General features: G+C 41.5%; 3 protein-coding genes and 2 long non-coding RNA genes across 11 annotated transcripts; 2 read left to right on the forward strand and 3 right to left on the reverse strand.

Moving 5' to 3' along the window:
• Positions 1 to 1,224: 1,224 nt before the first annotated feature.
• FZD6 (frizzled class receptor 6) lies at positions 1,225 to 28,494 on the reverse strand. 5 transcript variants are annotated; one of them, XM_028736335.2, is made up of 7 exons: positions 28,378 to 28,494; positions 26,692 to 27,070; positions 16,166 to 16,362; positions 13,128 to 14,145; positions 10,967 to 11,115; positions 7,597 to 8,040; positions 1,225 to 6,025 (listed from the first exon to the last, which is right to left on the reverse strand). In XM_028736335.2, the coding sequence occupies exons 2-7, from the start codon at positions 26,878 to 26,880 to the stop codon at positions 5,863 to 5,865; spliced, it is 2,160 nt and encodes a 719-aa protein (XP_028592168.2). In that variant the 5' UTR covers positions 26,881 to 27,070; positions 28,378 to 28,494; the 3' UTR covers positions 1,225 to 5,862. The 5 variants fall into 5 exon arrangements, with proteins under 5 accessions (XP_028592168.2, XP_028592170.2, XP_028592171.2 ...); XM_028736337.2 differs by having other exon boundaries at positions 28,346 to 28,458; XM_028736338.2 differs by lacking the exon at positions 28,378 to 28,494 and adding an exon at positions 28,200 to 28,288.
• Positions 27,351 to 41,353, forward strand: LOC114600345 (uncharacterized). 2 transcript variants are annotated; one of them, XR_013393862.1, is made up of 4 exons: positions 27,351 to 27,768; positions 27,987 to 28,501; positions 29,945 to 30,011; positions 35,776 to 36,355. It is a non-coding gene; the product is annotated as an uncharacterized LOC114600345 (long non-coding RNA). The 2 variants fall into 2 exon arrangements; XR_013393863.1 differs by lacking the exon at positions 27,351 to 27,768 and adding an exon at positions 41,211 to 41,353 and having other exon boundaries at positions 28,383 to 28,501; positions 35,776 to 37,861.
• On the reverse strand, positions 38,513 to 51,685 carry BAALC (BAALC binder of MAP3K1 and KLF4). The gene is made up of 3 exons (XM_028736340.2): positions 51,165 to 51,685; positions 41,632 to 41,804; positions 38,513 to 40,592 (listed from the first exon to the last, which is right to left on the reverse strand). The coding sequence occupies exons 1-3, from the start codon at positions 51,343 to 51,345 to the stop codon at positions 40,485 to 40,487; spliced, it is 462 nt and encodes a 153-aa protein (XP_028592173.2). The 5' UTR covers positions 51,346 to 51,685; the 3' UTR covers positions 38,513 to 40,484.
• A 10,420-nt stretch (positions 51,686 to 62,105) lies between these two features.
• Positions 62,106 to 83,868, reverse strand: ATP6V1C1 (ATPase H+ transporting V1 subunit C1). Its single transcript, XM_028736341.2, has 13 exons — positions 83,702 to 83,868; positions 78,556 to 78,738; positions 77,806 to 77,873; positions 76,331 to 76,416; positions 73,179 to 73,273; positions 70,601 to 70,692; positions 69,873 to 69,971; positions 67,996 to 68,064; positions 66,994 to 67,086; positions 66,818 to 66,911; positions 65,053 to 65,150; positions 63,349 to 63,475; positions 62,106 to 62,741 (listed from the first exon to the last, which is right to left on the reverse strand). Exons 2-13 carry the CDS (start codon positions 78,685 to 78,687, stop codon positions 62,646 to 62,648), a joined length of 1,149 nt encoding a protein of 382 aa, XP_028592174.1. The 5' UTR covers positions 78,688 to 78,738; positions 83,702 to 83,868; the 3' UTR covers positions 62,106 to 62,645.
• Positions 83,869 to 83,984: 116 nt separating this feature from the next.
• Positions 83,985 to 91,487, forward strand: LOC114600347 (uncharacterized). Of its 2 annotated transcripts, none has more exons than XR_013393864.1 (3): positions 83,985 to 84,136; positions 85,585 to 85,738; positions 90,347 to 91,487. It is a non-coding gene; the product is annotated as an uncharacterized LOC114600347 (long non-coding RNA). The 2 variants fall into 2 exon arrangements; XR_013393865.1 differs by having other exon boundaries at positions 91,028 to 91,477.
• Positions 91,488 to 105,229: the final 13,742 nt, after the last annotated feature.

Genomic DNA, 105,229 nt, shown 5'->3' on the forward strand with positions numbered 1-105,229 from the left:
TTATCAGTATTCAAATGTTCATTTGGGGTACTTTGTCAAGTTCTGATTATGCCACATGGGGAATAGTGCAGAAAATGGCAATTAAAATTGCTGGGGCAACAATGAAATGTGTTCTGACTGGGAAGGTGGGAGTCATGCCCTAGGGGGCAGGCTGCTTGCCAAAATGCTACCGCAGCATGTTGCTCTACGTATGTGCAGTCATACAGGTTCTGAGCTTGCAGAACTTGTGTGACTGCACAGAGTTCTCAAAGCAGTGTAGGAAAGGGAATTAAAATTTATCAGGGTTGAACTGGAATATGTTCTCTGCAAAAAGTGGCATAAAAGTAGGGCTTTAAATTTTATCCCCCCCCCAAAAAAAAAAGTATAAGGAAGGCAAATATGATAGAAATTTATAAGATTAAAGATGGCACGCATGAACAGAAAGTCATCAAATGAAACTTACTGGCAAAACAATAATGAATGTTCACAGAGTACAAATAACACATGGAACTCTTTCTACCATAGGAGCCAACTCCTTCACCCCCCAATAAAATAACTGAGGGGGCTGCCCCCCAAGAGTGTTGATGGGCATTACCATTCAAATGGTGCTCATGCACTGCGTCTTGTGAAAGAGTATGTGGGGCAGGGCTTACCTGCCTCCCAAAATTTTATTGAAGTTGGTACTCATGCTTGCCACAAAATGGTGCCTAGGTCTATCAATGGCTACTAGTGATGGTAGCAAAATCTGGATCTTCCCATTCAGAGGCAGTATATCATAACACAAGCTGGGGAGAAATAGCTCAACAGCTTTCTCCACAATAATCTATTTGTTAACTTTCCAGAAGCGTACAGATGGCCACAGTTGAAGCCTTAACATTCGGAAAAACGGATCTCCCACCTTCAGCCAGCAATGTAATTTGCACTTAACCTCTTAGCCACTTAGCTTTTAGAAATTCGGTTAACACTCATGTTTAGGGTTGCCTGAGGCAGAAGACAAGATGCAGAAGCTGACCGGACTACTGGTTGAACGTTACTTCCGCACTGCACAGTATGGTGTTGTGCACGACACTTGAGGACAGCAGGCTGGCTTAAGAGGTGCAGGGCAGCACATAAAGCTCTAAGCAGACAACACTTCACTGCCACGTGTACCCCCAGCACTTGGAGCCCAAGGTGCCCACCTGATTCCACCTAATGGTAGGGCTGGCCCTGCTCCAAGCTGTTTTCAAACACAACACAGTTTGTGACTTTTTACAGTATAGAAAACTTTATTGACCAATAGTAAAAATACATATGCCAAATTGCAGACATTTTTTTAAAAAATCAGATGTGCCAATAAAAGAAAAATTGTTTTTCTACAGAGAATATTTACAACTTTGAAAGTCTCTCTAGTTATTGGAAGAATAGTATGTTCTGAAAATAAGGAAATATCCAGTTAAACCACCAATAGTCTTTGTTAAAGGCAATAAGTTACAAAGTTATAAAATGCAGAGAACATAATACATTCAAAATTCAATACATTGTTATAACAGGAAACAATTTGATCCATCAGAACTATCTTCCTTATTCAGTTGCCATTTACATTTCTTTTCTATAATATAGTTTTACTTGGTGTCCAAGACAACCAAATGATGTTGCACAAAGTGGAATGTTGAAAAACAAAGAAACTGGGAGTGCTTTCTTTAAAAAACACACAAAGCCACTTACAAAGACGAAGAGCTATAAAAACAAGTGAATGTTAGTGTCATAGATAAGAGCTCAGTTATAATCACCCTTGTCTCTGTTAGCACTACTTACCTAAGAGCGTAAAATGCAGTTGGGCTGAGTAGCCAACAATAATTTCTGTAAGACAGCAGGAATGGCAAAAAGTGCATCTGAACAAAGGCACAGTGCTTTGCTCTTTCCACTGAGCCAAATGTAATGTATATTCCTCACAATTACAATTCAGAATGAAAGGGGTGCTTACAGGACAGATTGAAAGGCTTCTCCCCCCTCTGGCATTATCCAACACTTGTTCTATTTAGAAATTCAACACTTGTTCTATTTGGAATTTTAAATTCAACAACATCAAGGCAGCTTTTCGTTTGGAACTGAGGAATGTGCAGTTAAAATAAATGAGCAGGTGCTGTGGAAGCAAGATGTAGAGAAGGCCACCTTCTTTAAAAGAGGATTAGACAAATTCATGGAGAATAGCAGCTATCAGTGGCTACGAGCCATGAGGGCTATGTTCTGCCTCAAATGTTGGAGGCGCTGTACCTCTGAATACCACTTGATAGGAATGACAAGTGCGGAGAGAGTACTAGTGAAGAAGTTGGGGCTTCCCACAGGCATGTGGTTGGCCATTGTGAGATCAGGATGCTAGACTAGATGGGCCTTTAGCCTGATCCAGCTACAGAACCTGAGCACACAAGGAAAATGACTTTAAGATGGAGCAGCTACCTCCAGTTCAGTCAGAGGCTTGGGGAAGGCATGGCAGGTTTAGCAAGGCAGGTTTAGCAGTGGCTGAAGAGGAGAAACAGATACATTTTGTTTAAGGAGCAAAATATTACAGTGGCTTATTGGTGCAGGCTGCTGAGAAGCATTAAATTTATGGCTGCCGTGGCAACAGGGCTAACTGTAATCATTGACTCCTGACAACAGGTGAGGACTATTATCCCAAGATGGCTGCACACAAACAACTTAATTTATTTTGCTACCCAGAATTAGTGCATCACAAAACATTAGCTTTCACTAGACCCACAGCAGATTAGTCTTCAAAATGCAGTTGTTAAAGTCACATTATGTAACTATTGTAAACTGCACAGTGTATATCATTGTGGGCCAGGCTTTTGACTCATTTTTTATCATTACAACTGACTTGGAAAAGATGTAGGGCTCTACCACATTATGCTGTGCTTGGCATAAGGAGACAAGACCCTGTGTAAAATCCAGGAAATATTCTAAAGTATAGGGGCATCTTCTGCAGCCTTTTAGCAAGGAAGCACAACTGCCCTACCCTACCTGCGAAAGGAACAAATTGTAAAGAAAGATGAAGAGAGACTTGGCTGTGCTTCCTTCTGCTCTTTTATGAGAAGTGGCAAAGGGCAAGAGTACTGCTACAACATCCAAATTGTTTGACTTCTTTTGCTTGATTGCTATGCACGCAACCTAACTCAGTGCCGCAATACCTTAGTTACAAGGGCCATGCAGTCAAAAGGGCAAGGGGATTGGAAAGAATACAACATTCCTGAGCCACAGCAGGGTTGGAGATACTGGAGCCTGCGGTCAGTTAAATTGAATGCAGAGGAAATATGATCCAGTGAAACTGCAAGTGACTTCAGCATCAAAGGGGAAATACCCAGGACAGTTTACCCAAGCCCTGCTAAGCATAATCACACCCTTTCCTTGATAAATGTCCTGCCCTTGTGCTTCAGAGCTGCACAAACATACACTCAGTATATTTATTTATTGAATTTGTATACCACCCTTCATTCAAAGATCACAGGGTGGTTCACAACATAAAAATACAAACGAGAACACAAAATGTGTAACAAAAACATACCAATAAACCCCCCTTTCACAAACATATTTAAAAGGCCATCCATTGCATGTTAATCAGCCCAAGGCCTGGCTATAGAAAAACATTTCACCTGGTGCCTAAAGAGATGCAATGAAGGCGCCTTGGGGTGAGCATTCCATAAACAGGGAACTACAGTAGAAAAGGTCTGTTCTTGTGTTGCCACCCTCTGCACCTCTTGTGGAAGGGGCACACAAAGAAAGTCCTAGAATGTTGATCGCAGGATCCGGGTCCTTGATATGCACCTTTCTAGACAAGCAGCAAACCCCAACTGCTGCAATTCAACTGAATTTAAAGAGACAAGATTGCTATTTCCAGTCTTCTACAGGATACCCTACCAGTTTCTTCCTAAACAAGTGAAAGCAAGCTTTGCTGTAGGACTACTGGATGTTTTTTATATCATTGCCAGGTAGGGACACGGCGCAGAAATCCCAAGGGCTAGTGGGAATAAGCTTAAAGCACTAGGGTTGGGAGCCATGAAAGTTGTCTGAATGGTCTTTACTGCCTTGACCCAGAATATCTAAGCAGCCCAGGGGCTGTTTTACAGCTCTGGAATAAGTGCTATATTATGGAGAAAGCTGCAACTATATCAGGTAGAACCAGACAGATTTGGTTTTTGTAGATTCTACCTGTAGACTAGAATAGTAGAAAGTGCTTGTTTTAATCAGTTGATGCTTCAAAGCTGATTTATCTATAAATGATCAAAAAATGGACTCAGAAATCACAAAAAAATGATGTTTAAAATGCAAAGATCAGGACTGAATGACTTCTAGCAAAGTAACACACAGTTCTCCCATTTTGCAATCTAATAGAAAAAAGTAAAAAATATTTATACGTTACAGCTTAGATCCTCAAAACTACAAAAGGCTAGGAAATTAGCTTCATAGGTACTATGATCTATATGTTCTCCCAAAGGCCTATTCTGATAGGAGGGAAAGGAAGGGAAGGGAAGGGAGGGAATGAGGTTCAATAACCAATTCATGCAGAATCTCACTTTATAAAATATAAGCTACTATTAGATTGTGCTCAAGCCTCAGATTTGAAAGGTACTACCCTGAGTAGAAATACTGAGGTTAAGTAAATTCCAATGTTATTACCTGTAATATCTGAACAGTGGTTGGCTTCACCACTCCCCACCTTACCTTACTTGAGCATAATAACAATAATAATGAAGGGTAGGAGACAGGTATATAACAAAGCATCCTGTCATGTAAGAGAAACAATTGATCTGTGCTATACTTGTATAAAAGTAGCTACTTTCAAAACTGGTTTTGATTCAAGAGTCCCTTTCCATTTCAGTGTTTAGACCATAACATAAAATATTACTACTGGCCCAAAAATTATGAGCCATTGCACCTAAGATTTATTTTTTTATTTTTTACGAAAATAGCTGGTCTACTAGACCCAATACAAATACCTGCACAGAAGCATCTGCACCAGTGACCACCCAATATTCTTACAATACAGTTGTAATTCATAAAGACAGTTGCACAGCTTGGGCAGAGGCAAAGGCAGGGTCCCTACTACATTTCTCAGCAGCATCCCATGGGCTGTTGGACCACAGAAATCAGAAGTGGATGTACATGTGTACTTGCCAGATGTGATAATAAGAAAGGGGCATTTGAGAAATCCCCATTTCACAAAAGAACCCCTCCCCCCCAAAAATAAGACAAATGAAAAATTCAACCCCGCCGAAAACCAAAATAGAGAGATACCTTGGTAAGTTCCATGGGGGGCTTCTGATGGAGATGTAGTATCCACTGGCACCATACTGGAGAACCTAGGGCTAAGGGATTCTGTGGCCTGCAGGTCAGAGCTGGCTGATAAGAGCAGCAAAGGCAGACACTGGGCTATGCTTCAGCCACAAGTGCTCAAGTCATTGCTTGTACTTTGCAGCTTAAGCCAATTCTCCAAGAATGGGACCATGGTGTTATTCTCACATGTTGCATCAGCTTTCCCCTGCCCCTGTGTGACCCACTTATTTATGATACAGTAAATAGCACTGCTAGAAGGAGGTGGTAGTTTTATAACACAGCTCAAGATACCTTCCATCTCCACTACTGCAATGCAGTTTGACATAAAGGTTATAAAAAGCAGTACTTACTTATTCATCATCTTTTTCATATCAAACTTACTGCTAGCTAGGACATGTCCAAAGTTTGAAGAGGAAGCTGTTGCTAGCCCCTCACAATGCAATTTTAGCTTTACCTGAAGTGCGACCAAGGAGGATATTGTGGCACCTCCTTGCAAAGCAGAGCGCAACAGTCATTTCCAGTGTAACACAGATTCCATCCATGAGCTGAAATGACTCACGTAGCAATTTCGCCTTTTTAAGCGTTTGAACTATGACCAGACTCCTGAGCTTTCCTTGAATCTGAAGAGGAATGGGCAAACAAGACTGACCCCTTGGGACTGCCTGGCTGGGAAACATCAAGGTGCGGATGACCAACTTGGAGGGGAAGGGATTCAATTAGATCACTTCTAGGAGTTGTCCTGTTATATGCATACAAAAGAAAGAAAAGGCATTCTACATTGAAACAGATGATAACATCTTTTTAAAAACACAAGGTCCTATGAACTACTCAGAGAATGATGTTACTAGGCGGCCTATATAATTGCTGTAAATCAGGGATGGGGAATCTATGGCTTCTAGTTGTTGTTGATGTACTAAAACTCCCATCATCCCTAACCATTGGACATGTTGGGTGGGGCTGATGGGAGATGGAGTCCAGCAACATCTGAAGGGCCACAGTTTCCCCATCCCTGCTGCAAACAAAACAAACACTCAAGTTTAAAAAATCGGTCACATATTTGACAGGAATTGATTATTAGACATGCAGTTTTCAACAAAAGTTTTTGGGTAGCAGGGATGGAAAACGCCTTTAGTAGAAAAGCTGCTATCACTCAGAACTAACAACATGGGCTACATTTGTCTTTGAATCAGGCATCAGGATCAGTGTTAGAAATTGAGATATGAAAGCTAGGAGCAAAATGGCACCTTAAACCTAGGTTATGGGAGTAACAATGGAATGTTTTTTAAAAAGTGTGCCTGTACAAAATACAAAGCTGAAAATGAATAAACTGCAACTAAAATATCATGTTCATTTTTCACATGGTCTACTCCTTCCCCTGCCCACCTCCCTAACATTCTTCAGAAAGGGGGAAGGGGGAGGCAGAAAAAGTCCTCCTTTCCTCCCACTCTGCAGTTTTAATCTGAAATTTTAGGCACAGTACTGTGCCCAGAGCTCAGAAACTGCTTGCACTAATGAAATTCCCTGTCACATAACGCGCCTAGAACAATGGGAGTTTCAAACACTGATCAGGATTCTTACAGTATAACCCAGCAAACTCCAGATCCTGCTTCAGCGCCAAGAGCATGGGACCTTTGTCTTTGCTACATGATTGGCTACATTGTTAAGAAAGGCTTAATGAAAATAGAATATTTGGGTATCAAGATGGACCAAAACACAAATTTAGCTTCATTAAAGTAAAATAACATTTGTTTTCATAATTTATCAGTGTGCACTGAATTTTTACAATATTTATGCTGTTTTGTGGGAGTTGAGTCTTTTTATAGATGCATAACTGAAATGTAAGGACACTGAGACACCTTGTGCAAACCTAAGTCAGGTCTCCCAGATCTAATCCAACGGGAGTGCACAGGCTCCCACACTGGTTCAGAGTCTTTGTCGTAGCATTTCATCCAACTGGGCCCTTGATTTTATCCTGAACTGCTTAGAGGTCTCACTGATAATATCTTCTACTTTGGCTTGTCTCCTCATAAATTCTAGCAAAGTATCTGAACAATTACACCTTGCATTCTATATTCAGGTGTTCAGAGGTGTGGTGTCTAAGACAATGTAGCTACCTTTGCTTAAAGATTGGTTTAGGTGCCCACTCCAGTGCAGATAATGCAGCTCCATGGGATAAAAAGCTTTGTTTGCAAGATTTATTTTCCATTTCCTGCTATTTTAAAGTAAAATGCAGTACTTTTCTCTTCTGATGGTAGTAACAACTAGCATGCAATAGTTAAAAACACATAAAATTAAGGGAAAGGCAATTACCTTCCTTCGACCATTCTTTTCATGCTTTCAGATAAGCTGGCAATATCCTGTGTGTTGTCTGCCTTCCCTCTCTTTTCTAGCTGTTCCAAAGCCACTTTAGGGCTAGGTAACATGTGCAGTGCACTTTGTTCGCTGCAGGCAAACTCTTCCTCTTTCACTTTCTGGCTGGCCGTTCCATCTGCTTCCATCTCTCTCTCAGATGTTTCAGGACAGCTTTTGATCTCAGTGAACGTGTCTTGGCTTAAGTAATCATGGTTTGCGATGGCCATGGCAGAAGTTCCGTGATTGGTTGTGACAGCTGTACTGGTCCCCATTGACTTTGAAATCACCTTCAGTTTGTGAGAGCTGGATTTGTAGTGCTTCTTTTTGTGCTTCGCTTTAGAGTTGTGCTTCAAGAAAAATTCACATGACTCTTGCAATACTCTTCGGCTTTCACTGATTGGACTGATTGGGAGAAGACAATACATGGTGATTACAACCCTGAATGCAATGCTAATTGCATTCAGATGTGCAAACATCTTGCTGAAGTCATTGTCAAAACTACCAATTTTAAGATGTGAAAGACGGCTCTCTTGACTCATTTTTTACTTTCTTTCATAGAATTCTAGAGCTGGAAGGGACCCAATGGATCATCTAGTCCAACTCTCTGCAATGAAGGAATTACAGCTAAAGAATCCCTACCAAATGAACCTTCAGCCTCTATTTTAAAATCTCCATTAAAGGAGAGCCTACCGCCTTCTACGGTAGCCTGTTCTATTGTCAAACACCTCTTACTGTCAGAAAGGTATTACTAATGTTTAATCAGAATCTCCTTTCTGGTAATTTGAATCCATTAGTTTGGGTCCTACATACCCTCCGGAGCAGGAGAAAACAAGCTTGCTCCATTATCCATGTGACACCCTACAGATATTTCCAGCTGGCTATCATATAATCTCTGCTTTCTCCAGACTAAACATATCTAACTCCCTCAACTGCTTCTCATAAGGATTGGTTTCCAGACCTTTTATCACCTTAGTAGCCTTCCCTCTGCACATGTTCCAGCTTGCCAATATCCATCTTAAAACTGTGATGCCCAGAATTGGACATAGTCCAACTGTGGTCTGACCAAGGCAGAACAGAGTGGTAATTATTATTTCCCTTGATCTGGACACTATCTTTCTGTTGATGCAGTCTAGAATTGAATTAGCTTTTTTTGCTGCTGCATCACGCTGTTGACTCATGTTGATCTTCTGGTCTACTAAAACCCCTAGGTCCTTCTCACATGTACTGGTATCAAAGCCAGATGCCCCTCCACTTATATGGAGCAAGTCTATAAACTATTTATTGCTCCACTCCCATCTTTACAAAGGGGTGGAAATATCTTATCTAGTGCACAAGATCATGCTACAGTCGTTTTAAGAGCTACTGCCTTTTTTCAAATGTTTTCATTACAAGAAGGGACCTGAGAGTGCATGATTTGCTCCAGGACATTGAGCAAGTTAACTGCCAAGTTGGCACCACAGGCCCATGTTCAATATTCTATGCAAGTAGCATTGGAGCCACAATCCTGCAAGTATAAGAAACTTAGTTCTCCCTTAATTCTTACTTACTCAGCCACTCTCTTGGTACAGAAAACACACAACTTTATCAGACACTAGGTCTGTTGGGAAGTTTTCTACACCTGTATTTTATCTTTATCCATGTCTTCATCTCTTTGCCCTTCAATAACTTCCCTAGTGAATCAAATGAAAGATCCATCTGGTTCTATACCAGAGGCAGGCAGATATTTTTATTTATTTTATTTATTGAATTTATATACTGCCCCTGGAGGTTTCAGGGCGGTTCACAGAACCTGTAAGAAGCTCACAAGAGGGACATCAGGGCAATAGCCTCCCTTGCAACTAGTATTGATCATGATTATATTATCATGATTAACATGCAATATTATCATGATTAACTTGCTCCCATCATCCCTAGCTAGCAGGACCAGTGGACAGGGATGATAGGAATTGTAGTCCAAAAACAGCTGGAGACCCAAGTTTGGGAAACCCTGCTCTACACTTGGCCCACTCTGCTCCTTAAGTCTTCACTCTTATTGCCTGCCCTCACCACAGAATCCTAAATTGCCTGAAACTGGCTTTTCACTTTCCTCACATAATCTGTATCATTTGCCAAAATTGTAGCCATTAATGCATTGAAGTATTGGAATATTCATCAAATCACAGCAACTCACTCAGTGGCCAGAAATGGTGCTCCAGGTTTCACATTACTGCATAATATGGTTGTACATGCAAGCAACAGTAGTTTTTAGTTTAAAAAATTGCAATATTTACCTTAAAGTAACAACACTCGGGATGTGGGTAAATAAATCTGACTACCTGGGACAAACTAGCAGGGTAATAAGGGGCTGTATTTCGGTAGAGAACATCACTTTGCTAAGACACACATATGAAATAGCTATACAATAATGGAAAAAGAAGGAATATGGAAAGGAATATACATCTTCATTGTAAAGGAATGTGGGCTGAAGGAGTTGAAGATAATTGCTTGCAAACCTTGACTAAAGAAATTTAAAGAAATACAGAAATCTAAAAGCCATATTAAGAATTCAGGATGCAAAGGAGAGTAATGGAAAAAAGTATTCCCAAGGGAACTTACACATAGCCTACATAAAACTGTTCAAAATATACTCCAGAAGAATTTAAACTGAAGAACAGACCACTCTGTGGGAGCTTAGAGAAAATATTATTGTCAATTTCTCCTCTTCCTGAGATCAATCTCCAAATAATTATGCAATGCCAAGCATCAAGAAAGACTATATAAAAATATGGCATAGCATTAAAACATTCATGCTAATAATACAGGCTGTGAGAAAGCAGATACAAAATTTGACCAAGTCAGACCCCTGCTGCTCAGGATTAAACTGCTCAGCCTCTTTTGCAAAAGGAGAAAAAATGGCCCGTTTACCTAGGAAGATTTGGTTTGGGAGGAAATTCAGCATCTGGCTAACTACAGCTTTTAAAAATCCCCCATGTGAGGGCACTTCCAGACCTTGCAGTTGGTATTGCCCATAAGTTCCAATTCACTGCAGGTTCACATGTGAGGCAGGGAGGCGGCACTTAAACAATGATGACTACAGGAAGTTCCACATCAAAGATGAGAGACCACATGTTTTCGGGGGTGGGGATTTTTTAAAAACAACCTGCAATCCTATGAACAAAGTCAGGAAGCAATCCAAGATGCATTTTCTCTCTCTCTCTCTCTCTCTCTCTCTCTCTCTCTCTCTCTCACACACACACACACACATTTTTAGAACACACCAATTAAAAGTGCCCACTAATTTTACATTGTTGTTTTTACAATAAATATTACCACAAAAAATGCGCCTTACTCTCTTTTGCGATTCCTGTTGAAGAAACTTGCCCATTCTGAGCAAGTCTTCTTGCTTCCCACCCAGAAAACTGGAGAGATGCCAACAATTAAAGTCATAAGGTATTTCATCAGAAACAAAATTATTTCTGGCCTTGCCAATATCTTGACCTGGAAAACAATAACCATTCATTAAAAATACAATAGAAAAATGGTTTTCCGACCCTATACTTCAAAGCAGAAAATGAATAGTGATACAGAAGTTTGCAGTTTTATATCAACTAAGCTGCACTCAGGCTTAAACAACTTTACTGTGCCTATGCTACACACTTAAAATAGCTTAATCACATTATGTTGTCATCGAAACTCCAGAAAATGAAATGCTGCAAGTGTAAGCAGGGATAATATGATGCTATGACACAGTACTGAATGGTGTGATTTTAATTTATTTATAAAATGACACAAAAATAAGAAATAAGCCTCAGGGTAGGGAACCCAGTCTGTAGCCAACTTTGGCCTGCCAGGGGTCCCAGTTCGGCCTGTTAGGCATTTTCCGGCAAAGCACCCACACCTGCCATATTTGTGAGGCCAGTGCCTGCATGACTTCAAAGGAACAATGGCGAGATTAAAGTGAGCTCCCCACTGTTCTTTTGCTGGAGCAAGGTGTGCTCCCCCTGCCCAGTAGTTGGTGGGGAGTGGAAGTTTGCCTTGCTCCAGGATCATGATGGGGTTTGCATTGAAACCCCTGCTAGAATGGAGGAAAAATGTATTAATAAGAGAAAAAACACAACACTTTAGAGTTAAGTTACTCCAGCATCACAAAACTACAATTCCAGAAATCCCTTAGGAGAAGCCTGAAGAAACTTCTTTAGAACTTGCCTGTGTTCTTAAATGTTGAAGGCAGATACAGTTAAGTCACAAAAAATGTGGCCACAGCTGTATAGAAGGAAGAAATGCATAACAAGTGTAGCTAATTCTTCTAAAGTGCTCAGTACTAACCAATTTCTTTAGTGATACTCTGTAAAGTAACACAGTTGTGTCATCTGAGTACACAGGAAAGACGAAGGAACTGATGGGCTGAAGTTAATTAGAGGTGGCAGGATTTTCAGAGTGCCTTGGGGGTATGTACCAGTGTCTTTTCTGCTGTTCGCTGCAAAATTAATCCTCTCTCGTAAAGAACAGGCTCAAAAAAGGGCAATGATATTTAACTCAAGAGCTAACTTGTCTGTCTTACCTAGTGCTCAGATTTTTATTTTGTATTAGCTTGGCCATCTCAGGTCTCTCCATTACCAACCCTGGCCTATTTTTATTAGCTTGAGGATCATTAACTAGCTGATGCCAGAAATATTATTTTGAGTAAATAGTTATTTTAAAAAGCTTGGACCAAGCTGAATGTAATAAAGTAATACCACTAAAAAGGAAATGCTCTGCTATAAGTATTTTTGCTTAAATAATCCTTATGTTGGAATAAATGCAGTATGCATCTAGGTTGGGATAGTCAAAGTGGTCCCTCTTGATGTTGGGGACTAGAGCTTCCATAATCCCTGACCATTGGGCTGTGCTGCCTGGGGCTGATGGAAGTTCACATCTGGAGGGAACTACATAAGCAGCCAAAATGAATTAACATTTCCCTAGTTATAACTAGATCAGAGTTTGCAATCTACAAGTATAAACTTCTGTTTTCATTTTCCCCCCATTTTTGCGTGACTTAAAACCTCACTTTAATATGCAATGTAGATAACTTTCCCACCTATTTCAGTGGGAAGAAAAACATGTTTTAAGCAACAAACAGATGGGTGTAAAATCTGAAGGATTATTGTCAGCAGCATATTAGTTTTGCTGTTGTTTTTAGACAGTCTTTTTAAATTTTCTTCTTAGGAAATCATAGCTAGAAGTCACTAACATCTTCAAGGAGGGTTCTAAAGAGAAATTTATTCCATTGCTTTGTACTCAGAGTTTATACTTTCTAGGACAATACTGATCGGAGGAAGACTGGATTCCACATTGAACACTAGGGTAGGACCACTCAGAGGCTTTAGTAGCACTGAAGAACAATAGACAAAGAAGTATCGCAGTTGTTGCTGCAATCAAATCCCCAGCATTGCATACATGTGCAGCAGCAGTAAGAGACATCAATATTCTTAATTATTGAGGTATAAATTGTGCAAGTATTTCACCCTTACCTGATAAGGGCAAGGTATATGGAACTTAACACAATGGTCATAAACCCAAGTGGTTTCCCAGATCTTCCTGTACACCTGCTCGTAGATATAACATCCCAAGAGCATCACTAATGGTACCAGGTATAAGCCACTGAAGACACCGATTCGAATCATGAATTTCTTCAGCTTTTCTTGATTCCTGCCATCATTCTGTATAACTTGCCGCACGTGATTTAGAGAAATTATGCCTGCTAAGAGGAGAGACAATCCAACAAAGACACAAAGGCACAAAGGCAAAAGGACAAAGTATCTGGAAGCATCCAGGTCATAGAGGCCAACGAAACAAACACCGCTGATGTTGTCACCTTCCACTTTGTTCATGGCAAGCAGCATAATGGTGAGAAAGCCAGGCATGCCCCAGGCAATTGCATGGAACCACATTGCCTTTTGCTCAATAGCTTCACAGCTCCACTTTCGTCCGGCAGCTAGGAACCAAGTGACTGTGAGGATCACCCACCACACAGTTCCAGCCATGGTGAAAAAGTACAGAGCCATAAAAACAATTGTGCAGGCTTTGTTCTGAGAACCAAGAACTACTGTCTCTCCAAGCTGCAGTTTTTCATCTACCTTATTACAGGCAGTTCTGTTTCCCAGGACAAACCCAAGGAAGTACACCAGAGACACTATGCTGTAACAAACAGAATAGTATATTATTGGCCTCTCTGGATATCTGAACCGCTTAACATCAATCAAAAACGTTAGGAATGTGAACAGGGTCGCGCAAAGGCAAAAAATTGAAACAATCCCAATGAAGCTTTTGGCGACGTCTAGCTCATGATTACTGAAGTACATGTTGGGACAGGGGGGTGCACACTGATCAATTCCCAAAAACTTGTAGCCTTGGCCACTGGAGGTCTGTAGATGACGTGGACACCAAAATCCATAATCCCTTCGGGGCTGTCCTGGAGTCTTCTTAGTGTCATGAGATTTTGTAGTGAGAGAAGGAGTGACAGCAGCAGTTTCATCACAATCCTCCAACCTAGAAAGGAAAGAGAAAATGCAGAGGGACCACTCAGTGCTATTTGCCTAGAGGCTCAGAGCACTTTTTTTTTTTAACAATATTTTTATTGGTTTTTCCAGATACAAGTTATAAAGAAAAGAAAAAAAAGAAAAAAGAAGATAACAGAAGCACATACTTCAGATGCTTGGTTATAAAACTAGACTGGGACTGGAATCGCAAAGAATAAAAACGGATTTTTTAAAAAGGAAACATAACCTCAATTACAAGGGTGAGGAGCCTCCAGCTTGCAAGCCAATCTTGCTCCATCAGGGGCTCCAAGATTGCGCAGCCAAGGCAATAGGATTCAGTCCCTGTTTGCTGATTTGGCAGGGATTAAAACCCTGGACAAAAGTGCCCTTTGAAGCAGTACATGCCCACAGATCTGAGGGAGCAGGGAGGTACACATGAGAGGAAATGCTTGTCTATGCAGACCCCAGAGCAGATAGGTTTTTTAAATAGTTTTCTTTGAAACTTTGTACAGGGTCTAGAAGCTAACAGAAAGCCAGTACAGGTATGCTAAAATAGCTGTGGTCTTTGCCAGTCAAGAGGCAACCTGCAGCATTCTTCCAACATCTTTCAAGGCAGCTCCAGGAAGAGTGAACTGGAGTAGTCACTGTAAGAGTTTTCCAAAGCAAGTATAGCTGAGGCCAAACACTTGCCTGACAGATGCAGCCATAAAATCATAGAATTGTAGAGAAGTAAGGGACCATGAGTGGTGCTGGAGGAGACTCTTGAGAGTCCCATGGACTGCAAGAAGATCAAACCTATCCATTCTTAAGGATATCAGCCCTGAGTGCTCACTGGAAGGACAGATCCTGAAGCTGAGGCTCCAATACTTTGGCCACCTCATGAGAAGAGAAGACTCTCTGGGAAAGACCCTGATGTTGGGAAAGATGGAGGGCACAAGGAGAAGGGGACGACAGAGGACGAGATGGTTGGACAGTGCTCTCGAAGCTACCAGCATGAGTTTAACCAAACTGCGGGAGGCAGTGGAAGACAGAAGTGCCTGGCGTGCTCTGGTCCATGGGGTCATGAAGAGTCGGACACGACTAAACGACTAAACAACAACAACAAAGGGACCATGAGAACCATCTAGTCCAGCCTCCTGTAAATATGCAGCTGTCCCATACAGGGATCAGACCTGTAACCTTGGCATTATCAGCAACACGCTTTAACCAACTGAGCTACCCAGGCATGACTGGCCACTGCTTCCATTGCTTTATGTGTTGTATAACACATAGATTTTTTAAAAAGTATTAAAGCTATTTATAAATGCTTTTTTATAAATGCTTTTAAAATAAAGTGGCCTCCAAATGCACATGTTGTCCTTTATAGGAGATATCATATTATGTGCTTGATGACCATGGCAGAATAAAAGGCAACAATAAAGTTCTCCTTTCAAAGTGCTTCATCTTTGAGGAGATGGGGGCTCAAGGTATGAGTTTTTCCTAATTCTTCAGAGTCTTCCTCACCTCGACTGCTGTTTACCAACTACCATGCATGCTAGTCCTGTAATGACCTCTGTTTCCTATATGGATGAGCAAGAATCCAAAGCACTAAAGAGCTTGTACAGAAGGGATCAGAAAAGTTGAACTGTCTAGGTTGAAATATATATGCAAAGCAAATTTGCTTATTCACTTCATCAGATATACACTTGGTCCAAGCATACACATAAACCTGGCAGTGCTTCTCTCCCCTTGAAAGAGCAGGCACACTCTTCTCATCACAAATAATCCTAGGGAGTCCAATTTACAACTGTTCCCCCTCAAAAAAGGGGGGTAATGGGAGAACTGCATGAATTCGGGGTGCTGGGTGTCATCACACAAATGGATTGCAACAAAGAGCATCCGTTTATACAGAAGATCATCTGTGTGGAGGAGGCACACACGCTGATATGTAACAAGCAAAGAGAAGTTTATTGCATGAATGTATGGATTAGAACTTTGTCTTAGGCCAGAGTAAAATCCATTGGAAATAAAGAGAATTAAAAACACTGTACCTGCTGCATTCAAGCTCCTCATTCCAATTAATTCCAAAAGTGTTTATCACTTGTTTACAGTCAGAGTACACTCTTTCACAGAGACTTCGGCATGGGTGAATCACACGCGATTGATCCAAACAGGCAGGCACAAATGCTTTGCAAAGAAATGCATGAATATCTGGTGAGCACTGGACATTCAGAAGAGGAAGGAAATCCTTTGGGAGAGGGAAAATGATACTTTGATTAGCACATCTACAAAGTTTTCTTGTAAAACTGACACTGTCTTGTTACAGAACTTGAGTTACAAAAGATAAGTAAATCATGAGATTTCAGAAGTGGAACAAGTGTTTAAATGGAGGTTGAGGGCACTCCAGCTCATCTTCTCTCATCTGCCTTTGCCAATAGCCATGTTTCACATTTCCCCATCTCTCCTACCGCTGCTGTTGCCCTGCATAGGGAAACACAGTCTTCAAGGCAATGCCAGATTCCTAGAGCATCTTGCTGAGCAGAGGAAAGATAAGTTTGGAAGTATATATAAAAAACTGGAGTGTGCACCGAATTGAAAGATGTGACTACAAAACATTGAATTTGGACATTTGCATCTTGCAATTTCTTTCCAGTTAGATTCATGCAACTCCCATCTATCTTTAACATGGTCAACATAAAACTTTTTAAAACATCAGGAAGCAGTTGGCTCCAGGGAGAACCACAGAAGCCCACTGCAGCAGCTGCTAAAAGCCCATAGACTGTGCAAGATTTCTGGAATTTAATTTTGACAGAAATGATCAACATTACTAAAGAAACTATTGTTTCTTGTCCAAAATTAATGTTACTGAATATTTTTTTATGAAACCAATGTAAATATATTGTCAAAAAGAATTGGTCCTATATATGATCTTGGCAGCAAGAACAGTCATTGCAACTCAATGTAAAACAGCCCAAAATCTTACACTGGACACTTGGTACCACTCACCTCTAGAATATATGTATAGTGGGGTAAAACCATGCATAATCTGAGATTTCAACAAGGACTATAACTTCCAGACACATTTTATATGATTTAGCATATAAGAACCATCATTTCCAAGACAAACCTCTTTGAAGACAAGCCTGGTAAATCTAGAACTATACTTGATAATCTGATAACGCTGATAGTCTTTACCTGGACTTTGTTATTTTAACCCATGAGCAACTGTACTCATGCCTATTTTATAGTTTTGTTTTTCATCTTTTAATTTTCATCTGCTGTTATAATTGTTCTCTTTGCTCTATATGCATTATAAAATGAAATAATAAAAAACTTGACCAAAAAAGCAAGCCCACAGAGCAAGAAATTCAGCACCAAAAGGCTTTTGAGAGTTTCATTCTATAGGCATATATAGACTCTTTGTTTAAGGAATGTACGCATAGAATGACTTCATCATGATCAAGGTGTCTCCCCTGCCAGGTAAGTAAACATTCGAACTAGTTTTATCCAACCCATCTTATATAGGTTCCCTGGGTGTTCAGAACAACACAACATCTCCCTATTAATATAGGACGAAAGCCCAGAAGTCACATATTCAATCACCAGATTTTGCGCTGCCATGATAGATATTTGTCAAAGGATGGTCTATGCTACAATTCAGTCCTAAATTGAAGGCCCATATTGTTAGATCCACACTTCTGAAGCCTCACCCCATATAGCTGTTTTAACTGGTCTTTTTAATTTTTATTATCAGATTTTACTCATCCGTTATTTATGCTTAATTAAATATTCTATGTATGGTATATGTTTTAATCTACATTTGGTTCTTGCTCCCATTTATTTAACAATTATCCGCTTAGTCTCACAATGTTATGCTATTTATTTAGATGTTTTGCTTATGCTGGTCTGTGACCGTAATAAAGTAAATTCAATTCAAAAATTCAATTCAATGACATCATCTGTTTATTTTATTTATTTCATAAAATTTATGCACTGCTTGACTGTAAAAAAAAACCCTCAAAGTAGTTTACAAGATAAAACAAAAAAAAATCAAGGGAAAAAAATACAACCCTACTTGAACACATACAAAACTTAAAATACTAAAACAGATTAAAATTACTTCAACTTTCTAAGCATCTGTGTAGGCTTGTTTAAACAAGAATATTTTTAGCAGGCATCAAATGTTGGGGGTGGGGAGATAACGAGAAATAAGTGTATATGTATTTATATACACACAACCACACCTGACAGCAACAGTTGGATGAGGAAATGTAGCTGCTGCCACTGTAATAAATTCCAGGTTTCTACTGTGAATACTCTAGTAGTCACATCATATTTTGTTTCTTGTAACCATGTTACATGTTTAATTAAATATCCAGAGCCCTATTGCTCACTTTGCATTTGGTAATTTCCTTCTGCTAGTTGTTAAAAGTGACAGATGATGCTTTCCAAAGTACCAGGTTCTATACTTACCTACATGAAATAATTTTATTTTGCTTATTATATTCAATGGCCATCTGGAAGATGCATAAATAGACATATTTTCCCTTTACTGTTCATATACATTAAATAGGCCAACTGGAAACTTTCCATAAACGTGGGAAGTCCACATTTCCCAACAACCATCAACAACAAGAGCAGAGGAAAACATGTTCTCTGGTTGAATTGTTAGCATGGAGAGGGTGGTGGAAAGCACAATAACTGAGATCATTCCTCTACAGGAAATTAAGAATTGTTTCTTAAGTATTTAAAGAGGGTTTTGTCTCTCAGGGTCTGGGGAAATTTGGTGTTCAAATTACTGCTCGCTGAAGGAAAGAGGAGAGAATGGGAATATGTAGATTATGGCCTGCTCCCAATTTCTCCTAGGAGAAAAGTACATGACTGAATGGAAGAGTATAGGTACTTCTACTTTTTTCATGGTTTCTTGATAACAGAATTCATCATGGGATGCAGAGAAGCCAACTTCATTTTGGGGAAGATGGGGGAGCATACATGTATTATCAGGTATAAATGTTTAAACCACACTGCACTGCAGACTGTACACTGCCTCAGGAGCAAGGCCTGAGGCAATCAAAAACCACTGCAATAACTTAATTTAGGTTCCAATCTGAACCCCACTTACCTTAGGACAAAGAAACAGAAAGAAACCATGGGTTTTCTTTTCCCCAGTAGTCCTTGGTGCTACTGAAAATTTGGTTTTGTACCTAACAAAGTTTATCTAATTAAGTCCACAAACATGCTCAAGACCACCCAAAGAGCTTCATGTATAAGTATGTATTTGAATCCAAACTTCTCCTGGCTAAAACCAGCAAATTATCCCCTACATTTACACCACACTATCAGGATCAAGATGATGTAATTATTGCAGCTTTCAACATTTATACACGGCATATTCACAGATGCAACTGCCTTGTGATCTTAGAACTGTGAAGGTGTTTCTCTGGGTTTAATGCAAGTGAAATCAGTTGAAAGGTTCCAATCAAATGCCAGGGAGGCCATATGAGTGACAGACAAGGCAATTACTTGCCTTAGGCTAGAGTCCATTAAAGTTTCATTGTCAAACCATAGTTTTGTAACTGAACATTCAGAAGCGTTCTTCCCCTCCCCTTTTGGCTCTCACCCTCTCTAGGTCAGCACCTCAAGTCCTTGTCTCTGGTTACAAGCCAACTATGATTAGTGGTAATGCGATCATGCCAGTTAGATGTAACACTGACCTCAATTAAAGCTAATTAGGAAGGGTGAAGGAAGAGGAGTAGGCAAGCCTATGGCGTGCTCATCATTACCAAACTACAGTCTGGCAACTGGGCACCAAACCATACTAATGAGTCACCAGCAAAATTACTGGATCCAAGACAGCAACATGGGTTTCTGGGTGGAATATAAGATATGTCAGTCTACTTACATCAGCCACTGCAACTAGAAAGTTGTGCGCACAGGCACTGCACACACCAAGGCCACCCCTAGTGTCCATAAGAGGACCTTGACACCTCCCAATCTGGCAACAGCTGTATCCCCACCCTCCTGCTGAAATTAGGTTTCAAAAACCCATCTGTGGTAGCCCACAGTGCTTTGGCAGGGGTGATGAGTGGTGTTCCAAGCAAGGAGAGAAAAACCCTTCAAAGCTGTGAGCCATTAAAAAAATGCTCCCTATGCTACAATTGCTGTGGCATGGAGGAGGGGTGGTCTTCCTGTCAATTGCAGCTGGGGAGAAAGCTGAACAATGTGGCCTTGGAACTTCCCTAACCCTAGCTGCACTCTCCAGAAATATCACACTCATCCTTAATTAGGCTTGGGGGGAAATTAACCCTTTTCAAGTCTAGCTGCTTGGCTGAGGGAGAGTGTGTGGGTGCAGATGCATCACATGTGTGTAAACATATGTATGCATGTAAGTGTGTCTGTGCTGCATGCATGTGCATGGATAGGAGGGGATAATCTCTTGGCTAGGCAGCTAGTGCACCTTTCAATTCTTACAAAGGGTGAGATGAAGTGTGACTGGTGCCCACAACCTTTTCTCAGAAGTCTAACTGCACCCACAGGCCCAAGAGCGTTAGCAACCCCTGGTCTAATGTATTAAAGTTAAAACACTGGACTTGGAAGCTACACACATTCAGTAAGACAACTCACATTTGTGTCAACTGGAGGCGCAGCATCATTCACTTTCTTCAAAAGGAAAGAATGATGTTTAAAAATAGCTTTTCTCTCAATCACATGTATTATCCCTTTCTAACCTATGTATATGCATTCATAGGCGCCGACTCCATGGGGCTTGAGGGGGCCCGAGCCCCCTCAAAAATTCATTTGGGGGGGGCTCTGCCCCCCCAATAATCTCCGGCGCCCCTCCAGCAGAGCGCCATCGCCGCCCCTCCCCCAGCCCAAAATGCACAGGGGGGGCGGGCTGCATGCCTCCTGCCCTCCCTCCCGAGCAAAAGCTCCACCCAATTTCCTTTGGAGCTGATTAATAGGCGCAGCACGCTCTCCCCTATTCGCTCACGAGGAGGCGCCGCCACTTTATTTGCATATTCATGAGCTTATTTATTATTCATGAGCTTTCCCGGGCCCCCCCAATATTTTTTATAAGTCCGCGTCCCTGTATGCATTACTTCACATAAAGCAAGCCTGACTTCCAAGCTAGCTTTTCAAACCTCTACAACTTAAGTTAGGGGACTCATCATTCTGCTTTGCAATTCAACTTTCTAGTAAGCATGTAACACATTACCTAATTAAGCTGTTTGTTAAGCAACTGTGACAGTACTGCCCATACAGACCGCTAGTTATATTTTAAATTTAATGGACCATGTCCCAAGAGAAGTTTCAAGATCCAGAGCAGCTGGAGCACTCGTCTTTGACCAGGGAGAGCTGAGTCCATATCCCCGCTCAGACTGAAGAGAGTGCGACTTTGGGCAGAGTCACAATTTTCTTGCAAGGTTGGGATAACTCCATGCATACAATGAACACAGGGGCCATGGGAACATTTAGAATTTTGACAAGAGTGTTGCAGTCTCGAACCCCACTGGTTCCTTCTCTCACCCACCAACCTTATACAGAAAGAAAAAGTACGCCTGTACATCTACCAATAGTATCTCTCAACATGGAAGTGGCAACTTCTGAACTAAAGAAATAGAACAGTAAGCCATAGGATTTTAGCTGGGTCATATATGGTTTGCATTTTTATCTATGATTTTAAAACAAGGCCTTTATTTGCCATTAAACTATGTCCATGACATGAATTACAGCTTTATAATCCCAAAGCAGCTTGTATTAGAACTGACAATTGAAAGGGAGTTGTTGTTTTCCTGGAAAATAAAATTATTAGGTTCTCTTTTTTGGTAAGAAAATTATATAAAATATTGATTAAAAAATGAATACCAAAGATTTCTTGGAATAGCACATATATTTAAAATCCGTAATATTTTCACCTTCTCAACAAATCCGAGCAGGAGATCTCATTCCCAGACTGGGAACTATTATTGAGAAATGCGACTCACACAAGGCTTCCCATCAGCTACTTTCCATACCCAGAACTAATTTTTAAAAATTCATCTCCATCGTTAAGATTCAGTTATGTAAAGCAGACAGCAATGTTCAGTTGATACATTAAAATGCATTTGCAGTTATCTTAGCAAACTGATGGGATAGCAAATCAATCCTTAACTTCAAGTGATAATTTATTCTCCCTACTTGCAACTAAGTTAGAAATTCATTTGGTCAGAGAGAACCACTAAGTACAGATTTATGAGTAACTGAGGAGAGTCACTTGGGTGTGAGTTATGAGGCACCATTAGCAGTGGTTTTAGAGTTTATAATACTCATGGTCATGGCTCTGAACACTGACTTCCAAGTAGGAACTTAGGTCCAAACCATTTTCAATCTAGTTATCAGATGGCATACTGAACTGCAATTTGATGGGATCCATGTGAATATTTTTTATTTTTATTGAGAAGCATCCTCAGATGCATGCAGAAAAACAACCCCAAAAGGTGCAAGAAGTCATTTTTCCCTCCATATCAAGTGAGCATACAGGCTGCTTGCACTAGCAGCTTATCCTGCTATAATGCAGGGATGAGGAAACTTTCAGTCAGAAAAGCAGCCCCTCCCATTTCATTACCACCCTAAGGCAAAATGGGAATTGCTGCCGTGTGCTCCCACACCCTCTCACCACTTCTGTCGCTGCACCCCCCCCCCCCATCACTGCCAGAGCAATTCCACAAAGCGTTGCTGCTTGGCTTCTCTGTCCAGGAACAGGGAAGACAAGGTGCAACACCACATGCTGGAATGCCTCCCTCTCACTGGCAAGAGGGGAGGGTATTCTGGGGATGGTGGACTCAGTGGGGTGGGCGAAACACTGCCTCTTGTGCTTCTGCCACCTGAAGTGGGCACTTCATACCACCTCACGAGCAGGCTGGCTTTGGTCGGAGGGCTGCATTCCCTTCTGGGAAACCTTCCAGGGGTCACAGGCAAAAGTGGGCAAAGCAAAGGACAATGAATATTTTATTTGTACAGTATACTAATTCCTACATACCCCTCTCTATCTTCTATTCAGGCAGGCAAGAAACATTATCAGAGCTCAAGGACACATTCCAGTCAGGAACAAACACTCAAAGGAAGGAGCAAAGCAGAGCCAATAACTGAGCTATTAGTCACAACTGAAAGTGGACTGCATTGATTTGGGATGAAGCAGTTTCATCACCAGTATGCTGATGCTACTGAGCTATTACAATATAAAACTGGCCGAGGTTGAAGACTGCTTAAATGTATGACAATTTAGCCTGACCGAAAGCATGATGCAAAGTTAACCTATCTGAAACAAAGAGGCATTATAGAAATAGTTTTTGAGGACTATCAGGATAGCAATTTCACAGTAGCACTGCATGGTGCAGAGAATTATCTTTATAGATCAAAACAGCTTAAACCTATTATTTCGGTTATCAACTCTTCTACTTGTTTAATTTTCCCTTTCTTCATGCTTCCATCATGTGCTCTCTCTGTATGTGTTGGTCTTTAAGGTGTTACAAGACTTTTTGTTGTTTTCTCAAATAGTGACAGGTGGATATCCTGGAAAAGCTCACAATCAGAGAATGACGACAATGGCTAAAGACATAAGACTTTTAAAGGATGAGTCATCATCATCATGCCATTATCACTATAGTTACCATTTTCTGTACCTTTTCAAGTTCTTTTTGTAGGACTACACAAAAGTTGCACTAAGTATTCTAAAGTGGGTACACTATATTTTTATATTGCTGTACTTCCTGCTGCTTTCAAATCCTCTCCCTACTAATTCCAACCGAAAGCATACAAAGTATTCCAAAAGCAGGTACACCATAGTTGCATATAATAGCATTACAAAGTTTCAATGTTTTCTACTTTTTTCAAACTCCCTTCCAATAGTTCCACCAGTGAACTTTACTTTTATCACTCATAAAACTTTACTATGACGCTGAGGCTCCTTACACAGCCTGTTTAGACTTCCATCTAGCATGAGTTTTGTTTTGTTTTTGTCTCAATGTTACCTTACTTATCACTTTGTTCATTAGCTCTGATGGATGCTCATATACAGAGCTAAAAATCTGTCTACTTATTAGTGTTTTAGTCTTGTTTTACAGCACAGTCCCATGCAAGCTTACTTGGAAGCAAGTGCCTCTAGCTTCAATAGGATATGCTCCAAGAAAGTGTGCTTAGAACTGCAACATTAGAAGACATATCCTTTAGAACACTGAATGTGAATTAAGTTTTGTTCTCCATTCCTACATGTACTGACTTGTCACGGTTATATTACAAGAGAATAAGGAATGCTTCAGTGCAATTTCTAATTGCACAGGTACCTTAATTTTCTTGTCACAAACAAATATTTGCTTGTGCTTAGAAATCTTTCGATATGAGAAAACACCACCAAAATATATACCACCAAAACTAGAAGTGTCTGACAGAAATCAGAATAAGGATTCAACAGTACAGATGGTTGAAGGATGCACATCTTCCTTCCAGGTGAAATGGGAGGGGAAGCGAAGGATGAAAATAGCAATGTGCCCCTCACTCGTGTTCTTATCATTCCAAATATCCAAAGTCTACATGGAATTCACAATTTAATGCTTTTGGAGACTTATTATAAATGTTAATGTTTAAAATAAACACTAACACATACATATTAAAACTTCTAGGGAGAACTGGCAAACACTAAACAGCAATCTCTTCTCCTTTCTCCTGCTCTGTAGCAGAGGCTGAAGCGCAGGAAGGAGAAAGAACATCCTAGCCAGGAAGCCCACAGAAACCACCCTCAAATCCATCCACAAGCAAAGGAAAGCAGCAGCTGCTCCCACTACCTCTCTTGCTCATGGTATAGACACTGTCATAGGGAGGACTGGGCCCATGGTACTACTTGGCAAGAAATCTCAAGAAGTTGCCTCTGCCAACTTGCTTACCCATCTCTCTGGGCATTGCAGCAGAAACCTCTAGTCATGGAAGGAGCAACCACTCGCTAAACAGCACTCTCCCTGTGGATGGCAGGGTTTGTGGGTCCAATTTTTGCCGCAATACTGCCCAGTAAGCAGAAGTGGTGACTGCTCCTCCAAAGAACATCAGCTGCTTTGCTGGGCCTAATTCTTCCTGCTCCAGCACCCAAAGGAAGAACGCATGAGCAGGTACAGGCTTCTAGAGGGAGAGGATAATTGGGCATTCAGAGGCAACTATCACTTGCCCTATCCTTGACCCTATTGTCTCTTCATGCTCATGCTCTCAAAGCTGGTGGAATGGTGAGGACAATTGGGCTCATTCCTCACCACTGTACCATGCAGAGGGAGAGTGCAGGTGATCACATGAGAGATGTCTGCTTTTTCCATTGCCAACGCTCTATAGCTGCACCACCTAGAGAGAAAGGATCAGCAAGCAGGCAGATGCGCTTAGTCAAACTATTAAAAATATTTAGATCAAGTAAAAAGACATCCTACATTGCTTCAAGATTGTAATTGATGTTCACTACAATTACTGGAAAGCATTGTACATAGTAATCACCACTATTAAAAAAAGGTATTGCCTTCCATGACAGAAAAAAGAATTTCTCTGACACAGCCTGCTGAAAAATATGCATATTTTTAAAGTACATTTTTCTTTAGGAAAAAAATCCCATGGAAATTTATGCACCTTCATTGATTAATTGACTCAAACTCCCATGGTTAAATTTCTTTTTTTAAAAATTAGATTACATCCCTAATTCACAGGCATGTTTGGTCAATCACACCATGGACAATTGTGAATGTCTAGTCTGAAGGAGTATAAAAAAATTCCTTCCAGTAGTACCTTAGAGACCAACTAAGTTTGTTATTGGTATGAGCTTTCGTGTGCACGGACACTTCTTCATGCACACAAAAGCTCATACCAATAACAAACTTAGTTGGTCTCTAAGGTGCTACTAGAAGGATTTTTTTTATTTTGTTTCGACTATGGCAGACCAACACAGCTACCTACCTGTAACTGAATGAGTATGTTAGAGACAAGAATAAACTTAAGAGAAGCTTAACACTCCTTTCATTTAGCTTAATGAACGAAACTTATTTGAGGAGTTACTACACCTATGCTTTTATACCCAGTTGGGAGATCTGTGGAAGAGATGCATCTCATATTTTAGAACTTTATGGGCAGCAATGAATTTTTATGCCAACTGCATGCAGATGCTAGTGGCCTGAGGGGATACAGCACAAGGTCGCCTGCTATAAACAGTCAGGAAGTTCAGATGACTAAACACTTTGAAGATTTAAAAAGGTAATACAGAAGATCTTCTATACATTTATTCAGACAGGATGTAGGAGCTCTTTTGTTAATTTTCAGGCTCAAACCATGTAAGAATAGACCCTAAAATGTGGTCACATGCCCATACTGTTATGTTTGTACCTGCATCTCTCTCTCTATGATTTTTAGGCATTTGGTAACTATTTCAAGTCTTGTTTCAGAACACTAGGTTTTTCCTCATAATGTGTAATATTGAACATGTCTTACCTAGAATTCTTTTTACTGACAGAATCACATTTGTACATATAACAGAAAAAATATTTATAGCATGTACGGTAGAGAAAGAACAACTCACCCCCATTCTGGCAGCTGCAGTTTGCTGATCATAGTGCCCCATCACATTGGGGAAAAATGTCATATTGTAGGCCATTCCAGAACATCTTGGGATAGTAATGGGTTCACATGTGAATAAGCTATGCCCATGTGTCAAGTTTAAGATTAAGCTCAAAGTCAGAAGTACAAAGATACCCATCTTCCCAGGCATTTCACACTTCACTGTTGTGTCATGATCAGCTTCTCCACAGGATACTTTGTTCACAGTCAAAGTAAACACATATTCCTTTTTTAATTTCTCAGAGACTGCAATGAAATGGCAAGACTGGATTTCCTGTTTCTCTTCATATTCTCATCTGCCTGTCTCGATTACTTGAAAGATAAATTTTGCCATTTGTGCACTGTAAAGGAAAAAAGAACAGTTAACAATAGCTGTAACTGCTTCAAGATCTTTGAAATGCATCAAATAGAACTTTAAAAGGCAAAAGCTTACCAATACTTTTAGAAATAAGGTAGGCTATTATTACCCTACAACTCCTCAAGGCAAAAGACAACTGGATCAGTCGTTGACAGCAGTGACAATCAGGATAGCTCAGCTAATAATCAGTTACTATTCTGCACAGTACAAGCCTATGCATGTTCATTCAGAAATAAGTCTCACTACATTCAACGAAGATTACTTGGGATTGCAGCTACAAAGACATTCTACATGTTAAGAACTAAACCCCACAGGGTAAATTTCTCAGTAACACCATCAGAAACTTGAAAGACACACCCCAATTTTCAAAATGTAGGTCAGTCATAACTTCTAAACATATAATTTAGACATCTTCCATATAAGCAACAACCGTCAACATACAAGTTTACAGGAGGGCCCTCAATACAGCCAATACATTTATAGTTTACAATGTGGTTTGCAAAAGAACTGTTTGCATCGCTGCGCTGACTGGAGAGCTCTGAAACTTCTTCCTCATCGCACAGATGAACCAAAAGAGGGAAAGATGCCTACATACCAATTAAGCTGACGGCAGACATTTCAGAGGGGAGAAAGCTCACGTTACAACGAGAATAGAGAGAGAGGTACGATCTCTTCTAACAGGTATGTTATAAGCCCGATTCCGCCCACACTTTGCAGCTACCGAGGCTCTCTCCGCCTCAAAAACCAACTCCCTTCCTTCCTTTCCTCGACAATGCCTCCACAGCTTGAACTGCAGCCAGCATTTCCCCTCCCTGCTTTACCACCTTAGAGATGGCCTGGTAGAAAGGCTCTGGAAAACTCACACGCCGTTTCGTGACTTTCCGCTTGTCCTCATACAGCTATTTCACCCGGATTTAGGGAAGACTTGAAACGAGAGAGCCCACCAACTACTTTGCCCTGAAAGCTCTTCGAAGTGGCATTACCTGCCATGGAGCATTTTTTCAAGATGCTGAGGACGTAGAGAGGAACAGAAAACCCGGATTTAATTCAGTCCTCCAAACAAACGGCCTCTTCTTCTCAGCGCAGGGGCAGAAGAAGAAACTCTTTCTAACCTGCCTCTATTCGGCGGCCGCCCCACATGCCAACACAAGGCGTCGTCGTTACCCCGTCCCGTCGGGTCCCTCAGACGGGAAGAAACCACAGCGGAGGGGGCGGGGGGGCGGGCAGCTGGGCGCCAAGCCACGCCCCCGTCCCTCACCTGAGCCGCTTGGCAGAGAGCCGGCGCCTCACCTGGACTCGCCTCAGGGCGCCAACGGCCGCGCGGGCTCACGGGTCCTTTCGGAGACAGAATGCAGGGCCAGCCGAGACAGGGAGGTGGTGGTGCTAGAAGAATCGCGCGATATTTGAACGACCGGTGAGAAGGGCGAGGGGGCGGTGCTGGCGCACCTTCTTCGGGCCACCCGGATCCCCTCCCCGCTCCCGCCTCTCCCCCTCGCTCCTCTCCGCCAAGATGGCGGCGCCTCACCGGTGTCTCTTCCCCTTCCCCTCGTGGAGGGAAAAGGGGTGGAAATGACCACGGGAGAGGAGGAATCGCGTTTCTAATGCTCCTCCGCATTTTTTTAAAAAAGGCAGATAAACCTCTGAAAGTAGGAAATTAGCTTAATGGAGAGGGAGGACCACGAGATCACAAGCTTTTCTTCCTTTTGTGCTATTTCTTTGTGTTTTTTTAAAGGTGGGCAAATGATATTCTTCACCTGCATGCCAAAATGCTAGAGTGCACTTTGCTGTTCACCCGCACACCGACGGTGTCTCCTCATGCTGCATTTTGTTTCAATCCAGCTTGGCATTGGGCGAAATGTTGGCTCCCGGTGTCAGCAGACTGGAAAGTGGAAACATCTCAGATGCCTATTTGTCATTGAAATCAAGACGATTGTTCGTTTATTTTTTATGATTAATTATTATTTTGAAGTAAATCTATTGAGAGCGACGTAACTTTTTAACAAAAACTAGAGAGTGTTTCTTTCTAAGGCTAAAGGAAATCTTAGCCGTAGTTCTGGTGTGGATAAATAGGAATGTAGTTCCTAATGTAAATAGGATGCCAGAGAAATTAATTTAAAACATTTGAGATATTAAAATATCTTGAACTTTGGGAACCCACACTTTAAAAACATAATAAAATAGCAATATGTTGAGCCCCCTTCTTCAATTTAAGGACAAATAAACATGAACTGTTCAGCCTTGTGTTTCGTGGCCTAGGTAAATCCAGTTTAATTCAGTGGGATTTACTTCTGAGTAAATGTACAAAGGATCAGGCCTTGTGGGTTTCCCCTGCCCTCCTCTCTCCTTCTGTTCTGCTCTGTTCTTGCAGCGCCTCCTAGGCCCTGCACCCAGTGTGGTGGAACCAGTCATGCCGCCCTAAATCCACCTCTGGCTGTTCTCATTCATCCCTTTCCCCCAAAGATGTCTCATTGCTTCATCTTTTTGCCTTAAAATTTTGCCCTGAGAGGATGAGAAAGACAATAGCCTGGAGAGCTGCCCACTATCTATCTCAATGTAAAGTGCTGGTTTTGATCATGGCTTGGAACTTCAGTATCTGAATGATCACTTCTTTCCCCATGCACCAGCACAGTCATTTGAAATTCTTCTCTTAATGCTTCTGCAACGTAAGATACGATGAGTGTGATGTCCATCCCAAATAGGCCTACCCAACACCTACCTTAACATTATTTTAGAACCAGGCAAAATCCTTATGTGCCCAGATGGTTTAAATTATATTGTGAGTCTAACATTATTTTAGCCCAGTTTTTGTTTGTTACCTTTCATTATAATTGTGATTATTGTATCATTTGCCACCTAGGGGACCTTTGACACAAAGGTGGGTTAAAAATACCCAAAACCAGAACAAAGAAGCCCTCTCCCAAAAGGTCAGTGTCATGCTAAACTCTCCTTTCATTGTTGCGATAATTATCACCACAAAACTGAAATGTGAGGCTCCTGTGTTGCTCAACCAGTTCTCCCACAGACTTGTTGTGTAGCCTTGGGTAAGTCACACAACTGCCATTCTGTGCCTTTATGAAATGTGAATGATAATAATTTTATTTAATACCCTTACAAACCTTCATTAGCATCAGTATAGTGCTTTGAGATCTGGAAAGAGGCATGCCAACACATAATTACAAACTGGAAGGTGATGGCACTGAGACAAGATTATTCAGTGCCAGAGCCTTACCCAGGTCAATTTGGGACTCACAGAGCTTGGCCTTGTATAGACAGGCTGATGCACACAAGTAAGATGATGGTTGTAACATTTATAGACAAGATAATTTATAGAACTGCAGAATCACAATAAATATATTATTTTTCTCCTGCCCTGTTTGCCAGCAACCAAACCATGTTTTAACTACAGTAGTGCAAGTCCTTACTTTGCATTACTAGGTAGCTAAAACCATTTTTAAAGATTTGGCTGTTTAGATAATAAAATGTAGGGATGAGAAAATGAAGACCTAACAGAGGAGCATTATCTGTTGTTTTGATGGCTTTTATTTTGATTGCAACTTAGAAATAGTGGCATTTCTTACAATAGTTGTTAATGGCCGGAGTTGAGCAAGAAATAGGTCACCAATCTTTTTGAACTTGTGGGCACATTTGGAGATTTTAAAAACTGTTGTGAAATGGCTGCCATGGCCATGGCTAGTCACAAAATGGCTGTCATTTTGTAAACATTGATAATCTCAAGGCATAGCCAGGATCTGAGCCCCAGAACACAAAATCACTCATCTGAACCCAGTTTTCTGTCCAACAGGACACTCCTAAGACAATTAATTTGCTCTTATTACCTATAAATGAGCTCATTTCCCCCCAATTCCCTCTCTTTTTCAGAATTATTCTGCACACTCTTTCACACATGGACATCCTTTCATTCACAAACACAGTGAAGCCGCAAGTCTACTTTATTGGGTATCTACATCTGCAGTAGGGTGCAGCTGGGTACAACTACATACCTTGTTATGCCTATTGCAAAAAAAAACAACAACCACAAAGTCTTGTCTCCTTTTTCCTTATGGCAGATCCTTTTTAAAACACAAAACAAAAAACTTATAATTTAATTTAATCCCAATGTTATTTTAATCAATTTATCATTTAGGCGTTGCTTTTAATTTCTCTAGATTCAATAGAAAAACTTTAAAGAACCAGTAGGTGGCACTAACAAATCTGCTGAATGTCAACTGCAAAGCTCAACTCAGTTTTTGTGTTTTGACACTCAATTTTTCTGTCACATTTAAGCTGCAACCCAATAACCACTTACCTGTGAGTAAGTGCCATTAAACTCAATGGGACCTATTTACTTTCCCCATAGTATTATCTCTCCAGTTTTTCTTTTCTTTTTTCTCCAGCAGCCAGGCAGTATTTTGTAGACCCTGAATATATTAGTCCTCACTGAGTTGTTTTTGAGAACTTTTTCCCCTTTAGGTTTTTCCGCTGGCATTTTAGTACTTCTGCAAACCACAAGTTTTTCCCAAATATGCCAATATCTTCCTATTGTGTGTGTGTGTGGTGCTGTTTTGGTTACACAAGGAATGGCACTGGGGGGGGGGATAATTTTTTGTATATTGTGTATCTTAAATTAAAACAAAAAATCAAAAAGAAAATTGAGGTGTGTGTGTGTAGTATAGTATAGTTAGTATAGCATATATAGAGTTTGCTCACAGCTAAAATCTACACTAGTTGCATGCAAAGCAAACAAATGAAACCAAACAACCTGAGGATAAAGAAAAGTAATGCTTTTACTGCAGTATATTGTAGACTCTGGTATTGACAAAGCTTTGCAGTTCTGTTTTGTAGCTGGGGAAGTACTAAAACACACACACCAAAATCAGGATTTCTGAAACAGAACAATCAATACAACATTGCTTTGGGAGATAGCCAACACAGATGATGACAGAAATGATCAATATTTTGTCTTTTCAACACAAATAGCAATAAAACCCTCCAGCTGTTTCTTAAGCTCCTGAGGATCTGAACAAATTACAGAAGAGGCTTCTTTTAGGTAAAGGTAAAGCTCTCAAGAGCCACTTTCAGTTCAATTGCGAGTCATTTTGCATGTCACACTTGTGGTAGCTTTACTCACATGCAATATGCCATTTTGAAAAACTGTTGCCATATAATGAAACTTAGGAAAACTATCTTTAAAATGATACAGAACAAGTTAACAATCTATGAAAAATAAAAATGAGTGTGTAGGTAGACATTTTCATGGAATTGCCTGAGTGTTTACACTTGCTAGAATGGTTATCCCCTAAACATTTTACAAACCAAGTTCCCAAATTATATTCTGTCCTTACTTTGCAACCCATCTGCTACTTACAGACTTACTTAGCAAATTGTTCTGTTTTAACGCCCACTTGGAGCAACCTGATACTTCAAGCTCCTATGGCAAACTGGTAGAGATGATTGGATTCACATTACCAAAGCTTCAGTTTTTGCATGTAATGTTCGGTTTCAAGATTTGGTGTCATTGGTCCATTAAATGCCAGTATAAAGAGATGGCCAAAATGTGAGCATTTTAATAGGCTCCTTACTATCAAAGATTCATGCAGAAGAATTGTAGGGTGACGAGTTCATGCTATCTGCTCCCAAAGCAGCCACTGACAATGATCCTTATCTGCCTTTCCATGAAATACCATACGTAAAAACTTTGATATGAGGAAAGTTGAAGAGAAGTAGCCCAAATCAGGAATCTCATACCATCAGCTCCCAAAGAGATCACCAGTGGCTGACAGAAGTCTACTGTTTTATTATTTTGTCTTTTGTAACTTAATCTTTAATGCCTTATCAGGAAGGTGGTATATAAATGCAGTAAAGAAAACAAATAATATGTAAATAAATAATCTGATAGAAAATATATCCCACACAGGTCTGGTCTATAACATGCCGCTGGAAACACATCTGACTACAAAATGCTGCTTCTGACAATATATGTGTGTATCTGGATCAAGATCTTTGTCATATTATTTAATATTTCTATTTTCATGCTAAGCTTTAAACAGTAGCCATGACCATAGTCCTCAGATAATTTACTTTCTGTGGCCCCTGTAAGTGCCTCTGCCGGATTTACATATAAGCTAAACAAGCTATAGCTTAGGGCCCCACTCTACATTTCCAAAATATAAGATAAAAAAACAAATAAAATAAAACCTACATACAGCAACACTGTTTTGTGTTGTGTAGGCTCCTATTTGTTATGTGCAAATACCTATTAGGTCTATAAATTACCAGAGCATATATTCAACACAAAAAACAGCAACCATTTGTTGTTGACAAAGGACAGCTGGACATATAAAGGGCCCCATTACCTTCAGTATCTTAGGGCCTCTTCAAACCTAAATCCGGCCCTGCTCCTCCTAACTCTTGAGTTCCCATTGTGCCAGCAAACGCAGCCAGGGGCTGCACATTTGCCAAGATAATGTCTCATTCTGCCCAAGCCTTCCCTGAGAGCATCAAATCCTAAAATCAATTTTGGAGCAAACACAGAGGAAGTACAATAAGAACTATATCTGCAAAACACGAAATCTTAGCTGTGGCTCATGGGGGGCATCAGAGAATTGAATAAAATCCTTAAACCTTGCTTGAGAAGCTGTTTACTTAATGAGCATAATAAATAATGAATGTGCCTTGAGAAACTGCTGGAAGCAGAGTGCTTCAAAATCTGGAAACACCACAGGAAACTGGTCCTGTGTGTTTTTTAGAAATAGTTTGCCCATCTATTCCACCTCCCAACACAACAGAAAAGACTATTAATTTATTTGATATGCTTTTTCTGACATTTTGGGTATGTTTTTTTTTCTAAAAAGCACTGGTGAGGTGATGAAACGAGAAACAGAAAATCCATTCTCATTAGATTTGTCACAACAGGAGCTTCACGGTTGGGCATCCTCCACAGTGTTCTAGCAATTAAAACCTGTATTTCAACCGGGCAGTTCAAAGGTGTTAATTATGCTAAAAGAATACTTGAATAATTATTTTATTAGGTTGATTTAAAACACTTTAGCTGCATATTAAAATCCCTTCAACTTCCAATAATCCTGGGAAGCTGTAACATTTTCCAGATTTAAATCTCTGAAAAACCACAGCTGTGGCATCACTAGCCACCAAGGGATATGCCTGCAGTACCTTTCTGTGTGGTTCCTGGATCAAGTGATTGACTTGATCCATTCCCAATCCCCAGGATATAGGTAGCCTTTGGCAGCAACACTGTAACTAGATGTTTCCACTGCCCTGTACAGCAGAGACCAAACGGAAGCAATTCAACATGAAATTTTGTGCCTATTTTTGGCCGAATTTGCTGTCACACCTGATTTTTAAAAACAAATAACTTGAAAGATGTGCATTTGCATTCGATACAGCAAAAAAAAATTCCATAGTTCTGCAGGCTCTTAGAACATATTTTAAAGGTGATTATCCTCCTCCAGTTTTGAACCCTGACTTAGTATTACCATAAGTAAGGCAAAGGCTATGTGCTTCACAACTGTTGGTTCTTTTTTCACTGATGTTTCTGGAAACCATAAATTCTTGAATTTTGTGAAGAAAATTAGAATGGCCCTTAAAGAATCATAGAATCATAGAGTTGGAATAGACCACAAGGGCCATTGAGTCCAACCCCCTGCCAAGCAGGAAACACCATCAGAGCACTCCTGACATATGGTTGTCAAGCCTCTGCTTAAAGACCTCCAAAGAAGGAGACTCCACCACACTCCTTGGCAGCAAATTCCACTGTCGAACAGCTCTTACTGTCAGGAAGTTCTTCCTAATGTTTAGGTGGAATCTTCTTTCTTGTAGTTTGGATCCATTGCTCCGTGTCCACTTCTCTGGAGCAGCAGAAAACAACCTTTCTCCCTCCTCTATATGACATCCTTTTATATATTTGAACATGGCTATCATATCACCCCTTGACCTCCTCTTCTCCAGGCTAAACATGCCCAGCTCCCTTAGCCGTTCCTCATAAGGCATCGTTTCCAGGCCTTTGACCATTTTGGTTGCCCTCCTCTGGACACGTTCCAGTTTGTCAGTGTCCTTCTTGAACTGCGGTGCCCAGAACTGGACACAGTACTCCAGGTGAGGTCTGACCAGAGCAGAATACAGTGGCACTATTACTTCCCTTGATCTAGATGCTATACTCCTATTGATGCAGCCCAGAATTGCATTGGCTTTTTTAGCTGCCGCGTCACACTGTTGGCTCATGTCAAGTTTGTGGTCAACCAAGACTCCTAGATCCTTTTCACATGTACTGCTCTCAAGCCAGGTGTCCCCCATCTTGTATTTGTGCCTCTCGTGTTTTTTTTGCCCAAGTGCAAAAACTACACAAGCTCCGTAACCTTGCTCACTCCCATTTTAGCCAAAGTAAGTCTATAGCCCTTTAAAAACAGTAGCTCAGCGGACCACTAAAAATGATAAAGGGACCAAGCCCTCTCTGGTCATCTGTGATTCAAGCAATAATGGAGAAATCTGAGTCCTGGAAGACCTTCTCCCTTCCTTGCAGATCTTTTCGCACTTGGCATGGGAGGGTGGAATCCTGACTGACTCAAAAAGAAGAAGCTGAGGCTGGTGAACAGACTCTTGGGCTGGGATATTTCGAAGGGGTTTTTGTTGTTGCAGTTATTGATACTATTTTTTTTGCATTTTTATTTTTAGCTCCTTGGTGCCATCTCCCAGGTCTAGGTGTCACAAGCCACAACTGCTACACATCTCTGGGCACATGAAATGACAATGCAGCAGTTTAAGCATGAGTTGTAGATATATTCAAAGAGGTGAAAAGTAATATCTGACAGTGCAGATTCCTAGGTTGCCTCTCATGGCCATTGTAGCCAAGTGACCATTAATATTACTGCACCAATGGAGTAGCAGGCAAGTATCCAACTGCCATTTTGCTTTGTTTACTGCAATTACATTTGATACAGTCTGCCCTCGGAGCAACTATTTAGACCCCATTGGGCATCGCATGCATGTCCCAGTCCAACGAGGGAGATCTGTGTATTGAGGAAAGCTTTCATGTGCATAGTGGACGCACCTGGATCACACACCCACATTGCATTGTTCACCAAGGCCCTGCTGATGGGTGGATGTGTCCTTTGATGCAGCTGGCATTGCACACCCCCACCCAGCCCCACCAGCTGTTATGCACAATTAAGAGCTGGATCAAGGCCAGAAGCAATTAACAAGTTCTCCTGCTGAAACTTCACTTGTGACTCTGTCCTCTCGGAACACAACACAACACTCCCTTCTTGGCCAAGAGATGAAAGAAAAGAATTAGGAACATTCTTACGCTTTGGAGCAGAATAAAATAAAACCTGGGAACTTTGGGAATAGCTTTTGGGGGAGGAGATGTTTATTTCTTCCTGCGGAACTTTACTCTGCCCATAATTATAAAGAGCACTTAAAGGCCAAGGATTTGCAACCCCAGGTGGAAAATGTCCATTTTGAAACCAACAGTTGGGTAAGTACATATGGTTCCCAATGCATTTTGAGGAAACTAGAAATAGCACCACTTTCATTTTGATTACCCCAAATGTTTACATATATGTAATATAGTCCACCTGCCAAAGTGAATTTTATTTGTAGCAGGATGTGATCCATGTTTTCTTTTGACCATGGAGGAAATATTATATGTAATTTTGTTTCCTAAATATGTTAGGTTGGATGCTGAATCCCTAAGAATATAGAAAAATGGAAATGTTTAATGCTTCTTCATTAAAAACTGCTCTGGACTGGTGTTTATAAAGAAACATGAAGAGGCCTTTGAAACATGCAGGGAACCATATTTACTTGTGCATCTGCCCATTTTGTTTTCCAGAAAAAGCAGCTACCATACCTTGCACATGGGGTATATGACATTGAACTTGTAGCCCTTCTGTTCTTGATCGAATTCCATCAGCATCAGCCAGCATGAACAATGGTCAGGGATAATGGGAATTGTAGTCCAATGACGTCTGGAGGGCTACAGGTTCATCACCCCTGGTGTATGATTTTGTCAGCAGAGCAGCTGTTACAGCACAGCATCATTATAGTGATACATAGAGGGGATTTCACACTAAACCTAGTCCTGTTTAATCAGCATTCAACCGGGATATGCTCATATAATTACAAATTCTCTACCATAACCTCCCCTTCAGTTTGGCTGTTCTCGCAAGGCATGTTTTGTTTTAAAAGCCCACGTGCTCCTGTGCGGTTCACTGCAGACTGAGACTTCATTGTGTTTCCTTTTCTCACCAATTATTTTATTTTGGCACTTTTGAAAACCTCCACTTTGCAGTATTAATCCTTTTCAACAACAAACAAGTCAGTTGCTTCGTCAGGTCTCTGGGCATTGAATCAAAATAGGAAAAGACAGTCTGTCAAGTGTGTTCTGTGCATCAGTGATTAGAAGCTAGCCACAGAAACACTTTCAAGCTATGGAGAAGAAATTAATTATCAAAGGCTGCATATATACATAAAGGGACTATTATATGCTCATTGCAACTACATTGCAGTAGATTTGTGCACTATGGGTTGTGGACATGTTCCCCTTGGGGGGTAGATTTCTGTCTTTCTCTAACTTTAAGATTGCAGTCTAAAGTAAGAAATGGGGAAGTTGGTGGGAGCGGTGATCACAGAGATATGGGACAAGGAGAGGCTATGAATATTTCCCTCTTATTCAACCAACAAAGTTAACTCTTTATTTTATTATAAATATGACTAGTGTGTCTGAGATTAGACAGGCACCCTCCTTGCTGAGCTTCAGGTACATGACAAGGGCTTTCTTATTTCAACAGGCATTTTAAAGTGGTGTTGGGTTTATTATGATTTTTTAATTGTTATTCTATGCATGGTTTATTTTTATTTTTTTGTAATTTTACTTGCACCTCTTAGAAATATTAATCAGTATATAATAAATACAATAAATAAACACACATTCTAAATTGGCAGATATGACATAATATACATAATCCATAGAATCATGTGTTCTAGGGCTTACTTCCAAGTAAGCATGGAGAGTATTGCAGCTGCCAACTTTGAGCATAAGCACTCTTGAAACATCCTTACTGCAGCCTAATTGTTGCACACAGTTGTAATTTGAATTTATCACTCTGAGAGTAGACAGGTCTTAAGTAAAGTCTGCAGCAGGCATAGGCAAATTCAGCCCTCCAGATGTTTTTTGGGACTACAACTCCCATCATCCCTAGCTAACAGGACCAGTGGTCAGGGATGATGGGAGTTGTGGTCCCAAAACATCTGGAGAGCCAAGTTTGCCTATGCCTGCTCTACAGGGTTCTATGATTCAATGGTTATCTTAACTTAATAAGCAATCCTCCAACAGTTATTAAGCCTAGAAACTGAATATAGATTTCAAACACTGAATTTTCATCACAAGCAATTTCTTTAAGAAGTCAAACAATTTACAAACATTTTTATTAGTTACATTTTTTTATTTGTCTCAATTGCCTGTTCATCTGTGATTGAAGTGCCTTTTCTATAGATTTGACACCAAACACTACCTTTTCATATAAATTTTATTAATTTATAGGCCAGAAGAACTTTTTAAAAAATGAAGTTGTGTCCTTTAGATTACTATTTGAATAATTTTGCTCTCCTTCAAAGCAAATCTGTTTGTTTAAAATTTAGAGACTTCAGTAGCAAATGTATACACAAATTCCTTTTGAAAATATAAGTGATAAAGGAGACACAAGATCAATCGCCTTTTTTCAATGAGTTGTGGGAGATCCCAATTCTGAGTGATCGGATATTTCACCCTTTTGCAGGCATATCGTTGCCACACAGTGCAAAGCTGCTATATGACACAGAAGCAGGCAAAGTTAGAGTACCACAGTTCTTACATGTATTTCAGCTACATTAAACCTATCTATGCCATCACAAACCTTGGCCATCAGTTACATCGTAAGCCTCATATGGTATAGCAAATGAGACCATTATATGGCTCACCCAGCATGCCACTGAGATAAACAACAGAACCTGCAAATCTGTACACAGCCATTGTAGTGAACATCTTTAGGATCAGGATGGAAATAATTTGATGTGCAAACTGAACTGAAGTGCCAACCACAGAAAGGCTGCATGAAAGCTCAACTTTCATATAATAATAATAATAATAATAATAATAATAATAATAATAATAATAATAATAATAATATTATTTATACCCCGCCCATCTGGTTGGGTTTCCCTAGCCACTCTGGGCAGCTTCCAACAGAATATTAAAATACAATAGTCTATTAAACATTAAAAGTTTCCCTAAACAGGGCTGCCTTCAGATGTCTTCTAAAAGTATGGTAGTTGTTTTTCTCTTTCACATCTGGTGGGAGGGCATTCCACAGGGTGCCACTACCAAGAAGGCCCTCTGCCTGGTTCCCCTGCAACTTGGCTTCTCGCAGCGAGGGAACTACCAGAAGGCCCTCGGCACTGGACCTCAGTGTCCGGGCAGAACAATGGGGGTGGAGACACTCCTTCAGGTATACTGGGCCGAGGCCGTTTAGGGCTTTAAAGGTCAGCACCAACACTTTGAATTGTGCTCGGAAACGTACTGGGAGTCAGTGTAGGTCTTTCAAGACCAGTGTTATGTGGTCTCGGCAGCCGCTCCCAGTCACCAGTCTAGCTGCCGCATTCTGGATTAGTTGTAGTTTCCGGGTCACCTTCAAAGGTAGCCCCACATAGAGTGCATTGCAGTAGTCCAAGCAAGAGATAACCAGAGCATGCACCACTCTGGCAAGACAGTCTGCGGGCAGGTAGGGTCTCAGCCTGCGTACCAGATGGAGCTGATAAACAGCTGCCCTGGATACAGAATTGACCTGCGCCTCCATGGACAGCTGTGAGTCCAGAATAACTCCCAGGCTGCGCACCTGGTCCTTCAGTGGCACAGTTACCCCTTTGAGGACCAGGAGGTCCTCCACACCTGCCCGCCTCCTGTCCTCCAAAAACAGTACTTCTGTCCTGTCAGGATTCAACCTCAATCTGTTAGCCGCCATCCATCCTCCAACCGCCTCCAGACACTCACACATGTACCTAAAAACAGATGTGTCAGATGCCATTTGTGAGGGATTAAGTGTTCCTGAAATCTTTTGGTATACATTCTTATGTGAAATTAATTACTTAAATGGCAATGTATATAATCCAAACACATTATGTTCTAATTGCTGGCCCAGCCTCACCAGTATGGCAATATAGAACAAAAAGCGTCCATTGCTGGCAGCAGTTTAGAGCAAGGATAGCGGTTTTTCCAAAGGCACTCAGCAGAGGATGTCCACTACATTCAGCATGAAAAATAAAACATCTTGAGATCTTCACATTAAGTTGTCAGTTAAAGTGCAGCAAAATATTGCAGAATTCAGTCATCTTCTCCTTTGGCTCTTTTAATTGACACAGTTCTTTGTAATTCTTCTGTTACTAATTTGTCTTATTGTTTTGGTGGCATTAATAGCGACTTCTTTTGTGACGTTTTTCTTGTTGTCCCATTTAGCCTGTTTAGAAAGAGTGTACAGTAAATTAGTTTAATGCAAGATGCTTAGAAGGTGTTTCATAGAAGTAAATTTCCTAAACAAGGAGAACAGACAAGAGTAAAATAAAAATTATCAAAATATTCCAATCAAAACAACAAGCAAAACTTCGCAATATCGCTATCCTGAAATCACAAACAGATCTTTTAGTAATTGCCAGTTAAATTGTTGATACAGTGGCATTTTTACTCAGCAAATAGGAAGTAAAGTAATTGGAAAGTTATCACAAAGAACGCCCTCCCTACCACTCACAAGTGATCTCTGTTTAACTGGTGTTATTTAACTTGTTTTTAATGGATGTGAAGTCAAGGATGAGGAGGAACATGGACTAGTTTGTAGATGACACCAAGTTGTGTTCAGGATAATAAAGACCCACATGAACCAAAACATTGTCCCCAAATGGACAAAAAATGACTAGTGAAGTTCAAAGGAAGTATAAATGTAAAGCGGGGTGGGAAACCTCCAGCTTTTGGGCTAATCTTGAGACTGTATCATCCTCCAATACTTTGCTACCACAGAGTAGGGCCTAACATGAGATCTAGACCATGTTCAATTGAATTAATCACCAGTTTTTCTTCACAGACACTCCGGTTGGATTTTATGGATGCTTGGCAGGCTCAGAGATGCGACGGGAACATCCAGTGGGCAATATAAATGTTGCTTAAATGTTTACTTAAGCAGCTCATGACTGGCCTTCAAAATAACAGTAAACCAGTATTAATATATTCAGTTGATTCTTCTTTATGTCCTTAATTAAAACAGGTTCAACACATGCCATTATTCCCAATAGTTATTGCTTTGTCATGAGCCTTGCAATATGAGAAATGTCTTCATTGTGACTTTAAAAAAGAGACACTAGTTTAGAAGGTACGACTTCAGTATAAAGGACACAGGCTTAATAGCACTGTGACAGGCCTTTAGCTGAGGAGAAACAGAATTAGCCCAGCTTCAAGAGGATACCAGTGTGTACAAGGAGTCACTCGGAATGTAGTTCTGCACCTACCTCTGTGGTTCTAAAGCCATTTTGTTGTTTGTGTGCTGAAGTTCCCGTGGGGTGAACTGTCAGTTTTGTACATTGTGTACCACAGTGAGCTCTCTTTTCAGTACCACCTATTCCACTTGCAGCTGAGGACTTTCCGGTACAAGTCTGAGTTGCTTTGCTGTCCTCCAGAATTCCTAAGAACACACAAAATCACATTTTGTTAAGTCAAAACATTTACTGGTGTTTTACACATTTTTCAAGTTAAAGAGATATTAACAAAACTAGTCAGTTTCACAGAATTGTTTGTGAACAGTTTGTATATGCCCAATTACCAAAAGATGGTTTTTACATTTGTACATTCCTATCCACCTCCAACAAATTAGAAACTGAACAGAAGTTAGGAGCACAAGATCCTGAATTATTATTCAGAGAGACATAAGCAAAGCAGACATGTCTTTGAAAACAAAAAGAGAACACTGATTTTTTCTTCTTCTCCTGCTCTATTCCTTTTTAAATATAAATAGTAATCTGTTGAATACCATGGATAATAGTTTATGTCCTGTTTGACTTCCTGCTTTTGTGCAGCCATACTGCTGTGGAAAAATACGTTGTATGGCTCAGAACATCCCATACTGCCTCTCTTCTATTTCTGTGAACTTTTGCTATAAAATCGTTCTCGCCATCCTGAGGGCAGAAATTATGTGTAGTTACGTAATTTCCTCCCCCTGCTTTTTTATCGGGTAGAACAGCTGTGAGCACTGGGGAATTGGCAGGGGGAAAGGGCCAGTTTTCCTCCCCATCTGTTTGCTCTAGCTCTTCACCCAGCTGTTTTTTTCTCTCCAAAAGATAAAATATACCAGGACCCTTCAATCATCATATAGCATTTCTCAGTGAAACAACATGGCTGTGTGCAACCTGTCAAATAAAGCAAGCAGAGCCATCTGAAAGTTTCTGTGGTAAGCCTTGATGGTTTGGGTAAAGAAGGGGTTGCCAACATGGCCTCTGTGGGCACCATGGTGCCATTGAAGTCCTATGGGGGATGCACTGGCAAATCAGACTCCTCCCCTCACCCCTATGGGTCACCTGCCCACCTCTCATCTAAAGTAATTGTGATGTCAGATTGACAGGTCAGTGGCCTCGCTCACGTCTCACCCAAGTTGGCCCAAAGGGTTTGGGAGAGAGAAAGATTTGGCCATTTGGGCCAAGAAGGTTTTCCACTCCTGATCAAGCCAATATTTGATGTGTCTTCCAGCTCTATGATTCTGTGTCAGGGATGCTGTGGCAGCATGTGTCCTGCATCAGCAAGAGGCTGATGGCCAGTTTGCTTCCCTGAGCTCCTTGGGGAGGAAAGGCAGAAGAGTGTATATTCAATCAATCAATCAATCAATCAATCGATAAATACCACCTACCAGTGGCGTAGCGTGGGGGGTGCAGGGGGGGGCCAGCCGCACCGGGCGCAACATCTGGGGTTAGGGCAAATCCACGGGTTAGGGGGGCGCAAATCCATGGGTTAGGGGGCGCAAATCCATGGGTTAGGGGCGCAAATTACTTGCCTTGCCCCGGGTGCTGACAACCCACGCTACGCCACTGCCACCTACAGAACATTTTGCACACGTCTCAAGGTTTTCTGGCCAAGTACCAAGCCTTATGATTACCGATGCTACCACTGATATGAAATATATGTGAACTTTGGGGCCAGCTGCTTCAGTTATATGTGTCTATCTGCCACATAATGGACCTTTCACACGCTCTTATCAGTTAATCATAGCTTTTGCTTCAAGCCCCACATACAGAACCAAACAAAGCTGTCGATAAAAGGAAATACGTATAACCACTGGGGTTTTTGTTTGCACGATTCTTGGTTACATATATGCATCACGAAAAATTGAAGGCATTGTTACTTTGTGTCAGGTGACTGAGAGCAGCTGCAAAAGCAGACAGGAGATAACGGCACAATTGGCTCAATATATTCAGCCAACCTCTTTATGCGACTCCCTCTGAAACAAGAAAATTTTTCGGTTTTCTGCCCAAAGCAGAGCGCTAGTTAAGTCTATGCTGTAAACTAGGGAATGGTAAGGAACACTGCTTGGTATTTGGAAGTGATACTGTGTTTCATAATCAATGAAGTCTTAACTCACATGAGACCAGGCATTGCATCAATATTTCTATTTTGTACACATACTGCATCCAGAGTGAACTCCAATTAGATTCGACATGCAGCCTAAATATTTTACATGTATCCAGTTAAACATTGATACCCTGACGGAACATATCAAATTTGTCAGTAGTTGTCAGTGGGAGTAAGTGGGGACGTGCACAGCACAGACATACCCAAGTCCTCCATAAAACGGAATATTAAAAGGCTGTCTCAAGTTAATTTCAGCATCACCATTCTTCCATGTGCTATAGTACCAACTAAATAGCATTTGTAAGGGTGCACATTGCCACCTACATGCAAATAATTAGAGCAAGAAGACTGCACGGGAAGTCTGATCCTTTTTGGAGACCTCCTAAAAAAATGTTTATGACGAAAGACTCTTTATCAAAGCAGATCCTTGCTTGTCCTCTGTATATCTGCAATGCAGGGAAAGGAAAACAACTGGTTCAGTCCCATTTCTGGTGCTAAAAGTCAACGCAAGATTACAGGATGCTCCTCCCACACAGGAACATCTAGAGGGCTAATGAAGTATTGTTTAAGCGTCAAATCATATGAATGAAGCAATATTCAAGCTTTATGGAAGAATGCACTCCAAGAAACTGCAGGGGAAAGAACAAAAAAGGAGGAAAGTACCAAAAATAACATGTAAAAATTACGTATGCATTCATATTTATCTGTTCAAGAACAAATAGTCTTGAAGTAACAGCACGTTCCTTTCATGCTTTTTGATCATCTGTGCAAGAGGTTTGAGGCTTCACACAAGTGAGTTGCACAGATGCTGCTTAGAACTGCATCCAAGTGAATAATGCTGCATGGGGTCAGCCATTCGCCTGCATGAGATTGCCATACAGACTAGTCTGTACTACACCACTGTTGCCATGCTAAAATAAAGCCGTGATGGGTAGGCTGTGTGGCAACATGGAGACGGAAGGCAAAATGCATAGCTGGGATGCATAGTGCATGCTTATGTTATTTTTAATTTGATTTATATATCACCTTATGCCAGTTTCATGGGAGAGAGAAATTGGGTTTGTCATTAAAGGGTGGCTCCTTCCATTTGCCAGGACTCACCTTCCTGCCCTCAAAGCTTTCATGAGGGAGCTGGTGATGGAAGAAATGTGTGTGTGTGTGTGTGTTTGGAGGGGGGGGTCCCATATATTTTGAGTCTAGGTATAAAAGTTGTGGGCGGAGAGTTGCTCGGTACAAGTGGCGTCACTTGGGGACTACTGTAGAATAGAGTAACACGCTTGTGGCATCCACATAAACTATATTATATTTTACTCTCAATAAGCATCAAACACATATTTGGTAACTGGTGGTCATAGATTTGGAGAAAGAAATTGTGCAAAAACATAGACTGCCGTCAGTCTAGATATTATGTCCATGCTCAGTCCATGGTTGTCCCCTGCCTACCTGCAATGCAGGGAAGAGGGGGGAAATTCTAGCAGTTTCATTTATGGTGTTATCTAGTCCAAAGCAAGAAGACAGAATGCCCCAGTGCAGATAGTCCTTGCACATGTGGCCTAGAGGGCTAGGCCAAGTGAATTAGTATTAAGACAAGTGTCAAATGATGTGGCCTAGTAATGGTGGGATGCTGTCAGTTTTGGGCAGATGTTAAGCTAACAACTCTGGCTTCTGTAGCCCATAACAGACTGAGTCACAGAGACTTGCATATCAGCTTCACGAGAAGACTATGTTCTGCCCCAACCCTACAAATCTACCTGAATGTTACATAATCTGAGAAAATGTTTTTCACAAGAGATAGAGCTCATATATGACTACTCATAGGAAACAGAGAAAGGGTGGGGAAGGAGAATCTTCAGCATCTTCTCATAGCACTTGAGCTGGTGCTAGAAGTGGGATAAAAGGCTAGGAACACACAAAACCCAACGTCTGTGGTGGCTCTCCATGCATGTATCTATGTGGGGCAGGGGGTTGTTCATTTGGTTGGTTGTATGTTGCTTTGGGTTGGCCTTGGCAAGATAAAGCAACTAACAAATTCAAAGAAGAAGAAGATGATGAAGAAGAAGAAGATACATGGAGATGGACAAGTGTTGGACACAATGCAAATCCAATGTAATGGGTTCTTTAACATGCATGAATCCATGCACATCTTATTAACTTAAGGTGCATGTAAGAGACATGTTTACTTGCAAGTACAGTACTACACTGGGGAAGTGATCTACATTCATCTCCAAATATATAGTAATATGAAGCTGACATCTAGTTATAGGATTTTGGCAAAACAGCAGTCAAGTAAAACAATGATGGTGCTGGTTTAGATTCCTTATGTATGTAGGTGGATATATATTAGTTCTTCAAACAGCAAATGCTTCCACTAGCAAGAATCAGAGCAAGTGTGGTGTAGTGATTAGAGTGTCAGACTATGACCTTGGAGACCAGGGTTCAAATCTCTACTTGGTCATGAAGCTCACTAGGTGGCCTTTGGTCAGTCAGTGCCACTCAGCCTAACCTACTTTGCAGAGTTGTTTTGGGGATTAAATGAGGGGGAGAAACATGTTGTATGCAGTCTTGAGCTCCTTGGAGAAAAAGATGGAATATAAATGAAATAAATAATCTAGTAGACATTCCTTAACAGGTAATAGGGACAGGTGATTGGGGTAGTACATCTGCCTAAGTTTAAGTAACAGCATGACAAACTTCTGGATAAACACTCCAGTACTGTGGTAGCACAGCAAGCAAATTGTACAGCCTTGAAGGGGACACACACGCGCACACACACACACGTCACTTAAAAATAGAAGATGAGCAAGTAAATATTTCCCAAAATGGAGCATGCATAAATGTCATTGCCTATTTACAATATAATGGGCATAATGCAAAATGCATCTGTGACTCTTTAAACCCATATTCCCCCACATAGCACTTGGAACAGCATTAGAAGTACTAAAGGTAAAGGAACCCCTGACCGTTAGGTCCAGTCGCGGATGACTCTGGGGTTGCGGCGCTCATCTCGCTTTACTGGCCAAGGGAGCCAGCATTTGTCCCATAGCTGTCAACTTTCAGATTTGAAAATAAGGGTTCAGCAGCCTCTAAAATAAGGGATCAGCAGCCTCACCTGTCCCGGGGACAGTCTACGGGATATCTAACAATCCAGGATAGCAGCGGGAAGGGGTGATGGAATAAGGGAATTTCCCACAAAAAAGGGGAGGTTGACAGCTATGGTTTGTCCGCAGAAAGCTTCTAGGTCATGTGGCCAGCATGACTAAGCCGCTTCTAAGCCGAACCAGAGCAGCACATGGAAACACCGTTTACCTTCCTGCCAGAGCGGTACCACCAGAGCAGCACCACTTTGACATGCTTTCGAACTGCTAGGTTGGCAGGAGTAGGGACCGAGCAACGGGAGGAGCTATAATACATAACCATAACAAAAGGTTGTTTCAAAACAGAAATATATATATACCCTTAAAACAGAAGAGTGTTTTTTTTTTGGGGGGGGGGGAATGGATCCTATACAACTAAGCAACTCCCTCTAAAAATGTTGTGATTATAGAGATTGCAGATCTCTGGCCTATGGAAAACTAATCCAACTGTCAATAATACTTCTGATAATGCAAAACCATTATGTTCAATGGTTTTGCTTTGACTGCTTTTCTAGATGAAGCTAATGAAGCAACTAGAGTGACAAGACTGCTTTTAAAACAGCAATACATAATTTTTCTAGTTTTAATAGTCTGTGAAAGGAGGATTTCATGCTACATTTTCTCTTTCAATGGAAGCTTTTAGGAACAACTTGAACTACTGCTAAATTGTCCCCCCTCCATTTTTTTGAGACCATTCACAAAAGTATAGCACCGTTGTTGGTCTTTTAAAGGCTTTGCCTTTTCATACCACCCACCCCAGATGACTGATATCGCTACACCGTTTTTTGGATATTTCTTCTTCACCAATTGTTTGGTACAGGCTTGGGTTGTTGGGTTTAAGTGTGTTGCTTACTACTGAGTACATTAAATTCTGTTGTGATCTTAATGCAAAGGTCTTACAGTTTCTGTATTTCAAACCTCTGTTTATAGCCATTATTGCTCTTTTCAGTTTAATGTAGAAAAAATCACCCTCTGCTACAGTTTGAAAATTAAGATAAAAAGGGAATATGAGGAGGAAAAAACAAATAGAAAGGAAAAAATGAGTGGAAAATTATAATATTGGATAAGATCCAGCCAAATTTAGGTGTTTGGCTTTATACCAGTAATATTTTTTTTTATTGTCACATTTTGTGTGGATTGCTTTTTTATGTACGCTGCTTAGAAATACAAGTAATTAAGGAGTATATAAATGTCTAAGAAAAATAAATAAATGTTTATGTCCCTTTGATTTCAGCTGAATGGTTAAACTGTCTCCTACTTAACACAATAAGACTTGCAAGTAGTTAACTTCTGCTAAATCTTAACCATTGCCTACTCAAAGACAATAACAAATACAACCAAACTCAAATATATTAAAAATGTATAGGTGGTGCATACAGAGGCTACAAAAATCAGAAGGCAAAAACTGAGAAAACAAAATTTGAGGTTGTAATCAATGCTAGTCCTGCTCAGTGCTAGTCCTACACAGAGTAGACCCACTGGAGACTATAGATATGACTAACTGTGGTTCATTAATTTCAGTGGGCTGCTCTGAGTAGGACTAGCATTGGTTATAACCCATGGATTCATTCTAGGTTAAAAAAGGTTTAGGTTAAAGAAGAGTTCTGTTAATGTCAAACTACATGTTACACATGACTGAAATGTAGGTGGGGTCTGGATTTGCTTGCAGCGGCACTATGATTTCAGTTAAAGAAATGGCATAAGGGGAAGCTCTGCTGCTATAAGCAAACTGATTGTTCCCTACACCTGCATTTCAAAAAATAAAAGTAAACCCATAGAAAGAGCCCAAGACTGATGTCCTAGGTAATTGTAGCTTAGTCCTAGTTAGCAACAGCAAGTGATATTTTCTCAGTTTATGGAGGAATGTAATAGCATTTGGGTATTACCCTCCCCCTCTGCCGCTATGCCAAAATTAAGCAGAATGTGACCATAAGTGCATGTTATTTCAAAGAGTCAATTCACAAAACTCCTTTGAGGGCTTTCCTCCCTGTTTTAAATCTGCATGGTAAGCAATTCCACCAGGATGTTCATGATGGATTGTGCATAAAAATCCACATAATCTATTACAGGCACACACCTCTAAACTAGTCATATGGCTGACCAGCTATCATGTACACATTCACAGTGATTTGACTGGGGTGGGAAAAATCAACTACTTTAAAACACATGTATACATCCCTAAGATAGGCAGAGAGCTTGCTGCTGGGTTGCTCTGAAACCAACAAGGCATACTTCCAAAGACAAATATTATAGCTTACATAGCAAAATCTATGTTAATTAATAAATAACAGTAATATCCCCTGGATACCTAGCCCATTTCACTAAATACTATGTAATGAAATGATGAGGAATTCAACAGGGCTTTAATGCACACATCCCAGTCTCTAATGCAACTCTGCCAACCTTACTCTTGCTCTCTTATTAATCATATATTTATTTTAAAAAAAGATGTCCCACCCTTAATCAAATATATTAGCCTGGGTAACAACAACTTCATAAAGCAATATATCAGTGCAATAAAACAAAACATTCTTTAAAACTACAGCAAACCATCTCACAGCAGCATCTCAGGGGCAATTCTCCAAAGCCAATGTAAAAAAGAAGACATCTTAGGGCTCATCCACACTTCTGTTTCACCAGCTGCTCCCCCCCCCCGAGAAACCCATAATTTAGCACTGAGTTGGAACAAATAGCAATCACGTTTTCCATGGATTACCGTTTGTTCCAATTTAGAGCTACTGAGTGTGTTTTCCAGGGGGAAACAGTGGGGCAAAAGCATAGCTGCTCGGACTCGTGCTTTTGGAACAAGTGGCAAGCCTCTCGGATCCGTGCTTTCAAAACATGGGACAAAAGGGAGGGGGGCAAGCCCCTAGATGTCCAGCCCCCTTAAATACCCAAATGTTTTCATGATTCGGACAGCCATCTCTCTCTTTTGAACTGTATTAAAAATGTTGCCTGGTATTAGCTGACAGGAAACGAGTGGTGCTGTTTTCAGTGAACAACATTTGAACTCTTAATACTGCAAACCTCTTATCTGCAGCATTAGTTCTGAAAACAGAGCAAATCTTCTATTCCCCACTTGTGAGGCTCTCACTGGTTATGGTCAAGAAGAGTTCTACCTACCCTGCAGAGATGCTAAGGCATTCCTGCTGATGCTTTTAGTAAGCAGCTGCTAGGAGAGTTGACTTGGCACAATGCCATAACTGGTGCAGAAGTCCTACCGCCTGCATTGTGGCGAGTGTGTTCTAATTACAGTATTTCATGTTCTTCTACGTTGCTAAGTTGATATGGTGCTGCTGGCTAAGCATTAGGACTGTCTTGTATCCTTGTAAGCACAAGCACAGCAGCATCCATCTTAAATGGACAGAGACCAAAGATGATATGTTTGCAACTGAAAATGTGCAACATGTAACATATAACATTCAGTCATGATTCCAACACTATGAACTGCTAGCTTGACTAAAGCACAACCCTAAATCCGAATATTCATAGATCAGACAGGTTGCTCCGACAGCCTGATCATCCAAATATGTGAAGCCCTGTTCACAACAAGCCTGACAATCCTTGTGCCACTTACTACACGGCACAAACTGGTAAAGCACAGGATCTAGAGAACTGAGGCTACAATCCATCTTCCTTGCGCACTGGTACCAGGTTTCTTTTCAGCAGCAACTCCCTTTTGCTGACTATTGAAGAGCCTTTCCTTACAACAGCAACAAAAGGTCCCTCCCTGATCTTTCTGTAGTGTCACACCAGCAGCATCCTATATAATACGGACAAGGTCTTGGACCAAACAAACATCACGAAACCGGCATAAGGTTAAGTTACATGAAGATGTAAGTTAAGCAGAGCTGCATATTGCTATGCATCCTCTTTACGTTGCAGGGAGGAAAAGTTTTAACCCTTCTCCTTGCTTAAAAATAAAATGTCGCAAGAACAATAATGGTCCAAAAAGAGCCCCACCCGTGACTGTGGCTTCACTTCTGTTCTGAATATGCAGGACCTATAGGGTTGCATTGCAAGCCGCCGCACTGAACGAGGAGCAAGGGCTGCAGGAATAAATCCATGAGCGCAGCTCAGACGACAGAACTTGAAATGCAAAGCCACTTCTCTGAAATATGTCCCAACAGGGAGGTGAGGTGTTCGCCACCTGTTCGCTGGCCCACCTCTCGGCTTCCTCCGGCCAAACCTTTGGTTGAAGGAAGCGAGGCGGAGGACCGAGCGAGGAGGCGGGAAGGGCCCGGGCCGCCTCGCTCGCGTTTCCCGCCACCACAGCCCCGAGCTCTACTCACCGGGTTCCCTCAGGCCAGCCTCGGCGTGGCCGCCCTCCGGGCCAGTGGCGGCGGCGGCGGCGGGAAGCGGCTGCTGGGGCTCGGCGTCTGTGTTGGTCAGCCAGGTGGACTCGGTCTCCCTCGTCCAGCTCTCGTAGTAGCGCGGCTCGATGGCATCGGCTCGGCTCCCGCCGCAGCCCATCCTGCGGGGCCTCCTCCTCCTCCGTCCCCCTCCGCGCCAGCACCGCGGTCAGCGGCCCGGCCAGAGCAGCATCGCCCTCCCGCCTTCCTCGCCCAGCCTCCGGCCAGGCGCGGGAGAGCGGCGGGAGGCGGCGCCATCGCTTCCCGCCTCCTCCGTTTCCCCCGCCTCCTCAGGGCTGCCCCCTGTCAGTCCTGGCCGGAGCTTCTGCTCTCTCCTACCTCACGTCCCCTTTCCTCTTCTCCTCCTGTTGCCTTAAGAACAGGAGAATTATGTGTCCTCTTCTTTCCTTTCCCTTCAGGGTTTTTCTTCTTCTTCCCCCTTCTCTGTTCCCATCCCTTTCTTCTCAAATTTCCTGGGAATTTAGAATCCTCCTCGCCAGGCTGTGGGCTGAAGGCTGTGCAAAGAGCCTGAACTGATATTGCCTTTAATATTAATACAGAAGCGGGACTGGCTGTTTCTTTTCCCCCTAACAAGACATCTCTTCGGCACGTCGCTTGAAAGCGGAGGCATGATACTGAACAGTTTGGTGCTAAGGCTGGAACACATTCTCCTCCCAGACCCAGGGTGGAGACAAGTCTCCTTGTCTAATTAATGCTGAACTGGTTAATTAAATACATGAGTTAGTGCTAATCCATTGCAATGTAAAAGGAACGATTCTATAAGTACACAAGATTTTGGCTAATTGCCCACCCTCTCTGCGGTGAATTCAAACCCTAAAGGGACGGGAGTTCATTGAGCTCTGGATGCTGGCACATGCTCTAGATGGCCATAAGCAGTTGTTTTTTGTTTTTGATGATGATGATGTTTTTGTTAAAAAACTGCACACACATAAATAATAAAATAACACGACTAACAAAAAATGGGTCACTAGGGGGGTAAAATACTAACCACTAGGAGTGAACTAATGAATAGTGTCGGCTTGTCTGCGCCATATTGCAATATATGTTGTAGGTATTTCTCGTCCATGTGTTGTTTCATTTGTATATTTAGTAAAATCACACCCTACACTGCAAAAATTATATTGTTTTCTCTCTTCCTTGCCACCTTCAGTTTTTTGCCACAGGTTTTCCATTATGGCAGTTTAACAGACTATTATTCCAGTGATCAATATTCATTAGTTGCAAAGTTTTCCAAGTTCTATTACCGTTCTAGCTGCTGTGTTATTAATTTCTTACTTCTTGATTGGTTCATATATGAAGTACATAAATTAAGTAAGGCTAATGCTGGAGTTATTGGGATTGACTGAGCTGTAATCTGAGATAGCTCATTAAAAACTTCCAAAATTGTTCTATTTGTGGACAGTCATATGCAGTTGTGAAGCACAGACAGAGGTGGATCTACTATGAAATGAATGATACACTCTTCAGAGCCCCTGTTCCCAGAGAGGCCCCATAAGAATCTTTAATCCACATTGTTTTAAAAAACTGAGAGTCAGTAGCACAGATGTAAAGGTGGAATGTTGCGGTAAACTAACTGCTCTGTTGTGGCTGATGTATTTTCTCTCCCCCTCCCCCCATTTTTAACAGAGATCTAGACCCTAGGAATAACGATGAGGTCACAAAAGTACTTAAGCAGATACCTAAAAACACAATTTGTGGTGATCTGTTGTGGAACAGCCCAGTTGGAGAAGATAACAGTGGTTTCCCAGACCTCGTTGCTGGTTGTGAAGGGGCCCCCTATAACAGTTCAAACTTCAGGGACACCCCCCCCCCAGTGTAGGTCCACTATAGGTGTCCAGTATCTTGATTATGTAAGCACAGTCTTTAAATATGAGGAATACAGCTCTAAAATAGAAGACCTAGATAACTGGTTCAAGAAGAATGGCCTTTACATGAGAGCCCTTCAGTTCACTAAAATTCATTTGCATTGTATAATATGTGCATAACAATTGGTGCTCTGGTGCCTGTTTATTAGGGATTCAGTCTTTAATTGATTAATTAGTAGAGGCCTTTGCAAGCAATTTAAAGCACCTCTCCAAATAATAACTACACTTAATCAGCAGAGAAGGAGGCTGAGGTATGCCTGTGAAACTGCAGCACCCTGATGTATTTGGAGACGGAAGGGCAAGCTTGCTGGATAAGACTGAGAGCCTGAACAATTAACTGATGGGGCTTACTTAATCATGTAGCAATCAGTTAAAACGTACAAAAATTGATTTCAGTGTATTGCCATGCTTGGTCAGGGCACACGTCTGAAAGTTCTTTTCAATGTTCTTGGACTAAACCCTTTTGGAATACAAGTTACTAGCACCAGCAGAATATTTCCCCTCTGATAGCCTTGGATGCATTTTGCTTGAGGACAGGCTGTTGCTGCGTAGAGCTGTTCCAGAAACTAATATATCTCAAACTATACAGGAACATAGCATAAATTTAAGAACTATGTTTGGGTACAGAATCCCATCACAAGGTACCCAGGAGGGAATAAGGAGGGAATTTCCTGGAAAATTTTCCAGGAAAAAAATAAGCTTTATTGAGAATTACAAGGTAGATTACTGAAGGGAGAGGGAGGGTAAAATAAATGAAGAAATGGTAAGGAGGTAGCAGTGAGTCAAGAGCAGCCATGTTCTGGGAAGCTTAAGTGTTTCTGGGGAGGGGAGGGTCAAACTCATATAAGCTGTAAAGGTTAGAAAGGCAGAGAGAAGAAGTTGGAGAATGAAAGAAGATGAAAATTGATTACCTTTCCTTATGATCTGTCTGAAAACACATCAAAGGAAGATGGGCTGATGACAGCTTTACTGAATAGGAATTTGGTGCAGGAAATCAAGCCAGGTAGTGTGCACTGAGTGGAGACATCTCTGCCCCCTCTCTGGTGTATACAGCAATATAAAAACATGGGTAAAAATGAACTTGCTGTGTTTTAAGCCACTAATGTATACATAGCCTCATTCGCTGGATAGGTCATTCCCTAGTTCACACTAAGGAGCTATTTCTAAACGTGCACAGTGAGAGCTGCCCTTAGGCATAAATGAAGAAATCAAATATTTTAATGTAGTTGGGACTGGGCAGGAATGCTCCGACTTCATCGTCTGCCAATCCTTCCCCAAGCAAATGAGAGTAGCTTGTCAGTGGAATGGGCTGTTTCAGAAGCTGATGGACTCTCCTTTATTGGAGGTTTTTAAACAGAGGGTGGATGGTTATCCACCAGCGATTCTTTAGTGATTCCTGCATTGCAGGGGGTTGGAATAGATGATTTTTGGGGTTCCTTCTGACAATTATCTGATTCTGTGATAATTGAGTATGTTTAGTGGGCACAGGGTGCAGACTGGCTGTTGTGAAGGGAAAACAGAGAAGAGGGGAGGAAGAGGAACAAGATGTCTAGAGCTCTGAACAGAAGCACTCTGCAGTATAGTACAAGGTTTTGTCTCAGAGACCCAAATGCTGATGTTTAGTTTAGTGGCAATGTCGCTAGAATGGTGCTACACTCACAAACAGAGAGAGAGAGAATGGGGAGAGAGAGGGTATCAGAAGGCTTAGAGCAGGGTCAGCAAACTTTTTCAGCCGGGGGCCGGTCCACTGTCCCTTAGACTTTGTGGGGGGCCAGACTATATTTTGGAAAAGAAAAAAAAGAACGAATTCCTATGCCCCACAAATAACCCAGAGATGCATTTTAAATAAAAGCACACATTCTACTCATGTAAAAACATGCTGATTCCCGGACCGTCCGCAGACTGGATTTAAAAGGCGATTGGGCCAGATCCGGCCCCCATGCCTTAGCTTGCCTACCCATGGCTTAGAGAGGAACTGCAAGGTTTGCAGGACTGCAGGGGGGGGGACTGAGGGGGAGAGTAGGGCGTCAGAGAACAGCCCAGGACTGAGCATGTCCAGTGACTATGGAATGCTGACTTACAGCTAGGAGAGGGGGGAGGCGGGACTGAAGGACTGGGGAAGTGGTGGTGGAGGGGCAGAATGAAATGGGGTATCTGGAATCCTGAACAAAACTCCATGCGGCAATGTTCTTCTGGAAATCTCACTTGATGTTGTTTTTGCATTTTGATCTTCTTAGAAAAAAGGGAAGAGAACCATGAACAAACACATTCTCGTTTGCCTTTTGAAAATCTCTCTCATGTGAGCAGCTGTTCAGAAAGAAGTTCGAAATCCTCAGATACAAAGGTTACTCCAGCTGCAGATTTGGATTACATATGTCAACGTTTTGAGATATAACCCATTTCGGTTGTGTACACATCCCTGACTCACTGGTTGCTGAGCAGTGGAAGTGTGCTGCCGGGTAACAGTGCGAGCAGAGAAAATGAACGATACTGTTATTACATAAAATCATCTCCCACCCACTGAACTGACTCATCAGAGCGTCACTGAGTAGGTTTTTGCATCCGTATCAAAACATGACACAGTAATCCATTCTTTCCTTTCCCCCATAACATGATATAGCATTACTCCTTAATTCAGTGTGGGATAATGATTATAATTTTATTTCCTGTAATAAAATACTGTCAGCATGTTAAGGGGAGGAAAAAGTGGGGTGGACTTTTTAACCTCACTGAGAAGCAACACAAGCCATTCATCTGGAATGTGGGTTTGAATTTTGTAGTCCTGGTCAAGAGAGGAGGAACTAGGGGATGAAGAAGAAAAGGGTGCAGCACTAAACACAGGTAGCAAAAAGAGAGGAAAGCCTCCAAATCATATGCTTTTGAATTATGGTGCTCTTGAGAGTCCCATGGACTGCGAGAAGATCCAACCTATCCATTCTTCAGGAAATCAGCCCTGAGTGCTCACTGGAAGGACAGATCCTGAAGCTGAGGCTCCAATACTTTGGCCACCTCATGAGAAGAGAAGACTCCCTGGGAAAGACCCTGATGTTGGGAAAGATTGAGGCCACAAGGAGAAGGGAACAACAGAAGACGAGATGGTTGGACAGTGTTCTCAAAGCTACTAACATGAGTTTGACCAAACTGCGGGAGGCAGTGGAAGACGGGAATGCCTGGCGTGCTCTGGTCCATGGGGTCACAAATAGTCGGACACGACTAAATGACTAAACAACAACTTTGAGGCTTTACCAGAGTAGCTGAGGAGGCATTAGGAACAGTCCTTTATTGCTCTTTAGGGAGAGGTCATAGTTCAAAAGAGAGTTACCCCATTTATGGCCATTTTTCTGCTTTGATCTGTTGCCGCATAATACTTGTTCTGCATTTGTAAGAAATCAGTCTTTCAGTGTGGCAGCACCCACACTCTGGAACTCCCTGCCCTTTGTCACCAAGCAGGCACCTTCACTGGACCCTTTTCAATGTGGGCTAAAACCAATTTGATTTAGACAAGCTTTCCCAGATGTATAGAATGTTGACATGTGCTTCAACCTTATTTTTTAGCTTATTGTTCATTTAAGAAAAAGGTAATGTTTCACATAGCTGTTTAACTGTTTTTACTGATATTTTTTATTGTTTTATTGGTGTGGGGTTTTTTTGCAGACTGCATTGAGAAGTTTTTTAAATGTAAGGTTTTTTTGAGGAGGATGCCAGCTCTTGGCAAAGTACCAGACAATTATTTAAAAGGCTGAGCAAAGTGTGGGGGTACAAGCAGGAAGAGCTTTGTAAACCAGTGATATAATTTATTTTTAGGTGAGGCAGGAAAATTTCAGGAACAATGCCAATGCAGGCAGGTTTTCTCTGATACAGAGGGACAATTGAACCTTGCTCTGCAGTTCAGGGAATGCTTTGTGAATAGAAAAGCTCGACTCCAACCCAAAAATGCTTTATAAGCTGTGAGGGCAGAATAATTTAACTGAGCTTCCTTCTGCCTTGATTTTGTATAGCATAACTAATGTAAAGCACATTAACTGGAAACTCTCTCACCTGAACGCATGCAGAGATTTTACTGTGGTGAATGTAGTATACTATCGTATGGAGAGCAAACGTTATTCTCCCACATCCTGCATACTTGACAAGTACCTTTATCATCCTTTCCAGTATGGAAAAGTAATTAAGTGAAACAGCTTTATGTATCTGTTTGGGTGTTAACTGGAAATTTTCAGAGGAAGAGAACCAGTGTAACTAGAAGAAAGGGAAAATGCTTAATTATCCATGGCAGCATGTAGCAATATTTTGAATAGATGGGGTTTTTTACAACCACTTTAATTAAACCTAACAACCCCACCCCTGTGGCAATCCTGTATTATACATCAAAGGTGATAACCTGTGGCCCTCCATATGTTGTTGGACTCCAGTTCCTCTCATCTTCAGCTAGAATAGCCAAGAAGATAATGGGGGTTGTAGTTCAGCAATATTGGGCGACCGCCTTATCCCCTGCACACCCAGCAGATTGCTGCGTTCTGTAGTAGGTTCTCCTGCAAGTTTCATAGATCTCAGAAGCCTGCTTTGCAGAAACTCAGAGCAGGGCTTTTAGTACGGCTGCCTCCTCTTCTGGGGAACAGCATTTCTGTCGAGATAGCATGTTGTTGTTGTTGTTTAGTCGTTTAGTCGTGTCCGACTCTTCGTGACCCCATGGACCAGAGCACGCCAGGCACTCCTGTCTTCCACTGCCTCTCGCAGTTTAGTCAAACTCATGCTGGTAGTCAAAGTCATGCTGGTAGTCAAATCGAGATACCATAGGTATCTCCACTTTCTGGAAGGTTGAATACATTTTTGCTCCATTGGGCTTTCCCAGTTGGATAAATGGGTCATTACCACGATTACCCACTTGTTAGGGTTTTAGTCTTGTTTTAAATGTATCTGTTGTTTTTATGTATTTAACTCTTTAATTACCTAATGTGTAAATCACTTTTGAGTCAATTGTTTAGAAGGCAATTCATATATTTTTTCTTGATAATAAGTAGCATAATCATCTAATCCCAAGTTACACCAGTCACATTTTACACAGGCCAAAATGAATGATTTATCCACTGAAGTCCATAGAACTGTTGTAATTTGAAAGGTGGCGTATTAATGGCACTTTTACATTATCTAGCCCCCCCCCTTTGAACTGGAAATAAATTTTTTTCCCCCATAGTCAGTTGATTTTATTTGCTGCTTTTGGTTTTTTATTATTCTACTATTTTGTGTGTTTTACCATTGCTGTTAGTAGTGGCTTTGAGGTACTAGCAAGGAGGTGGGCATATAAATTTTTAAAATAAATATCAAAAACAGAAACTGCCTGCAGCTGGTAAAAAAAATAAGCCTGCTACTTCAGTTCAGAACAGTATAGCCAGGTTAGGCACTGCAGACTCTGAGGAGACTTCATTATTTGATAAGAGAGCATTCACATCTATTAGCACATGGAAACCGGTCTGTGTGGAAGAAAGTGTTGCTTAGCAACAGGCAAAAATTCTAAACAGTAACCTCTGTGAAAGTGATAGGTGTTGTTTGTTGAGAGGCATGTGGTGTGGAAGAGATTGGGATTTGTTAAAAAATGGAAAGGAAGCACAGGAGCATGAGAGGCAAACTTGCTTTCTTCTATGTCAGAAGCCTTCAATATATATATATATATATATAACCCATATGTCTATTTAATCACTTACAAAACATAGGAACAGATGGGAGAATCTGCCAGCAAGATGGTCTCTGCTTTAAGGAGACTTCTCAGTCTTCAATGGGAGTTATCCCAGCAAATTTTTGTTGTCCAACCCAGGGGTTCCCAAACTGTGGACCGTACACCACCAGTGCTTTGCAAACCTCATTCTGGTGGTCCATGTCTGTGAAAAACATTCAACGTTCTTAGATCTTGGCAGCTCACCTGGAGAGTGAGTGGGACAGTCTGAAAGTGACAGAGGGAGGAGGCATTCGAAAGAAGCAGAGAGGATTAGCAGATAAGTTACTGGGAGGCTAGAATCCAGAAGTTCACTCTTTTTTCAATTAAAAAAAGCATACACCACCTAGAACAGCTATTGCTACAACAAGCAGAAAAATAATTAACTGGTCCAAGACCACAGGCAATTTTCAAGTCATGTCCCTTGAAGTGGACCCTGCACATCCCCAAATCCTGAGACCCAATGTAGACTCTCAAAAAATTAAAATTACAGCAAAGAGACTACTACGTGGTATTTCAGATTTAGTTTTTATAGACATTTTTTTCAACGCATTTTAAGCTGACCAACATGGATGGTAGAAAAGCATGCTTCCTGAACCTTTGTGCTGGCAACAAAGAAATGTCAGGTCACCTGCCTGAAAAAGCACAATAATGCAGGAAACATGTTTAACTACCATCAACATATTTCAACCAATAGGGGAGATGCTTAAGCAGTGAAAACCTCTTTTAAGTTGTATGTGGTGCCCAATGGGAAATGAAATATACTTTTATAGTCTCTGCACATTTCCACCCCCCAGGTGTGGTTTGTATTGGGGATGGGGTGGGGTTGTACTCTACATCTTGTTTGAATTACGTACTTTTCTGTGTATAAGACTGTTTTTTTTACTCTAAAATAATGTTTAAAAACGGGGGTCATCTTATACACAGGGATCATCTTCCCCCATCTTCATAAATTTGAGTCCCCAAAAATAGGGGTCGTGTTATACATGGGAAAATACGGTATTTCACTTCCGCTGGGGGAGATTTGTCTGTCATAACCCAATCCCTCCAAGAGCACCAGACAAGTCACACTTCAACCTTCTTGCTTTGCTTAATTGGGTCATTATCAGCTTGCATGAGCAAAATCTATCTTTTCTTTGCAACAATTTACTCCTAAGGCTGTATTCTGTGCCAGTTCAAAAGTTGCTTTTAGCATTTTCAAGAGTCTCTTAGTTTTAGCAATGCGATCAATTCACATGCTGTGTAGGTCTAACAATGCTGTTAATACACACAAAAAAGTTCACAATCTTCATTACAGAAGCCTCTTATATCTCTAACATGCAAAATGTTTTTGAATGTATTGCAGCAGATAGAAAGGCTTTGTGTTTTGAGTAAATTAATACCTTTAAGGTAACTGTAGATGCTAAACAAGATGTTCAAATGACACCTCCGTTAGCCCTTCTAAATTTGTTCACAGACCAAAACTTGCATGTAATGAATAAGGACCGGATAAGCCATTTGCTCAGTGCAGCCAGGATAACCATAGCTAGGGCGTGGAAAGATTTATCAAGAGGCATGGCACCAAGTGCAGCTTATAGCATTATTGGGAAAACTTGCCCATAAGCTAAGACGTACTGTATAGACAACATAGGTAAGATGCATGTATAGACACATGGTGTGATTTTATTGTTTCCACAAATATACAAGAACATAATCAGGCTCCACCAAACACAATTTGTGGCAGACGTGAATCAGGTAGCATTTGGCACCATGAAATATGTCATACCCACTAAGTCCAGGCTTGCTGAGAGATGATAATGAAAGAATAGTCCATCAACACTTCTTCTTCAGAAGTTATGTTAAAGAAACTGGTCGGATCCTCTTAAAGGACCCCTTCCAATAATAATTGTAAGAACTATGTTTAATTGTATTTTTGATGTGGTTTTCAACATACTTAATATTTTCCCGATTCTCCTGTTTCCTGTATCCCTCTCACATACTCCCTAGTAAATGTTCTTGTTGCTGTTTGTTTTTATAACAATCTTTTTTGAAAAAAATAAAAATAAACATGTAAAGACAGGTGTTAGGTGTTTGGAAGAGACTCGGTTGATGCTGCCATCAACTGTTGTTTAGTGATGCGCTGTTGTTTTAATGGATTGTGTTCTCTAAAATAAAGAAGAGTAACTGTAGGTTGTGTTCTGTATCCATCAGATTATGTAAGCAGCAGTTCTGGCAACAGGTTGAACTTTCTGGAAGTCCTGGCATTTTGCAGCACAATTCAAACAGCACTGACAGGCTGCATTATTTTCAAAAGAACAGTTTTCAGCTAGGCTACATGTTGACCTCAAGCTGCATCCAACTGGCACCCCAGAAGCTGCTGGAAAGTTATTTGATCCAGTAGAGCCTTCTGTCAGTGGAAAAGGGATGGAGGTGATCTTGGGTGGTCCTCCCTCCCTCCTGCAACTGCTGTGACACGGCCCACATTATTCCAAAGTGTTCCACACCCTATGAGCAAATTTGGGGCCTCACAGAGGAAATTGCTGGATAGCTTTGGTTTCTGTTCTGGTGAAGGCTCTGCAGGATCAAACAGCATTCAGCGAGTGGAGGAACACAACTGGATACAGTGGGTTCACTGTAGCGCTTGACCTGCAATCTTCTACTATAGCTCAAGGTAGAAAAGAAAGGTGTGTAGACTCTGCAGAACAAGGTAATGGAAGTCTGGCGTATTTCTGGCACTTAAAAAATATCATGCTGTTCTCCTAACAGACTTCTGTTAGAAGAAACCAGCTTATTACTGAAGCTCCCTTTCAAGTTATCATTTTAATATTTTGCCAATACCTGATGTTGCATTTACTGTAATATTGTTTGTTTGAAAGTGGCACAAGGGTGCCCTCTGGTGTTCCAAAAACAAAAGTGTGGTGGTAGTTCAGAAGCTCCAAAAAGTTTTAAAATATTCAAGCGACAGAAATAAAGAATTGGATCTGACCGATATTATAAAATTTTTCTTCTTAATACCAAAATGCATGTTAGAATCAACCAGCTCTTTAAAAAGACCCATCATGTTTCCCTATTAACTTGGGCCCAGCAATGAAGATACTCTTATTGATTATTGTCCTGTAGGTCTTCATCTATTCTTCCTCTGCCAGCCCCACCAATTCCTTCCAGCGATTGCTCATTATTGATTGGCTTCATTTATGACCACCACAAATCTATTCGCTTGCTTTAGCACCCAGCGTATGAATCTCACCTCTCAAAATGGTTCCTACCAGCTTCTGACAAAATTATACCAGAGTGAGACAAAGCAGTCAATACAGTAGTACAGGTGCTTTTATTTTTCTCCTGTGAATGTTTCCTGTGCATAAGTTTAAAACATTCAGAAAGCACAGACTGAATATCAATCTCCACATATTTTACATCACAATTCAATAACAATGTTTACAAGTTTTATATCTATGAAACACAGTGAACAAAATGGCATTAAGTTTTCTCCCCACAATCTTCCTTTGTAAACAAGTTCTTCCCGGAGGATAGTCAATGGAATTGATGCAGACCACGGTACGAAAGAGGAATGACCCTTTAAAAACTTTTTTTAAATAAGGACTATTTATAAATACACTCTGATTCTCTCAATATACATTTACAGACCTGATCAATTTAAAAGCGATACTTACATTTCTCTTTTAAAAGAAAATGTCAAAGAGATGGACCACTATGGGGATTATTCTCCTACGCGAGGGAGGAAGCAAGCAAGCAACAGGTTTACAGGAGAGAGTTAGGAGCATCACCATTCTTCAACCTTTTCTTCTTGGACATCAATATTATGGGAGGATGGTCAGGGTCGGAAGTCATCTACTTAAATTCGAGCAAGTTGCAGTCTATCTTGTAGTACACATAGGGGTAGTATTCCTGCTGACTGAGGTTCAAACCTGGAATATCCATAGTTGCCTATAAAAGACAAGTTTATTTTTTTTAACTCAATAACTAAGAGTTTAGCAGGAGAGTTAATGGCCACATATTTTCTTTACACACGTACAAGTACTATTGCTCAGACTCAGACAAAAACCACCTGAATTTTATCTTTTTGGTACATTTTAAAATTTCCTTCCCACTGGGGAAGGGTCATAGCTTTGTGACAGAATATATGCTTGACAAGCAAGATTTCAAGATTTTCTCCACTTCCACACAACACAAACATTTCACTTTAAAAAAAAGTGATAGCTGGGAAACTTCAGAATTTAATGAGACTCTCAACCAGTCCCACTAGCTCCACTGAGATTGATAAATGACACCATCTGCCTCTATCAACAGAGTCTCCATGGCACCAAGTGATGCTGAATGGGAGATGATTGTTCCAAATCTGCCCTTGTGGCTCTCAAGACATTGTGATTACAACATCAGGGTAAACTTATAAACTATCTAATCAGCACCAGCTCCCATGCTGGTAGATGTGGCTGAGCTAGATAGTGTCTCCTTGGTGTAAGAAAATTCTCAGTCAACGCAACTTCAACAATTTGAATTGTAGGTGGACGTTGTAAAAATGCGAGTTACTTACATCAATGATTGCTGCTGCGCTGCTGTCAAGGTGCTTGTACAAGTCATACAAAACCTCTCTCAATTTCTTCATTGTTTTCTTGTTGGGCTGAAGGAGCATAGCCTGGAAGTTCACTGGCAAACCATACCTAGAAGAGCAAAGTAATTTTAAGAGCTGTTGGGGATGTGCTTCAGTTCTGAGACTTCTGGAATGCAATTGTTGTCACCATTAGTGATACAGTGAGGTAGCCGGTTCAGCTCGATCAAATGTAAATGCTGCTCTCCCCATCATGGAGGTGGGGATATGGTGGTGGAATATGCATGTGCTTCAAAAGCATCCAATTATTATTTTTGTTACATGATGGTTTCATGGAGTATGACAATAAGCCTTAGATGAGCAATGACCCTGACAATGTAAAATTAGCTTGGGTGGAGGGGGAATACAGTAAGAGTATGGAGAGGGGCCAAAGTCACCACTCCTGCCAGTTATTCTGGAAATATACTATTACAAAGGGACAGCAAAATTCCCAAAGATGTTGAGCTCTGCCATTAATGAAACTCAAGAGTCTCTGCACTAGTTGTTGTTTGCTGTATTGTTTAGAAAAACTGTCAATAAAAATCAAACATTTAAAAAGTTTCTGAATAAGCACCTGTTCACTCTTTGTGTTCCAAGCCTAATTAACAGGCAGAAGGATAAGAGAAGAGGGAAAAACAGGTATCTGAAAGGGATAACTCTCTTATTTTGGAACACTTGTCTTATTCAAAGGTTTTGGAATCATCTTTGGACCATATTGGCTATGAGTCCTGGAAGACCTGCTCCTTGCCTTGCAGGCTTCTCCACCCGGCCTGGGATGGCAGGGGCTGAGGCTGCTGAACAGACTCTTGGGCTGGGGTGTTGCTTGGGGGTTTTTGTTGGGGAGGGTTGCTGTTGTTGTTTGGTATCTGTATTTCAGATCTTGTTGTGATTAATGTGGAAATTGTGCAGTTTGGTTGTGTATTTTTTAACTTTTTGTTTTGTTTATGAATACTTCTGATATTTTTTCATGTTGTAAGCCACCTTGAGCATGATTGGAACTGCGGAAAAGCAGCACACAAATAAAATTTATGTATGTATGTGATCATATTTCCTGCATTTGCTATCTCAGTTTAAGAATCAGCTGTCATAAAACTGTTACAGCATTTTACTGTGAATCTCCTTACTGTACTCCATTGCCTTTGGCTCTTGCAAGCAGCAGCAACCAATTTGATATATGTCATGTCCCTCTGCTGAAAGAAGGCACTTTGCTCCAGTGGAGGCTCCCATTAGTGAAAAGGCGAGGGAGTGGAATTTTCATCCCTTCTGCAGCCCATTGTGCTACTGTCTGCCTCCCCAAATATGTTCCAGGAATGCTGTTTAGAACATCAGACATCCAGAATAACAGCAGAAACAAAGTAGCACATCAGACTGCAGGAAAAGGGGGAGATTTGAAGACCACCTCTCTGCCTTGTGGATCATGGAAGTATCTGGAATATCACGAAAGTTTAATATTAAAATAATCTCACTGCTTGTCTGATTGCTTTAGTAAATTGGCCTTGTTCCTAGTTAATTCGTAAATAGTAATTTGATTCAGATAATCCTGGTGTCTGTGCAAGAGAGCGCAGCTACCAAGATTCACTAGACCAAACATGTGGAATGCTAGTGATTCTTGAAGGAATGGAGCAATAGCTCATCTATAAAGAAAAATACCTCAAAACTGATTCAACGAAGACTCTCAGCGCTTTCACATGAATCCACGCAATGAAAGCTTCACTGAAATTTACTTTTAGCCATCGTACTAGAGGCCCCTGTATTTAGAAAGGAAAAGCAAGAAGTCATTTTAAGCATCAGGAGACTTTGCACTCTATTCAGATATGTTTTGTGTATGGCAACGTTACTGCAGCTGCTCTGCAGAATGAACAGGCCAAAGCATGCCAAGAGGAGATAATGGAAACATCATTTGGCAGGGGAAACTGAGATTCTGAACATCAGCATCTTGTCATTTTAAGCATTTATTTCCTGCCTTTCTATATGAAGACAGAGGAAGATTACCTAAAACTATAAACTATCAGCAATAATATAAAAACAGCGGAAACAAAAATACATACAGCAATTACATAAAAGACCAAGTCAAGCGTTCACCTAGTCACAGATTAAAATGATGGGGGGGGGGGGACCGTCTTCACCTGGCATCAAAAATACATAGGACCAGCGTTTTTTTCTGGGGGGACATGGGGGTACAAATACCCCTAAACATTTTGTGAATTGAAGTTTGGCCTCACTGAGAGGCAGTATTTCAATATGAGTAGGAAAATGAGAGTAGCCCTAAACATTTTTTTAAAAGAAAAAAAGCACTGCATAGGTAAAGGGACCCCTGACCGTTATGTCCAGTCGTGGATGACTCTGGGGTTGCGGCGCTCATCTCGCTTTATTGGCTGAGGGAGCTGGCATACAGCTTCCGGGTCATGTGGTCAGCATGACTAAGCTGCTTCTGGCGAACCAGAGCAGAGCACGGAAACGCCGTTTACCTTCCCGCCAGAGCTGTACCTATTTATCTACTTGCACTTTGATGTGCTTTCGAACTGCTAGGTTGGCAGGAGCTGGGACCGAGCAATGGGAGCTCACCCCATTGCGGGGATTCGAACCGCCAACCTTCTGATTGGCAAGCCCTAGGCTCAGCGGTTTAGACCACAGCGCCACCCGCATCCCTTTTACTGCATAGGACAGTATCCAAGGCTGCAGTTGCATTGGCACAATGCATTTCCATGGACTCAGTGGTGCTTCCTCTCCTGTCCTCATCAGCACTCCCCTCTCAAAACTAGCTCTGGAGGGTTGGGAGAACCTCTGGGGCAGATCTGGGGAGCTTCCAATGATGATCTTACTGGATAGGCAGGTTCATATGGAGGGAAGCAGCTTTTAAAAAGTCATGAAGTTATTCAGGAAAATGTAAACAGAAAGAAAAAGGAACAAGCTTATCTACTGGCATGGATCTTTGTCTTTCAGAAATTACATAGGGCACCTCCAGCAGGAGATGTATGTAATGCATTCAGAACCACAGAAATGGTAGCAATCCTCAATACACTGGGCACTGCACAGAAACATCTGAGAACTTACATGTAGGAAGGGACCCAGACAACAAATTCTCCTTCTGTGGAGGTAATGGGCACTGGGTGGGAGCTGAGTTGTCTCACAGCCTTTGCGGATGGTTCTAGGGCCCTGACATATCCCAATGCCATCTAGAAAACTAAATAACCAAACAGTGGAAAGCGTAGCCCAAACTGTAACCTACAATTACTATAACAGCTTTCATACTGTCAAAGGCTGCTTTGCTTGCTCTGCATTTACTGCAACGTTTCTTATATATCAATGAATTAGTCTCAATAGTCCCTAAAGGCAGATGTAGGGAAGGAAAAACTATGGGGGGGGGGTGTTTGAAGAATTATCTTCAAATGTATTTAACACACATTGAACTTACAAACTGTTTCTTCTTATCAGTAGACAGCCTGTTCATTTCTTCCTTGTCTGCCTTCATCTCTTCTTCGTTATACTGAAAGTCGCGGACCATAAACCTGCATCGGGAGACCAGCAGACCATTTTAGGTTGCTTTACAATGGCTGTTCGGCAGAAAAACAACCTGGGAGGACCACTTACTTGTTTTCCCTGGCTTTGTGCCTGAACTCATCCACGGCCTTCCTGAACAAGGTGACATTACAGAGATAACTATCCTGGTCCTCCGAAAGAACACTGCAAAGAATGAAAGACACCAGGGAGCAGAGGTCAAAAAATAAAGGAACAGACATACTGCAATAAAAACTGTAACCTGTAACACAAGACCAGCAAAAGCAGCTTATGTGCTGCTGCTACTCAGTTGTACTGTTTCTGATTACAGTGCTAGGCTTACAGATGGTGTACCTCTATTAGAGGAGTAATTGCAGCTCACCTTTGCCATGCTTCACAGGAGAAGTGCTCGAGTCGCATTTCACATTCAAAGCGTTGTCCTTTCTGAGCAAAGCGAGCTGCATTAAACCCGCTGAGTGCAATTTAAGTGTTCTCTCAGAAAATGACCTCAAATTTGCAACACTACTTAACAGCTTTCAGTAGCTTTCCCAATCTTGCCTGCTTAGTAAAGCGAATGGAGCATTAGAACTGAAGAACAGATACTGCTTCAGAGGAGGGGCCAGAATGAGAGTTGTACCCGCCCTTGCCCCATAAAACAAATTCTGTGCAAACCAAAGGTTCCTCTAATGCAGTTGGCCCAGTAGAAGATTACTGGACTTTCAACCTTCAAGTCCAAATGAGACCATGACAAAAATATGCTTTTTTGAACATCACCTCTCCTAACAATTGTACCATGTGGTTGGGCTGTGGCCAACAGTACAGCTGGCTGCACACATTACTGGGCGTCACTGGAACCAGACTCAGGGAAAGGTGGCACTTGTATTCATTGTTCAGGAATGCAGTTTCTGGGGAAACGGACCTGATTCAAAGACTCAAATCACAAGGTGTTGAAAGAATTCTAAAAGAGAACTTTTTTTGGGGGGGGGTGGTGTTATAGTACTGGGCAAACCAAGTCTCCAAAAGCTGTTTCTCCTTTTTTGGGAGTACATCAGCCTATTTTCAACTGTGTTCCTAAGTAAGTGAAATCAAACTTACTTGCTGGATCGTGGCACTATCATATCCGTTAAAGTTTCATACTGCTTCATCCAGTCATTATAATTTATCCTAAAGATGGAAAAGTTAAGCATTAGTTGTCTTAACCAAAACCCCTGGGGAAGGGAGCACAAAGTTCTTTTTGCCACTGTCAGTACCACAAGTGTTTTCAGGATACACTGGGTGTACACACAGGATACACCCAGGATCCAAGGAGCTGTCTGATGTGTCCTCCAGGTTTCTCCATGAATACACAGAAGGGCTGCCTAGTTTCCTTTCCATCTACAGAAGAACTTTGCACTGCATCAGATGTTGCTCTGTCAGGTGCTAAGTCAGGAAATAGTTTTATAGCACTATTGTATGTATCTTTACTCAATTTACTCTGAACTCCAGGGATTCATTCCCAGTGGTGCGTACAGCTTAAGACTTAGACAGAGTTAAGTTATCCAGTACAGCTTGAAGATCATACTGTTGACCCAGGACTTGCAAGGAAGTTGTTGTAATGAACAATACCTATTGCAAACTCTTGTTTTTATTGCATGGGAAAAAGCACTCCTGGTTTTCACAGGGTAGAACACTGCATTAGAGCAGAGATCAAACTTTTAATACTTGATGTTTTTATTATGCTGCAAGCCACTCAGAGTGGCTGGGGAAACCCAGCCAGATGAATGGGATATAATAACAATAACAACAACAGTAAAAACAACAACAACAACTCAAAGTGCATATTTTTCATTGCATTTTTATGGACACTTACTTTAAAAGCAAATATGCATAGGTTTGCACTGCAAGCCCCATTCAACACCCAGAATAAAACAGGCATGGGGTAAAATTAAATATAGAAATATAAAACTAAGTTTTTGTTGTGTATATAATTTTAGATGTACCAAATGTTCTACATAATTAAGCAAGAAGCTAAACTCAACACCTTATTCTTTAGTTTCAACTCTTTATTGGCCTAAAAATGTCTTCTTTTCCCAAGACAATACCTTTTTATCAAATATTCCCAGTTTTAATTTTTTTTAAGCTAGTAAATTTCCATGAGCTATCAGCATCCTTCGACCAACTCAAGTACATCCTCAACACAATTTACTTTGACTAAAATATTATTACAAAGAATAGCCTCGTTTGCCTGGCCTGCTAATACTTTACTAAGATTGCAGGCTAATATAGAGAGAGTTAGGGCAGGGAAGATAAATGCAGTGATAAGAAGCAAAATGTTGACTGACTTGAGTAAATCCAATTTACAAGCTAAACACTTCAATAAGGTAAAGGGACCACTGACCATTAGGTCCAGTCGTGACTGACTCTGGGGTTGCGGCGCTCATCTCGCTTTATTGGCTGAGGGAGCCGGCGTACAGCTTCCGGGTCATGCGGCCAGCATGACTAAGCCACTTCTTGCGAACCAGAGCAGCGCATGGAAATGCCATTTACCTTCCCGCTGGAGTGGTACCTATTTATCTACTTGCACTTTGATGTGCTTTCGAACTGCTAGGCTGGCAGGAGAAACACTTCAATAGGTTACAGCAAATCAATGAGAATTTCTGAAACCTGGAGGGCAGTTTTCACAGCTTAGATAGATTTCTCTCGACTGACTTCATAAATGAACAGATTTTGCAGTGCTTGTGGAAGGGCTTCAACTTACAATGGAAACACTGAATGCTTTTGCTGATGTTGAGACAATGTAAAGACAATGCCCATTCCCCTGCCCCTTAGAAGTGGATTGCATATTTCCACATGTTCCTTTAATTATTCCATGGTAACATAGCAGTTTCAGCAAACAAATCATGCTGTGAAATATCCCTTCCTCTTATTACATTCTGTATGCTTGTCTTTACATTTCAGCAAGGATTCTTTTTGAGACCAGGAGACAGACTTACTTTGGTACAACCACTAACAACGTAATCAAATATTCAGAATCAAGTACAAAGTCATCTTTCTTTACAATTTCAGCCAGACTTCTGGTTAGCAAACTTCCCCTGTTAAAGAACAAGAAGATCAAGAAATGAGTGTATAATTCTTATATTTAATCTGATCTGAATAATAAGACTTTTGGCAGCGAATAGGTACAATTTTTATAGTGCTCCTGATGTGATATAATCAATTAGACATGCCCCAAAACCAATCAATTATTTTCCTGACAAATAGCCAAAATCTCAATCCAAGTGAGTGGCTAACTTAAGCTTGGTAAAGTATGAAATCCCAAGTTTTCAGATAAACTTGCATGATATGCAGAACCCACCACTTAAATATTCTATTATAGCTGTGATGTGATAATGTTATCTGAAAACAAAGATCAGGTGCTGTGATACTAAAGACTGACAAATCGAGCTATATGGCTGGTTGTTGTACAATTCTCTGTATGACTTCAACATGATGGCAAATATGTTTCTTCCCTCTTTTTTTCAGGTTTTTTTCTTAGCTTGTTTCAAATGTGGCTTTAACTCCACCATTATCTTGTACAGTAAGTTCAAACCCAGAGGTAGGGCAGCCTGCTAATTTAGGCCCTTGCCTGAGAAATGTATGAATTCAGAAATCAAAAGTCATATTGAACATATCAAATCCATCAGCCTGCTTTCAGATTGCCTTACAGAAGAAGACAACTCACGCATTCTTCCTTTCCAAGTTCTGAAGGTTGCCTTTCAGGTTGTTGTATGCAGACGCCCTTGCCTTTAGGTCATTATCAATCTGAGTCACTCCCTTTAAAGGACAAAATTCAGAAGCAAAACTATATCAGTGTTTTCTAAGAAGCATTTAAATACTGCATTAGACTTTCCTATAAAAATGACAATTATGTGCCAATGAATATCAGGCTAGGAAAATGAGACAACATTCACTGGCCAGCATTCCAGCTGTTACCCTCCAGATGTTTTCAGCTAGAGTTTCCATAAGCCCTTGGAGGACACCAGGATGAAGGAGGCCACAGATTATCACTTACACAGTTTCTTAAAGAAGTATACTATATTAGTAAACTGAGTTCAAAAAATCTGTAATTGCCTTAGAAAGGATTACGACTTGGAATCCCCTTTTTATGAACTTTTTTAAAACACAGAAAATTATTCTCAGAAGTAATGAAATAGCATTATTTTGTAGCATATATGACCCATTTAAATGGAACTTACACTTTGCTAGAACAGTCACTGAAGTTGCTAATGATGTGGGGTGGGATCCAGAAACATACTTGAGACTTACCCCAGGGCCTCCACACACCCAGTGGAATTCAAATTCCTTTCCCTTTGCACATTTAACCTCCATACACTATCAAATGGCTCTTGAAATTCCTCTCTGTTTTAAGTGCACCTTAAGATGTACTGTTGTCCTGGACTCCCAGAATTTTTTTTCTGGCAGCCTGTGGATCTTAACCATAGAGTTTTCCATCAAAGATTATTTTTTTTAATTTATTTTTAATTTATTTTTTTAATTCTAACTAGGTCTGGTCTTGGATCCTTTCTGGAAAACCCATGTGGATTTTCAGCTTTGAAACAACTTTTTCCCCTAAGTTGTTGCAACAGAATAGTTCCAAAATCACAGGGCTATATCCAATGCTCATTCTACTCAGAGTAGTCCCAGTTAAAATAATAGCCATGGCTAACTCCAGTCTTAATTTTAATGGTCCTGTTGTTGTTGCTTAGTCGTTTAGTTGTGTCCGACTCTTCGTGACCCCATGGACCAGAGCACGCCAGGCACTCCTGTCTTCTTAATGGTCCTACTCTCTGTAAAATAGGGGGATACCACCCACTGTGGCCCATTTAGCACATCACAGCAAACAATTAATGGTTTACTGTGAACTTGGGTGGCAGTTCCTGCTTCAACCTTAACACAGAAGGGCTACAGAAGCTTGTTCAAGGAAGTATGCCTGATTTGAACATCTAGCAGATAAAAGTGGTATTTAGGGGCATCTACTGAAAGATCTGGTAGTTAATGAATTGCTGCTCAAGTAAACAGCGCTCATGGTGAAAGGGAAAGGCATCACCCAAGAGTTTTCTGAAGGACTGGAAACAAAACTGGCAGGGAGGGACTATTTACTTCCTTTTACAATACAGAATAGTTATTGTTCCCATACTTATGTGAAGCTATGAAATATTTGGGGAATTACTGCAGGGAATTGCCAAGAGGCCAACTAGAAGTAAAGCAGTGATTTGGCTGTGGTGACCACCCAGGGAAGGCTACAAGTGCACGCCTCACTATCCACAAATGGCACTTTAGTTGGCTTTATCTTCCCTTTCCTCTTTAGCACAATGGCACCATTCATCACTGGTGATGATTTATTTAGACAGTTAATCTACCAGCTATTTCACTAAGCAAGATGAATCTCTTCCTAGAGAGCAGTCGCCAGCCGCCCTGCAGCTGGAAAAAGAGCTTCCCTTCTTTGAGCTATTCCCTAATTAGAAGCTATTCCCATCCATTCCCAAATCTCTATAGGAGAAACAAGCAGGGCAGTGGGGATGGGAAGAAAAAGAAAAGGCTTGGGTTTTTGTCAAGGGCAAATGCCGTATAGAGGAGTCTTAGTCACAATTAGTGCGGTTAGGAAACAGGATTGCTACATCCTGCCAGTTTGGAGAGAAGGTTTAAGTTGTGGGAGAGAACAAGCCTTTGAATTAGGACTGTGGTGCAAGGCTGCACAGACAGACAAGAAAATTAGATCAATAAGCTTTTGGACAAGATAATCCACACTTGCCAGTGTAGGACTGAGCCTTCATAAATGGGCAAACTATAAACGAATACAGATTTATGGTGTTGTAGGTTTGCACTGAACAAGACAAATATGGCAAATCTGGATCTATACTTGATAATCTGCTAACATTGATAAGTCTTTACTTGGACTTTGTCATTTTAACCATGTGCAACTGTCCTCATTCTACGTGCCTATTTTATAGCTTTGTTTCCATTCTGTATTCCTTCCTCTGAAATGTCTGATCAATACCAATTTTGTCACTTAAAGTATTCAGTATTGTAATATGCCCAACTGGGTTGCATATCTATATTTTATTAACCGTATTTATATTTCCAGAGTATGCAAGACCCTGATAAGAGGTTAGTCTACTACCTGAACTTTTCCAGATTCTCCCTTTTCTTAATGTTAATAGGAGGCAATTTTCCATTTCCTAATACGTCAGGTCAACGTTTTCATTGATCAGCCTGATTATAACACAAGTTTCATACCTCTTTGGATAGTATAATCCTACCTTGGCAATTATTTCTGAAATATTCTTCAGAGACTGCTTGATTGGATACTTTGCCATGTCCCACTGGAACCTTGTTATGTAGGTGACCAAATCAACTGTGAACACAAAGATTGAATATTGGTATTGGCAAACTAAGCACAAACTTGCTCCTGGCACAATTTATGGGCACAATTTAAAATTCAGGTTTAACCTCAAAAGCTCTGAACTTGGTCAAGGCTATCTGAAAGACCATCTTCTCCTCTATGTACCTACTCAGACCTCAAGTTCCTCTTCAGAGACCCAGCTCTGGCTGCCCCCACTGAATGAAGCGTGGTGAGTCACGGCTGGGAGAGTGGCATCTCAGTTATGGAACAGCCAGGCTTCATATTTCTTATCCTTATTGTACCAGGTGAAGACCTTTCTGCTCACTTTTAAATCATTTAAGTAATCTGGCCCATTTTTCAAAAATCTGTTTTTAACTTTAGGTGGGTGGAGTTCCGTTTGGTTTATTTATCTAGGGTTCCCATCTTTTAAAAATGGCTATGTTTACCTGGAATTTCAGTTGCTTTTTTACACAACTATTTTAAGCCAGCCAGAGAACTTTACGTTATGGGATGGCGCGCAACCTGCATGAATGAATAAATACACCTACCAAGCAATGCTCCTGGAGACTTTATATAGATGTTTGCCTTTTAAAACACAGGAAAGACTATATGTAGTATAAGAAAGTTTAGAAGCCATTGCAGCAAGGCCATGTTAAAAGGTATGCTGTTTGGGATGTTTCTTTTCATATATGAATTTTGTGCACATACATAATTAGAGTGGATCAGAAGCAATAAGAGGATGGAGCCCCTATTACCTTTAGTTGCTGAGAGGGGGGCATTTTGACAGGGCATTGTTGTGACAGTACTGCAGGAGCAGAAGTGGCCCCCACCAGACAATTTCTTTCGGCATAATTAAAGATACTAGATTGCTGTGATCCATTTATTCAGGTCACCTAATGATAACCTAGATTTACAGGTGGCAACCAACAATAAAAAGCTACTCTGGGACTGCTTAACACTTATTTTGGCCAGCCGTGATACACTAGTTTAGGGGCGATTAAACGCTTGTTAGAACAGGGTTGAGGAACCTGAAGCCTTCCAGAGATTGTTGGACGTCAGCCTCAACCATTGGCCAAGCTAGCTAGGACTTGCTGGGAGCTTAATTCCAACATCTGGAGAGCCACAGATTCTCCAACCCACTTTCAAAAGTTACTTTAGTAAACTCTGAAGGCATACTACACCCATCACATCATTTTTTTCACGTGTTCAGAAATGGCACCTCTATTCTTACAAAAGCATCTGTGGTGTCACTTTTTTAAAGGACTGCATGGGGGGGAAATGGATCAGCATTCCAACATTTCACACTATTCTTTGGGTATGAAAGTATTTTTCATTTCTTTTTGATACTATCGACTCAGGGTGATAGCCAACTAAGTTGCACTGAGATCAAACCCATTGAAAACAACAGACATAAGTACCGTATTTTCCCCTCTATAACACGCAGATTTTTTCTCCTAAAAAGGAAGGGGAAATGTCTGTGCGTGTTATTGAGCGAATGTGTGGTCCCTGGAGCCAAATGGCAAAAAAAATCAGGCAAAAATCAAATCGCGCGTCTCGTCTCGGAGAAGGGAAACCTGAAAAGAGGAAGCGGCTGCTTTCCTGCATTCTGCCTCAGGGTCTTACTGCCCACCCTCCTCTGTTTCCTTGCTGTGCTTGCTCAAACGGAACAAAGAGCAGGGAAAGCCCCTCCCCTCCAGGCAAGCAGAGAGGAAAGGAAAGGATCGTCCTTCATTCTAATTCCTCTCCGTGAAAACATGCAGGAGGGAGAGAGAGAGAGAGAGAGAGGGCGCGAGCTGGCTGGCTTGGGTGGGTAGGTGAGGGAAAACTTTTGCCTTCCTTTCCTCCCTCCCGTTATACCCCTCTCCTGCATTCTTAGCCAGCTGCTTCTCTGCACACCCCTCTCCTGCTCCTTGTCCATTCTGTGTTTTTCCTTCCCTCCCCACTTAAAATGTGGTTACAAAGCATGGATCCACATGGATCCTCAGGATCTTTGCATTGGGTCAGCCCAAATTCACCATCAGATCACATAGCATGTCCATGGCTACAGCCTGCCCCCCAAAAATCACACACCCACTGTTGCCTGGGGCTGCAATGGTGCAAAAACGTGGTTACAAAGCATGGATCCACAGGGATTCTCAGGATTTTTGCATTGGGTCACCCCAAATTCACCATCAGAGCACATAGCATGTCCATGGCTACAGCCTGCCCCCCAAAAATCACACACCCACTGTTGCCTGGGGCTGCAATGGTGCAAAAACGTGGTTAAAAAGCATGGATCTACATGGATCCTCAGGATCTTTGCATTGGGTCAGCCCAAATTCACCATCAGAGCACATAGGATGTCCATGGCTACAGCCTGCCCCCCCCCCCAAATCACGCACCCACTGTTGCCTGGGGCTGCAATGGTGCAAAAACGTGGTTACAAAGCATGGATCCACAGGGATTCTCAGGATTTTTGCATTGGGTCACCCCAAATTCATCATCAGATCACATGTCTGTGGCCACAGCATGAAGCACAAAAATGATACATCCACTGTTTCATTCAGAATGTTTTTTCCCTTGTTTTCCTCCTCTAAAAACGATGTGCGTGTTATGGTCAGGTGCGTGTTATAGAGCGAAAAATACGGTATCTTGCCCTTGTTCTCAGTTGGGGCTACTTTGAATGTGCCCATTATTGGATATCACACTCAAAGATTTAATGGACAAGATCAGTATCACCATAATTATTTGTATGTCTTTTTAATGCAATGAACATTTCTATCTATTTCAAGGATGTTCAAATTCGCATACATGAAAAGCTTGTGCTTAACGTAACTAAGGAGAAGACACTGATCACATAAAAATCTAGAATTATAAACAAGGTAGGGAAAGCAGAACTGCAGCTGAAGAGCAAGCTTCCTTTTAGATATTATACTTATAGGTTGGTTTCTAGGTTTTCTGCTTGCTTTGAATTCTTGCTATCACTTGTGTTGCAGAAAATGCTTCCCTATGACTCATATGCATCACTTCTGAATTTATGCTCAAACCATCAACTTCCGATGTCACCCTTCACAGAAAGCTAACATTTACCTCCATTGGCCAGAAGGTTTTCCTGAACTTTATCTTTACTGTCTTCCAGCACATCAGCCATATACTGTGCCACCTTCTTGACAACACTGAAGAGAAGAGAAAAATTAAGATAAAAGAAAGCAGATCCCATTCATCTTTCTGTCTGTGGACGAAACGTTTCAGCAACTTGGGGGCTGTATCAAATGAGACTCACAATTAGGTCACAATTCATTTCACAGAACTGTTTCAAACTGACAACAAATTGTCCCCCATGATACTCTCCAAAATGCTGCTCATGAAATTTGTTGTAGTATAAGATCTTTGCTCTTCGAAAGCTACAGGTCATTTAAGACTGGGCACTTTCTCTGATTTTTTGTCAGTTTTACTCAATTCAAATAATTTTTCATTGCGTTCTGTTAGGTCAATATCTAAAAATCTCTCCCATGTCAGGCAATAAAGTGCACTAGTTAACTCTAGTATCAGAGGCGGTATGTCTCTGAAGATTAGTTGCTGGAGATATTTTTTTTAAATTGAATTTATATACTGCCCTATACCTGGGGGTCTCAGGGTGGTTCACAAAATAGGAGGAGTGCTGTTGCACTCCTGCTTCTTTAGCTTACTGTTTTCACCTGTTTGGCTACCGTGAGAACAGAATACTGAACTGGATGGGCCTTTCATCTGATCCAGGGCTCTTATGTTCTTAGAGATCATTTTAGCAATGCAGACAGTCAAAGCACAATCACATGTTCCAAAACATGGCAAAACTGCAAGTAATTAAGACTAACGCATTGGGTTGGTTCACAGGTAGTATTCCCGAGCCTCCAGATGATCCTTGTTTTCACCTGTTTCCCCTCCCTAGCAAAGCAGGATTGGAATCCGTGGTTTGACGCTGGTTTCCATACCTAGTTTGGAGGGCAAACTCAAACCACTGCTTGCCAGTTTGGTTGCTGTGACTTGTTATGGTTGTCCAAACCAAGAAGTAGCTAATTAACCCAAAATATTGTTGAAGACTCAGAAATATGGCATAATAAACCATACTGTGCACATAACCTGATTGCTGGCAACTGAGAAAGTAAAGAAAATAAGACAGGGATAGCTTTATCATCACACAAACTCAGGACTGTGGTTTGTTTGGCAATAACAAGCAAGGATTGGAATGCCAAAAGCAAACTGTAACTTAAAGCTGGCTAGCTATCCTGGCTTGTTAGGAAAAAGCAAAGCATATCCCTGGGGTTGGTCACAATACTAAACGACCCCTTCTTTGTTTAGTTTCTCTGCTTACACCAGAGGAGGTACGTGGGAGCGATCAGGCTGCCTGCACAGTATGGTTTATTCCATAAAGGTTCTTCACTTTCCATTATTTGCTAACGCTGACAGTCATTAAGCTGGTTAACCTAAAAAACAGACGATTAGCAGACGATACATAGGCTTCTATATTGCAACAAAACGGAAGAAATGTGAGCATTGATATTAGGTGGATATTAAAAAGTAGTTACCTTTCCACAAATGTATCCAGTTTAGCCAGCTCATCAGACAAGCCAACTAACACATCAAGGGTACCAACCTATAAAGGAAAGAATGAGAATTATTTTAGATGGAACATATATAACAAGGTAACTGTAAGAAGGAACTATTAGACTAACAGTGCAATCCTATGCATTTTTAATAACAAAGAAGTCCCACATTAAATACAATGGGATTTATTTCCAAGTTTGCATGCATATGATTTCAGTCTAAAAATTGTCTTCCTTTTTTAAAACAACATTGCATTGAAATTTAAAGATAATCGTTTTATTTATCATCTGCCAGCAACTACAATGTTAGAGATTATCCATGCCAGTACTTTGGAACAGGAGTCCATGAATCTTAGGAGGGAATAGAAAATGGATTTCTAAGCTGGTCTGACCATTTGTTCTATATCACAAGTACATTCAGCATTAGCTTGTGATAGTGCATTCAGGGAGGCAACTTAAATAAAACATAATTTGGAATTTTTAAAAAGCCTAACAGCCCCCTTACTGTATAGTTCCAGTTCATGCTGTGGAAGATAGGAGCATGCACTCCACAAATTCACAAGTTAGGTAAGTGATTTACAATTGCTTCATTTAGTAGGCAAAGTAACATTAGCAGGCAAATATTCTTCGGCAATAGGAGTGTGCTGTGTCTGTACCATCATGTCTCATTTCCCCTAAACTTAAGGTGCAAACAGTTTGAATACAAAACCATGGGCTTTTGAATGGGTATACCTTTAAATCCGGAATGTTAAACTTTGCATTGGTAGAAAGGTTGTTATTTTTTATGGTTGCAGCACACAGCTTCTCCCATGTCTGCTGACATGTTTTTTCCCCAGGAGCAGAAATCAGCCAGAACTCTGTCATTTTTGCCACTTTATTGCGACGCTGATGATTTTGAAAGATAGAGGTGAAACACTGGGGAAGCAAAAGACAGGAAAAAAACATTTAAATAACAATAGAGAACAAGGTCCTTTCAGAATATATAACTTAATTTCTGTTCCACCTCTGGGCCACTGGTGTGGCACACTGTTCTATACAGTGGTACCTCGGGTTACATAAGCTTTAGGTTACATACGCTTCAGGTTACAGACTCCGCTAACCCAGAAATAGTGCTTCAGGTTAAGAACTTTGCTTCAGGGTGAGAACAGAAATCATGCTCCGGCAATGCAGCAGCAGCAGGAGGCCCCATTAGCTAAAGTGGTGTTTCAGGTTAAGAACAGTTTCAGGTTAAGAATGGACCTCTGGAACAAATTAAGTATTTAACCCGAGGTACCACTGTATTGCCCTCCCGGCATACGTTTTAACACTTACTTAAAAGCATTTCTGAACCACTGCATATTTTAAAAGTCTCTAAGCAGTGTGCCTTACATACAATAGTGAAACAATATCCATTAAAACAAAAACACAGCCTAAAATCAATAAAACTGCATGAAAACAAAAAGCATTTAAAACCGATTCAATGCATTAATACACATAAACCATGGCCTAACCTAGTCAGGGAAAGCCTGTGAAAAAGATCTCTTTATTACATGTAGAATTATGTAGACTTCTATTTTGAGATTAGAATTTTTGTGATGCTGAATGGTCAATTGTTTTGTAGCAAATTCCCCCCCTTCTTTACTAATATTAAGTGGTTTGTATAGGAAGCCCTGTACAAAATATTTCGCTTGTGCAATGGGGCTCCTCCTGCCCATAATCCAGAACGAGGCAGTGGGGAGGGGATTGTTCCATCTGGCAAGCTGATATGCTTGTGCACATGGAATGTTAAACATCAATCAATCATTTTATTTGTATGCCACCTTTCCAAAGTTAAAACCATGCTCAAGGCAGCTTACAACATATCAGACAATAAACATCAAAAAGTACACAAAACTGAACATTTTCCACATAAGAACCAAAATAAAAATACAAAAAATAACATTAACAATAGCAACAACACACACCCCGCACAAAAAACCCACCTTCCCAAACAATACCCCGGTCCAACATAGTGCCATGTTGCCACTCCTACCATAAACAGGCAAGAGGGTTCTGAGACTGCTCTGCCCAGCTACGAGAAATCTTTAATCTGTATAATCTGAGGGCAGGGTAATTGGTTCCACAGTTAATATTGCTGTGTGTTGTATGGCGATTGTGAGCATGAAGACACTGTACACTATATGATGTTTAGATTTTCTTTTTTACAAAATATATTTTCTATTGTTTCAGTTCGTATAGGTAATATAACCATTTTAAAAAGGAAATACTGTTAGTATATTTACCGTATTTTTCGCCCTACAGGACGCACTTCTTCCCCTCCAAAAATGAAGGGGAAATGTGTGTGTGTCCTATGGGGCGAATGCAGGCTTTCGCTGAAGCTTGGAGAGCGAGAGGGGTCGGTGTGCACCGACCCCTCTTGCTCTCCAGGCTTCAAGAGAGCCCCAGCGCCAGCCCCACAAGGTCGGGGGACAGCGGGGAGGCGGAATGCCGCCATCCCGCTGTCCCCAGACCTGGTCTGAAGGCGGGGGGCGGGGAGAAGAGCGCTTCTCCCCGCTGCCGGCCCCACAAGCGCCTGGGGGGAAAAATAAATTTTTTTCCTTTATTTCCCCCCAAAAAAACTTGGTGCGTCCTATGGGGCGAAAAATACGGTATACTGGGAAGAATACAGTTTATGACGGTCACTCATCCCCCTCTCTTCAGTTTTGTTTCTTGATGAACCCCTAGCTATGGAAGTTTCTTTACTTTCCCCTCTATAATAACTTGCATTTAAGCGGCACTTCCAAAAATGCGATATTTCGCAGGACACCTATCTTGCTAGGCAACAGAACCTTGCATCAACACAAAGCACAATAAACTCAACTGTAACCTTCCTAACACCTGTTCACATAGTTTTGAATAGTAGCAAGCCATGTAACTTCTGATGTTGTTGTAGAAGCCCAGCAGAACAAACTTACGCAACCTGCCTGATATTCATATGACTAATACACTTGAAAGGGACGCGGGTGGCGCTGTGGGTAAAACCTCAGCGCCTAGGACTTGCCAATCGCATGGTCGGCGGTTCGAATCCCCACGGCGGGGTGCGCTCCTGTCGTTCGGTCCCAGCGCCTGCCAACCTAGCAGTTCGAAAGCACCCTCGGGTGCAAGTAGATAAATAGGGACCACTTACCAGTGGGAAGGTAAACGGGTTTCCATGTGCTGCACTGGCTCGCCAGACGCAGCTTGTCACGCTGGCGTGACCCGGAAGTGTCTGCGGACAGCTCTGGCTCCTGGCCTACAGAGTGAGATGAGTGCACAACCCTAGAGTCTGTCAAGCCTGGCCCGTACGGGCAGGGGTACCTTTACCTTTTAATACACTTGAAAACATAGGACTTAACTTCCTATCAGCTCCTATAACAAAATGAGTGTATGAGACTGTGGAATATTTTAGGCTACTACTTGCTATATTGCTGAATTGCGAAGCTGAAGTGCCACACTTTGCTTTTAGGGCTAATTAGGCTTCATGAAAACTATTAGCACATTGTATAACACTTCCACAACTGCTTAAACAACAACAATAGTAAAGTTCTTCTCAAACAGTTTAATAAAATGCTGAAAATGTGAACTGAAAATGTGCACCCAAATCAAAATCCCTTTTGTTATTCCTCACAGGACTGAAACTACATCTCTTAAGAAGTATAATTGATTCATGTCTAGCCAAAATAGAGCACACAAAATTATGGCTGTTTTTTCTTGGATGAACTCTCAGGGTAACTTCAAGTGCATTCTCTGCAAAGATGTGTCATTGACAATTCATTGGATGGAGGGTTTTTTTTGGGGGGGAGGGGACGAAAACACTTCAATTGTTCTTAGAGTTTGCACAATGAACTCTATTCAGAATAAGGAAGTACTGAGATTGATTTCAGACATTACTTATACAGTTGGCACAGGAGAATGAAAAAAGGAAGAGACGAAAATTCACATACCATAGCCTAGAACTTTTAAATAGGGAACTTGTGTTAAAGGTGTCAATTTCAATTGTCAACTTGCACTCTCCTGTGCTGATTAACGTAGGTCTCCTAGCACCAGAGCTGTGTGAAAAAGGGTCTCTGGATCTTCTAGTCACTTCTCCCCACTCACAATCCTTGAACATAGGGGAAAGTATAGTCTATGTATCCATTATGACTAAACCTTTTTCCATTGCTCTTTACAGAAAATACTATTTACCAATTCAATAACATATTAGATCTCCCTATCTCCATTTCCTTAGTCCTAGCAAAAGCAGCCTTGCATTTAAATAAACCAGAATAAGATATCCACACATTTAAAAATGCAAGTGGATTAGAACTAAATAGAAATAGGAATGAGTAATCTACGTATAAGAATTGGTATTTTTGAAATGAAGAGAAAAGTAAAAAAATTTTTAAAGAGTGCTTATCTTTAGAGGAATCGCTAGTATTAAGGACTACCATAAAAGCAGCAGTAGTATGTTAAACTGAATAAACCCATTAATTCAGCATTCTTCCATTTGCTTACACTAAGCTTACAAGGTGGTTCAGCTATGTCTTTTCTTTATTGAGCATTTGTTTACAGGATAGTTACATGACAAGGAGAATTCATCCTAATTCACTTATGGGGTGCTTGTCTTCCTGTTAATCAGTCGTTTATCTCACTTTTCAGTGCATTTCCCTAACCACGGAAAATGGATTTCTTGTGCTAGAATGACATAGCACTTTAACCATGCAAAACTAAGTTCCTGGTATGTGCCTGAATCCATCCCTCCAAACAGTGACAGCCTAGAGGCAGTGGAACCCTATATTTGGCTAAGCACTAGATAAATCTAAGGGTTAAGTTCTGATAAACCAACTCAAATTAATCTACCTATACTGAAATTTTTAAGACAAACTGTGTTGCAGAACAATGCTGAAGGGAACTTACAGAAAGCAGTTCTTTTTAAAGGAGAGAGCAATCTGTTTAAGGAACAATATAAAAATATTTCAAACCAAAGACTCCCAGCCCAGGGGTGAGGAGTCTGTGGCCCTCCAGATGTTGTTAGAGTCCCCAGCCAGCATGACCAATAAGTGTCATGGGAGTTGGGCTGCAACAACATCTGCAGGGCCCACCCTTGATCTAGACTCCAGAGGACATCTTTTCACATTGCTGTCACAAGACTCAACAACAGACAGCCTGCCAGCAAAGTATTTTTTTATATAGGGTTAGGGTTAGGGTTTTTATTCTGATTTATTCTGGGTGACAGGAGTTGAAGGAACAAAGTCGTAAAATTAACACACAAATCAGCAAGATGAGTTTGGTATGTTAGCATGATTTAAAGAATTGGAAGGGGGGTGGGAGAATCAGTACACTTAACTAAACTGCAATGTGACTGGATATCCAGCTCTTTGAAGAGACCCTCCACACGGAAAAAATAAGCACACGTTTGTTTGTGAAGGGCTCGTCCTCTGCTTCTGCCTTTCTCCTGTCAACGTGCGAGGAGCAGGATTTCGCTTGTTACTACCCCCACATGCGAAAGCTTAGGTCGGCAGCTTGGCCGTGGCGCCAGCTTTTACACGCACTGCACGATCTGAGGAAGTGGGATCTAGCCCGCAAATGACCGCCGTGCCCCATTGACGCCGCTAGTCCTTAATAATAATCATGATAATAATGATAATAATAACAACAATTTATTAAGAGACCACCAATGGGAAGACCTGAGTGGGGCGCGGGGGAAGCAAGCTTGAGAGCACCCATTAAAAAACCCAGCGGTCCCCAGGAGAGAAATCCGCCCTCCGGCCCCCCTCTCGGTAAGGAGAGCCAGAGGTCAGGGCGAAGGGAAGCGGGGAAGCTGCCTCCTTTCCGGACGAGGCACCAGGGGCCTAGTGGCCCAGCCTGCCCGAAGGGGCTGCCGCCGGGGCCTCTCACTCACCGGCGTCTGCGGAGCGGGGCGCGAGCGGAGCGGCGGAGCTCAGGCGCGGGGGGAACCGGCGGACGCCGAAAGGGGCCCTTCCCGTCACTCCATGGCCTTCGCGGGAGCAGCGGCGCCTGTCAGCACCATCACGTGACGACCGGCGGGGAACGGATCAGCTGACCAGCCGCTTCCCGTTTGGGAGCCCAAAGCCAGCCGCAGCTACCCCGGATGGAGAGGGGCGGAGCTCCGAGAGAAAAGCCGGACAGCGAGGGGCGGCGGGCGGGGCTAAGGGTTACCTTGGAGCCGGAGCTCGGTTGGTGATTGGCGGAGAACGCTTGGGAACGACAGCGGACGGCCGCTAGGGGCGCCAGTGTCAAGGAAAGAACCCGCGCTCTGCTCTCCCACTGTGAAGCTCAGATTTATGTGGGGATGGTGAGAAAGGTTGTTCCGCAGGTGTGATTTAATTAACAGTGCAGTCCCAGCCCGGTCTACTCGGAAGTAGGTCCTGTCAAATTCAGCAGGGTTGATTCCCAGGTACTGTAAATGGGATTAGGTTGGCAGCCTAAATTATGATGGGGAGGAAGAAAATAAATAAATCAGAATTTACATATAATAATATTCGTTTCTTGGGAACCAGGGCTAAGCCTCGGCATTCGTTCTGAAAGCCAGGACTATATGATGAAGTCAGAGAGGAGAAGGCATGAAAAATGACAGGGTGATTCTGTTAAATGAACAAATGCAGCAGTAACGTTAGAGGGCAGTACTTTAATTAGGAACATCCAGGTATTCGGGAAAGAGTAAAACATATTATTTACATTCGACCTCTGATATCTGCAGTTAGGACAGAGGAAGACTCCTGTCTAAAAATCCCTGGAGAGCTGCTACTCCCATATCAACCAGTGTAGAGTGCTGAGCTAGTACTCTGACCACTAGTTTCACTCGGTATGAGGCGATTTTCTGATAAACTAATATTTTTCTTCTTCGAATGTGGAGTTTTCTGCATGTTATGAAGAAGGGAAGCAGGAAGGGGTTGAGCCTCGTGGAAATTCCAAGCACCGCAGGTTGAAACGTTATTAAGAAAACAATGCCACCATATTAAGAGCACGTTCAAAAGGAGTTGTGTAGATTTAAAGCACAACTCTATGCATGTTTCCTCTAGAAGCAAGTCCCACTTTCACTGTGTAGGATGAAGCTTACTTCCCAGCAAATGTGCATAGGACTGTAACCCCAATTTAATCATCTTGGATGAAAAACAGGTTTCACCAAGGGTTGCTGGGACAAAGAAACATCATGGTTGCTCCCCACACCATTTCATTAATTAATTACTTTGTCCCAGTAGCCCTGGTGAGACCTGGAATCTGTTTTGTGGCCTGCAGAATTTAAGCTAATGAAGTCTGCACTCCTATGCAAACTTGCAGGAATATAAGCCCCGTTGAACATAGTATGAGATACTTCTCTGAATAAACTTGGATACGATTGCACTGTAAATCTGCAAAGTGCCTCCCCTCCCACGTTATCCAGGAGTTCAGGAAAACTAAGGAGGTTGGTCACACATTTATGACCTAGGCTCCTTTGGGAGGGGATGGTGAGGGTGAGAATGAGGAGGGCCTGAACTGGCCCTACAGCCAGTAGGGCAGTATTGGGCCCAATCAGTACACAAGTTGCAGGTTGGCGGAGCCTGAAGCAGGCTTTTGTCTGCCTCCTGTTCTGCCCCAACCAGCATCAATGACAGGGATGTGGATGGACTACTAGCTACACTGCTCTGTCACACTCAGCTACTGCCTAGCCATGGTTTCAAGTTGTTTTGCCAGTTGCCAGATAGGGAACAAATAAACGCAGTGTTTTTTACAAACAGGAAGAGAGGGAATCTAACAGCCATAACAACGTGTTTGCCAATACAGGTCCAACGTCCATTTCTAGATTGTGGTGATTAACTGCAAGTACACATCAATAAACACCAGGATGAAGCAGAATAACAAGGCAGATATTATCCAACTCTCAAATAGAAGCCAAATGTAGTAGAAAATATAAGACACGCAAGAAATACATAGTGCTGTGACTACAGAAAAGGTAAACAAATTTGAGTTTGCAATAAATGGGGATACCACTTCAGCGGCACCAGCTGTGATTTGCATGATCCCTACATGGATTGTGGGTGAACAACCACCATCTAAACACTGCCTGAAAGTACCTTGTACCCTAATCTTGCACCTTGATACTTAGACATTAATCCTTGAAGTTCCAATTAACCTACAATTTTTTCTTGTGTATTGTTCTGGGCGCACAAAACTTGACAAAACTAAAGTCACATCCACGCCATATGGTTAAAACACATTTAAAACACATGGCTTCACTCCAAAGAATGCAGGCAGCCACAGTGTATTTGTAGCTCTGTGAGGGGTAAATGACAGAAAAAAACAAATGTGTAGCACATTGTGGTCGCTACATATGTGCAGCACAGCACATTCAGTTGCCTGCAATGTAGCCTGGCATGACAATTAAATTGCAGGCCGATCAGTCTTCATGGTTGGTGATAACTCTGAAAAGTGTGGCAGGAGAATTAAGAGTTCTACTGTACACTCATATTCTGTGGGGTCTGCCACATTTGTAGTACAGTACTTGTATACTGCTAAGTAATTACTGTTGGGGAATGGGACAGGAAGGCACCAAGATACATTGTGATAATTGGTGGAGTAATAGCCTAATTTAGGAAGATCCTTCTTTGAATCGTACTGCAACGGCACTCGGCCACTAACTTTCTTTGGAATACTTACATGCATATTTATCAGAGCTGCAGTATCTTGTGGTTTGTTCGCTCTTACAGAAAATGATACATTTTAATGCAGATTAAAACTTGATTTAATTTTTAGACCTGCATTGATAAAGGTTATAAGAGAAATTGTTATGGGTCAATCGAAGTCTGCTTTTATTGTCTGCTCAAATACATTTATACTCGGAAGTAAGTCCCATGGTTTACTGGGGTTTTGAAGTCATGTCTCCCCAGTTCAAGTCTAACACTCCAGTTAGCATGTGTATAGGATTACAACCCTAGTTATAATTTTGTGCTTCACAAAAAGCAAACATTACTCAGTCCACACAGGTTCGAATCATGTTACAGTGTGCAGCACAATGCATGCTTACTCAGAGAAGTATCATCAAGCCTTATTATTTAAATTAGGTCCTAATAGTCTGCAGATGCTTAAGACTAGTAATAATCCATTACTGCATTCCTGTTTTCAGGAAAAGTCCTCTATTACAATAACAGCAGCAGCTCCTTTCTCATGGAGTCTAGATTGGGAAGGTAGCAAAGACCATCTACCTATTTTCCTTTCCTTTTTATCCTATCCTTCTTCCAAGGAGCACAGGTAGAATTCATGGTTATCCCCTACCTGTTTTATTCTCACCACAATCCTTGCAGGTTAGTTAGGTTGAGTGAAAGTAATTGGCCATTTTTTAATGGCTTAGTGTCAATTTTAATTCAAATCTCTTCAGTTCTAGTCTGGGGATATGTACACATCTTGCATCTAAAGCTCCCCCCAAAGAATCCTGGGAACTGTAGCTTACCCCTCACAGAGCTACAGTTCCCAGCACCCTTAGCAAACTGCAATTCCCAGGTTTTCTGGGGGGTGTACTTTAAATGCATGGTCTCTATGCAGTCTAACACTCTGCTACAAGTTACACCTATTGAAATTTGCTCTTCTACACAACAATTAAAGCGGTAAAGTCTTGTCCCGTTTTGCCTCTTACTACCTTACAGATCAATTGATGCAATCCAGAGTGCACTGTGCCACAAAAAGAATAAGTGCTGTACAGCTGGGAAGGGAAACCAGATGTTCTTGGAATCCAAGAATTCTCATTAGTTCCAGCCAGCATGGCCAATGGTTAAGGAAAACGGGGGTTTCCGTCCAATTTCATCTAGGGGCTCCATACCTGCAGGCACACCATGCTTGATAATGCTGAGGAAAGCACTTGCCAGTCTGAGTCTATTGAAAATTCCTTCCTGGCCCCAAATAAGGTAGTCAGTGAGGCACCTGTTAAGTAAGCAGAATTTTATTTGGTGCCCAACATTGAATGTCACCCAGCATCTAATTTCTGCATGTAGCAGTTTTGAAGCAAGTGGATTTAATGAATAGCTTATATTAAAGTTACCAGATGTCCCCGTTTCCTGGGGACAATCCCCGGATTTACAAACCATTCCCCATACAAAATCCATTGAAGTTGAAAAGTGTCCCCAGATTCATTGATAAAAGTCTGGTAACCTTAGCTTATATACAAGGGAAGGAGTCATTTCCTGAACCCAATGGGCTACCACAGCAGAGATATAAAAAGTAAACCACACCATCATTATCTTTACAAATAATCCTGAACATCCGTGATTATGACTATCCTACAGGGGTCAAGCGGAGGTTAGATTATTATCACTCACTTCAGAAGCATTGGCCAAGAAGGGTTGCTATAAGTCCTCTTTTTCCAGGACATGCCCTCTTTTTCAGGGGAAAGATTTCTGTCCTGGCGTATTTTTTGATTTTGCTAAAATGTCCTAGTTTTCCCCCTCTTTGGTACCAAACCCCTCTCTTCTTCTTCTCTCTCTCTCCTTTTCATTTTCTCCTATCCCCCCTCCCTCTCCCTCCCTTCCTCTCTTTCTCTTCCTTCTAACTAAAAAGCCGCCATTTTGCTTCATTGCTTTTCCTGGGCTTTTTAATTAATTATTTTGTATGCCTTCCCACCACCCCACGGACACCCCAGAGAGGGGGAGGCAGATTTCTTTCTATGAACATGTCTCCCACTCCCTCCCCCCAATTTTGCATGCACAATTTTTGCTGCATCCCTCCCTGGCACCCTCCAATGTTGCTCCAGCGTGTGCCCCGCCCACAGTATGCCCTGGTACACGCCCACACCCCTATCCTCCCCAGGCACCCACAAATGTGTCCTTTTTGCTCTTCAAAATACAGCAACCCTAAAGTAGTGGTGAGGGACGCGGGTGGCGCTGTGGGTTAAACCACAGAGCCTAGGGCTTGCCAATCAGAAGGTCGGCAGTTCGAATCCCTGCAATGGGGTGAGCTCTCGTTGCCCAGTCCCTGCTCCTGCCAACCTAGCAATTCGAAATCACGTCAAAGTGCAAGTAGATAAATAGGTACCGCTCCAGCGGGAAGGTAAACAGCGTTTCCGTGCGTTGCTCTGGTTCGCCAGAAGCGGCTTAGTCATGCTGGCCATGTGACCCGGAAGCTGTACGCCGGCTCCCTCGGCCAATAAAGCGAGGTGAGCACCGCAATCCCAGAGCTGATCATGACTGGACCTAATGGTCAGGGGCCCCTTTACCATTACCTTTAAAGTAGTGGTGATTATGGGTATTGCCTTGCAACAATGCGTGCCTAATCAAGTCAAAATGATTCTACCCATTCTCTAAAGGTGTCTTCCTCTAAAAGAAAAAAAAGGGGGGGGTGCCACCTTTTCCTGGTTCTGCCCAGTGCCTTTAATGACAGCATGGGTGAGGCTGATGGGACCAGGAGTCTAACAACATTTGGAGTGCATAGGTTCAGTATTTGTGTACAACTGCACCAGCTGTGTGTGTTTGGGGTGGGGTGGGGTGAGAGACCTAAGTGATTTTGTATGTGTTATAGAATGGTCAAGGGTAAAATAAATATTACATATAGATCAAGCAACAGTGTTATATATGTAAGTCAATTTTCCTTCGTTATACTTTGGTATTTACCAGCTTCTGATTAACTTCCTTCACCCATATTTGAACTAGAAAGGGGATGATCCTGTTAGTTGTAGACACATTTAAATTTTTCTTTTTGAAAGCCACACATTTTTAAAAATTTATATATTTTAAATTGTGTATATAATTAGAAAAGGGGGCTGTTGCAGTTATAAATGGGGGCTCATTCTTAACAATTTTTAGATTAGCTTTGAAAATATTCTTTCGTACCTTTTGCAAGCTGCTCTATTGACAAATTCAGTTACTATCTAAAACTTCAGCTCTTAGAAAGTTGCTTACTTTCAGGGATTCTGTTGATGATGACACAAGGTTTGATAGAATGATGGCAGGCTTAAGACAGATGGTGACTTCATAATAAGCAGTTCTAGACTTTTGAGTTTTGGAACGGTGAACTGCTGTTTATTTCCCAATGATATTTCCAGTTTTCATTGTATGTTGTGCAGCTAATAATGGCATCATTCACACCTAACATAGCCATATATTGACTTCACAAACAGTATTTATTTTATTTGCCAAAAAAAATCTCGAATACAGCAGATACTTCACTGGAGGCGGACTTAGCTTGCAGTCCCCACCATGACTACTCAAAAGTAGAAATCAATGGGACTTGTGAGTTTAATGTTTAACAAATCTACTTTTAAGCACAACTAAGTACGAAATCAAAATTTAGAAATATGTAAACTTACAGAAACAAAGAAGATTGTAGGCATTGACACAGGTTACTGTGAAGGTTTACCAGGGTTATACAGACTGTGATCAGGAAAAGAAATCCAGACCACAAAAGGGAAAGGTATAAATCAGTTTTATTGATTCCAAGGGCAGTGCAATTGCCCACAAGGTGGCAGACAATTCAAAACAAACACCCACATGGCTTTAATCACCACAGGGGACATAATTATTGATCACAGGTAGTTTACTGCAACATAACTTTACAATTTCAGTAAAGGAAGGTGGCCAGTTTTCCAGTCTTCAAGTGGAAGCAAGTCTTGGACCTTTTCTAGTCTCTCCAACGCAATGGGAAAAAGGAGACTGTCCTGCTGTCTGTTGTCCAGGGAGGTTTTCTTCAAAGCCTTGTCTTCATTTGACACAACTGGAACTAATGTCACATTACTCACTTACTTACAATTTTTCCATCTCCCATGCTTGCAAAAATTGATAAATGACCTCATGGTACTCTTTCATTATTTCTTTGACTACATACTATAGCTGCTACATGAATGGTGTGGTACCTGCATAAAATGGCCTTGTAAGTTTTTGGGTGATTGTGGAAGAAAGCCATAAACTTTAACCTATTTTACTAATACCACAAGTTGTCCGGCTTGAATATACTCGCCATTGTTCCCTTGACCTTTCCTCCATATACTGTACAAAGTACTTCCTCTTAGGTTTCTTCCAAATTCTGTAAATGCTACATGACCTTTCTTAGTTTAGTTCGAAGCCTGGCTTGTCAGCATCCAATCAAGATATGATCTGCACATTCTGCCCATCTCTATACTGTTGTTAGCTGCAAGCAGAATAATAAATCATCATAGATCCAGAGGGAAAAACCTCGCTCAGGTTAGACAAACTGGACCAGGCTTTCAAAATGCCATTGACAAGTAATGGCTTTTTTTTCCTTTTAGGGGACAGTCTCAGGCCTTGGAGAGATCCAGCACTTCTGTTGCAGGATCAAGACTTCTAGTATCAAGCAGCAGAACAAAATGTTGTTCCCTGGTTAGTTATGTAGAAGGCTTCCTTGACTACAATAGGAGACTTCTTCGAAACCTAATTACAACGGAGGAGAGACAATTTGGAAGGGTTGCAGTACTCTCTCTCTCTCTCTCTCTCTCTCTCTCTCTCTCTCTGTGTGTGTGTGTGTGTGTGTGTGTGTGGTTGCCATGAGTAAAAGGTGCCTGCAACAGTTTTTATTATTTGCAAATGTGCCTATGCCCCTCCCCAGACTGGTGACCTATGATATAGCTTGATAAACGGGTTGGAGAACTTGAATGCTTGCGTCCTATTTTGTGACATTTCAGTTTTCTGAATAAAGGTCTTGCTCTAATGGACTTTGAAACATAATAAACAGTGTCAATACATCTGAGAGTAACCATATAAGACAAGCATACAAACAAGATAATAAACATCTAATCATGGGCATATCCAGGATTTATGTTGGTGGTGGCAGGCTTTAAATGGGGGGGGGGAGAGAACCTCAGTTAATTATTTGTTATTGGTCTTGGCCACCCCGGCTACACCCATGCATCTAACTCACCTGTTCAAAATGCATCAGGAGAACCCTGGGGAGGATTGGGACTAAAAGTCTAAGGAAAAGCGTGGCCTCATGGAGTCCAAGTCGTGAGGGAGCATGATATGTGAGACCATAGAATGTGTTCACTGCATGCTTACATGGCATAGATGTTAAGTTTAGGTGCCTTCACTTGCAATGCCCATGCTTCGTATAATAAATTTATAAACACTCTATACTTTTCTTAGGATGGAATGGGGAAGGAGGGTTATCCTAAAACTTTGTTTTGTATTTTTAAATAAAATTAACAATTATATAAGATAATTATAGCTTCCACAAATACAACAGCTTAGTTCCACAAGGAGTAAACCATCTAATACTTGTGATAGCTGCCATGGGTTTCCAAATAGTGTAAACATGTTTCTAAAAGGGAATCTTATCTGTTTCTGAGAGATTATTTTTATTACTGTGATTAGACTTTCATCTTATAGAACCAAATAAGTCAGTTTAAGATTAGCTACTATTGCCAAATCACATTGAACATAAAATGTGTAGGGCCCTTCATTTCTGTTTTCACAGTTGGCAAGTTTTTCTACAGAAATAGCATTCCAAAAAATTAAAAGATTGGATTGTGCAAAACTGTTTCTTGCCGCCAACAACCTCTTTACACACCTCACCAGAAACTTGCTTTTCCAGACACAGTTTAAGGAACCTGAACCAACAGGCTTTAAGCCAGCAGATAAAAATATTAATGAACCTGTGCTCTCACCTCAAGTGGAAAAATTCCCTTCTCCATTCTCAAAGAGAGCTACTGATGTCTAGTTCTCAGCATAGGTCAACCACCAAGGGGACCAAAGCTATCTCTGTCCCATAGCTAAGCCTAAAACAAGATTAAAATGGATCTAGATAATTAGTCTCTCCTACATGGAAGCCATGGCTGTTGTCTTTGTCCATGGAGTTTTCTTGGCAGGGATACTGGAGTGGTTTGCCGGTTCCTGCTCCAGGTGGAGCACGTTTGGTCAAAACTCTCCACTATGACCTGTCCATCTTGGGTGCCCTGCACGGCATAGCTCATAGCTTCTCTGAGTTATTCAAGCCCCTTCGCCACAGCAAGGCAGTGATCCATGAATTCTGGTGCTGGAGGAGACTCTAGAGAGTCCCATGGACTGCAAGAAGATCAAACCTATCCATTCTTCAGGAATTCAGCCCTGAGTGCTCACTGGAAGGACAGATCGTGAAGCTGAGGCTCCAATACTTTGGCCACCTCATGAGAAGAGAAGACTCCCTGGAAAAGACACTGATGTTGGGAAAGATGGAGGGCACAAGGAGAAGGGGACAGCAGAGGACAAGATGGTTGGACAGTGTTCTCAAAGCTACCAGCATGAGTTTGACCAAACTGTGGGAGGCAGTGGAAGACAGGAGTGCCTGGCGTGCTCTGGTCCATGGGGTCACAAAGAGTCGGACACGACTAAACAACAACAACAACATATGGAAGCCATAGCTGCTCTTTCTTCAAGCCCCTCCAGGTCCTGGCAGTCAATTGGCCCATCCCTCACATCCTGCATGCCTCCCTCTGTCTTGGACTGCTCTGACTATCCTGCCTCCTGCCTTGTGAGTGGTGCTAACCCCCATAAATCGCTGCCCCCCTCTCCTGGGTCAGTTCCCTTGCCCCCTGCCTCCACACTCTTCAGAGCCCTGCCTGTCCCTGGCAGAAGCACACAGAGAATTAGGCAAGGGACTTTACCTTTGCCAGGATTCTGCTGTAAAGTATATCAGGTAAGGACAGATGAAGTGACCCTGAAAAGACACAGAGTACGTTTCTCTCACCACTGAGCAGCTACTGAAAGTTCCCACATGTTAGAGGAACAGCCTAGTATGGCAGCTGAGGTTGGACCTGGGACCTGAAGTCCAAACCCCACAACCCAAGAGGCCCTCAAATGACCAGTCAGAGAGTGAAATGTGAGGGCAATGGGAAACAGATTCTGCATTTGCACTCTGGCTGACACAAACATGCCACAGGCCTCCAGCGTTGATACTGCTTGCTGCAGCACCCCATTAAAAACAACAACACAACCATTTTATAGCCGGGGGGCAGTTAGCTGTGCATGCATATACTGTAGTTACAGATGCTCATTTTATTAATTTTGCTTTTAAAATATTTTCCTTCACAAAATATTGCTTATTCCCAAGTAAATGCGTTCAGCATTTGGGCAGCGGAAGCAAACTCATTTTTATTCCCTGTGGTCATGATGGTGCTATGATTTAACCTTGCTTAAAACTGCACACTGAGAAGTTCTTTAAAAAGAAAACAAAACCGGATTGACTGTTGCTCCATTTTGTTCTAACATATCATGAATGTAGAGGCAATGGTAAATGATGGAATGGGTGGTGGTGGAGGAAAGAGGAGAAATGTTAATTGTGTCAATTAGGTGCTTTGCGACTGGAGATCTCTGTACGAAAGACCATTAAGTCCAGGATGTAAAAAGCACCTAGCTTCACCACAGGAGAGGCTTTTGAGATCAGAGCCTGGGGGTGGGGGCAGTTTTCTTTCATAGTTGACCCTGACACATATTTCCATACACTCTGTAGAAATTAAAGTCTCTGCCAAAGAGTGGAAACCTTCCTTGTTCCAAGTTGGCCTGTGGTTGTATAAGCACTGCTGCTGCTGTTTTCCATCTCTGCTCAAGGCAGTAATGGGAACTATGTGCATAGTTTAAATTGTAGCAGTCAAAGGCAAATATCTTGGAACTGTTTCACCAATCCTCCCTAAGTTTAGGTATTTAAAACAACCTGAGCTTGGTAGCCCGTAATCCTGGTTCTCGTAGGCAACCGACCATTTGGCATTATTTACGTTTTTAAATACATGGTGATGAATGAATTCATACAAAGGGGGATACAGCCCTAGAGATTCCACTTTCGATCCTGGCAAATTCCATTCTTAAAGAATACCAATACAGACACAGCAGCTGTGGGATCCGGCTCCTTTTTCAACCGGGGCCAAACAGGGTTTCAAATGACATAAGCAGACTAAAGTTTCAAAGCAGCACATGCCTGGAAGGACATTCTATTCTGCCCAGATAATTCCTAAAATATGATCTGCAATGAATGGCTAGTCAGATGGAGTCTCTCAAGAATGCTGTGTGTTTGAGTTGATCCATTGTTTATGCAGAAATCCTCAGGCAACAAGATTACAGAGCAGCAATCCTATATCCATTCACTGGGGAGTAAGCTTTGTTGTAAACTCAGTGTGACTTACTTTTGAGCAGACATATATTGGGTTGTGCAGAAAGAAAGAACACTTTCCGCAATATGTTTCAAGGTCGTCCCTTCCCTTAGGCACAGCAAGCATCAGGCAGCAGATGCAGGAACAGGTCAGGTGGGGAAGTGGTTGAAATGGCAGAATTGGTAGTGGTCTTCCTTGCATGCCCTAAACTAGCCTACAGGTCTCAAGTTTAGTGGGGGAAGCTGCCCCATCACCAGTGTTGACATAAGAGTCAGCTGCCGTTTCTGTCAGCTTCTGTATGTGAAATAGTTAGGAGGGAGTCCCTGTCTTTTCCTCTGCTCTGACCAATTTGCTTAGAAGTACAGTTGTACCTCGAGTTACAAACACCTTGGGTTACAGACTCCACTAACCCGGAAGTAGTACCTCGGGTTAAGAACTTTACCTCAGAATGAGAACAGAAATTGTTCAGCGGCAACACCGCGGCAGTGGGAGGCCCCATTAGCTAAATTGGTACCTCAGGTTAAGAACGGTTTCGGGTTAAGAACGGACCTCTGGAACAAATTAAGTTCGTAACCAGAGGTACCACTGTAAACACCTTCTGATTCTGTGGGTTTCCCTTTCAGTAAATATGTTCTGGACTCTTAGCATAAGGATATTTCCTCACATATATGTTCACAAATAAACCTAAGACTACCTCATCCACTTTACTACCTGCCACAAAAATCTGTTTTTGCACAAGACTGGGCACCTGAGAAAAAGGACACGCAAATCAGTAACCGAGGAAGTGGCAACATAAACGTCTGCTGAAACCGGATTCCAACAAAAACATTGTGGGAGAAATCTGGTAGGCTGTATTTGGAGTCATTTGTTTTGATGACAGCCATTTTCTGATATCTGAACCGTCCCTTATAAATTTATTATTAATCCTTTCCCCTCTCCTAACAGAATTGTTGTGTATTGCATTACTTTTTCATTGCCACTGGCTGCTTTGGGATCAATTTTTCAACTAATGACATTTTGTACTATAACTGAATTGCTGATTCACACAATTGCATTGAATTTTGACATGGCAAAGTCACTACAAGGCACCACCATATCCTGTATTTGTTTCTATGGTTCTTGGTGGAAAAGCTGTCTTGCATTGGGTGCCTCTGGCATGGAAAATCATTGCTTACCATAGCTGATCACTTTTTTTCTGTGTGCACACATTCTTATATTATACATTCACTACACATGGAGATCTTGGTTTTTCTACCAGATCTACATAGTTATTGCAGTTATTGCAGTTATATCCCACAACTGTAATTATTGTGTTGGAGGGAATGGGGAAGGCATGGAAAACCTTTTCAACAGGGTTATTTTCAAACAGATACCATGCAACTACACTCACCTTTGTTGATGGCAGGATCTAGAATACATATAGATTGAAAGCAGCTCATTAAGGAGGGCTGCGTATATATCAGACCTTTAAAGCACCACCTCCCTGCATAGAGGAGTTAAAGTTTGTGTAGGATGTATTATGGATGTGCTTTAGAGGATGACTATATGAACAATTCTGCATTCTGATAAACCATTCCTTTGCACTCAAGATGGATAAGTGTATACACTGCCTTAATTTCAAATGTCTTAAGAACCGAGGCCAAGCTACCCAACCAGGCAAACTCAATCTTTTTCTAGCATTCATCTTTTCCCAGTACATCAACTATAAATCAGCAGCAATTAGTGGGGGAAAAAATATTCTCAGCCATTCTAAACAACATTAAAGCAGTAATTTTCAACTTAATATCTGCAGGGAACACATCCCTCTGTTGATTTGTCTGTAGAGGTGCCTCTGTGCATTTGCTATACAGTCCTTCAGCACTGTCAAGGATCCTTGTGAGTCTTCACATTCTCAGTTCGTATAGTTAGGTCTCATAGTTATGCTGCAGTAAAATTGCAACGTAGAACAGATTCAACCCACCTCTCTGGTTTCACCTTGAAGGGGAAAACCCATAGAGGTGGGCAAGCTCTATTTCAAAGGTAACTTCATCTTTCAATATATATAGTAACTGATCATCCTAGTGAAGTACCCCTCAAAGTTTAAGGTTCACTTTAATACATTTAGAGGGAGGAAATGTTGCACTGTTGCACTTCTGCTTAAAATACGAATTAAAAATAAATGCTAATGAATGAGCAAGAAATGTACAGTAATGACAAAGGTGCAAGCAGGTAACAATAAAAATGGAAACAGGAAAGCAGGGTCGGGGGAAACCACTATGCCAATCTGTATTTGCAAGGATTGAGCTGCAAAAAAACAAACTACTACAACTGAGCACTTAAAGACAGCAGTGGGAGAGGACAATTGATAAAACAGAGGAATGCCATGGTGCAAGGCTTTCTGCATTCTCTGGATTAATTGGGTGAAAAAAATCGTATCAATTCCAGAGGAAAAAGCTAGTGTGAAAGCTAGTCTGACTTAATGTGAAAGTCACATTAATATAGCCAAAAGAGAGCTAGCTTTAACATGTAGCAACATGAAGAATTACAGTAAAAATTACTGCAACCAGAGGGTGTTTCATGTTGGCACTTAATAAAATGTACACATAAAATTATTCCGTTTAAAAATATGTTTGTCTGGCTTCCAGCTGGAAACTAATTACATGTTGAATTCTTGCCTTCTGCAGATCGAATTATGTAATCGCCTTATACTTGTACAACCGCGCAGTAAGCCATCAGTAAGTAATTGAAAAAATAAAATAAACAACTGGGTGTTGTTGTTTTTAAGCGTTTCCATCTGAGCTCATGAGCAAAGCAACAAAGCAAATTCATGAGCACAGTTGGCCTTAGTCTTGTGACATTATGGGCAAAATGTGCAGAATAATTATGTGATAGCTAAGGGCTACTGTCAGCTCCAGAGACCATACCTGTCCCTTTAAAACGATGGAGTAGCAAGAGAAGATGTTCCCTCTGCACCACCTGTGTCAATACCCCACCTTTGCCCACCTTCGTTTTCTGCCTGTAGTGAACCAAAACTCAGGTCCTGCATACTACAGCACTTGGGTGTGGGGATTGGTGGACCGGTGGATTAGGAAGCACAGTAGGGTCTTGTAATTCACTTTATTTTGAAATTAAAGGGTAAGGCATGATCTCTGGTTCTCAGCTGGCATCTATAGTGGTGGTGTCCTTCAGAAATACGTCTAAGAGCTTGGCTTGCTCTTCTAGAGTCCAAATCAGGCAGGAAGCAAGAAGGCATCACATTACTAAGAAATAAATAAATCCATCTTTCAGTTAACTGTTATAAGTTACATTGCAACCAGGGGGGGCATCTTGAATAAAATATTGTGGGGACCCAGGTAAGTCCCACCCCGCATAATCAGTCACATGATGAAGTGCACACACACCATTTGAATGGGAATGCCCATCAACTTTGTGGTGGCCCAGCCCCCTCAGATATTTTATTGTGGGGGACCAAAGCCCCCACGGGCCCTAGGAGTTGGCTCCTAAGATTGCAACTCCATCAGTTTACAATCTATAGCAGGGGAATTAACATAGTGCCCTCCAGATGTTGCTTAATTCCAACTTCCATAAGCCCCCAACACAACGACCAGGGATGCTGGAAGTTGTAGCCCAAAAACATTTGCAGAACTCCACGCTGGCCATCCCTCATCTTTAGTGAGTTATACTGTCATAGCAATCCTATTCCCATAAGGGTAGCCATGTTAGTCTTCTGCAGCAAAAACTAACAAATTTATTAGAGTATACACCAATAGTGTAGCCTAAGGGCTAATCCAGTGTATGAAGCCTTTCCTACCTGCTGCCATCGTTCTACAATTTTTTATGGTGGCAACCTTTTCTTCTAGACTCTGGACCTTTGGATTCAGTCCTCCTCCCACCTCCTGCTTCCAAGGCTTCATGTACTCCCCAAGAGCCTGTGGAAGTGAGGGAAAGTACACAGACCGGCATATTACAGCGGTACCTCGGGTTACAAACACTTCGGGTTACAGACTACCCAGAAGTAGTACCTCGGGTTAAGAACTTTACCTCAGGATGATAACAGAAATCATGCTCTGGCAGCGCAGCGGCAGCGGGAGGACTCATTAGCTAAAGTGGTACCTCAGGTTAAGAACAGTTTCAGGTTAAGAACGGATCGCCGGAACGAATTAAGTTTGTAACCAGTGGTACCGCTATACATCCACTCACTCAGCTGGCCTGCCTCCAACCTGAACCATCTCTTCACTTAATCCAGGCCAGGGATCTTTGTATGTCTTAAAGGGGGGGTGTGAAGCATGGCTGGCAGGCTGCTTTCTGATTACGGCACTCTGGGCTGGGAGATTTAAAGATTCCTCCTGTTCCTTGGCCAAAAAACCACAAAAAAAACAGCAAAAGAGTTATGCAGCTGCCCTAAAAGCATGTGTCATTTTCACAGCCCCTTTTTACTCAAGGAAAGCTTTTCTTATCGTAGAGTGAGTGCGTATGTGCCTGTCTCAGATGCCCCTTGCACTGGAGGTCTGCTGCCTGGGTATGGCTGCAGCCAGGAGTTGCAACTTGCTACAGGGCACTTTCCTGGCCTGAGTCCACTTTATCAGATGCAACTGATTAAGTGGAATCTAGAACATGAAAACATGCACCACAATACATGTGGCATTCTTTTTAAAGGTACCACAAGGCTCTTTGTTGCTTTTGCAACAATCATCTGTGGTACGTAGGCCACTATATTATTTCCTTATTGCAGTTAAATAACATATTAATGCCTCCATCCATTACAATATTAGTCTCCTCCCTCTGCTCAAGATTTGTCCAGCATGTTCATTCTTTCCTCTCCCTGCCACCCGGCCGTAGTATCACAGCCCTGGTTCCTCAGGTCTATAGGGAAATGGAGGTATCTCCATACAGATCTGACCTGCGCGGTGACCTGTTTCCCAACTAGAGCAGGGTTTGCACTGTTTCTGCTGGAGATACAAGCCATACAACAAATCCAGGAAATGAAAAACCAAAACATCAGCGAGTAAACTCATACTTTCCTAACGATGCAGTAAGAAAGGCAAGCATCAAATACCATGACAAGAAGAAAGAATAAGTAGTAATAATGAATGATAATAAAAAACAACATGGAACATATAGCACAGCAGGAGAGGCTAGTAGTGTGTATGACAATATGTTAGGATCAATGTAATTGAGAACTAAGTCCCACTATGTCCAATGGAGCTCACTCTTAATTTATGCACAGGACTGTAGTGCTACTGTCTTCAAAGTTATTTATGTAAAGGACCAGCTTTCTTCAAATTTTATGTTTGGGATTATCCTGGGGGGAAATTGTTTCAACACAACCCTTAACAATTATAAATTTGTCTTGGTTTATAGCATATTAGATTTGCTAAAGGCAGAGAAATTAGTTAACTTCTTAGAATGAATGATGCCTTTGTAGTAAATAAGTTAGCATGCCTGCCAAATAAATAAACAGTAGAACTAATGCTGTCCCATTGATCCTTGGCTTCTTCTAAGCAGACTTGTAATCTAACGGAGATCTTTACTACCTTCTGAGTCCAAACAACATCTACAGTGTTTATAGATAGTATTACTCCCCAGGGCATTAATGCCTGAGATAACTTTGTACTTGTAGGATTCAAGTTGCTGTGGAAGATCTACATGATTTGCTTTCTCTGTTCCAGGGTAGAAAACAGCTGCTTTTGTCTCACGCAGAAGAAAATTTCTCAAAATGTTAATAGACCACACCTGTCTGCATAAGGGTTACGAAGCAGCAGCCTCCCACTGATGTGGCAATATAACTATGTTGACACAAGTTTTCCCATTGGCGTTGTGTTGGACTTCACCAGCACAAAAGCAGTTTAGGAGTAATCGATTTGCTTTCCAGCGAGCAGTGGTAACCATGATAGCTTGATTTCCCTTGCAGAGGCCCTGCTATGAGCCTCACATTGGGCAAAATATTTCTGCATTGCAGGGGGTTAGACTAGATGACTCTTGTGGTCCCTTCCAACTCTAAAATTTTATGATTCTATGATTCCAGATCAGTTATCTGGAATCTTATCTTCTGACATGGTGCTGAAGTGAGCATTGTGCAAACAATTTTGATTAGTGACACTTATTGTGAATCTCAAAGAAGACAACACTCCAGTCATAGAGATATATGATATTAGTATAATTAAGTTTACATATACACCTTAGCTCGCTCGCTCGCTCGCTCGCTCGCTCTTTCTTTCTTTCTCTCTCTCTCGCTCAAAAAAGTTTTCTGCTTGAACTGTGTTTCGAACTTTCATGTGGATAAGAAACTGGGATTTAGTATCCAGCTTCAGAATTGTTTACCTGACATGGCTGTGGGATCAGATGGAATGGAAGTTGGCAGATCTCAGGGGTTCTCTACTGAATCTAATGAAAGTTTTTATAGCATCTCTTTTGTGGTTTAATCTTATAGCAACATCGGAGGGTGGGCCCAACTCCTGAGCAAGCCCAGGATCTAAACTAAGCCCCGTGATATCTGCAAATATGCGCAGGCTTTTTTACTTTGTACTTGCACTGTGCCACCAGGGTAGGGAGTTATGCAGGTGGTGTATTTTTTAATTAATCTTTATTAAATGTTAAAACAAAAAGAAAGGAAAAAATACCACAGCTGTCAAAACATTATATACTTCAAAGAAACAAACTGACACAACATAAGATTGGCAGCTGATAAAGTACTTAAGAGAGAAAGAATAAATAAATAAAACAAAAGTAGGTAATTATTGAAAACGAAACAGGACGTGTGTTAACTGGTGTAAATGTGGTGCAATGCCAGCATAAACACTTTGCATAACTCCAGGATAGGACCTTACTATTAGAAAATATTGTGTCCAAAAGGATTAGTACTTGATACATTCAATATACCGTAAGTTTTTGGGAGAGGGTAGGGGAACTGATTTGCCTGCCAAGAGAGGAGAGGACAATATATGGCAGATAGTATCCCGCTTGACAACAGACAGTTTTGAAGAGACAGGTAATCATTTATTTTTATTTTTTTACTGAGCACTGATGAGATAATTGGTTAATTTTCCACGTCACAGAGGTTATCAAATTATAATGATGTTATACCTCTTGTGTCCTTCCCAGATTCATATTTATGACCCAGAGGTAAAAATCTGTGTAACCTATAATGGGTAACCTTAATTAAAACCTGAAGTTTGTATCAAATTATTTTGGTTGGTACCTATATATGTATAAATGCAATTTGTAAAGGCAAGAGCAACCTTCATTCTGCCATTTCTCTATGGAAAGGCCCTCCATTTCAGGTAGAGAAGCTTTAAATGCATTTGCCTGTAACACAACTTTTCTTGTTAAACATTGTCTGAGTGTGGTGTGAAAAAGCAGGGTTGAGTATTAATAGCCAGTTCATAATTGCAGAGGATTAAAACTGTTTGGCACATATTATTTTGCTCATACTAGAATCCTATAATCCTAGAGTTGGAGAGGATCTATGCCAACCACCTGCCAGCATTGGAAACAGCAACAGCACCCAATTGGTGGCCATCCAGCCTCTGCTTAAGGACTTTTAACCAAGGTGAATCTGCCCCCTTACAACACGATTTGTTGCAGCAAGACAACTTGCGTTGTTAGGGTGTTTTCAGGAGCAAACTCCTAGGGGTTGAAGTCCCTTCGCCGCCATCCCCCAATAAAATATTTGAGCTCCCCCCCAGTTGATGAGCATTGCCATTCAAATGGTGTGTGCGCACTGTGTCATGTTTCCACTTATGCATGGTGGGGCTTACCTGCTCCTCCCATATTTTATTCAAGTTGACACCCCTGGCAGGGCTTGAGCTAGCAGTCGGGAGGGGTGGATGGATAACTGGCCAGCTGAAGCCCATGCAGTCCATGGCTCAAACACCCTCAACCATAGGCTGCAGTCTACTATACCTACTGATCTGGGGCAAGTCAAATTGAGCTCAAAGGGGCTTACTTCTGAATAATAATGATTGGTAGGCTTGCAGTCTGCATGACCTGGCTCCTTTAGGTCCACCCTCCCCTTCCCTCCCTGTGATGAATTGAAAGCTGCCTACAGAAAACAAGCATTTTAAAATAGTTGTGATTTGTCAGCAGTATATTCCACTCCCCACCCTCCACAAAAAGATTGTAGCATAGACAGTAGTTCATACGGGCTACTCTATGTCCTCATTTACTACAAAGGTATAATTCTAAGAGGTTAACTCTGTGTCTTTGAAATGCTGTAGCGTGGAGTGTTTCTTTTGAGTTCTGATCAGCCAGCTATGCACTCCACAATAGGCCATGCTTTTCCCCGCGCCAAAAAAAAAAAATATAGTCAGCATTCTTTTGCCATTGAGCACACTCAGTTCTCAGGGTTTCAACCCCACTCCAGGGTTTCCCCTTAAGGTTTTTTTTTTTGTACTTCTGCTAACACTGAGGCTCCCTCCAAGACAGCTGATAGTTCCCTCTTGTACATGGATGATGCCATTTTTTTTGACACAAAAGCAAGGGCGCACACACTTGAACATCAGAAATGGAGGGATATTTCCCATTTTGCATCCCAAATTAGTCCTGGAATGTAAGAAACAATCCCAATTTCATACTTTTAATGCAAGACGGGCGTTTTGTAATCCTGTTATTATTCCTTGTGTTACATAAATATACACTCTGTTTTACAAATTATCAAACCTTTCAAAACACTGCTCTCTTTTTGATCTTTTATTTCATTATGTAAGTGTTTCAAGCTCCATGTGGGATGTTTAATACGGTACAGTGTGTACCAATGTCTTCTCACTGTTGTACTAAGATGACCCAAAGCTACCACACTGGGAGGTTATAACACATGCTTGTTCTCAAGTCCCTTTCTCTCCTGTTGTCAGTTCTGTAAATACTGGCAACAGTCTAGCATGTGATCTGTCAAGAAGACCATGTTGCTTATGCTAAGTAGCAGAATATATTGTGTGGGCTAACCTAGGTGTAAGCATAGGAGCTGCATGCATTAGCCTGCTGACATTTTTTTTTTTTAAAGAATGAAAAGAAGTGGAGAGAATGAAAAAAATCTACTTAACCCTTTCGCTTCCTGACATTTTCTGCTCAAAATCCTGCTTGCTTCAGAGGGAAAGATGCATGAGTGGGAAAGCTGATTGGGTGATTTCAAGTAAATTAAGGACAGAAGGGAGAAATGCTAATCAGCCCTCTACCTTCCCAGTTCTTCCTCTGCTCCCAACTGAGATTGCTTTCCTTAAAAAAAAAGTTGGGAAAAACTTACTTTACATGGCTCCCAATCATGGGTATAACCAGGATTTTTGTTGGGGGGATGACGACAGGCCTTTTTTGGGGGGGCTGCAGAACCGTCATGATTGGTCAGTTAAGTATTTCTATTGTTCTATTGCTGCCCCTCCCTGCCGCCACCCCCCCCGCTATGTCCATGGCTCCCATGTAACATCAAGTTTGGTCATCAGTCTATCACTGAACCTAAAAAAGATTAACATTTAAAACACTGGAAAGCTAATTGTAAGGTTCCTTAGACAAAAAATCCAAAAGGCAGGTAAGGTTTCAATCCTATGTTTATGCAGTGTGGCCTACTCCCAGGTTAGTGGGGTTAGGATTTCAGCAGTCACAAAGTTGCATTTTTTTCAATAACCAAGTTTTAGAAACAGAACTTGTTTGTTTTTCATAAGTTTCTGTCAGACTCCTTGGGAGACATACCTGCCTTTTCCTGCAATGCTTCCAGTTTAGTGTACTGAGTCAGAAGCACAGCTGAGCTGTCCTACAGACACACTGTTACTTCCATGCCATATACTGATAAGGTACAGAAGAGCCACGAGGCGTTTTCCAGAATTCTCCTTTGACTTGTTCTGAAAGAGTTCCTATCCCCCAGTGCCTGGGAAGAATGTAAAATGCAAACAGACAGGTGAAATTATGCAGTCCTTGCCATAGATTAAAATGGTGGCAAGGTAAGTGTTTGGCAGAATGACTTAAACCAATATTAACTTGTACCCATTTGTTCCATTTGTACTAACAAAGTACATAAATGTTTACTCAGAGGTAAGCTCCACTGTATTCACTAAGGCTTACTGCCTAGTGCTTAGGAATGCAGTGCTAGAAACATGAGTGTATTTCAAATATTGTGGCACATGGAAGGAAAAAGAGCTAAGTGTGAGAGCGGGTACAGAACTAAAATAAGCAGCCATATGGATATCAAGCAAATTAAACAGCATTGCAGACTGTGGCATAAAAACAATTGTTTCTAATTAATCCCTCCAGAAGTACCTAAGGTTGGTTTCGTTGGCAGAAGAGCTCTCTTTCACACAAGTGTTTCAGGCACATAAATACTGCATTTCTTGACAGAAGAATGCCTTGCCCTGGAAGGATGCATCATCTCCTGGGTTTCGGCCTATTATACAGCTCTTAAAGTGCAGAGCGCCT

The sequence above is a fragment of the Podarcis muralis genome, chromosome 8, assembly GCF_964188315.1.
Source record: "Podarcis muralis chromosome 8, rPodMur119.hap1.1, whole genome shotgun sequence".
NCBI lineage: Eukaryota > Metazoa > Chordata > Lepidosauria > Squamata > Lacertidae > Podarcis > Podarcis muralis.

Bases quoted from the DNA above. Each gene is read 5' to 3' on its own strand.
- FZD6 (XM_028736335.2), bottom strand. From the start codon at position 26,880: ATGCCTGGGAAGATGGGTATCTTTGTACTTCTGACTTTGAGCTTAATC. The intron at 8,041-10,966 runs GTAAGGCGCATT...TCTCCCAATCAG, and splicing joins AACAGGAATCGCAAAAGAGA to TCCAATCAGTGAAAGCCGAA. The intron at 6,026-7,596 runs GTAATTGCCTTT...TGCATATAACAG, and splicing joins AAAAGAATGGTCGAAGGAAG to GACAACTCCTAGAAGTGATC.
- BAALC (XM_028736340.2), bottom strand. From the start codon at position 51,345: ATGGGCTGCGGCGGGAGCCGAGCCGATGCCATCGAGCCGCGCTACTAC. The intron at 41,805-51,164 runs GTGAGTAGAGCT...GTGTGTTCTTAG, and splicing joins GGCTGGCCTGAGGGAACCCG to GAATTCTGGAGGACAGCAAA. The intron at 40,593-41,631 runs GTAGGTGCAGAA...CTTTCTAAACAG, and splicing joins ATGGCTTTAGAACCACAGAG to GCTAAATGGGACAACAAGAA.
- ATP6V1C1 (XM_028736341.2), bottom strand. From the start codon at position 78,687: ATGACAGAGTTCTGGCTGATTTCTGCTCCTGGGGAAAAAACATGTCAG. The intron at 66,912-66,993 runs GTAAGTGGTCCT...CTCCCGATGCAG, and splicing joins CACAAAGCCAGGGAAAACAA to GTTTATGGTCCGCGACTTTC. The intron at 62,742-63,348 runs GTAAGTAACTCG...TGTCTTTTATAG, and splicing joins GCGCAGCAGCAATCATTGAT to GCAACTATGGATATTCCAGG.